Source organism: Epinephelus lanceolatus, chromosome 2, assembly GCF_041903045.1.
Source record: "Epinephelus lanceolatus isolate andai-2023 chromosome 2, ASM4190304v1, whole genome shotgun sequence".
Classification (NCBI taxonomy): Eukaryota; Metazoa; Chordata; class Actinopteri; order Perciformes; family Serranidae; genus Epinephelus; species Epinephelus lanceolatus.
Genome location: NC_135735.1, coordinates 15,490,882 through 15,614,350, shown reverse-complemented (window position 1 = coordinate 15,614,350; position 123,469 = coordinate 15,490,882). Strand labels below are relative to the sequence as shown.

The following is a 123,469-nucleotide window of genomic DNA, read 5'->3' as shown; positions in this document are numbered from 1 at the left end:
CAAACATCGGAGGTTCACCGGCACAGGTTGATCAGACACCTCTTCAGATGATGTGACTCATTTTAAAAGACGGGGGTTTTCGTTATGACACAGGTACAGCGACCCTGCAGAGAGCAGGGAACACCACGAACAGTCCATAAGAAGAAAATCAACAGATTCTGAATGAAAAGAAGTCACCATCAGTCCGTGTTAATGATCTAACATGTCTTCATTTATTATTAAAACACAGCAGTACAAGTGCGTTTCAGCCGCAGCCGTCATCAGCTTGTCTGCAACACACTGGAACAAGCCTCATATCTTTGCAGTGTTAATCATCTCATCTGCAAATCATTTAATGCTGCTCGCCATACAGCATCATAATGTTTGTACATAATACATTGTCATTGTCTTTTCAGGTAAGTGCTCTGTGTCACAGGTTCAAAGGTCATAAGTACTAAACATCAACAACCAGCCTACAAACTTTCAGAGGATTCAGCAACAATTACAGACAGACTGTGTACATTGAAAAGGAACTCCATGATTAAAAGGACATTTTGGTTATTTAAATAAATGAATAAAGTGTTCTTTATGTGTCACTTAATTTGTTACGGCATCACAGAGGAAGAAATAACAGATCATGTATGAATTGCACCCAAGTTAAAGGAACAGTGTGTAAGATTAAGGAGGATTTAGTGGCATCTGGCAGTGACGACTGCAGATTGCAACCAGCTGAAACTTCTACAGGTTAGAGTTTCTTCAGTGTTCTTTGTTCAGGAGGTTTTTACCAGGAGCCAGATTATCCGCAGAGGTCTCTTCCTCTCCAAAACAAACAGACTAGGTGAATAAAACCAGCAGAAACACTGAATAAAGCAGATTTCATGGTACGAATCATTCTTTCTGCAATGCTGTTTGGCTTGTTGGAGACAGACCATTAGCCTTGGTATTTGGTGGTCACCTTTCTTCTCTGATAACGTAAAATCAGACGTTCAGGAGGGTTATACCAGGAGCTAAATTATATGCAGAGGCCTGTTCCTCTCCAAAACACAGACCTAATGATTTAAACACTGAAAATAGGAGTTTCGAATACAAAATCATCGCTAAGATGCTGCGAACTACAGTAGCTGATGCAAAAATGCAAATGTCCCTAATTAGAGCCTGTGTTTGGTTTGTCCATTCTGAGCTACTGCAGAAACATGGTGGTGCAACATGTCGAACTTCTTGGACAAGAACTTGCTCCCTACATAAATATTAACAGCTCATTCGAAGTGTCAGTGAAGATTCTCAGTTATCCAGGTCATGATAATCTTAAATGCTACATCATAGGCAACTGGACTTGCTTGAGTTTCTTGGAGACGTTTCACCTCTCATCAGAGACAGCAATGTACACATCCTGGCCAGCGAAGACAGATGGTTTGAACGAAGCCTTCAACAGGCCATCTACGTCAAACTGGAACGACCCTCATTAAACAGACGAGGTGGCCTATGACACCACTTATCACCCACTTACAACGCAGTCTTGAGCTCCCTCCCTAGATGGATAAACACCCATTTACACCTGCGCCCATCTAACCCTAATGACACACATGATGACCGGGTGGGTCAACGACTCACATGTGACCTCGACGACTCTGTAAGGGTTCATACCAACACAGTGTTTAAACCCTGCAACTCTGCACCAGTCTGTTAGAACGAAAGAAGCATCTTGGATGAGAGGTGAAACGTCTTTAAGAAACTCGAGTCCAGTTGCCTACGATACAGCACTTAAAGACGGCTCATTCTAAGGTATGAAAACACAGCAAGTGTTATTTTCAGCTGATTACAAACTAATGAAAACATTCTTATTATATTATATTCCATTTCTGCCAATATATCCCCTTAAATCCTCCACACTGGACCTTTAAGTCCGACACATTCACACCTTTCAGTGCAGTGCTTCAAACAGCCTGTAATACAAACAATGACGCAGACTTTACACATGTAGGCTGCTAATAACGCTGCTGCACTTCAGGACATAACTCTTCCTTTGTTCAATAAGAAAATGCAAAACCAACAAAGCTGTAGCCCTTTTTGGGGAAAGAAAAAAAAACAAACAAATTTAATTACATTCAAAATAAGAGAAGTCATTACTGATTTCAGACTCAGTAATGAGGGAAAATGAGCGTTTATGACAGTGGAGTTGTGTAGTGTCGTCTCTGCCTGCAGCACAGACTTCCCCTGCTGTGTGACAGTCTCACAGAAGGCCTTCAGACGGCGAGCTGGGAGAAATTCAATCATTTACACACTGTACTACAGCACTACTGCCTGACTTTTCTTCTTAATGAGCACCTCATTCGCTCAGTTTGGGATTTCTGCTGCTTTAGAGGAGACTAACTCCTGATTCTGCCACTAGCTGGGTGGTTGGATTTGAGCCGTTCTCAGTGTATTACAACATCTCAGGGCTATTTTGCAAACTGCAGCGTTTGAGTCAGTAGAGGTGTAATCCCATCCGTGTCTAAGAGGAAGCTTTTTGGTGAAAATTTGGCAGTAACTTAAGCTGTAGCTCAGAACCGTGAAGAAAACAGAGCGAGGGTAATGTAAGACAGCTTCCTTGGTGTTTGTGTGTGTACGTGTGTGTGTGTGTGTGTGTGTGTGTGTGTGTGTGTGTGTGTGTGTGTGTACGTGTGTGTGTGTGCTCAGCTGTCCCAGTCTGCGCTGCGTGTCTCATCGTCTCCTCTGTCCTCCTCGTCAGAGTCTGCCGCCACCTTCTTCATCCTCATCATGGCGGCCTTGATGCTGCGCTCCAGCTCGTTGTCTCCGCTGCTCGAGACTTCTGCACGTACAGGAACCATCTACGGCACAACGAGAGGCAATTTAATACCACTTTTCATTCCAGCTGAATATCACCTCCTGTGGTTAAAATGTCTGGTGGAAAAAATCAATAGACCTCTTTTCATCACAGATATTTGGGCTGATTTTTGAAGCACAGTTGTAACTAATGACATTAACGATGGCTCTGTGCCACACAGGTGTTCGACCGAGCCAGCATGCACAATACAAGGACCCTGAAACTGGAGCAGCTAAACAGATAACAGCCATTGTTAATGTTATTACTTACACCTGTGTGGGGTTCTGTCTGTGAGGGTCGAGTGTCACTCTTGCTTGTGCCTTTCTGCCTTCATTTTACAGTTGAAACATCAACTGGTCAGTGGATGGACTAGCGGGTTTTTAATTTTGTCATTAAGTCTCTTGCCGTTCCTTGAATTTGTCTGACCTTACGGACAGAAGTTCCTGCATCTTGTTGTCTTTCCAGTTAAAATTTTCGTTGCCATCTTTGTGGAAATGGCCCTTCTTCATTTCCCTCCGATGTTTGAGCTCTTCCAGTTTTGCGCAAGCCGCATCACAGAAACATAATCAACACGTCCACTTGCTCCCTGTGAATTCTACAGAGGATTACCTGCTCAATTTAAACGTGGGCTCATTCAGACATTACAAGGACTCTGTACTATAGAGCTGGCAGTGTAAAGTCCAGTTAATGTCCGATCCAACTAATTTGGACATTTGCGTTCTCATATACAGCTCCTACGGGTGATGTCTAGATAATTTCAGGTGAACAGTGCATGTGTGAAAGGGGCTATACACGCATACAATAGATCTGCAATGAGCTAATATCAGACAGTACACTGGCCTGTCTGATATACCAGTCTGGCACTTTCTCTGTTCCTCTAGAACATCTCACCTTTTTCAGGGTGACTCCCTGTCGGATGGCAGACATCAGACTGCTCCTCGGGTCCTCAGCAGGGGACGCTGTCCTGGGAACGGGGACCTTTCGAAGCTGAATCTGTCCACGCTGCAGTGAGGCCAACACTTCATCCATTGTTCCTACAGTAACACAACAACACAGGGAAACAGACCCTTTTACAATGATGGGAGAAGAAGCTGGAAGTAAACAATGTATTATAATTTTGACCTTTCCTCCGTTTTAATTTCCCTGCTGATGAAGCAACTGAACATTTTTTAAAAACAGCTTCTTCCTGAATCGCCTCCATTTCACAAAAGCTCAGAAAATATGAAGTCATGCTGGACGTTAAAGTCTCCCCGGAGCGGAGAGTGTGCATCAGCAGGACCACAAGTGAGGTAAAAACGCCTCCTCTGGCCTCATGGGGGAAGATGGGAATTTAGGACAGAACACTATGTACAGGCACACACACACACACAAACACACACACACACACTGCATGCACACTTTTCTCTGGAACAAACACGACCTTCCTTGCAGTCTGACAAACTCACACATCCAGCTCCATCTGTACTGTATTTTTCCAACAAATGGCCATCAATTTTTTTCCCCCAAATCTACCTGGAGTATTTGGTGAAAATATTTTGATGTCATCAATTACAGACACATTAACAGCAGGATTAAAATGTATGTTGTTTAGTCTCACCTATATTTTGTTTGAGCATGTTCTTGGCTGGAAAAGGAGGATCCTCTTTTTCACTGAGAGGCATCGGTGTGTCGTCAGAGGCAGGCGAAGCTTGGACAGGTGGAGGGGGCAGTGGTGGGGGAGGTGGAGGTGGTGGTGGTGGGGGAGGAGGTGCAGTAGGGCAGGTTGATGTAGGAGGAGCGGGAGCAGCGAAGATTTGGACAGGGATGTCTTTAGGCTGCTGTTTCCTGGGTGTTTTATTGCGTCTGGGTGCAGGGCGGACGGACGGGGGTCCTTCAGGGGGGCCGAGGCTGATGATGGACAGCGGCTGCGAGGGACATGAGACTTCTGAAGGAGACATCCTGGACTGAGGAGTCTTCAGGATGTACTGACCCTGTCGCTTCTTGAAAGAGATGATAGATAAAGGTTTTAGAAAGACGGACATTATCTTGTCTAATGTTCTGAGAGAGACACAAGAGGACACCCACACAGTCTGATGTTCTTCTGTTTTAAATAGGTCTCACAGTGACTTGAGATTAAACTGAAGTGACAGACAAAAAAATGTGCACAAAACACACACTGGCACACACAATTTAAAAACCACAATGCTGACACAGAAAATAGGTTCTCCTAATCTGCTTCAGTTGGACGGTCTTTTACAACTTTAAAATTCTGACACAATGACAATGCAACATGAAAAGCGAGGGGGACCAAGGGAGTCGTTACAATTCATCCTGAGGGGAACATGAATGTTTGTGCATTTCACAGCTATCCACTCAATAGTTCTGAGATATTTTGGTCTGAACAAATGTAGGGGAATGACTGGATCACAGAAATATGAGAGCATGAGAGTAGAATTAACATTCCCATTCGAATCAACACAGCAGGATGGTCAGAGCAGTGGCCATTTTTATGTGTACTGAACATGATGTAATGTTAATGCAGCTGCCTCCGAACTAGATGAGAGTCATAGAGAGACCATGGGGATTTAAAGCCTGCAGATCGTCATATTTTCCACATTTAATTCATTGAATTAAGGATTTATTTTGACTAAACCAGAGTTAATGATGGTTGGAAGAGTGGACTAACTGACTCAAGGGTGTCCAAACTTTCTTTTAATAGGGGTCAGATTAGATAATGTAAAAGTACCCGGGGGCCAGCTGCTTCTCACATCAAATGAGTTATCAAAAAAATTGCTGTTGTCTTTATGCTTCTTTGCTGTGACCATGTCGGCTGTTTGGGAGCTGTTTGTTTGCTTGTTTACTGTCTGTTTGTTATAAACACAAACATTTCTTTGTGTAGCTCCTAATTGGTGTATGTCTACAAACTGTATGACAGTCCTGCCATCATGAGGCAAATGGACAAAATGCAATGAGTTTTTGCTTGATAAACTAGTAATGTGTGATGGGACGATGTAATATATTTTAAACAACAAGCTACGGGCTGTTTAAAATCAGTCCGTGGGCCACGACTGGCTCCTGGGCCTGGGCCTGACTTTGGACATGCATGAACTAACTAGATGATTAACAAGACTATCAAGATGAGTTTTAGTTTGCTTCTGTCACGTTAAAAAGCTAACGTTAGCTCTAGTTGGTTGAAAGAGAGAAACTTGGATTGATGTATGGTTATATTTTCTGTTTAATAAGGAATATAGTTGTAAGAATAGGCCAAAACCGAGTTCTCAAACTGGTGAGTGGGACAAACTTTACAGCCCCACTGATGTGGTCACTATAAAAACTAACAACAATCAGCATTTTCTTTAGTACTAATCAAATAACCACAGCAAACAGTGCAACGCCCTTTCTATTCATTCTATTTCTGTGGATCAAACTCTGTAATTTTGAGGCATCCTCGCTGAAAATGTGCGAAAATGAGCGTTTGATATCAACAGTATCAGTTTCGACCAAGCAAATCTAATTCCAGTGAGTCACTGCTCCACATAGCATGTTCCCAAATTTACTGCCTCATCTCTTTCTTCCTCTCTGGCAAAGCTCCAGCCCTCCATTTTTTGGACATCTTCACCTTCCCTTGACAGTTTGACCGTGAAGAGATGGATAGGAAACAGAAGAGGGAGAGGGGTGTGATGGTTATGTGGCATACGCTGCAACCACTTTCCTACCCAGGCACTCCCGGGTCGAGTCGTTATTAGCTGAATTTTAATTTTGAGCTGCACTATTGGATTAAGAGTGTATGAAGCAGGAGCCTCTGGGGTTTTATTAACAGAAGAAGAAGGAGCTGCGGGGGGCAGAGCCTGACCTCTCTGAAGGAGCGTAATCTGCTCAGAGTCTTCTCTCGCTGCTCGTCCACCCACTGCTTCCTCCTCTGCTCCTCCTCCTTCCTCTTCTCTCGTTTCTGCGGACAACAGAGGGAGACAGCGAGAAGTTACAAGAGAGAAAGAATCCAGTCTCATTTGTGACTTCTGTCGGGTGCTTCTCAGCGGGTTGCCGTGGTGACGTACCAGGTGGACCTGATGATGCAGGCTGAACTGTATGGAGCTCTGCTTTTCTGACAGCTGCTTCTGCTCGTTGGCATCCATGCACTGATCCTAAAAACACACATAAATATTAATACATGTACATTCAAAAATATGTGATACTTATATGTACACAGCATAGAAACTGGGCAAATATGTCCTTCAAAGTTCAGAAAATGCCAGTGCCACTGATCACGAGGAGCAAATGATGCCTCTGTTTGTCAAGAGAACATTTTTTAGATTTCATAATGTTCCTCCTCTTTACTGGATTGTTAAATTTTCCTGCCTGTCGATTACTGTGGGTGATTTGTGGGAGCCTCTAACCAGGGGATTCCTTCCACTTTGTTCTGAGTAATAAAATGTTTTTTAATCAGTCAAATGAGCATGCAGCCAGCCAACAGGAGAAAACGCCAACTGCTCCAACTGTGCTTCAGTTACTCTGGCAGCTAAAAATAAAACAGTATAGTAAAACTAAATTTTAAAAACTTAGCAGTTTGGGACATGAAGAGGACAGAGGGAGGAAAATGGCACCACTCCAATGTTCTATTCACAGATCAATACCCTCAAAAAGGATAAAAAATGCCTCTAAAATTCACTTTTGATGGTGCAGAAAATGTCCCCTGAAAGTAAGTGAACGTCGATGGTGCTCGCCCACACCTTTTTGTTGCGGAGATAAGCTCGTCGGGCACAGATGTTGCCTCTCTTGGTCTCCAAGGTTTGTAGGCGTCTTTTGAGCTGAGTGACAGCTGGAGAGTGTGTTTGGTGGATACTTGTTTGGACCATACTCTGCAGCTCCTCTGGATCCTCACACACATCGTAGTACACCACCTCCTCCTTCAGTTCTATGACACAAACGCAGCCCAGTCAATCAAAACTCCTCATTACCCGTTCATGGGTGTCCTGCAGTTTAAGTTAGATTCAAGACTTTTTAAGACTTTTTAAAAGCCACTTGGAAGGAATTTTAAGACCAATTTCATAATTACTAATTTAAGAAAACAAAAACATGAACCAGCATCAGTTACTTAAAGGTAGGGACAATTCTGCCTAGATGTTTATTGTAACATAAAACATAAGTTTGTGTCTCGTGGCAAAGACGAGGTTAGAACAGATCAGGGAAATATCTGCCTTTGGTTGTGAATTTTCTTGCCCATTTTCTTTATCTTACTCTGCAGTTCGGATTCCTCACAGAGCCTCAAATACACTGCCTCGTACTGGTTTCAGCCATGCCACAAAATCCTGGTTAAGTACCAAACTTTATTTGAATTTGCACTTCCTCATGTCATCCAGGGTACAGTGACAATAATCTAGCAGACTCTGAGCATTCCAGCCGGAAACAATATGGATGTGGTTGGTTTCTCACGATCCTGATCTGTGTGATGGGAATGCAAGTAAATTATTCACAAAAAAATAGATGTTACCAATTATTTTGAGATTTTACAAGGCAACGTCAGAAAAAAAACCTTTTTAAGACTTTTGAAAGATTGATTTAAGACATTTTAAAACCAACCGAGGCTTTATTTTTTAGATTAATAAATTCAAAGCCTTTAGAGACTTTTTAAGGAACTGCAGGAACTGTGTGTAATTCTTACATCATCACTTTTGCTTTCCATTGTGTTTTTAACAGAGATGACACAATGCTTCAGATATTACTTTGGAAATTAACCTGTAAACATGTACTGTGTAATTTGTATGTAAACTTTTGTACACTCATTTGCCTGACAAGCCAAGGAGCTGCAAGTTACACTTTACATGCATCTACAATATCAGATTATTTCCTGTTTTGGTGGTGGGCTTACTTTGGAAACAACAGCTTCCTTTATCAGGTTATGGGGTCAAGAGAACATAGAGGCAGATAGATTTCTGCACGGAAGAACAATTCCTGGTTCACAAAGGACATGACAAAGACATAGCTAAGATAAAGTATTCTTGCAGCAGCATGGTAGGTAAATTCAAACAACTAACCAGCGGCACGTAAAGTGGAACTTCTGAAGTAATTTGATCAGTAGTACTCACAGTTTTAGCTGAGATTGCTGCAGGTGATGTGATAAGAAGGAGACTGAATATAAAACATTTGCCAGTTTCACTGATATAGTTAAGATTTTTTGCTTCACTGCGCTGTGTAAAATGTCAATTAAAGGCTCATTTTTACAGTTAACTTTACATTTCTTTTAATCTTACATTCACCTTACTGTTAGTGATCATTTAATTTTATGAATGTGACTTTGTAAAGTCAGTTTCAACGTGAGGACTATGAATGAAGCAGATTTCTTATAAAACAATTCATATATTCCAACAAAGGCACTGGGAAAGTCTCACCCACTGATAAGTATTTAATTTACAGTCTGAACTTTTAACTCCTTAAAAAGGCTCCATAAACTCAGCAGCCTCCTTTGATTTACAACACTTCATATTCATCTGTCCTCTCGCTGTCTTTACTGAGGAGCAACTGGTAGAGGACACCTTCCTGCTTTTTAGTTGGGAAAATAAACCCCTGAACAGCCAAGGTAACAGACACAAACAGACAGCACGTACACACACCATAGACTGACACACACACACACACACACACACAACTCAGAGGCAAACATCAGACGTCCCAGGAGGAGCAATTACGGAAATATTTACATGCACAAAATGTTTCCCTGAAGTAAACCCTGAGCACAAGACACTGAATGACCTGAAAAACAGAAACCCTTTTATATCATCATGTAATCCAACACAACACTCCTGTGATCAATATGTGAAACATTGTGTAACGAGTCATTTTTAACAACAGCTGACAATGTGTCAGAGGGATTAAAACCCACAGTAAGTGTAGTGTAGTTTAGAGTTATACTGTGAGGTGTGTGGAAAAACTATAAGAGACACCTCACAGTGTGATACAGTCCTTTAAAACACTACCACGAAGATATTGCCTAAAAATGTGTCATGTTACTGAGTCAACATAAAAACACACTCAAGCACTTAAAATTTCCCCTCTCACAGGTTTCCAAACTGAGCCGTGCCTCCACCTCGGTGCCTGACTGACACTCATAACTCAGTCAAATCTGAGAATAAAGACATTTTTACACTTTCATTATCTCTGATGTCCACTGTGAATCAACATCCATAAATCCAATCAGAAATCATACAAAAAACCCACATTTTTTCTAGGGCTAGGTGATATGGCCTATAAATAATATCACATTATTTTCAGGCTGTATTACAAAACACAATATATATCTCAAAATTTTAAAATCTCCTTTAAACTACTGACTACTATTATACTAAACTACTAAATAAACTACTGTCATAATTAAGTTATACAAAGCACTGTTATAATTAACTTAAAAAGTGCTGTTACAATAAATGTAAAGAGAGTACTGTCATAATAAAGTTATATAAGTACTGAAAGAATAATATTTAAAGTACTGTTTTAATACACTTTAATTGAGAACTGTTATAATAAAGTTAAATAAAGTACTGTATTAAATGGTAAATGGACTGCACTTGTAAAGCGCTTCCAACCACTCAAACTGTCATTCTCACACACACACACACACACACACACTAGTGGCTGAGGCTACCATACAAGGTGCCACCTGCTACTCAGTTTCTTCACACACTCAAACACCGATAAAACAGCCATCAGGAGCAATTTGGGGTTCAGTATCTTGCTCAAGGATACTTCGACATGCGGACTGGCAGAGCCGGGGATCAAACAGCCAATCTTCCTATTAGCGGACAACCTGCTCCGCCTCCTGAGCCACAGCCGTTATAAAGTTAAAGAAAGTACTGCTTCAATAAAGTTTAATATAGATGTGTTTTAATAAAGTTATAGTACTGTTAGAATAAGTTATATAAAGTCCTGTTACAATAACATTAAATATAGTGCTGTTTTAATAAAGTTTGATAAAGAACTGTTAAAATAAAGTTAAATAAAATACTGTTACATTAAATAAAGCACTGTTATAATTAAGTTAAACTACTGATATATTACAGTTTAATAAAGTACCGTTCTAATAAAGTTAAATAAACTACTGTTATAACAATGTTAAATAAAGTACTATTAGCAGAAAGTTAAACTGTTAAAATAGAGCAATTAAATGTGGGGGTGGGAATCAAATGAACAGTTTTCCAGTTCATGTATTAATATCTGCAGGGCTTGACGCTAACTTTTTTCCCAAGGAGCACATGTGCTCCTAAGTTGAAAAAGTAAGGAGTGCACAAAGAACTTTAGGGGCACAATGTAAATTGATCAAATAATGTGTTTTCTGTAATAAACGTGATGCAAATAGACATTTACAAGCAAAATTATTTAATGAATTTGCATACAAAATGTACAGAAAGGTAAAATCATCAAGTTTGAAAAAGTATTGCAATTTAATTTTGTCTTTAATTTTATTATCTAAAATATATCTTATCTTTGCAATATGATTATCTTATATAATGTTATTACTATCCTAAAACATTCTCCAGGTCCTCTGAAACTCTGCAGGACTTATTTCCACTCTGCCCAGCAGCGGTACCGTGGCGAACGGTCCCTAACTGCGGGGAGAACGGAGCAGGCTTCCCCGGAGGTCCACCGCTTAACCCGGTCCGTCTCCACTTTGACTTTGACTTATTTCCACCCAGCCAACAGTGGGACTTACATTCATTGTGCCGACAGTGGCTTGGAAAACCGCCCATAACCATGTCACACGGGGAAGAGGGAAGAGGGAAGGCAGCTTGAGTTCCTCCGACATTTGCGGTTAGATTATCATATTTTTTTATTGACAAAAATATAGGCTGCTTTGGCTGTTTTTTTTATGCGCACATGTGCCCCTAAATATTTTTTACAGTTCGCACACACCTATTTTTAGTTGCAAATGCGAGTGAAGCGCTCGCACTGTCGAGCCCTGATCTGCGAGTCACACTGGTGCTCCGTGGTTGCAAACTGGGACTAAATGGTCGCAATCTGGAGCCCTGTACAAAAACACACACGCCTCGTCTGCTCAGTGCTCACACACTTTCACCTAGGAGAGAGTGGTCTGGACGGGCGAAGGAGTGTGTGTGATGTGTCATGTTTGTGTGTCTTTCATTTTGTGTCTGTTGGAGCAAGAGAACAGAAACAGTGTCTTAAAGAAATGACGTCACAATTTTTACTTTCTGCTTTATACTTTTAACTCCAGAACTTGCCTGAGACTAATCACGTTTTTAAGTTGTCTTCAGTTTTAAAGTACGTCAGTGACAGCTGCCTGCACATTAATGGATTCAGTGAGAACAGGAGCTGCTAATAGCTAATCTGGCACATAATTAATGGTGTCAATTTGCCAACAATCTCAACAAATAAAGGATTAAAAAACTGCTGTGGTTTAGGTAATTTAGGAAGTATTTATTGCAGAGCTTGTTACTACAGTGGATTACCTTGTTCAAGTGTTAATATTATTGCAGTATTCACTGCAGTTTGTGTGAGGACCTTTAGATTCCAGTTACAGTTTCACAGCCTGTTTCACCTTGAGCCTTTGCTACAGTATTTTGAAGCCTCTGGTATTATGCTTTTGGAAAAAGGAAGTGTTATTACAGACCGAGTGCTTTATACATCTTCAAATCATTGTGGCTTGAGTGTTTTAAAGTGGACTGTACAAGGACATCACCATCTTTCACTGTGATTCAATTTCCTCTCTAAAGGAACGAGCCTACATATCTACTGTTCACCACAATGCCACTAGTCCTGCGTGGTCTACCTTTAATCTGCCGTCGCACGGTGTCTATCTGAGCCACGAGCAGCTGCTCCTCATTCTTCAGGATCTCAAACTTGGTGTTGTACAGCTCCAGTTGGGTTTCGTAGAACTGCATCTCCAGCTGGTCCACTGTGTCCTCAGATGCAGACCTGGAGTCAGCTCTGTGGCTCTTGTCTCTGCCAGACAGGCTGCTCAGCTGCAACAACAGAAACACGTCAGAGGATCATACCTGTGACTTTACATATTACAGCCAATAACTACATACTGTGCATACTTTTTGCCTACCATCTTCTCAGCGTGCGCTACGTTTCAATTGATTGAGCTGTTGGTTTCCATTAATTTCAGTATACAGTCTCACACACACTTATATTTAATGCTGTTTAAGACCTTTAAAAGACTGTTTTAACCAAATTTCAGACTTTTTTTTAGGACAAATCATTATTTTCTTATTGAAGCATTGCAAGTAAGTATAAAATAAGTAGTATATATGTAGTGCAACTGTCTCAGAGACATTTTTTACTGAAATTTAATTGAAATGCTTTTCATATTTTCTGTCATAATTTCGTTTAAATTAATTATTAAAAACTGACTAAAAATTTGAGAAAAAGGTAGCTAAAAAGGCAACTTTAATTTAAAAATTATTTAAAATATACCACTTTTAAAAACATTTTTCAGTTAAAGAAAAATGAATTGTGTGAGTTTATTTTGATCTAGTTCGGGGGGGTCGCACCTGTTGCATTATGAGCTGAGGCAGTACAGCAGCAGAGAGCGCCAACATGGCCACAGGACATGGTTGCAAAGGAAGTACATACAGCCCCAAAATACTAATATTCTGCATGGTCCAAGAGGCACACACAGTAATTGCCATTTTGCACCTTCATTTGGTTTGTATCTGATTACATTATTTGTCTAAGTGGCCTGTGTGGACAATTTAATATACTTTCTGTTGCTGTGCTAACTTTATGGGACCTGTCTATTACCAGAAAATTCATGTGAGAGACTATCATTGGGCATTGTTGAGAAACTCTAAAAGTAATTATTAAGGATGTTGTGTATTATTTACATTTGGAGAAAATCCATTGTTTTATTAAAGGATCAACTGCACGCTACATGGCAACCATTTTAATTTGTCCCCCCTTTTTTACATTTTTTTTTTTTAGTTTCATTAATTTTTTAAAAATGTAAATATATTTTTAAAATTCTTTTTCTTTCTTTTTTATATGTATGTATACATATATTTTTAAAGTATTTTTCATTTATCTATTTATTTTTAGTTTTTGTCTTTTATTTCCTTTCGTTGGTCTGGCTTTCTCTGCTTGTATCTGTGTTGGTGGGTGGGGTTGATTTCTGTCCTTGTTGGTTCTATGTTTGTTTGTTGATGCTTTGTGCATCTTATTGATTTATCAATCAATACCTTGATTTTTATTTTTGTAGTCTTCACGGTTTCTGCAGAGGTTTGAAGGATGGAAATAAAACTTAAAAAAGACATCTGTATGATGCGTGCCCATTATTTCCCTGGACTAGTGTAGTTATAGTTAGGTTTTATGGAGGAATATTATTATTAGAGTGAGTTTGGTTAATGTACATTTTGCCCAGAGGTAAATGCAAATATAAATAAAATCTAAGGCATTTTAAGACTTTTTTTAGGACCCATAGACACCCTGTAATCTCCCACAGAGACATGGTGAGAAAAGAAAACTCTTGTTGTTGTGTTCAAAGAGACCTTGTTATGAATTTCACTCAAGAGTCAAACTGTCAAACTGAAACCCACATAGAGAAAGAATTTCCTCCACATTCATGACATCTGTGCTTCTTATTGTTTCACTCCTGGGTATGATTTATTTGACACGAGGAGTTTTCAAAATAGCCTCTGCTTTCAACTTCATTACCAGGTGAAATAATCAAAATTTGACACATAAGAATAAAGCTGAGGATCTGTGGTGGACAACCTGTCTCAAGCCAGTTTTGCTGTCTGCAGGTTGATTTTCATACTGTGATGAAATGTGCTGAAACCAACAGCTACCTGCAAGCTGGGACAGTAATGTTACGTATGCCTAATGAACGGACACGTCCAAAGTATATATATATATATATATATATATATATATATATATGTATATATATATATGTGTGTGTGTGTGTGTGTGTGTGTGTGTGTGTGTGTGTGTGTGTATGTCCTTAAAGGAACAGTTCACCCTAAAATCAAAATCATACATTTTTCCTGTTTCCTGTAGTGCTATTTATCAATCTAGATTGTTTTAGTGAGTTGCAGAGTGTTGGAGATATCAGCCGTAGAGACTAATGGGACTAGATGACACTGCACTTGTGGTGCTTAAAGTGCCAAAAAATACATTTGGAAAACAGCATGTCTCTTTCCAGAAAACAAAAACCGCTTACTCAAGATAATCCACAGACCGTGTTGTGAGCAGTTTCATGTAGGAACTATTTTAATTCTACCAAATGACACCCGAATCACCATGCAGAAGGAAGCGTGCATCTACTGCTAACTCACAGCGCCACTTAGCTAGCTAACGTTACAGCTCAGAAGAGGAGGATGCCATTGTTTTTCACATCTCATGTTGTCAAAAGCCCGTCATGCAAGCTTCCTTCTGCATGGTGATACGGTTGGCGGATGAGGTTTGATAGAAAGAAAAAAGTTCCTTCATGAAACTGCTCACAACATGGGTAAGAAAAAGAGAGATGAGTGGTTGCTCTGTATAATCAAATGTACATCAAAATCTTGTGTTGGGTGCTCCTGGAGAATGGAAAACAACAGGAGACGCAGGACAGTAATCCAGACACACAAGGAAGGAAATATTAAAAAGCCTTTAGTGCAGTGGCTAAATCATTAAAAGAGCCAGCATGTTGCGACAGACTGTGGATTATCTTGAGTTAGGGGGTCATGATTTCTTACAAGAGACGTTTCTGTTGAGTTTTTCCAAATTAATTTTTTTGGTGTTTTGAGCACCATAGGCTGAGTGCCATCTAGTTCCATTGAATCGGACCGAAGGCAGACATCTCTACAGCTGATATCTCCAACACTCGGCAACTCACACCAAAACAATCTAGACTGATAAATAGCACCACAGGTAAGAGGAAAAGTACATATATTTTTATTTTGGGGTGAACTGTCCCTTTAACACTAATTATGTCAAGTACAAACACATCCTCTGTTTGGATATGACACTCGAGCTGAAGTGAATTGATTTCAAATAATACACATCTCATCTTAAACCTACATATATACACACTATAAAGGCGTCACGTTGAGACATCTGCAGGCACACTGGCACTTTTTAAAGAGCCACAGAGTTATGTTGCCATCAGTGTGAGATTTTGCGTAGGTGTAGCTTACTGATCTCATTTTCAACACTCACACACAGCCGTCTCTGTAAGGGCTCATGCTGATTTCACAGTGGTAGATACTGCCAGCATCCTGATTTTTAAAGAGCTTAATCTGATGAATAATGCAGGCACATGAAGGTGAAGGTGCTGAAGGTGTTCTCTGTTCTTTTCCAAAAAGCTTGAATGCACAGCACGACGCCCAACAGCACCAAGTAATTCGCTGTGGTTTACCTTAAAAACTGTAATCCTAACAAGCCCCCCCCCCGTATGCACAAACATGCATATACAGTAGCTGGCACGTTTTGAGTATGCATGTACACACAGACGCACTCACTTATTCATGCATGCAGGTTTTGGGGGTGTATCGAGGGGATTCTCTGTTTTTACAGAGGCTTTATAAATAGATCAAAGGACTATAGCAGCCAGAGATTCACATCACAGCATGGAATACCAAGTGAAAGATTCACTGTGTCACATCTCTACAGAATTACAACCACTACAAAAGCAGCGTCGGCCTTGGCACCGGAGAGAAAGATCTGAATGATAACTAAAGCCTTACAACTGTGTCAGAGTCCGACACAACACTGAAGAATGTGCTGACTAATTACAGAATTGCTAGGAAAGCTGTGGTTTACTTATGTTAATTAAAAGAAAGTGAGACACACACACACACACCCTTTGTCTGATGCCGTTTTTCTTGCGGTTGAGGCACATCTCCATAGCTCTCATATGCTGCAGAGTTTCCTTGGCCAACAGGAAGCGCAGTTTCTCCAGTCTGGGAGCTGCAGACGCCCAGGCAGCCGCTCCGAATCGACACTTATCCTCCTCCATTTGCTTTAACATACCTGAGTGCACACAAGGGTCATTTATGTCAGCATCACACAAAGCACATACAGTATATATTAACTAGGGTAAAAGACACAAAACCAAGTAACAAATAGAGGTGTGAGAAAATATCGATGCACTTGAGTATTGCAATTTTATGTTTGTGATTGTGTGCTGATTCTCAAAAATACTGTGTTGATTTTTAATAAATAGTTTGCCTGCAAAAATTTGTGGGTCATTTTGTGTTTGAATCCTCGACCACGACATAGCAGCAGTGTTATTTATTTTCAGTAATTTGACTCTTTTCTTCCAATCCAACAAGATATTGCTTGCATAAACACAAACAGCACAGGCCTTTAAAACAGGCAGAGTCCTAAAGAGCGCATTTCTACATCCTAAAATCACATTTAAAAAATACTGCAGCACATCACCTCGCTTAGAGTATCACACTGTATCGCAATATACTGAATCATATCTTCTGTACTGTGATATGTATCACAGTATTGTCTAATTATTACAGAGTGGGGCTGGGTGATATAATGACTAAATAGGATGTATCGATATATTTTCAAGCAAGATTTAAATTCAGACAACACTGTTTATATCGATATAGGGTCAAGTTGCGCCACATAACACATACCAGTGTTCATCTCTCCTCTCTCACATTCTCTCACAGCTCCGCCCCACTCACTCACTCACAAGTTCTCCAGCAACAATCAGAGAGACACAGAGCTGCTCCTCTGTTTAATCTGTCTTTTCATTAGTGAGACATCGGTCTATATGTTGCACGTGCTACGCTAACTCAGTCTGTGAGATGAGTGAAGTGACTACAGTAGCACACGTGCAGTACAGCACGATGCTGCCAGCATTTGTTTGCTAGTCTGTGTGTGAGGTGGATCATGGTGCATCGACATTGTTCTTGGTAGTTGTGATCTAATGTGTGACACCAAGACAGCGCCTGGATGCAGGCGACAGATGACAAATCCCTGTGCTTGCATTCTGTTTTGGTGACAGTCTGTTTTTATAAAAGTGGCTGTGACATCTAGAATGTGGCTCTGACTTGCAAATGATCCATTTAGCAGAAAATGCTGAGATATATGTTGTGTATCGCCGTTCAGCCTAAAAATACTGAGATGTGGATTTTTGTCTATATAGCCCAGCCCTAATATCTACATTCACTAATTTGCCTCTTGAACTTTTATTGCAAAAACTGCAAACATTTTTCAGGAATGCCTTACAACAAACCTCCAGCAAACAGACATACATGTGTTACTTTAAACAAATGGTGGATTTAAAGGCACATACTGTAAATGTAACTACAATTACCAGTCTTATAGACAGTGGATCTAGTGTATCCATATAAATTGTCTGCTTCTTGTTAGTCTCACCACCAGACAATCAGAGATCTCCGCCTTCTGATAGTCTGGGGACACTCCTTTCTAAAGTGTGTTTAACACACCGGCGAAAACGGCTGCCAACAAAGCAACGCCTCTTGCATTTTTGAAAAGGACACGCCCTCCCGGAAATGTGCGCTCCTCCTTTTCTCGTCCGCAAGGACACAAACACACAGAGAGCTTGAAAATGGATGCCGAGAGGTTTAACTCCGTTTTATCAAACGTGTGCTCAGTCCACAAGATTGTGGAAATGAAGGACTTACAGCGACTTGAGCCATTTTGTACCGCTACACGTGTTTCTAGTCGGACTATGTTTACGAGCACAAGAGTTCAGCGAGCCACCGAAGGACCGCCCTGCGGATTTACTATTGGTTCTGCAACGTAGAGAGTTTTTTTAAACTCTGAAATTGTATCCGCCCATCTAAACACAAAATCAGGGAGAAAGTCATCAGTCTTTAGTTAAGCAAAGCGTCTAAAGACTGACTTGTGAGTCTAGCTTTTTGTCCTCTTCCCTCAGATCAAGGTAAAAACACCCACATCAAAGATGGCTGCCAAACAAAGCGAAATTCTTATCCAATTAAAAAGAAAAAAGAGCAGCGATATCCTCCCCCACTGCTTTTTTCCCCTCTCCCTCTTGCTTTGAGCATGAAATGTATCCCACAGCACAATTACCTGGTATGTTATTATATTTCTTTGAGTCATGATTTGAAATGGTTCTTAACACTTCTATTTCCTTTTAGATTAATATGGCAATCTGTATTTTGCGTGGACTTTTGGTAATTTTAATATTAGGTAATGTAGTATGTTGTTTACTCAACCCAATCCCCAGAATAAATGTTGGCATAGTACGTTTCTACAAACCACAGATATGTTAATATTTATATGTTATTTTGTGGTGGAAATGTTAAAATTTTGTTTCTTAACACTTCAGCAACACTGTAGTTGATGTGTGGTTATATTTAGGTACAAAAAACACTTGGTTATAGTTAAACAGAGATCATAATTTGACTTGAAATACCTGATTTTGGTGTCACAATCACAGCTGGAAATGCTGCTGATGTCTCACTAACAAATAACTGGCTTTGTTTGTTGGTCTCAAACAGTGGTCTGCAGCCATCTCGCCTTGGTGTCACACCATCTACCACCCCTTTCACCTCCCAATGACAGTCAGCTCATGTATGTAATCTGAACTACGTCACTTTAGAAATGAATATGATACGTGTGAATAGTACAAATGTAACGAATCTGTGGTTTGCAGAATTGAACAACACCAACATTTTCTCCTGCCGACTGGCTGGTTTGTCTGCAGCTGCAGCGCAACTCTATTCTCATTTCCTGTGTGTTGAGGAATGGCACAAAAAAGTCATTAATGAATTCACCCCTACACAAATAAAGAGAAATAAACACAGCAACTTATACCAGCCAGAGCCTTTGAAGTCTGTGCAAAGTAGGTGACAGTGATGTCTTGAATTGAGGCGACTGCGTCTTCCGCTTTCATTCTCCACTCCTCCGCCTCCTTCTCCAGAGCTGCGATTCTTTTAGGACCCAGGTCCTCAAACTCCAAAGACTTCTGAAGAAAACCACAGTAAGAGAAACAGTGGACAACGTTACACTTAAGAGCTTTAATGGAGACCTCTTACAGATACTTAAGCCATATACATAAAAGCTTTTAATTAAAGTTAGTTTAGTGGGAAAATAAAATTCAACCTCAGATTTTCCTCGAATGAGACATAAAAATATGGAATAGTGTCAAACACTCCACCATCAAGGGCCAACCCTTCCATTAGTGCTTTAAGAGGCTCTGCACTTATAAATTTCAATGCTAAGACTTAAAAAGGGAACTTGTAGTGATCACTGAATAAAACATACATACAAATATTGTTTTTTTCAGTAACAAAGAAGGCTGCAAGTTAGGGGTTACACAGTGATACTAATGGTGGGGAGGGGTCAGCGTTAACTGTGAGCTTATGACAAAGAACTAGCATCATGTAGCAGCTACGTGACTTTGAAATATGTTCTGGGGCTGTAAATCTGCATTAAATTTGGATAAATTTGAATACAGACCTTTGCTTTGAGGTGAGGATGTTCTACAAAACTCTTCTTAAATTTGTCTTAAATATTTAAAGGTGCAATATGTAGAATTTAGGGGAATGTATTGGCAGAAATGTAATATTATAAGTATGCTTTCAATAAGAATCATTGTGTTTTCATTACCTTAATGACCTGTTTATATCTACATAAGAAGCGGGTACTCGCCCATGGAGTCTGCCATGTTGCACCACTATGTTTCTACAGTAGCCCAGAACAGACAAACCAAACACTGGCTCTAGATAGTTTTCGTGTTGGCAGCGCCTTTGTGATGAGCAGCTTCGTAAAAACACAGATTTTCTGACATAAAACTGTTTTTACTTGGTGTTTTTACAAGTTTAAATCAACAGGTCTGTTTGCTCTGGAGAGGAGAAGACCTCTGCAGATAATTCGGCTCATGGTAAAAATATCCTGAACATCTGGATCAGAAAAAAAGGCGAGCACACATTAGCAGGTGCAGGGCTAGCAGCCTGTCTGTGACGAACTGAGTAGCGTCGGGGGAGAAAGTGATTTGTAACATGAAACTGCTTTATTCAGTGTTTGTACCGGTTTTAATTTAAGTTTTGGAGAGGAAGAGACCTCTGTGGATAATTCAGCTCCCAGCAAAAGCCTCCTTAACAATGAACACTGAAGGAACCCTTACCAGGAGTTCAGGTCTGGCACATGGCACTAAATCTTACACATTGCTCCTTTAAATTCCTGATAAGTATATATTCAATATACCAGAACAAATTGCAAACAGCATCCTGTGTATGAATTCGTTTAAAACATCCTAAAAAAAAAAAAGCAAAAAAGCTGACAGCTGCTAAATATACATGTCTGTATTTACCAGGATCTCCATCTTGTAGAGGCAGGCCAGCTCTCTCATGTCCCTGAAAGGCTGCAGCAAATACTGGAAGAAGGTGGTGGCCACAGTGACCAGGTCCTGGTAGGCCTCGTCCTCCTCCTCGTAGATGTCGAGCAGCGCCACCATTCGGTCTGCGCTGTCATGACTCTGCAGGAGCTGTGAATATAGACGGACGACATAAACACCATTACCTGGGTTTATTCTGAGCCCACAGCAGAGGCTTTGCTCTGCATGACTGTTAATATAGCACTGATTTAACAGCCGATATTAGTCCTAGCAGAATACAACCTTCATAACCAGGTGGGCTGAAGGTTGACCAGTGAAGCCAGTGGTTAGAGGTTTAATACCACTGGATTCCTGGAGTCTCTTTTCTGACACTCAGCACTGATGCTGAAACAATTCTATCTCTTCAAATTGATATTAACAAACATTTTAAATCAAGGTTTCAAGTGATGACATCTTTGGACCACAGACCATATGTGCACCTCGGTCAGCTGGGTCAGAAACTGAAATGCTGTTAGGTAAAGGGGAGAATGAGGTAAGCTGCCGTAGACATAGAAGTGACTTTTTCTATATCAGTAAAGACGGAAGATACACATGAGCGATTTGATTCCATGCCTGTCTCTATATGTGTTGATTTAAGGGGAGCAATATAACGTTTGGCTGTAAGATATAATGCAAATAAAATACAGTATTGCCACAAACTATCGCTTCAGATCTGCTCTCTGACACAGTATCAACAAAACATCATATGACGTTCATAAAGTTGGCATTTACTGCATCACTGTTGTATCAGATTGCAATATATAGTAGAGTAACTGATGCTGTGTGCACTGACTGTGTTTTCTCCAGTGTCTCATATCCCTAGGCTTTAACTGTGGAGTTGTAGGCTGCCATTCCACCGCAAGGTACCTCTCACCACGTTATTTACTCGTGTAGCAGGCACCTGGGGGGACGAGTTAAATTTCTGTGTACAAATCTTTTTAACTCAAATGCATGTTGAAGGAGAAAAAAGAATCACAAGCTGAAAAACAAACATCAGTGCTGCTGGTGGTGGTGGTGTTGCAACATCTACAGCACTGGCTGTAACACACAAACAGCTAAATGTTTGCTATGTCATAGTGGACTTGTAACACCACTGTGTGGTGCTAGTCCTGCAGGGTAGCATTCAAAAAGATCTTACAGAGGCTTCTCAAGCTGTACTAAATCTTCCCTTTTCTTTTATTCAATTGAAACAGTCCCTTGGATAATAATAGTCTGCCGTGTATTTTTTAAGTGCATCAAAGCTAGCTTCTTAGCATGGGTGGAATATGAGACCTCGACTCATACATAGGAGCATGACACACAAACTTGTGGTGTTTGCTTCTGTTTGTAGATGTGATGCATCTTTTTGTACTTTACTGTCTCTCTGTGGTCACTTTGTGTCCTCTTGGGGTTGTTTTGTGTCTCTTTGTAGTCACTGTGTGTCTCTGTGGCTGTTTTTTTTGTGGTCCTCTGAGTCTGAGGTAATTTTATGTCTTACTGAAATCATTTTGTGTCTCCTCATGGTTGTTTTGTGTCTCTTTGAGGTAAATCTGTGTTGTTTGAAGTCATTTTGTATCTCCCTGTTAGTTGTTTTGTCTTTTTGTAGTATTCTGTTTCACTTTGAAATCATTTTGTGTCTCTTGGGGTTGTTATTTGTCTCTTTGAGGTAATTTGGTGTCACTTTGAAGTCATTTTGTGTTCCTATGTGGTTGTTTTGTGTCACTTTATAGTCACTTTGTGTCTCTGTGGTTGTCTTTTTTTTGTGGTCTTCTGAGTCTCTGAGGTGATTTTTGTGTATTATTGAAGTCACTTTGGGTCTCGTTATGGTTGTTTTGTGTCTTTTTGTGGTCTTCTGAGTCTCTGAGGTAATTTTGTGTCACTTTGAAATCATTTTGTGTCTGTTTGTGTTTGTTCTACCCATTTTGGTAGTTATTCTGTATCCCTTTGCAGTTCCTATAAATCCTTTTGTGGTCATTTTGAGTCACTTCCAGGTTGGTACTGGTTTATTTGAGTGACATTTTGAAAGTGAAAGCCAGGGGCCCCCTGAAACTCTGGACCCCTGGGCATGCATCGGGCATGCATAATCATTGGTTTCATGGCATTTTCAGTTCTCTACAGTACAGTATGTGTCGTAGATGCCCCCACAACACTAGTCTAGTCTAGGTCAACAGCCCTTTAATAATGGTTATATTGTGTGGGTCAGTGCTGCATCATACTGAGAGGTGTCTATAGTTAGTCTATCCTCATCAATATATAGGATTGACAAAATATTGGAGGATACACCTCTCACTATCATCATCATCACTAGAGCCTCTAAACTGAAAATTAAGTTGAGTAAACACCTCTACAACTGAACCTTGACGCAGGGTTAAGGTATTAGACTGCTAGGTGTCCCTAATAAACTGGCAGCTGACAGTATATGCAGTTACCCATGCCTCTTGCACGCTGTGACCCGGATGTGAGCACCTGTGGCTCATTATCCCACAGCTGCCACAGCTGTCACAGCACCTCACCTGTCGCACGTGACCCTTGGCCCGCGACATCTCCTCCTGCATCGTCTTCCTCTTGAACTCCTGCAGGTTTTCAAAGTACTCCTCCACATCCCGCTCGTCCTGCGTGAACAACGTGTCGAGCACGATTTTCCGCCCGCAGATGTCGATAGCTGTGCTGAAGTATTTCTCCAGTTTCCGACACGGCGTGTCAAAGTCCCTCTCGTCGTCGTCTCCGGGACCTGACCTGCGGTTCAGGAAGAGCAAGTCCCAAATGTTGCCGTCCTCAAACTCAGACAAGTCCGGGAAGCAGGTCGCTAACACGTCAGCCACACATGTGAACTGCTGATGGATGTGTTTCAAATCGTTAACGGAGAAGAGTCCAGCCCAGCTCATCTGAGAGTCGCCGCCGACGACAACTTCAGCTTTGCGTTTCTGCCGTTGTAACGTCCGGTTGTGACAAGTGACGGCGAACTTACACTCTATGACATTCCACTGTACGATAAAGCCGAGCTTAAACGTCTCCGGTTCTTCAAATATGTTGCTTTTAACCGCCACCCAGCCCTCCAGACTGTCTAACCGCTCTATCTCTACGTTATTCATCTTAAAAGAGCTGTTTCACTTCGGCCTCTGAGAAGCTGCTGGCTCTGTTTACAACGTCCGCCATTTGCGTGACGTAAGATGACTTCAAGCACCTCGGACATATCCGGAATTTTCACAAAATCTATATTGACACAAGCGAATAAATCTAAAAAAAAAGCCACTTATCATATTTACTGAAAATACATGTAGTTATAGATTGCACAATAGAAGCCCTGTTATTTTGTGCTCATTATATCCGCTAAGACACTAAATTTAACAACACTTCCACTACGTTCTCGCCATTAATCTTCCTTTTAGTGTACTCAAGGTCAGTGTTGCTTGATTTCTGACATCAAATTAATAGATACAGAAAAATTGCTAGCTTTTAATTTCTCTCACCGAGGTACAGCAAGAGCAAACAAGGTCATAATTGAGATATTTCCGATGTGTAGATGCGATTAATTCGCGGAATGTAGGAGTTTACGAGGACCCGTGAAGGCACCACAATGCCTCTTGTATTGTGTTCAACTTCGACCTTTGAATCACATGCTGGGGAATTCCACCTCTTTATATCAAGGCACAAAGTCATACTGAAACTGGCACTAATTTCACTGTTTACACAATGTCAACAAACCTGGGACATCTAAGTGGTCCATATTGTATGTTTTATTTAATAATAACTGATTCCTGTACGGATGTTTGGCATGCCTGTGACATTTGAGCAATCTGAGTCCCATCTATTTTTGTCACAGCTTGTGGGTGAGGGTTGGACTGCTCAGAGTTGGCTTGTCGGACACCACAGTGGCCTGACATGGTTGTTTAGAACAGACTGGTTTGCTGAATTATTCAGGTAATTTTGCCATCAGCTGCTCATTCATTACAAATTGTTATGCACATGCATGTTTCCTAGTTCAAGTATTAGGAGAGTGTAGTTTTGAGATGTCATGTTCTGTTGTATTAATGCTGTTTTGATGCTGGATTTTTTGAATGGCTGTTGATCCCTAGATTGACATAGTAAGAACAGAACATGTTGAATTAAAAAGCTGTTTTTATTAGACTCATAAATGGATTGTAAACCTCCCACAGCTGCCATCCTCATGGACCTGTATGAGATCAGAGAGGAAAGACTGGATGTGATTGCAGAGGAAGCTGAGCACCAGGAGCTAAGCATGGCGGACAGAGGAGGGAGGCCGACCCGAGGAGTTTCCAGCTTCCAGAAGTTCTCTGTAGACACCGAGGACTCCCTTCGTTTTGAGCCGTGTGAGGACAGCCTTCCATCTCCCACCAGGGCAGGACTTGACGACAGTGATGTGTTTAATGAGGGACAAACTGAGGTGGGGACACTAACACAGATTGGGCACATAATGCACTAATGGAACATTTGATATTTTGTTATTTTATTCCACCTGTGTTCAGACTGGTGGAAAAGATGTGAAACAATGCAAAGATGTAAGTGTGCAGAAATATCTTTGCCAAGACTAAACTGGGTGGAGTGGTAGTTGCCCTGCATTATTCGACCTCTGTTTAATATGGTGGTTTCTTGGGATTTAAATCACTTTTTTTAGAGGGTGTCAGTGAAATTGGCATCTTAAACCAGCACCTCAAGAAATACAAAGATTAGTGAAAAACAAGCTATTACAACGTCAAAATTCTTGACTTTAAAACATGCACATTCATCCATTTATTTCCCTAAAAAATTCCATGACACTCCACTCAAGGACCGTGGACCAACATCTGTAATTTCACATTTCTTTGTAGCTAAATTTCAGGAGATGAATCAAGCCACATGAAAGCTTCTTTTTCTTCCAAGCTTCAGACAGCATGAGCAGAAAGTCCCGACAGCACCAGCTGCAAAATATTTACTGTTACTGTTTTGAATTAAAAAGAGAAAGACGTATGACTTTCACTTGTTTTCAGGATGAGATCGTCATAATCAGGAATCGGCTGCAGGGGAAGGTGGCTGAGATGGAGAACTTTGCAGGACATCTGGAGGAAATCTTTCTCACTGTAGAGGTAAATGTCGTCCTCAGAAGACTAAGTTCAGCGAAACAGGTTGTTCTAATGTGTTTTGACAGTGATTTATTATTTTATGGCTGTGTGAGGGTTTTGGGAATACATACTTTTTTATTGTTATTTAGTTTTATTAAACTCAAAGACAGTAATAAAGTTCAAGATGTCAGATTTCAGTTTTGTAAGTCCTGGAGGGCCCGAACACATCCATTTCATTCACTGCCTCCCTTGATCTGTCAGCTTTTTCTCTCCATATTTGGTTTAATGCACAACACATGTAAATCTCTAACTATGAAATATATGTACAGGAGAATTTTGGCCGTCAGGAGCAGCACTTGGAGCAGCACTACAACGATGTGCTGCAGACGTTGTCTCAGCGATATGACGAGAGGGCGGCTGGATTGGAGGATGAGAAAAAAAGCAAGCTGGAGTCCCTGTACAAGCAGCTGCTGGCCTGTGGTCACGCGATGGATGCCTCCAAGGAGCTCATCGAGACGGCCCAGGAGATTTACCGCAGCCAAGACAAGCGGCTGTTCCTGAAGGTGTCGTAGCTTGTGGTCTTGTATGTATTGGATGCAGATTACAGTCACATGTATGATGATAAAAGACTCCAGGAGTTGGTTTAGCCATCGTAGTCCTGATGTGGGTTTGATTTATTTGTATTTCTACATTTATTGACTTGGCTTTATTGCTGTCTTTGACCTTTATTGACAGACAGTTATGCCCGCCATTAAAAGGTAATTATGATGCTGCTCAGTAAGTATGCCGCATGGTGTGACAACTGCACTGACTGTGACTGCAGTGTGACCTCAGGAGACTAACCATTATTGGCACAGGGCTAATATTCATAGTAGGATTATGAGACAATGAGTCCCTGGGCTCAGATATGCAAAAGGCCCCACCACCACTCTTACACAGGAGCAAGACACACACAGACTTTGGTGGTTTGGCCTCTTTTTGTTATGTTTGAGGACATTTTGTGTCTCTTTGTGGTTTTTTTGAGCCTCTTCCTGGTCGGCATGTGTTAATTTGAGTGACATTTTGCGTGTGAAGGCCCCCTGACACTTTTGGAACCCCGTGGACCTGTGCCTGGTAGGCCTATTCAGTAATCTGTCCATGTTAATATTGTGTTTCCAGGTGTTTTGGGCCTGTAGTTTCAGACTAATATTATGTAAGTAGACACATTCGAAGAGTGACAGTAAATTCTTGGCCTTTGAAAGAAGAGTTTTGACATAAAAATCCGTACTAAAGGTCGACTTCCTAGCTTATTGAAGAGCATTGCAGTTGCTCAGTTTCCATGACAAATGAGCATCAATACGGAAGACCACAAAATGTTCTAGGAAAAGCTAGAAAGTGGATCTTAAGTTGTTTTTTTGTCAAACTAAATGCATTTTGAGTGATTCGAATGAATGGCATGACACAAACTGCTTCACCTTAAATGCTACCTCGTAGTTTTCAGATCTCATTTTGTTTTTCTTTCAGAATTGAGGAGTTTGCCAAAGAGGATGTTGACCTCACGTTGTCTACACGTCTGGAGTTTGACACACCACTCGCTGACCTGTCAGATGTCAAAACCATGATGGACTCTATCAACGTTGTTCCAGGTAGGGGTGGGCAATACCACAAAATCTGGTTTCAGTCCGATACTATGTAATACAAGGCCAGAATCACTGACATCATTGCCAATACTTTTTATTATTAAAAGCAGCTTATGAACTTTCATGTAGGTAAGAGCAGTGTGTCATAGTTTATGAGGTGAGTTATCAGTCTGCAGAGGAAAAAGAAAAGAAAGAAAAACGTCCTCTTTGATTTTACTAACAGTTTATAATGCTTTAGTGAAATCTCAGTTTTAAAGTTATTGTTTTATGGATAAGAATTATAATAAACAGACCAAAGGTGTCAGTGTTGAGCTCTCATATTGCTTCTTATGCAAACTGCTCATCACAGGTTTAATAATGTTTCTCCAATATAAAAACAGCTCCATCTGCCCCGGTGATCAACCCCCAGATGCCCAACTCTGCCACCCAGACATCCTTGCGCGTGTGCTGGAGCTTGTTCTCCGACGACACGGTGGAGTACTACGAGCTTTACTACAGACCGGTGTTGGAGGACACACCAGCAGACAGCACCTGTGCACCACCTGGTATTACAAAGAGACACTGGCTGCAGATTCACACTGCATGATAACACCATCTACTGTTGAAATAGTATCTATTGATGTGGGACTTTCTCTGAAGGTTCCTGGTGACATGTTTTGATCAGCCACATTTTAAATCTGTGCTGGCTTTTCAGTAAGCAAGGTGAACGTGAAGGAGACCCACTGCACCGTGACAGACCTGCTGCCCAATGCTCAGTATGAACTCTGGGTGACTGCTACCAACACCACAGGCATCAGCCCAGCCAGCGAGAAGGCCTTATACATGACAGGTAATAAAATGTTGCATTCCTGTAACTACACAAGGAGTCGTTAACCCTCTGAGACCCACCATAGACCTTTTTAGGGGGGGACAAGGGATCTTTATGGGGGAGATAGCAGGTTAATAGTATACGCTAAAGAAGTGTTATGCATCATCTGAAAGCTGGGAATCTGAAGACTTATTTGAGATGCAGCTTGGCACTGTGTCAAGTTCTTCAAGTTATACATCTGTCCTATTCAGGGCTTGATTATGTCTCAGAAATTGTTAATGCAATTTTTGGGTTGATACCATCTGTAACACAGATTTGGCGATCAATTTAAGCTTCTTTTCTTTTACATTTGAGGACCGATAAAAATGTTAAAAAGTCCCTCCAGAACACCACATTAAGACACAAAGACTTTGAGGAACACTGTAGAAAAATCCATGCTGTGATTTGGTATGAAAACTTTCTGTAAGAACTGCATTTTTTTGGCTATTGCATGGTGAGCACTTCTGTTCTGGAAATTGCTGAGAAACCTCCATATTGTCAATATACCTTTGAAAACCATCCATCCTCTGCATGCCTTCGGTCTGTAGTTTGTGGTTGCAAAGTTTCATGTGGCTCTGATTATCCGAGAGGTCACAATAGGTCAATTTACACAGTGATGCCGGTTTCAAAAATGGCTACTTGGGGACAAACATCACACATGAATAAAATTGGGTTCATTGAATCCGTAAGAGTCTCAATTTTCCTGTCATACTCAATTTATACAATTCCAAGACTGTTTTGGAACCCCATTTGCAGAAATGTTTCAATACAATAGGCGAAAATAAGATACCTTAACTGCATTCAAACAGCTGCATGTTTTTTGCCACAAACTGCATGGGGTTAGCATGAAGTGGGCATGTCTGTAAAAAGGGGAGACTTGTGGGTACCCACAGAACCCATTTTGATTCAGATATCTCGAGACGAGAGGTCAAGAGACCCCTGTGAAAAATGGCCATGTCAGTTTTTCCCTCATCAAAATTTAGCCTAATTTTGGAGCGATATTCTTCCTGACAAGCTAGTAAAACATAGTATGTTCTCAGCCCGTTCCAGCCTCTGAAAGACACAAATGTTGGCAGAGATCGCCGGCAGTTCTGCAGTTGAAATAGCTGTTCTGTTATCTCTCTCAGGATGTCCCCTAAAATGCATTTTGTCTCTGCTTTCTAATCATTTCAGCCTGTCATGACTGATGTTAGAGTGAATAAAGTCAAAATGGTTTATTCCTCTCTGTGTCTTTAGTGCCGTCGCCTCCAGTGATCAAGCAGAGGGAGTGTACGAGCTGTCCAGAGGCTGCTCTGATCCGCTGGGAGTCAGGGAACACCAACCCTGTAGACTCTTACACTGTGGAGCTCAGTGAGATGGGCACTGATGGAACAGAGAGCGGTATAACTGAGTAAGAGCTGTGTTACTAACATGCACCTACAGCTGACAGATTCAGCATAGAAACAAGCTCAAGATTTGTGCTGTGCTTTCATTAAGATGTGTCATGTTTTTTAAAGAGTTCACACAAAAATAAACTAAAAATGGCTATGTTATTGGGAAACGTCTGTATTTTTGAACCTGGGCCCTTTTTTCCCATGTTTTGGGAGGGTGCTTTCACACCTGCCCTGTTTGGGTCGGTTCAATCGAACTCAAGTTTGTTTGCCCCCTAAATGCGGTTTGTTTGGGCAGGTGTGAACACGGCAATTACACTTGGATGTGCACCAAAACAACCAGATCGAGACTTTCTTGGAGAGGTGGTCTCTGTCTGGTTACAAATGAACTCTGGTGCGGTTCGTTTGTAGTGAGAACGTGTTCCGACCTGGATCTGAACCAACTGCAGTCATATGACACATTGTTTGGGTTAAACATGAGCATGTTACAGTCCTGGAGGATAATTAATGTGCACCTCCTCCTGTACTGCCTTAATATGCACATTCAGCACATCCATTGCATCAAAACATTGTTTTCTAGTTGGAGCCGCGCCTTGTTTTCAAACTGTATGGTTTGACTAAAATGAACAATGACAGCAATATAGTCCACGATGAGCAGCGCTAAAATCAACCTGCGTAGTTGTCCCTCCATTGTGACATTAGAAAGTGTCACATTTATCTTGCAAGTGTACTCTTCTTCAACGTTTGCTTTACTTCCTGGATTTTTCCCACATGAAAATTCTGACCAATCAAGAGCAGCTTTCTCGGCAGGCATTTGATCTGGTCCGCTTGTAAATGCTGCCGTGAGGAGACGAACCAACTCTAGACAATTATACAACAATGTAACAAAATTAGTCCCTGATTCGGACCAAAGCAAGACAACTCTAGGTCTGAAAGCACCCTAAGTGACTAATGGAGACAACAGTTTTTGAAACTGGTCCACTACTGAGAAAGAGCACTGCAGCCGCATCAGGGAAACAGGCTGTAACGTAATCTCCACAGGCAATTGTACACCATCAATTTACGTCGATTAAAAGTGTGTTTTTGTAACCGACAGACTGAGATCGTTAATATACGTGTCTGACAACATTACGAAAGGATGCTACAGAATAATTAAACAGTCCGTTTGTTAGTATGTGTAACCAAGTCTCGCTCAAGGAGAAGTCTTCTTTTAGAAACACTAAGCTAAGCTTTCTGTACACAGCAAACTAAAGGATTTAAATTGATGATGCCAGGCTGCAATGTTCTCTCTTTATACTGGACCCATTTCAGAAAGTATCTCCAGTAGTCACTTAGATATAAAAAAGGGGGGGAAATAGTCCAGGTTGAAAAATTCCAAAGTTTCCCTTAAAAACAAAAATGCTCTGCTTCAAAGATGCAGCACCCCCACCATGTTTATCTCAACTGGCCCATCCTTTAATAAGGCTTTTGCTTCAATACATCCATAAACAAGCCTGTGTTAGTGCTTGCCTGGGATTTTTTGAGGTCCCATGGTTATAGAGCTGCTGAATCAAGACACACTCTGTCCCAGAAAATCTATTCTTAGCCTCAGCTCCTGCAGCACTGTTAGCCTCAGCTAGAATACCGTCCTCGCGTTTGGGGTCATTTTCATTTTTCATCCGGTCACTTCGGAGAACAGTCAAACCTGTAATTTGAATAATCTGTGTTTTCATGCATAAAGGAGCCTGAACTGTATTCACTGAAATGGATCCATGGTGCAAATATGAAAGAGCTCTTAGTTTAACACCTCATTTATCCACCTGGTGTTTCACAAGTTGTGAGACAAGATGTTATTTCAAGGTCTTACGCTCTGTTAGCGGGATGGAAATTAAAGCCCGTCCCAGAAAGTTGTCATCATTGTGCATTTAGTTTATTTAAAAAGGAAGTGATATCAGCCTTCTGTCCCATTGGTTAATCCTCCAGGTCTATAGTAGCCGTGCCCACCTGTCAGTGTCTGATCCAGCTGCAGACAGGACGCCGTTACCTCATCTCAGTGAGAGCAGTCAACATTGGCGGGCCCAGCGACAGGAGTGAGGTTATTACAGTCTCCACAACAGGTGAGAGGATCAGCCTGTTCATGGTACTTTTGGGCAACGGTGGGAGAAGTATTTAAATTATTTACTTAAAGATATACTGTGCAGGATTTTCCGAAAAAAAACAAACAAACAAAAAAACAATGTTTAGACTAATACAGAAGTAATCCCTCTAAACCATGACCCACTGTATGTGTGGTGGTGATTTTTTTCTGCAGAGACTCTGCCTGTAGTTATTTCCTTCTAATACTCTGTGTTCTTGATGTTCATGGGTGTGTACCCCCACAACGCTCAGGTGAGGTCAGGGCTTTGTATAAAGGTAGTGACCAGGGGCTGTATTCACAAAGCTGCCCAGTACAAAGAGTTGCTCCCAGTGATGAAATTTCTTCTCTCTCCAAACTCTGGATGACAGTGAGTGGATGAAATGCTACAGACTAGACTGTGTGGGGATAATATTTGTGGTTAATGTGATGAGGGATACGCACACATTTCCCACCTAACGCCATAAATAAAATGATCACAACACTAAGATATTTGGAAAACTGGAAAAATTCAACAGTGCAGCAATAATGACCTGAGCCTGTCTCAACCTCCCATCAGCAGAGTGATCACACTAACAATGATACTTTCACAGTCAGCAGTTCATTTCATTTCCACTGGGTGTCCACACCTTTCAGGCTCACAAAGGGGCGTGTCAGTGACAACCAATCACATCTGTTAAAGAATGCATCATACCAAGCAAAGGGGTCACCCACACCTCCTCACCCACGTAAAAGCTTCTGTCCCTTCCTTGCTCAGAGTTGCTTTGAAAACTTTCCTAAATCACTCCTAAGCTAGGACTCCTTACCAAAAACATTCAGGCTAAGTTTAGGAGCTCTCTGTGCAGTGTCAGAAATTAGCAAGGACCACAGGCCATTTGGCCCGCAATTTATCCAAGAATGCCCCCAAAAGCCATGTTCCGGGGGCCAAAATTGCCCCAGGTTTTCGAAACAACTATATGTATTTATATTTTTAACAGTATTACAATCTGACATTAAAGTATAATTTTATTTTCATTAAATTAATTTACCGTCACATCTACAACTCATTTTCCAGACATAATCAACGAGATTGCACTGATTACGTGAGAGTAATCTGACAGAGAAGGGGAGGGGGCTTTGCTGTACCATAAGTATAAATTAACCATTTCTTGGGTGATCTGTGTCTACACAATGACAAATTAATGAAAAATTAAGGTAGAATGAATGTTACATTTTAAATTAACTTACTTCCAGGATTGCATCTAAGGAATTTATAGTAATCTGGCCTTTTTAACAGTAAAAGTGTAATGTGGTGAAACATTAGTACTGCTATCAGTAGATTAATGGTTAAATCATCACATTTAAACTGGTTGAATTATAGGAAATCTGAGTGATATTTTACAACCATAACTTTATGTAACTCATTATTTATTTCATTTATAGTGGTTTCTACTGAAGAGTGAAGACACTATCTTAGTTGGTTTTGCTTTTCATGTGCTTGTTAGAACATAATTACAATTTTTGATGGCCCCCAAACATTTTGAAAATGCCCCCATTTTTTAGACCATGGGGGCCAAAATTGCCCCCAAAATATTTTTCATACCCTGTCTCTGAGAGTGTTCTCAGAATGTGTGTGAATACGTCCATAAAGTGGCAAATTGGCTTTTACTTTCACTTTTGCTGCAAAGTGTTTACAAACAGTAACTGACAATCCTGCATAGTATGCCTGTAAGTAAAGGTAGCAATACTGATTTATAAAAATATCCGGTATATCCGGAACAAAATGCACTCAAAGCATCAAAGTAAAAGTACTTAACACAGCCTCAGGTGACCACTGAGATTCATCTTTTACAACCCTGTAAAAGACCTGTGGGTCCTGAGTTGCAGGTTGGGAACCGCTGCATTAACAAGTAAGTGATCAAGGTGCAGCTAATCTCATATACTGTTAGGTAATTTAACTTAACAATGCATCATATTTTATACACTTGTGCTTTTTGTTTTAGATATAACATTGATCTAAAAAGTGACTACTAACTAAAGCTGCTTAATAACTGTAGTGGAGTGGAAGTATAAGTCAAGTTAAAGTTTATTACAGCCTAGTACCATGAAGCATACCTTAAAGGGCTGAACAAATGATAGTTTTGAATTAATCTCAATTTTATTTATTTAGTCCAACATCACACAGTGATCACAGCTTTAATCACAGTTTGCCTCAAAGGGCTTTACAGCATTCAACACCCTTCTGTCCTTGTATAATTGGCATTAAATTGCCAGTTCAAGTCCCTGTCCACACCAAATATGGAGAGTAGACTGGTCGCTGGAGAGGTGCCAGTTCGCCTCCTGGGCACTGCCAGGATGCCATTGAGCAAGACACCAAACCCCCAGCTGCTCAGGGTGCCTGTTCATGGGCAGGCATCTTTAATGTATAGGTCCTGTTTGTGCATGTGTGTGTATTTCAGGCCTGTGTGTGTATGACAACTGAGGAAAAAACACTGCGTTTCCCCTTTCTTCAAAATGGCGCCTTAAAATTTTATTAAAGTACTTCAAAATGTATTTAGTCACCTTTCATTACTACTGCTTTTTATGCTGTTTACCTGTTCAGGTACACTGTTCTATCTCCTGGAGGACACTGCTCATCCCTGCCTGTCCCTCTCTGAAGACGGCTTCACCATCTTCTATGGAGATGAGGAGCTGCCAATCAGCGCGATGGCCTTAGACGATAACAATGCCTTCACCAGGTGAAGTATACATGGCTGCGTGTGTGACAGAGAGTAATGGGAACTGTTAAGGTCAGAGTGTAGATGTGTTAAATGTGTGGGTGTACAGATGTGTAGCTGTCCTGGGGCATCTGATCCCAGTGCGAGGCAGGCATTACTGGGAAGTTGAGGTGGATGATGGGACGGAATTTCGGATTGGAGTTGCATCAGAGGACACGGAGAGGAACTCGTACCTCGGAGCCAACAACACCTCCTGGTGCATGAGACACATTCTCACTCCAACCAGGTAACAGCGCACCATCTCTGTTAACATAGCATCACTGTGGATATTTAACTTTAATGTTCTGTTTGGAGACCAGCTGTAAGACAGTTACATACAATAGATTTTCATATGTTTTAAATCAGATTTGTAACGATTAATCGATTGTCTATTAAATTAATTGCCAAGTAATAGTTTGAGTAAGAAAAAAATAAGTCAAATTCTCTGATTGCATCTTCTTAAATGTGAATATTTTCTGGTTTCTTTACTAATTATCTTTGGGTACATACACACAGATAATTTGACAGTGAAAATATTCATCAGTTGCACCCCTACTTTATATCTCTGATTGGCAGTGACGGTATTTTTACTTTTACACAACACTACTCCTCCCAAATCCCAAATAAGTTGATTAGGATTTCTGTTAATGCAGTTTCATAACCATCTGATCCAAAGTGTTTAGTAACGTCACACCACAGGATGCAATACTGTACATTTCCTTCTTTGTGAAAGCAAACAAAAGAATTATTTGTACAGCCCATAATTTCCAAAACATAATATTTCCTTGCTTGGTGTAGTAATAATGCATTAAAGGGACAGTTCACACTAAAATAAAAAATTACATATTTTTCTTCTTACCTATGGTGCCATTTATCAGTCTTGATTGTTTTGGTGTGAGTTGTAAAAATCAACAGCTATGTCTCTTTCTATAAATAATTTCTCAAGATAATCCACAGACCCTGTTGTGAGCAGTTTAATGTAGGAACTATTTCCTTTCTACTAAACTACATCCGACAACTGTGTCACCGCGCAGAAAGAAACGTGCATCTACTCATGACCAAGAGGCTCGTGCTGGTGACAGCTCAAAATGTAAACATTAATGGTGTCTTCTTTGGCTGAGCTGCAAAGATAGCTAGCTCAGTGGTGCCAGGTGAGCTAGCTATAGATGCACACTTCTTCCCAGGCCCCAGGAAACACTGCTCAGCCTTGTAGCCAATTTTCCTAGTGTCCACTCGCAGTATTGCAGCAAAGAATCCCCTGCGGCCCAAAAGCATTTTCCCAATAGACCATGATTATAAAAGAGGTGTCTGTAAAACTGTTAAAAGGACACCTCAGACTGCAAATAAGGTCAATCATGACTCTTTTTTCCCCCCATGGAGGTTTTGTCTTTGTAAAACTTTCCTGGAGCCAAGAAAAGTGATTTAATGATCTGTGACATGATCACAATGTAAAGCAGGGACGCATGATAACATCAGCAGGTCATCGGTATTGGCTGATATCGGCTTTAAAATGAAATATTGGAAACAGCCATCATGCTTTTTCCTTAATTTGCACAATAAATGATTACATATATGTGAGCCATCACGATAAGAGTATGCATGCATAATATGATAATTCCACTGCAGAAGAGACTTGATTGCTAAAATTAGGTAGGGGAAAAAGTTGATACATCTATATCGTTAAAGGGCCAGTGTGTAAAATGGGTTGAAAATAGTGACATCAGTGGTGAAATTCTAGATTGCAGGGCTCACTCGCTCACCCCTCCCGTCAGGTAAATGATGGTGGCCTTGTAGGGACAAAAAGCTTTGCGCAGACACAAGTTTTTCAGGAGTAGGTTTATCTAGTGATGAGGTGAATGTTTATTTAGAAATCTAAACCATGTTACGATATTGTAATGAATCCCTCACGAGCAGGAGACCAGAGGAGCATTCGGGAAAAAGGCCAGTTTATTTGAGCACTCCAAAAACTCCGGTAATTAGCGTAACACACACACTTAATACACACATACTCGTTTACCATACCAAGTGGGGACCCCCTCCACTCTCTGCTCCACCAATCTCCAGCCCGCACACTGACTGACAGCGTAGCCGGTAAACAGAGCTCAGCTGTTTATTTAGCCTAGCGATATCTCCGGACTATAGTAGCTGCAATGGACGACTTTGAATGTGATTTTGAAGAGTTTCTTGTAGCGGACACAGACCCAGAGCCATACCTGTTTGAGCCGGAGCATACAGATAACGAACTCCATGTGTTTGATGCTGAGCGGGCGAGAAGAGAGACTGAATGCACAGAATGGGATTCGGTGCTACTGCTGCCATCGTTGGGAGATATATCACCAGGAGGAAAAGCGCCGCAGAGAGTGCATCACAAGGAGTGAAGTTGCGTCGTCTTTTCCTCGCAGATGACGGTTCGGGTTCATTCTCTCCTGTTGCGTGCTAAGTGTGGTCCATTCGCAAACTTTGTAACTAAAAAAACTTTTCACCACTCTCTATCGACGAACTACTAACACTCTCTGCTGTTTCCTCCTCCTTCTTCCTTCCTTCCGCTGTCTTCGTGTGTTCATTTATACACGCGAAACGCGTTCTCTGGCTGGCTGGATTGTCCGCTTGGTCTGCCGTACATACATGGCGGCGCAAGATGGCGACCTCTCTAAAGCAAGGCCCTTTTTTATATATATATATATGGCTACGAAAATAATGGGTAGAAGATTCAGATTTGACAATAAACCATGCCAAATATTACACACTGGCCCTTTAATGGTAAAATGAGTTGTTGCATGACTGCATATTCAGTGGCCCGTAAACCCCAGAAGTTCACAAACTTTTGGCAAAAGCGTCAGTCAAGCAACTCCACTGACATGAACAGATGCCATCTTGTGTTCCTTCTGCACAGTGATACAGTTTGGTACAAAGAAAATTTCTTTCATCTAACTGCTCACAACAAGGTCTGTGGATTATCGTAACCTGGTCCTGATTTCTGCAGAGACATTGCTGTTGAGTTTTCCAACTGTATTTCTTGGCCAATTGTCATCTAGTTCCATCATACTTGAGAGAAGGCAAACATCTGTACAGCCGAAACCTTCAACACTCAGTAATTCCAAAACAATCAAGACTGAGAAGTGGCACAACAGGAATGAGGAAAAATGTGTACTTCTATTTTGTGGTGAACTGTCCCTTTGCCATTTCCATAATTTGTAGTTTTATCAAAGTCTGTTTGTGGCAGAGAGAAGGGTTACCACTTTAATACTTTTCCATTTATAGTTTAATAATAGTCAGAGGAAAAGAAAAAAAAAAAACACTCAAAACATATTTTGGGATTAAATTATTTTTAGACAAACCACTGTGGGGTCTTTGAGTTCCCAGACAATGACTTGTAAATTAAGTTTCAACAAAACCCCAGGGTTAAAGTAGCTTTGGTTTTCTGCTCAGTCACTGCATGAAATTTACTTCTCCCCATTTCTTGTGCAGGCTGGGGAAGAACTGGCTTCCATGTTCACATGACTACACAGACCAAGTAGATGTAGTTCTGATAGCACAATTAGCATGCTGATCCTCCGAGGGACGACTACTGCAGTACACAGAAACTGGGCCAAGACTTTATTTATAGCCACCAGAAATTTTCCTTTCCTTAGCAAAAAAAAACAAAAAAAAACGCATCTGCTCCGTGTAAAACTAAGCCCATTGAAGGTAGAAAAGCCCACAGTTGAATATCTGTGACTTTTATGAGCGTTGCTATGGCAACTCTTCTTGGAACAAAGCAGGACAGTTGAATTGTCACATCTAGCAAATCATTCAGTGTGGCATATCACACAAGCCCTGAATGTGGTTTCCATTGTGGGCATCTTCTTGGTGATTCTGCCTACGCACAATTTAACAATCACATTTCTCATTTTCTTTAATCTGCAGCCGTTTGAAATCCTGCTGTTGGCTCATGATTCAGCATCTGCTTTACTTATGGCTGACAGAGTGGGAAAATTATCCAGACGGGATGAGAGAAGGAGCTTTATATTTAGAACTACTTTGCTTTACAACCGTGATGTTCACCCTCTTATTTTTTTTTATCCTTTAGGCATAAGTTTGAGTTCCTGCACAACGGCTGGACTCCTGACCTGAGGATTACTGTGAACCCAGTGCGGATAGGAGTGGCACTGGACTACAACAGGGGAACTCTGTCCTTCTTTAATGTGGATCTGGAACAACACCTACACACCTTCCAATGTCATTTCCGAAATTATGTCCACCCCTGCTTTGGCCTGGACAACCCAGGAGCTCTTACTGTACACAACGGCATAGAGGCTCCCGAGTACGCGTTCATCTGACACCAGCAATTACATCTAATATCAACATGAAATAAAACCCATGCAATAACTTTGTTTTTAATACTTACCAAGGTTCTGGGTGCCAACACTGTAAACACCCCAAAAAATATTTGCCGACCTAGACAATAAGGTGTTTTTTTTAGGTGTTTTTATTATAATATTCCATGGGAACAGGCATACACCATTTTCCAAGATAAGAAAAAAGTTTCACTGAATTTTACAATATGTATTTATAGCATCAGTAACTGCAGCAGACCAACTGTTTAAGTCCAAAAAGAGGAAAGAAGGGGCTTGTTTTTGATTTAACAAAAGATGCTTTGAAAAATGAAACAAGTGTTTTAAGAAATAAAAATCCATTTGTAGTTATCATACAAGTGTATTCACATCTTAAGAAGGAAAAATCCACCCTGAAAACTTCCACACTGTTAAAAGTGAGTATTTTGGTTAGTAGTGACATATTGTAATGGAAGATGTCTCTTTTGGTGATGTAAAGGTTTTAGAGTCAGACTCTTCTGCCCGGTCTACACGAATACAAATATTTTTTGAAAATGTCTATTTTCCCTCAACGTTTTGGCCTCTCATCCACACACAAACTGAGATTTTTAAAAGCAGCTTTTTTGAAACACGTAACCGTGTATCCACGTGGACGTGTAAAACTGAGTGTTTAAGAAACATTGAGGTCTTCTCCTCAATTTGCACATGCCTTTTGTTACTTTGTGTAATGAGCGTGAGCCAGAACCCATAACAACAACAGTGGGCTACCACTTTGTTTTGTCTCATGATAACTTTACATTTAAAACTTAGTACTGCTGCGCCAAATGTTTAGTCCAGTGTCCATGGTTTTAATCAGTGGTTCCTAACTGGTGAGTCCTGGTCCAAAAGTAGGTCACAGGTCCATTCTGAATGGACCGCGAGTGACTCGTAAATGTTTCAAATTTGTATAAAACACACTTTATTTTGATGTACAGTGAATTTCCAGCACAGAGGCTTTACTTTGAAGTGCTGTTTCTTGCTGTACAGGGAATGATTAACAGACAGCTACTTGACAGAGACAGCAAACTAGTTCGACAGCATGGCCAAACGCCAGTATGACACTGACCTTGAACTAATGACTAAGGAGAAATCTGGATGCCGTGGCCGGACCAGTTGGGAACCACTGGTTTTGGATCAGGCCCAGGCGAAATGGCAGATGGCGGGATAATTTTGAGTGGGATTATTGTTCATGAGGACTAGAAGGAATACTTTAGCATGTCCAGAGCATCACTCGAATCTTTTAGTGAGCTCCTTCACCTCTTTATAGAAGTTTTTTTTTTTTTTAAAACAGGCAACATTAGCCTGTAGTTTTTAAAACCTTTGCAACGAGTGGAGAATGTGTGAAACAGCCAACAGCAGTGAACGTCTGGAGTTGTTTTTGCATTCTAGTGTGTGCAAAGTTATTTTATAAAACAGAGATTGTGTGGACAGTTTTTTTTAAATGGAGAGGGAAAATATCCATTTCAAAAATGATCCATATACGTGCAGACAGCGCCTTAGAGTAAAGAAAAGAAAGGCTTCTATGAAAACAGCAATAACACAAGGGAGGAAAGACTTGTATGTTCTGAAACCATACCCTCAAAATGCCCCAATGAGCATGAAACCACAAGATGTGCTCCATTTTAAGTTATGTGGCTACAAACATGCAATGACAATGAAGTAGTTGGCGGGCCGTCTATATTTCTATATTTACAGCTGCTATATAGGTGGGCATAAATTAAAATAAGCCCAACAGATTTACACCCACTGTGTGATGGGTGACAGGTACTCGAAGAAAAATTAAAAAACTCAAACAAATGCACAAACAAACCTAAGCCAGGACGAGAAAATAAAAACCTTTCTTCCTTAGGAGTCCAGGGGAGCAACAAACATCAGAAACTGGTGATAATTCAAAGACCATACCAGGTTTTTTTTTTTATAAGTTCAGCCCGTTTACTACAAATCATCTGTTCTTTACATTACTGCTATATTAAGATTGTCAAATCGACAGTGTCAGCTGTCTTTTAAGTCCTCAAATGGATGTCAGTACATAAAGTGGAACCACAAATTTCAAGTGTCTAAGTAGACAGATGAATGGAAAACCATGACTGCTTGAATGGAAAGGGGAGTTGCACAGAAAATGGTCAGCAATAGCAGATAAATCTTTTGTAGTAAATGGAGTAACACGTGGCAAAACACTGGTATGGTCCTAAAACAGTGTATGAAAATGCGAGGGTGGATTTTTCCTTTGATGGAGTTTGAGAACCGTGTCAATATTGTGAATGCAGACTTTGGGTCTGAGGGTGTCCTGGACAGTGGGGATGGGGCAGGGCAGGGGTTATGAGTTATCTGTCTTACTGCTGCGTGTCCTCTCCTCTTCTTCATCGGAGGAGTCTCCTCCATAGGGCACTAGCCCCGATGCATCTTCGTCCACTTTAGACTTCTTCTCGCACACCTCCTCTTCAACACCTGCAAGGGCACAATAAAAATATAGAGACAGAGAAAAGTAGAAAGAAGGTGGGGGGACATGAGAAAGAGAGGGGGGAGAGACAAAGCGAGAGAAAACAAAAAGGAAACCCATTGCGGAGCCCCATGTTAGCGGTGGTTTTGAGTTCGTTTGATCCGCAGCCAGGGGAGGGAAGATATCAAATGAAACGGCAGCAGAGCACACATCCATTACAGGCAGGTCCAGGGACACATGTTGAGAGAGAAAACAAGGGAAAGACAAAAAACATATACAAGAAGAGCATGTTAGTGGTTTCTACCAGTGGAGGGAGTCACACAGGTCTCCACTCCTCCCCCATTCCTCCATGGGGGGGAGATGCCATTTCATGCAACAGACATGTCTGAGCAGCGTTGCCAGATGTACAGTTATCGTATTTCTACGATAATTTTGCCCCCTGTACGATAGAGTGTCACCATGTGTCATATTAAATTTTAAGGGGCTTTACCCAGCTGATAATTTGGGGGCAGCTCTATTATATGACACTTACAATTAGTACTTGATTTTAGTCTGTGCTCTCTAATTTTAATTAATTTACCAACATGAACAGGACAGCAAAATATGGATACTGCGTCTGTGTTTATGCAGTCCTTCGTGACCTCTTTCAAGCCAATCATGCTTGGTGTAGGCTCTGATGAGCATGACTCGTGACCACGGTTGTTGTTTAGGAGCTTGAACTTTCTCACTAAGGTATGCTCAGTTTAACTGGGGTATTTTTGAATGCACCAGTAAGCCCAATTATTCAGTTACTTTAGCTTGTGACCATGGCTGTTTCCTGCAGAATATGAAAAAGGTTTCCAATTGTGCCGTCTTTTATTTAATTTTGTAAGTGGGCTATTGCAAAAACAGTCAGACTTTGGGACTCATACTCCCGTTCACGCCTCATAGCTACATCAGCTTGCTTTAAAAAAATTGATGTGGGAAAATTTGTAGGCATGTCAGGGAGTTTTAAAATACTTGTTTTCGTGAAGATGACTTGCGTACGATTTTTGTTTCTCAAAATCCAATCATTTTAAGCTTCTGGCACCATAGTTAAATATTTCCCATCTGGCAACGCTGTTGTCTGAGTACTTGGGCTTTCAGAATATTTGGAGAAAGAAAGGCATACCCATCGACGCGGCGCTGCCAGGCACACTGACTGGATCTTCTGTCTCCATGTCTCTCGGCCTTTTGCGTGCAACAGGGGCAGGAACCACAAAGACAGGTGGTGGTGGAGGCATCAGAATCCTGAAGAGAGAAAAACATCAATATCCACACCACACAAGCTTTACGAACAATAACACACAAAGGAAATTAGATCTATTAACAGACCTTTCTACAACTTTTTCTTCTCCAACACTGGAGGCAGGAGGTGCAGCTTCTTCATGAGCAGCAGGCTCTGGAGATCTGCTGGTGGGCTGAGAAGAAAAGTACAAAATATTTAAGATGAGAAGTACTGCTCATATTTATACTTTTTAACTTCAAAATACACATTTCAAATTATTTTAAAGGGTGAAAAGTCACTACACTAAATTTAATTGCCACAATTGTAATGGTTTTAATTTAAATCTTCACAGATATGTCTCATGACAGACAAAGATATGAATTTCACAGAGCTTTCAGGGTTGATAGTTAATGCCGGGAGTTTCCAAATGGTCAGCGTTGTATATCCATTTTCAGACCAGCACTGATGCAGTCTGCGGTGAAAATACACTGCTCGGCTTTGTTTAATGCCCATTTGTATTAGGGATGGTCATTTGATCTTTAAATAACATTTGCGTGACCTACTACTCAACAAGTCGCTACAGTAACAGCATGCACGTAGGATGAACAAACTGACACACTTTTCATACCATCATTTCATGGGATATAATGGTGTGTAATTTCATGGTTTTTGCAGTGATGCTTGAAACTACTTCATTTTCTATGAATGGTGAAGACTAGACAGTGAATCTGCCAGTAGTAACTTCAACAGGTCAACTATTAAAAAAAGACAGTTATCTTTCAGTGACATGTACAGGTAGTACTCCTGAGCTAACCTCTTCTTCTTTAGCCCCCTCCTGGAAATGACGTTTGGGACTTCCTGGGTCAGCGGGGGTGTTTAAAGATCCTTCAGGCTCCACTGTCTCACTGCTACCAGGTTCCTAAAGAAGAGCAAAACCAACACAAAAAAGCTAAACTCCCTTGACACTGTCCTGACAACTTAATGATATAGATTATTACACAGACTATGAGCTCAGAAGCTTTTAACATGACATTTTATGAAGATCGTGGCATGTGTGTGCAGATTTAAACGCAGTAAGTGGTCAGTCTATTAAATGACTGACAAAGCAATGGCAATAAAATAATATAATTTAAAATATTTTACCTGTTTTTCATGCTTTATATCATAAAATTTTTACAAGTTACATCAATCAACATAATGAAAAATACATGAATGTAGAACACAATGATTAGTGGCAGCCTTAATCTTTGGTAATTACCTGGACGAGATAGGGATGCGGTTTCCTAGGACACACCGGATACTGAACCATTTCCTGAGAAGATGGAGGGTTTGTCGACATGTTAGAATGACTTGGGGGACCATTTGCATTACTCCAATAACCACTGGCTCCTGAGTACGCTGGATAGCCGCCAGCATACCCATTTGCTGGGTAGTTATACCAGGACCCCTGGCTAGAGTAATTGCTATTAGGTGGAAATCCATGTGCTGGGTATGCTGAAATGAAAGTATAGAACGTGGGGTTAATAGCACATATCACATGAATCATTAACGGTGTTTTGACAAGTGTGACGTACTATTTCATCCTATTGTTGAGTCACTAAAGACGTCAAGGGACGATCAATTACCACAAGAAGAATGCAGGCAGCTAGTGGCTGATATTTGGTCACCCTGTGGGATTAGTTACAAGACATAAAAGAGTACTCACGTTGTGTTGAGCCTGTGGCTGTGTACATCGACATCATACGGGTACTTTCAGCTCTCACCTGGAGAGTCAAAGAAAACCAAAACTATGTAAGGAGCTACAAAACAATTCACAAAGGCTGTGCTGACGTATTTTCAACAGCTGAGTTGCATTGTGGGTAGGTGCAGAGCACTCAAGACCTATCTCTGGAGATCAGGTGGTTCACGCTACCACTTTCACTTTAGGAGGTGGGTATCAGTGAAAACTATATGCTTTAATAGTTTCACCTTCTTAAACCTCCCATCAGACTCATATAATACAACTAAACTTAGACAACTTTATTTGTGGTGACAATATCATGAACTTACAGTTTCCAGCAGACTCTCAGTGAGTTTCTTCGCCGACTCCAAACCAGCTGCATTTGGGTGGCTGTGACACACAGATGGTCATGTGTTAAATATGATGAAACAGAGAGCAAAAAGAAAGAGGTTTTATCATTTATATGCAGCAGGGCACGTAGACGGCTGATTCAGGGTATATTCAGATGTACAGTTGTCTTGCTTTGGTCTGAATGGAGCAAAGCAAGACACAATGGAGGGACAACTACGCAGGTTGATTGTAGCGCTGCTCATCGTGGACTATATTGCTGTCATTGTTCATTTTAGTCAAACCATACAGTTTAAAAATGAGGCGCGGCTCCAACTAGAAAACAATGTTTTGATGCGTTGGATGTGCTGAATGTGCATATTAAGGCAGTACAGGGGGAGGCGCACATTAACAATCCTCCGGGACTGTAACATGCTCATGCAAAGTATTCAATAATCGAAAATTTAAAATCCCATTCTCGACATTACGATCACCTTTGACAATTTAATAAGACCAGGCTGTATGTTCTTTACGGATGAATCAATTGGATGGTGAAACATAACATTTGTGTTATGTTCACATTTTAAGCTAGGCTACTTCTGGAGTTTTGGTGAGGATGGCTGAGCGACAGCAATCGTAAATGGATGCAATCTGACTGGCACCCCGTGCATAAAAGCCAGTGTATGGTAGCATTTTGGCTTTTATCAAGTCGAAGGACAAAGGGACTTGGACAAGAGCCACACTGTATGCAAGTTGTGTCTAACTAACATTTGTTACTATTGTATTAATGAAAGGTAACAAAAGTATATTCATCTGTTCATTAATTATGGATCATCACAAATACACTGTAAACGTATATAAATGTGGCAAGTTGTCACAGAGTGAGAAAACATAAATCAATAACAATCAATCATAAATCCTGAACAGTTAGCAAGAGGTGACCATTTGAAGTGAACATACCTGATGTAGACATAAAGAGGCTCAAAGGACTCTCGTTTGGATGCTTGTTCAATGTAGCCAGAACCTTTTCCCCTGAGAAAGACTCGAGCCCCTGTCTCTGACTGGATGTGACTCAAGTACGAACCTCCTGGACCCTCAACCTTTTCGTTCACGTTGAACGAGGGCAACACGTGGTCCAGACCCACAAAAATCTTTGTGTGCACAAAACTCTGTGGATGTAGGAAAAATGTGATAAATAATTAGGGTTCTTTATTGACATCTATAAGTCAGAATAGGATGTAGAGCAGCTTTGTAAGCAGGTGCAGAAATCCAAGGCTTTTCCCTTTCAACCAGGGACGTTCTCTCTGCTGCTTAATTTAGGAGGTGGGTATCAGTGAAGGCAACATGGTCTTCATTTGCCTCACTTTCTTAACCTCCATTTGTAAAATCCTGACTCTGACATGAGACGTCACAGAGAATAGATATTCAACACAAAAGACATGTGCTACATTATGAATTGTATAAAACATAATCCTGATTTCACTTTGCACATAAACTAATTTTCACATGCCACAGTTACACATCAAAATAAATGACTATTGCTTTATTTTAGAGCTCAACTGATTCATTGGTTTGGCCGATGAAGCAGCACCAATAGGACTTTTTCTACAAGCTAGTGGCCGATGACTGTGCTGCCTCCATTTTTACAGTTAGTTTGATGTTCAGTTCTAGATTTGTTTGTTAATTACTTTGAGTTTGTTGTTTAGTTACAGGCAGATAAATATCAATATAAACATCATGCCCGTTTACCCCTGAATGAGGAGCTGCCGGCCGATGTCCTGGCACTGAGTTGGTGGTGGGCATCCGTGGCACAGGTGGGGTGACAACGGGGCGAGGAGGCTGAGGGTAGAGTGTGAGCGGTGGCATTACAGGCACCTGTTGTCCTCCTGATGCTGCTGAGGCCCTCAACACGTCCTCGGAGATGATCTCCTTTATCCTCTGCACAGCCTCTGATGATGCAGAGATGTCAACAATCAGCCATAAAGAACAGGCATTTGTGAATTGCATTAGATGAAGATGATGCCAGACTCTGCATATTGAGGAGATTTTCAAAAAGTGCTACTTACTATTGACCTGCTCTTGGTTCTTTCCCTGGACATGCAAATATAAAGGTCTTTGTCTGAAAGAAAGCAATCAGAAATGTCATGGACAACACAGAACTTCTACATTCTTCCACACGGCTGTTCACTTATCTTCTCATTATCATGGCAACACTAGTGAATTTTATTTCATATGGTAACTGACTGATTTAATTTTTATTCCATGGCGGTGCCCTTAGGGCTGTGCCAATAACTGCAATACCGCAGTCATGTGATGCCTACCACAGGGGTGAGCTACTAACCATCATCACCACCATTTTTGTTCTTCCTTTTATTGGCTGGTGAAAGTTACAGGAGTGCATATAATCTTTGTTTAGTTGTCATCATGTAACATGACCCGTCTGCACTGGCTGTGTCTCATGGGCAATACAGTGACCTGAAGTGTTTATTTACCCTTCAAGTATTTTTTTTTTTTTTTGTTTTTTTTTTTTTTTTTACAGTAAGCGCATTAAAGTGAGGTTAATGCCAAATGAAAAAGACACTGAACATTTTGCAAGCTAAGCAGATCAACATGTGCTGTCTCTGGACTGAATCCGAGAGCAGCACACTGTGACTCTCCCTTTACTTTTAGCTGGAAAGCAAGACACGGTGAACGTCTTGGGTCTTGAAGAGCTGCATTGTTTATTCATGGGCCAACTGTAACCTACACTGTACATTTACTGCCACTTGACAACTTCTGGTAACCTGAGCACAGCCTCTGTCACTCTCTCGTTCAACCATATTATTTATTATTCCTTGGCTGGAGTACTTATGACTTTGTTGTTTGTACATGATTTTAAACTGCTGGGGTTATGGTACTTGTTTCCTTGTGTTAAAAAAACCCCTACCATTTCAGCCTTAATTGCACTCCTGTTTAATATGGTGACATTTCATTAAAACAACTAAACACCATATTGTCTAGCTTACCATCTGGCATCAAGTAAGTATACTTGCAAAAGTGATGTCAAACTTTAATGTATGGAATATGTCTTTGATAGGAACAACACCATGTCTTCATTAAAGATATCCAGAGCCAATACTAATGAAAGGTGTGCCAAATAGTAGGCTACAACTCTTAATGTGTCAGATACATAATCAGGGCTCAACAACAACAATTGTCCGATTGCCCGGGGCAAGTAAAACTCAAGGTTGGGCGTGTAAACTAACAACTCACTTGCCCGATCGGGCAAGTTGCTAAAAATAGTAAAAGTTAATAACTAATTGATAAAATAAATGTATTTTAAAACGTGCTCTTCTGCTCTGATGCAGCGGTCTCTCTGCCTGAAGTCACAGGCACATGCTGTGTAACAACGTCCTGCCCACAGCCCCCACTGATATTATTCTGTGCGACGGAGGCTTCATATAATAACATAACAATATACTATTTATGCTGTTATGTCATCGTGTCATTTCTGTCTCTACATGGTCACGCGTTAACAATTCTCCTCTGCTCTCTGTATCGCGCACGGCAGAGTTCCGCCTCACACACACAGGTGACCACACTAGAGCGGCTCGGGCTGCATTTTCCTGACCAAACCTGACCCCGAGCCCGGTGCAGTTTGTCAGCTGACAAAGTTATTGTTATGGACAGTGTGTAAATAACCATCAACAGGCTGCTGTTACGCACAGACAAACAGCTGCTGGCACAGCAGCGCAGCACGGCACTCGTGCTGAGCTTGTGTTGCGTTCAGGCGTTGTCACGTAAATAATAACTTCCAACACTTAAATAGGTCATAGCACAAAACGGCAGCATGTCATGTGACTTTTTACTTTTATTATATTCAATAAAATTGTATGTTCCTAAATCTTGAGACACCTCATATGTAAGCTAGACAGACATTTCACCTGCTCATTACTGTGCACAATGTACTGTGTGTACTTAGTCCTAAAGAGCCCTTCTGGTGCCAGTAGATACATAGAAACATCCCAGCAGGCTGTGCTTTGCAAGCATACAAAAAAAAATCACGCATGTGAAAATTATTTTTCATGCGTGTGCTTCACCTCCGCTGCTACAACTCCATCCTAGGGGAAACACTGCTGTGTGCGTTTTGTGCAACAGGTGGATGTGGTAGTCTACTGGTAGAGTAGAGCAGGGCAGAGAGATGGAAACATAATATATTAAACCCGGTGTTAATACAGCAGAACTGGAGAGAGGGGTGAAAAATAAATAGAAGTGGGCATGGCTCAAGTAGGGCGCAAAATTATAGACGGAGAACGATTGACAAATTTTTCACTTTAAGCCCTGACACTGTCATTTTTGTGTAGGAATTAAGCTACAATACATGACATATGTTGTTTTAATTAATAAATACAGTGTGAATAAAGATTACATAACATAAAAATAACTGCAGTCTTTGTTATTTGATAGCCGCTTAAATTAAACAATTTTTATAGGGCAAGTAAAAACTGACTTCGGGCAAGTAGATCTCTGACCAACTTGCCCGACCGGGCAAGTGAAAAAAAAAAAACCTTAGCGTTGAACCCTGATGATTACTGGACATGATTTGGTTAAATAAAAGTATCAGATTGGGCAGTAGTAAAGGATGTGGATGTGTATATGGGCAAAAAAACTTGATCAGGACATCTCTGGTCTTTGTACATACCCTGCTTTTCCCTTTTCAGCATCAGACATGTAATGACCTTTCGTTGAGACGACTGCTCCACTAAACTGTCGGATCTGAAAAAGGTAAAAGGAAGTTTGACATTAGAGGGATTTATAGAGAAGATGTTTATTCAAAGTTGTTAAAAACCTTTCTTAACCTTTTTCTTCTCACATCTCCCATTTATTTTAACCAATGTGGTGTTTCAAATGCAACACTACCACTGTCATCATAAGCGCTATATCGTAGGCAACTGGACTTGCTTGCGTTTCTTGAAGACGTTTCGCCTCTCATCCAAGAAGCTTCTTCAGTTCTAAATGACTGACACAAAGTTGCAGGCTTTAAACCCTGTGTGGGAGGGAACCCTTGCAGAGTTGTAGGGGTCACATGTGAGCTCTTAGTTTCAGAGTCGTTAAGGTCACAATGTGAGTCATTGACCCACCTGGCCACCATGTGAGTCGTTAGGGTCAGGAGGGACCAGGTGTGAAGTCGTCTGGGGAGGGTTCCCAAGACTGCATTATAGGTGGGTGATAAGTGGTGTCGTAAGCCACCCCCTCTGTTTAACGATGGTAGTTCCAGCTTGATGTAGATGGCTTCTTTTACTCCTCTTTCAAACCATCTTTCCTCCCTGGCCAAGATGTGCACATTGCTGTCGTCAAAGGAGTGTCCCTTCTCCTGTAGATGTAGGTGGACAGCTGAGTCTTGACCTGAGGAGCTGGCTCTCCTGTGCTGTGCCATGCGCTTGTGGAGTGGTTGTTTTGTTTCCCCAATTTATAAATCTGTGCATTCATGGCTGCACTGAACTGCATAAACTACATTACTCTACTTATGCCTGGGTGTTTGTCCCTGGGGTGGACAAGTTTCTGTCTCAGTGTGTTACTGGGTTTAAAGTGCACAGGCATGTGGTGTTTGTTGAAAATCCTCCTGAGTTTCTCAGACAGTCTTGCGACATGAGGAATGGCAATGTTGTTACGTTTTGTGTCTCTTCCTCTCTGTCTGCTCTGGGTGTTTTTGAGGTTTTAGCAAAGGCCCATCTGGGACAGCCACAGGTTTGAAGTGCTTTACTGATGTGTTTCTGTTCCTTCACCTTCCCCTCTGTCCTAGTGGGCACATTTTCAGGCCGATGATTCAGTGTCCTGATAACTCCCAACTTGTGCTCCAACTAAGAGCTCACATGTGACCCCTACAACTCTGCAAGGGTTCCCTCCCACACAGGGTTTAAAGCCTGCAACTTTGTACCAGTCATTTAGAACTGAAGAAGCTTCTTGGATGAGAGGCGAAACGTCTTCAAGAATCGCAAACAAGTCCAGTTGCCTACGATATAGCACGTGCAATTACCATGACCTGGATGACTGAGAATCTTCACCGACAAACTACCACAGTCACTTTTCACTTACCTCCTCCTGTGTTTTGCCTTTAGTAAGAAGGTCCCTGCAATTAAGCGGTACATCGTTTATGTCGACCTCTGTTACTACCATTTCTTCTGTAGTGGCTGGCACAGGCACGCTTGGAGGGGTCTAAAAGAAATGTGGGGTGACAATGAAACTATAAGCCCTCTCAGGATGCCATAAACAAGAAATGTTATGCAGTTATTTTCAACAACTATTTCCATCATACACACCTTTGCAAGTAAAGGTGGAGGAGTCAAGAGCTTTCCTTTTGCCATTAACATGGCATTTATTTTAGCAGCCATGGCCGCAGCCATTTCAACTCCTCCCTGAGGTGCTGGCTTTTCTCCTGTTTGTGGTGGCTGGGAGACTGTGCTGTTTGAACCAGCAGTGTTGACGCTTCCTGATAATGAGACAGACTGGGCAGCATTTTCACTACTCCTCTGCTGCTTTACATCTACACTCTGTTTAGATGGGGCTGGCTTATCCCATCGGCTGGATAGGCACCTTAAGAATAAAAGACAACAACATCAAACAGACAATTAAATAAGCATACTTTAAAGCACGTTTACTGCACCATTTTAACAAGAAACTACGTAAAAGCAAAACATCAACAGATAATGGACTTTCCATTTCAAGTTGATATTATCTATCATGTATATAACAATTACAGAGAAGCAGTCGCTGGCAATCACGTTTCAGGCACCCTTCAACATTTTACAGTCATTGCAAATGTATTAACTGAATGTAGTACATATATATACACAATGACGAGTATAAATATATACTGAAAAGTGTAAACAGTTGGATAACAGTCAGTAAAAGTATATGAAAAGTAAACTAACAGTATAATAGTGAAGTGTCAAGTAATGAGCTCATAAATATTTAATTTGGTGAATCTTAGATGAGAGCTGAAACAATTAGGAGATTAAAATGGCCACTTCAGTGTCTTTGCCTAGATACTTTTGGTGGTAGTAATGCTAGTTAGATAATTGAGTTGTGGAAATTGAAGACGGAGACACGTTTTAACTTTCTTTCTCTGTTATGCACCATTTATTTAGACAAAGTTTTACACGTTTATATACAAGGGGTAATAGTACACACTTATGTAATGTTTATTGATAGCGTTTTGTGGCAACCAAACGTGTACTGACGTCGCTTAAAAGTTAAATGGTGGCGCTTTAAATATATTTTTGTGGATAAACGACCTGTCTTTCTGATTAAGTTAACAAAATCATATTTATTTTGTGCCAACTGCCAGAGGCGTTGCGATTTCGTAACTGTTAATTGTCAGCTAAGCTAACAACAGCCAAAGTTAGCTAACGTTAACTGATACTAAAGCTAATGCTGAGCTAGCCAACTTAGCAAGTAACGTAACTTACAGTCGTATTTTTGGGCTTTCCTGATATTAATACATTTATCTAAAACGTAGAGGAATGCAGTTTTCAACAATTCTCATAACTTTTTACGCGCGCAGTTGATAGCCCGCAAGCTAACGTTCGTTAGCAGGCCACAACAGAGTATGCTAGCTGGTTGATTACACTGGCAAATACGGCGGCTAGCGTTAGCTTAGCTGGCTAACTAACCGATCGGCGCAAATATGCAGTGTGGTGTTAGCTCGTATTACTCAAGTTATCAAATGTATTTAATTAAGAAAACAAAGTAAATATGAACTCACGGTGTTTGCCCAGTCATTCCCGAAGACATAGCACCACTCCACTAAATCTGCAGTAAAATTAAAACAGTTTCTAATACAGCCGACGCTGGACGACGGGAGCCATCAGTCTGCTCGCTCCGGCGATTTCTTCTGACGACTTGTCGCAAAGTCTGACGAGCTGTTTTTATGTTACGTAACATGGGAGCGTCTGTGAGAGTGGACGAGTCCAACGTGAAACATAAACGATGAAAAATGTGTAAATGTATTTATTTATTTTTTAGAAATATAATACTCTGCCCTGCAACTTTTTTTGCTGCAAACAATATTGGAATTTGAGAATATTAATTAACAATTAATCGTGTCCTAATATAACAAACATTTTGTTAACAATAAGGTTGGTGAGGTGTATTTTTAAATTATACACTTAATCTATAAAACAAACCATTTACATAAATACAGGAAATATTTTTCTAATTCCTGTGTGTTCTGTAATTTATCTATTTTATGAATGTGTTTATGTAAAATTGTTCTGGATAGATGTTGAAATTTTTTTGACGTTATGTGTAACTTATTTTTTATCGTGGCAAAAGTGATCTGATAGAGGTCATGTTTCTATTTTAAATCTTCTCATTTTATATGGTAAGTTTTTCATCCTTAAATGCAAATGGTCTGAAAGGAAACCCAATAATTCACCACCTCAACCATGAACTGAAACTGTGACTTTGAAAACACTTAAAAGACAAATCAAATTTTAAGTATATATGTACCCTTTGTTCTTCTCGCTATTGATTTTCTTCTTCCATGCTTTTGTATCATTATATGATGACCATATAAAGGAAGTAAAAAAAGATTCAATGTGTAAACTGACATTATAAACATGCATAATTGGAAAATGAAGTTTAAGACTGACTCATTTCTGTCCCCATGCATTACCTTTTTAAATTATCATCCTCATTATTTTCTTTAAAATGTGTCAATTATTTAGGCCTTCAGTATGTGCCTTCACAATGTAGTGGAGTGGATGTTAAAGTAACATAAAATGGAAATGGGCCTACATAGGTCAAGTTCTTCAAAACTGTAGTACAGTACTTCAGTAAATGAACTTACATTCCACCAGTGCATCACACGTCCACTTGGATCAGTTCCAGCATGTGTTTCCAGTTTTCCAGTACTTTCTCCAGCCAGCTCCGGCAGACTCACAGTTCAGAGTTCACCTTGTTCAAGTTTTTAGTCTATTTGATTTATTGACAACATTCTAATATATTTATAATGTGAATTATTGACTCTCCAGGAAAGAATTTGGCGGTTGAACGACGTCTTTAGTATCACAAAACCTTTAAAAGAAGAGGCTGCAGTGGATAGATGTGTCAACAAAGTGATCTAGACATGGGAGGCCCTTTTTGTTTTTGTTTATAGCGACCCATCTGCAACAAGAGCATCAGAAAAACATTTTTTAAATGTGAAACTGCTTTATTCAGTGTTTTTACTGATTTAAATCAATGGGTCTATTTGTTTCGGATCGAAAGAGACCTCTGCAGATAATTCAGCTCCTGGTACAAACCTCCCAAACAAAGAAGGAATTATAACTGGAAGTTCACATTTGGCACATGGGAGAAGTTTTAGCTGGTTGTGGTCGCAATCCTCACCACTAGATGGCACCAAACCCAACACACTGCTCCTTTAAATAAATTAATAAGGCAATATTGTAGGCTAGAGAATGAGAGAAAAAAAGACGAGAAGAAAGATGCTGAATCAGGAAATAGACGGCAAACTTATAATTGACATTATTTTATTTTTCATTGAATAGTTTCTAAATTTTTTTTCTCCGTGCCTTCAGACCAAGATGTGAATCAGAAGGAACAAACAAATCCCCTGATTGAGTGTACAATTCTGTCATAAGAGAGAAACAAAGATAACCGTGGTCAATGCGTCTTATTAACCATCATTTGCTTAGCTGTTATGGCATTTATATACTGTTTAAAGAGGAAATATTTCTTAATAAGCAACAATCTTTAACATATATTAGTATCCTAATCTGAAACCAGCCTTGAACAAAAAGCTGTTCCCTGGGGCTGTGCATAAGGATGTTGGACAAGTGGCCAAAATAGAATGACGTTTGATCAAAAATCAATGCAAGCTGGCCTCTAGGAGACTGCTTAAAGACAGTGATAGACAACTCTGCGATCCACATCCTTCGTAACCATTTAGTTCTCTGTATACATGCTCTGTGTGACCATCCGATTCACAGGTACTCAGATAGCTAGAATGGTTGATCTCATTTGCTGCAAATCCAGTGTAAAATTCATTGTCTATAAAAATATTGAGATTTACTTGAACATAACCTTCTGACTATGTTATAATAAAAACTCCAGATGTCCGTTGCAGTTGCACAGTGGGATGTACTGTATAAATATTGTATAAAATAAGGCAGTCTTTTCAGTAGGATAAACCAGATACAAAAATTTCTGGGAGAAAAAATTTTCAAGTCCAAAATGTTTTCACATATTTCTGCTGTTGTCAAATGTCAAGCGGTTTACAGCATTAAACCAAGAGTAAGGGACTGTTGCAACAATGAATACACCCACGCGCCCACACCTACCACCCAAACACACCCACATGTACACACACACACACACACACACACACACACACACACACACACACACACACACACACACACACAACACGCACGCACACACTCAAACTCCTGATGATCAACAATAACAGCTTATTCTACAATGCAACATCCCATCCCTGGACAAATCACTGAGACGTAGACATTTCTAATATTGTTTACAGTGCAATACAAAAGTGTTCATTCAAACTGGTACTGTACTTTTGATAAGAAAATAAAAATGTTTAATATGGTAATGCTTCATATGAATAATAATTGTGAATTTTTTTGAGAGCTATAGTAGTATTTGTCTTCATCAGCTTTGGCTTTTCTCTCTCTTGTTGAAATTTGTTCTTATTTATCAACTAATTCATTTATTAATCTTAATATAGAAAATATGGAACATCTAGGAAAAAATTAACATACCAAATCATCTGTAATTAGTTACCTATGATCATGATGTTGAGGTGTTTGACTCTCAGCAGTGGCCTAAAGTAAAGATCCACTCCCTGACCCAAAAAGAAAGCATCCCCTCCCACATGTCTGTTCTGTTATGACAGCAATGTGTCAACTTGGATGTGTTTCTGAAGGACACATGAAAATATTGCCGACAAAAAAAAAAAAAAAAAAAAAAAAAAAAAAAAGCAGTGGAGTGTTCTTTCATGGTGTGGCCTCCAGGGGCAGAAGGAGCAGTCCTGCCTTGCTGCGAGCACATGGATGGAGGTCAGAGATGATTATATGGCCTGACACCTTCATATGCAGGCCACACTTCCACCCACTCCTCCAGTGTCGCTCGCTCCTTCAGTAAACAAACAGTTTTTAGTCAAACAGCAACTTCACAGGCAGACAGGATTGCCCACGTAGTAATTAGGGGACGGATGCTTTGCCAGGAGGCCTGTAAGGACCCTCTCTCAGTCGTGTCACTTGACCAGCTACACTGCGAATGCCCGAGAGGCACGAGAAGTTCATAAGGATGCTGTGTGTCCACATCTGTTTGTCACAGTTCTCGTCTGACAGGGTTGTAAAGCCAGCAATATTGCTGCAGCAACTGCCCGTCAGGAAGTCCTTCTGTGGTTTCTGTATGGACGGACATGTGGACGCTCGGCGTGCTACAGAAGCAGGAGAGTGAAGGCGAGGAGGCCCTTTGGCTGGCTGGGCTGGCAGGGAGAGAGACGCCCCAGCAGGAGAGAGGAGGGCTGCCCCGGGCTGCAGAGTCCCAGGGCCCAACACTGCAGCACCTACTCTGGAGGCGGTCGCAGGCTGTGTAGCTTCCTCTCATCCAGGCCTTTCCAGTACTTGAAGTTGTTGTCCAAGTGCTGCATAAGATTCGGGAGGTCTGCAAAAGCTGGAGAGACAACAAAGGAAGATGGATCTCAAAATCAGATTTGCCAGTTTGGTTTTAATGATGGTGTGATGTGTTTTTCAAATCAACACCACTATCTTATTCATATTTTTTGTAAGACTTTTTTTGTGATTTTTTCTCTCTTAAACCTCAACTCAGGATGTCTGCCAGTACCAAGCACACATTCCCAGTTCTCCCAAATTAAAAATCTGTATTCTTCACTGGTATTGGATTAATTTTTATGTTAGGTAAGACACACTGCTGTGGCTGTTGGTGGCCCACAGTCATTTATAATTTAATATATTTTATAATGACACTGACAAAGAAACTGTATCTCATGTGGCTTGGTCACATCCTGGTCGATAACAGATCAGCTTGACAAGATCAGTATCCACACTGATGCCGGGCTGGTGTATCGAATCAGTGCAATCATAACACTTCACACAAGTTTTCTCATTTCTTTAAAAGACTTCTAAACATTATACTCAATTGTCTTCTTAAAGGTCTGGTGTGTAGGATTTAGTGACATCTAGTGGCGAGGTTGCAGAACTGAAATTTCTCCTGTGTGCCAAGCATGTAGGGGTCTACAGCAGCTGACGTGAAAAGGCCTGTGACGTAGGAGCATTTACACTAGTGTGTGGGGGAGTGTCCGGATTGCTCTGCAATTACACCTCCAAAATGCTAGTTAGCGTTTCTATGCCACTGTGTTAAGTTTCTGTGAAGTGCATTTAAGTTTGGTTGACTTAACTAACACGCTAAAACACATATAAAACATCATCATATTGAACTAAAGTACAAAATGTAGCTCCATCACATCTCACAAAGATCACAGATAAAACAATCGTCTCCTGCTAGACACGTTTTTCCCACAAATACAGCAGGCTAATGTTATTAGCATTAGCTTAAGACATTTCCTTTTGCATAAATTAGCCTAGCAGTTAGCTGACTTTCCTATACTCATACAAGGCCAGGATAAATCACACACAGGATTTAAAATGCTATTTTTATGTGGGCTCTATTGTCTTAACAATTTATTATTTCTTATCCCTGAAATAAAAGTAAATAAAAGCTTTGTTTCCACTGAGGGAAATGGTTTTCAGCTTACAACAATAAACAGGAGGTCTGTGTCGCCACAATGTGTAGTTACATTTTGGGGAGGTAAACCTTAAGGCCAATGGTTTCCAACTGGTGGGTCGCAGTACAAAAGTGGTTCTTGTGTCCAATCTGAATGGAACGCAAATGACTCGCAAATGTGTCATGTTTGTAAAAACACATTTTATTTTGAAGTACAGTGAATTTCTGGCACAGAGCTCTAATTTTGAAGTACCGTTTCCGGCTGTAGAGTAAGTGACTCATGGACAGCTACTTGACCTTGAACTAATGACTACGGAGAAATTTGGTCCCCGTGGCTGGACCAGTTCGCATCTATGCAGAGCCTAGGTACAGTGTTGATTCAACACAGATATATAAACCCTGCTTTAATCCTATTATCTAATTATGCAGATTTATAGCAGTGTATCTATCTCTGGTGTTTGCATCATGCTGTGCAGTCTTACCATCCCATGCATCAAACATGTCCGTAATGAAGTAGTCTATAAAGGAAATCTGGGACTTTGGGATGCTACAAGTGTTTCTGTCAAACACAGGCATAACCACTGGTAGACCTTGTCTCTTCTCCTCGTCCGTCTGTAACAGAGACGACAGCACATGTGATCATCACGCGCAGTAAATACATAAATTACAAAAAAAAAAATCACAGTGCAGCTGCTCCCTGCTGGATTTATCTCCCCACACCATCAACGCTGTGTTGTTATTTCTCTCTAATTACCTGTGCAAAATACTCCTCGGAGATGCGTCCGGCCCATTCTATACAGAGCTCCTGAGGCCTGCATGGATTGGAGATGTCTGCACACTTAATCAGCATCCGCTTGACAAGGATGCGATTCTCGGGGGATGTCAGAACGCTTTTGACAGATTCCTCATCATTGTTTCCCTAAAAAAACAACAACAAATACAAACAAAAAAATAAAACAGAAGCAGACCCATTAGCACAAAGACAACTTAAGTTCTACGTATTAGTGGCTATAGCCAGCTCCTTATAGCACACACAGCAGCTGAACAACTTTAAAAATAACTGTCTGTACATAAACCAAACCAGGGAGATGAAATATGGCTCTGGCAGCTGATGAAGGTTTTAGTTTCCTTTATGGAGAGGGCGAGTCTGTATTCAGAGCGTGCTCATTATGAGCTCCTGCAGCACTTACATGTTAAAGAGTACGGCCTGGTTCGTACAGTCACATGATTTGCAGACCCGCTGTATGTTTCAAGATTGAATTCACTGACAATGATGTTAAGCAGAAGTACAGAAGGTCTATTCTGCCGAGCCGAGATGAGTGAGGTCTCTGTTTTATTTGAGTCTCGAGGTTAACTGAATGAAAGTACGCTGAACCGTACAAAGACCAAAAGGCTTTTTTTATCGCGTAAACTTAAACTCCATTACAATTTATATCAAACACTTAAAGGTGGGGTAGGCAGCTTAATTTTGGCGTCACTGGGCAAAAATCCAGTAATAAGATTTGAGCATATTGTAATTCAAGTGGTCTGAGAGAAAACTGCACCTCCTTTTGGCTCTGTTTTCAGGCTTTAGATAATCTAGGTCGTGACGGTAGACTTTGGCCAATCGCAGGTCATTTCAGAGAGAGGACGTTCCTATTTGCTGTTCTACAAATGTAGATTTGTGTGCACGTCCCTTCAGTGAAAGCCTGATGCTATGGTGAAGAGAGAGAGAAAGTTGCTATTCCAGCACTGGCAACAACTGCCTACACTGCAAAGTAACCCAAGAAAGGAAGACGGACTTATCAAAAGAGAGTCTGGCAATAAATGAAATAAAATGTGGACACTGTTTCAGAGATGGAGAGAAAGTGCTTTAGCCTTTTGCAAACTAGCGCTGAAGACTCACGGCTGCGGCTTCGTGGTAATGTTTATGTAGCTAATGTACTCTAGAGCCTCAAATTACATCCCAACTCCCCGCTGCTACCGACCACCTCAACAGGAGGAGAGCAGGCAGCAGCTCCAGGGAGAGACCCCCAGTCAGCAGCCACAGCAACTTGAATCCAACCAGCACAAACCCCAGCTCCAGGGGACCAGACAGCCCAGACTCCCCGCCAGATCAGCTAACAGGTTGGACCTGGTGCTGCTGCTTGCCACCAACCCACTGTGACACCCAGCGCTGGGGTTTTTTTGCTGGCCAAATTTGAGCCGACTAAAGGTCCGTCTCCCAAGCTGCTTCCTGCTCTCCTCCCTGAGAGGCAGTCTACAGTGGCAGGGAGCGAGGCGGAGGGATGGTTGGGTGGCTGGCTTGCCAATTCTTGTTTCACTTGTGGTCTGATACAGAGAGAGCAGGGAAAGGAGGGGCTGAGTGGATGAGCTGTGTGCAGCTCTACAGTGAAATAAGATTAAATAAATCAATGTATGGCAAACACTGGATTGCTGAAGTGCGTGCATATGCCTGTGGTCATCAGGTGGGAGGGACATAGGACAGAGAGGGGGTTTATTTTCAAATTCTGCCATCTTTTTGCCTTTTCCACATTTATGCCGACCCCAGCTTTAAATGTTTAATCTGTACAAACTAACAAATTCTTACAGCAGTTACACTCAGTGTGACAAGTCAGAGAAAAATCAGCATTGAATCAATTACTTGGATCATCCCTGCCTTTAAAGGGCAAGACAACTTTTAAATGTCTGTGTTGAGCATTCCACACACAGACGAGAAAAATGGTACCAAGTTGTAAAATTCTCTCCCCACAAAGATATCTGAGCCCAGGGAACAACAGGCCACAAGTCCCCCCGAACCAGTATCATCATCTCTCAGGCTCTTTAAACTATTGTTGCTTGCATACTGTTGGACCGAGTACGATTCTGCGACAGTGTGTGACAGAATGAAATTACAATAGCTGTGTTTATCTAGTGTCTGAGTGCTCCTGTGTGTCCTTCCTGCTCTGCCACACAACACTGATCTATTAGAATAAATGCTAAAATTAGAAGTACTATTTCTACTCAGATATGAAATATAAAAACATTTGAAAGCATTTTTTTTTAATTCTCACCCCATTCTCCTCCAGAGCAGCCAGTGGCTTATTGATGCTGTTGACAAATTTGTTGACATGTTCAAAGTGTTTGGTCATCTCAGTTGCGAGCACCATGTCAACGATGGCCTGTCGTAGTGTTCGATATTCATTCCTAGAGAGAGAGACGGACAGAATCAGATGAAGGAGGGGGGAAGGAGAGACACAGAGCAAGAGAGATGACAGTGTGGTAAATAGCATGGAAAACCGTGTGAACAGTTTTCCCCTTCTGACTGCAGTGACAGTGGCGATGAATGGATGCTTTGTTCACCTTCCCCCTCTGAGGGGACCAGCACATGTGAGCTATTCTGCTTTGGAACTCAAATCAAATTACAACCCCGCCGCTGTCAACACACACATAGTATTGCTTTCATCGGCACATATGCAGACTTAGCTTGTCCACTTATGATACTTCAGGTGACGTCTGTATCACAAACACTTTATAAGAATTTCAATAAATAAAATGTGACTTTTCTCAATCATATATAATGAGGATTATCATATTGTTATCAAATGATTTCATTATTTGTCAATCACTTAATTATTATTACACTGATACTGCTGTTATTTCAGATATATTTATTGTCACTGTGACATTTACACCAGTGGTTCCCAACTGGTGGGTCATAGTCCAAAGGTGGGTCCTGGGTCCACTCCTAATGGACCACAAGTGACTTACAAATGTGTCAAGTTTGTAAAAAACACACTGTATTTTTGAAGTATTGACATCACAGAGGATCAAATTTAACAGGAAAATTAAATTAAAACACACAAACTCTCACATAAATCATGCAGTATGATCAGAATCTCATTTGTCCAGTCGTATGCTCAGAACTTCTCAAACACATGCATTATTGCCAAGAACATTACCATATAAAAACACCTTTGCATAAACAGCGCACATGCGCGACTTGTCCTTGTGTGAGGACGTTGATGTGGAAGTGTTTTGAATAGTAAATGTATGTGTTTGGGAAGTACTGAGCATTCAACTGGAAAAATGAGACTTGTAAATATATATACACAGGAGTTGTGTGAGAGTTTGTAAACGGACCCCTATGACTTCAATATATCCAGAATTTTTTTCAGTTTTTGGATTTTTTGTTCAAGGTGGAGGCACGTGAAAACGATGTCTTTGAATTGACAGGTAATCTAAGACATGTAGCGACATATTTCTACACCCACTTGACTTCAACAGTTTAGGAGAAGGGCTAAGTTTAGTTTTGTGATCGATGACCTATGAACAGCCAAAGCATGTACAGAAAATGGCAACTTTATTTTTTTGGTGAGTCAACCCAATGCTTGTGTAGTAAATCACCTACCTCTCAATGTTTTTGAAGATGTTGCACTTATCATCTCTTGTGGTGATCTGGAAGGCCAGTGCTGCGTGGTGGCTCTCTAGTACAGCCGTGTCATTGTAGAGGATGGCCAGCTCGCTTCCTGCGTTGCACAGGAAACTATTGGTGCGCCCCGGGTGGTCCACGTCGTGCACAGTAGCAGCAATCAGTGCAGCCACCTCATCAATAGGATCCAAACTTTGCTGTTGGGGCAGATTGAACAGATTGATAGGCATTAAAAGGAAAAGTCTTGTATACTGTCACCTTGGTCTATCTCACAAGATATGTCACATCACGCCATTGACAGAGCTGCGACGTGCACCCAGTTTAGCCAGCAGTTGAGAGGTAATATTGGCTTTAATATTAACAGAACATATATGATCATATTTATGCTTTTTGGGTAGTTTTTCATCACGTGTCACAGGAAGTACAGTGTACAGATCATCAAAAAATTTCCTCATTTCCACTTTAATTTGCAACATAACAGACCTGCTAACCTGTCTGCAGAGTTCCAGGGATTCATTAACCTTGAGTGATGTAACTTCACAGTTCACTGGCTAAGCCAATGAAAGATCGCTCCACTGACAGCAGAAATAGACGGTTTGGTAATCAGCTTAGCCAGTGCACGGCCTCAAACAGCCACTGAGCCACTGACACACTTGGGCCAAAACCATGACTCTCTTGGATAAGGTAGGATCAGACGGGACACCTGACACTCGAGACTGAGCGGAGAGCTGCTCCTCATAGTAGTAAAATCTAGATACTGTAGGTGTGTGGGCCCAGAGCCAAAGCAGGGGTGAACAGAGGGATAGCAGCCTGTAACACATGCTAATGCTTACATTAATACGCTGACTTTCAGCAATGTATTGAAGTATACAGCCATGTAGTTTAACATCTTCTCATTACCTAACCGGTGCTGCCACCTTGTTTCTCTCTTAAATCAAACATACACAGAACATTTCAGTATTTTGGACAAATTTTTGTACGTAGCACTGACTTTGACATAACAGTTGTTAATAGTGCTCCATGGGCAGAGTGGCTTCAACATACTGCAAGGATAAAAACAAAAAGTTGAATTACTAAACGCAGAGGAAAAATGTAATGTCACTTAATTTACTGCAGTCTTCAAATTTTATGCACCAATTTGTGCCTTTTTGCATCAATTTATAGAGTAAATGCATTTTATTTACTAAATAAACTATAATAAACTATTAAAATTGTTAAAGTAAACTGAATTAAATTAATATGTTTTTATTTTCTTTGGTATTTGGGGGGGGGGCAAAGGCAAAAGTTCTTAATATTGAAGGGGATGTGTCCCCTATGCAGTGGTGGTGTAAGAGAGTTGTGATGGCCCCAGCGCACGCTATTATGACTGGCCCTAGTCCATGCTTTTGTGGATAACATCAACATACATATTACCCAGCAATCATCATTGCCTATCTGTATATGACAGAAAATACCAAAGAAAATTCTATATATTAATTAATTCAACAATTTTAATAGTTTGTGGTAATTTATTTGGAATAAGCATATAATTTTATTATAGAAACTGCTGACTATTTAACAAGAAAAAAGACATAATGAAGGTAGGTTTGCCTTTTGTAAGGGCATATATAGCAAATGGCACTGTTTTTAATTTAATGAGAGTTCTTCTTTGAACACAGGCATATTGTCAAAGTGGCAGTCACTCATTAGGGCCCACTCTCCACCTAAAACACTGTTGAAGGGCCCACTCTCCACCCGACACATCACTGAAGGGCCCACTCTCTATGGGTCCCCCACCTCATAGGCCCTTGTGCAACCACACTGCCTGCACTGTCTATAGTTACGCCCCTGTCCCTGTGTCTGACTCAAACTCTACGCCTGTGGCACACCAACCCCACTGTAAAAACTGCAACAACGGAGTGCTCAGTGCCACTTTTGCTGTATTTCATTACAAATACACAAATAAGTGATTTGAGACGAAGTTCAAAAGCCTCTATGATAAAAGCAAAACAATGTTTTCATCATTATCGATTAGTTTGTCAATAATTTTCTCAATTAATGAATTAACTGAAAAAAAAAACATGACAATCACACCCATGGTAAAGAATAAATCTCTTCTCAAAACTTTTGTCTTCCTGAAAGCTGTTGGAAGGTTTGATATGTTTCTGTTTTTACTGTAATGATTCCAATTCATTTGATCTTATTAATTTTATTATCTTCTTCATTTCCTCTGTGCCCACGTCCCTCGCCTTAATTCTTGTTTTATCTGCCTTGTCTGTTTTTTGTATGACTGTGTAACATTGCTAGGAAAGTGATACATGAATATATTATTACTATTACGTTGACATTTGAAATTGCTTGTTTTGCCCAAAAAATACTCCAAAACCAAAATGCATTTATTTATTACCACAAGGGAAGGCGGTAAATGCACACATTTCAAAATCTGGAACCAACCATTTTTGGCATTTCTGTTTGAAAACTAATCAATTAATCAGTTATCAAAATAGTTGCCAATGAATTTTCTGTCCACCGGCTAATTAAGAAACCACATCCTTAGCCTAAACTATGGACCAGCAGCAACATCCTGAAAGGAAAATGTGGTATTTTTGCAAATATTTTAAAATAGTATGCTTTGTTATTAATTGTTAGTGTTCGTTAATTTACCTTGACCCTCTCCTTGCAGAGAAAATACGCCGTTGCGTGCAGGACATCAGCTGCATGGGAAGAGTTGTGGTAGGAGTTACTGGAGTGGTAGTTAGCTTCAATCACTTGTAGCCAGGAGCGCAGTGTGGCCTCAGGGCAGTTTAGGAACTCACAGACCCCAAATCGGGAGAAGATCTTCATGCCCAAGTAGGTCAAAGGCCTGCGGGAGGATTTAGCATGGTCGTTTAACACAAACTCTCACCCCAAGCTCTCAAAAAGTTTGACACAGTTCCTCTGGTAGCCCTTAACTCTGTTGCTGCCTCACCGTTTCATGGTTGCAGCCTCCAAATTGATAATGTCAAAGTCCCAAGATTCCTCGTTCTCCATGGTCTGGGCGATACGAGGGGGGATGTCATTTAAAGACAGAGGAGTTGTCAGGTGGCTGGGGATATGGTGGGGCTCTGTGTGCAAAGCAAGACACAAGACAGAAGGCGTTCAGATAAACAGAGCTGGAAAATTAAATAGAACTAAAAGGCAGCACAGCACTTTGTGTCAGAGTCAGAGTCCCTCCTGTATGCTTTGTGTAAACTTACGTTTTGTGGCAAGGATGTACTCATTTCCTGACAATCTACGTGTACCATCCTGTGAACAAGAAAAAACAGAACCAGTGTCAGGGAGTAAGGTAAAAAAAAAAAAAAAAAAAACCTGACTGCATCATTAATTCTTTCTGAACAGCCACATGAGGAGTACAGCTCAGTGTTCGGAGCACCAGCGTCACGTCTCTTAAAAAAATGCAAGGACCTTCGAAATAAATTTGGATGGTAATTGTTTGGCTCCTTTGAGACATTTACTCTGACATCAGATCTGATATAAAAGTCATCTGTGCTAAATTAAGCAGCTGGGAACACAGACAGAGACATCAGTTCGGACTTTAGAGTGAAGGAAGTTGGGTGAGAACAGTCATGTTACTGTGACTTGTTCATCATGTGTGACAAATATCACAGATGTTTCACTGATCCACTAAATAAAACAAATGATATCGAGATGAAGCTACAGGTCAGGAGATAAGAAACACACTTATTGAACACCTCAGAGCACCAGGAGGACAGATTCTGTGTGATTACATTAGTCATTTAATCATTTCAGGTTTTTTAAAAACAATTTTTTGTGTAGCTAATGACAGCCTAAAACTCTTTAAAGCTAGGGTAGGTTCGTTTCCTCTGCAGAATGCTTTTTGTATGGTGAAAAACGCAATAAATAAACTGATAAAGCAGGGGTAAGCAGTACAATTTTGGCTTCATTTGGCAAAAATACCATATTAACCTCGGAGCATATTCTAATTCAAGTGGTCTGAGAAAAACTAGACTAGGCCGTGATGGGAAACTTTGGTTCGTCAAAGGTCATTTCACAGAGAGGGCATTCCCACTGGCTGTTTTACAAATGCAGATGTGTGTTCACATCCCTTTGGTGAATGTCTGATTCAATGGCAGAGAATCATGCAGAGAAAGTTGCTATTCCAGCATTGGTAACAACTGCGTATACCGCAAAACAACCCAAAAATAGGAAGATGAACTTATCAAAATGAGAGTCTGGCAACAAAATAAAACATGTCAGTATCGGCAAAACGTTTGTGAGATAGAGAGATAATGTAGCTAACGTTAGCAAGAGCCTAACATCACAGTGTGTCCTCCACCTCACTCCCCACCACCACAAATCATCTCATTGGAAGGAGAACAGGCAGCAGCTCTGGAGCCTGACCTCCAGTCAGTGGCTGCAGTAGCGTGAATCCAGCCAGCGCAAACCTTAGCGCCAGACAACCGGAGAGCCCAGACTCCCTGCTGGATCAGCAAACTTTCTGTTGCTGCTGTTACACTGGTTAGACTTGGTGATGCTGCTGGCCACCAGCCTGCTGTGACACCTGGTGTTGGAGGGTTTGTGCTGGCCGAATATGAGCCACCCCAACTGCCAACTGAAGGTTCATCTCCTGAGCTGCTGCCTGCTCTCCTACCGGGGAAGCAGTTCACAGAGGCGGGGAACAAGGTGGAGGGACTGTGGGGTGGCTAGCTCACTAATTCTTGCATCAATTGTGGTCTCATAAGGTGCAGGAGGAGGGTGTATTTTTAAATTCTGCCTTTTCCAGATTCCTGCCTACCCCAGCTCTACCCATGACTAAAATCACAATAGCTCGATTGTTTTTTTTTTCCAGCAAAAAGGACAGCTATGATCTGTGTTTATCATGTGTCAGTGTGATTTAATGACAGAGAAACAGAGCTCGATTTTGTTGCTGCATTTTTCAAAGTTGCAGAAGGACATGCATTTGCACTGAGGCAAGAGTGTAACAAACAGTATAATAAATAAGAGGAAACAAAGTCATGGATGTCCCAGCTTTTCCATATTAACACTTTTATGAGTGTTCTTTCATCTGTGGCTATGACACAATATTTTGGAGGCTATGTTATGTTGACACCTCATATCATTCCCCCCACTAGCACACAGAGGGAGTGGAGGGATGAGGCAGCCAAGCTGAGCTTAATAATGAAACCAATATGCAGTTTAGAAAATGATTACCATATTTATGAACTGTAATAGTTGTGTCAGAAATGACACTGTGATAATTGATGTACACATGTCAGATAATCCACAGTAAATTATTCCATTATGACATTTGTCTTCCTCTGGGCAGTGCTGCATGCTGTGATAGTAAATGGGGCTTATCAGTGGGGTAACACTTCATCACCCAAATAATCAAACACAGCTTCTCAGTGGTTAGAAGTATAATGAGCCGACTCTTCTGGGTCTGTGATTTGAATCTGCTGTGGATAATAAACTGTACGTTAAGAACCGGTACAGTGAAGGTTGATCAAACTGTTTTTAGCCACACCAGCTATATGGTTGACCAATTGAGTATCCAGACATAAACATTTTAGGAACTATGAGATGGATTGCCATGAAGTTTTGTACGGACATTCATGGTCCCCAGAGGTTGAATAACAACAGTGATCCCCTGATGTTTCATTAGCGCCACCACAAGGCTGACATCTGTGTTTTTGAGTGAAATGTCTCAACACTGGATTGAATCAGGTACAGACATTCATGTTCCTCACGGGGTGAATTACTTTGTTGACCTTTTAACCCCTATCTCCAGCACCCTCTGACTTAAATACTTAATGTTTATGACCAAATGCCTGCAACACTACAGACATCCTCCTCGGCCTCCTCCTTTGCTCATGTTCATGTAACACACTGAACCAAGATGGTGGCCCTGGTAAACTATATTGCCAAACATCAGTATGTTAGCCTTGTCACTGTGAGCCATATACAGTCTATGCCGTGAGCATGTTAGCATGTTGACAGTAGCATGTAGCTCAAAGCACAGACTCATAGAGCTGCTAGTGGTACTGCAGTGTTATAGAGCCCTATCTTACCTCCGGTGCAAAGTGGCGCACAACGCAACTGTCATTGCTAGTTTTCAGACCGACGCAGCTGTCATTTTCATTGCCAGCGCCCACATTGTGTAAGTAGGAAATGTAATTGCGACTCTCTGTGCACCCATGTAGATCTTAAAATGAGGTGTGGTCAGGCGCATTGATAAAAAAAAAATCTTGGAGTATTTTCCGGCTATTTAAAGGGCGCATTATTCAGATAGTGAGTTGCGCCTACATAGGCAAGTTAACAACACGCGTACACTCTGCTTGACACACACACAGTGATGTGCAGATGGGATGCGGGTGGGTGAAATAATGCATAATGATGAAAATATTAATTACATTCTGTAAAATGTGAACACAGTAGGGCTGTATTTGACTTCAACTCTTCCTATTATTCAACCAATCGATTGGTTGTCGGGGAAAGAAATCTGCATGGGTTATCTCTAGGGTAACTAAGTCGGCCACAGGGCACTGAGTGCACTATAACTAGCAGCTTTGTGTGTCCACCAAAGCTATTTTTTTTCCTGTCACAGGGCTTGACAATAACACTTGCCCAGGGCAAGTAACTCTCTGTTCATCTGTTTGAGACATCCTTCCCCACGTGCTGGGCAGGTTTTGGGGGTAGCATCAGGAGCTCAGGCACAATGCATCCTTGCACAGCTGTTCTTGAACTGCCTCTATGTTCAAGACGGAAAATTCAGAAAAGCTTCTCTGTCAATACAGCATGCACTGACGAACTTATTGCTTCAATCGACCACATTTACCATCTACACTGACTAGATGTGGCAAATTTCTCTTTTAAAGGACCAAATACAACCCCTTTGCCCCTTGTGTCTCACTTTGCATCCAGATTATGCGCTGTTTAACTAGCAAAAGTGGAGTTGGACACACCCTAAATGTGGTTTGTGCCACGCACTTTAGATCATGCCCGGTCATCGTTTCAATACGGTCCTTAGTCTTGTTTAATGTTTGCAGCAATCACTGCAATAGTTTTGTTTTCATTACAGTTTATTAAGAAAAATAAATATTGTTTAAATGTGTCTCTCAAAGAATAACTGTGACAAGAAGACACAATGAAATCAAATGTAATGCTGTGCAGTATAATACTGTGTCCTCAGGCTACAGTATGTCATGAAAATGTTAAAACATGAATATAAAATATTGTGAGCATTAAGGCTTCCACTTCCCTCAAAAACAGTTTTGCTACTTGACTTGGCAGCCACACAAATGACAGGCCTACATCGCCCAGTCACTCTGATGGAAGATATACTGTACATATTTTGGGCGTTAGTGAGTCCATGGGTGTGTGTCGCAGAGTGAAATGTTTACTTCACAAGTGAAAAAGGAAGAGGAGACTGGCTCATCTTTGACCCCAGCATTGTCTCATGGTGGCGCTGCCTCTGTACACACTGGTTATTTTAAGACTTTCTCCCCAGAAAGATGACAGCTCTTCTCTTAACGGCGACTGGGTCTGCTGAGTTCAGACCCAGCACACCACACCACAACAAACACATATGCAACCAGGCACCTCATAAACCAATATGATCACACATAAACAACCGTCTGAACCCGAACTGACGCCTCATGGTTTTCTGGTTTCATCTGCCTTTATCACTTATGCAGAACAAATCTTTCTCTGGAAGGACTATGTGTATCTTCCTCTGTGTATCCAGAGAGTACATGTATAAGTAAAGCCATGCTTATTCATCTGATCCAAAGAACAGGATGTTTCCAGGCCTGTGGAATCGAGAGGAAGAGGTTCATGTGAGTGTGACTGTGTGCATGTGTGCAAAGAGAGAGAAAGAGAGAGAGAGGGGGGAGGCAGAGAGGGTGAGGCAGAGAGGGCGGGGTGGGCTTTCCTCTCCAGCCTACAGGAGCACAAAGGACAATCTAACACTTCCTCTGGGGTTGTTGCCAAGACTGCCAACTTGGCACTCTTACTTCTGTGCTTCACCACTGCTGTCTGTTAATCTCTCTCTCTGTCTCTCTCTCCCTCCCCCAAATATGAACACAAATTCTCACAAAAACAAACATCCACACACACCTGCACACTCTCTGTTTCTTTCATTTAACACAGGATAATGAGCTTTCATTGTGAATGCCTCATGGACATCATGTAGACATGCGTGTTATCACTGTGGAATTCCACAAATGCTCTGACGTGTCTTATCATATGGGAGTCGATTCACTCGTAGCGGAAGGAAGCTGTTTGGGTGTTTCAGACTTTTTGAAGGACTCTCGTGCTCTACGGGGCCTGCTGCTTACCGTCATCAGCCCCCCCACGAGGTCATTCGTATGGGGGTCTTCATCCTTGGTGCCCAACTGTGGGGAGTAGAGCTCAGTCGTCCTCAGGATCTCCAGTACCCGATCCAAGGCCTCTGCCACAGGCATAGGACTGCTTTCCTGCGCCGCGTTGATAATGTTGATTACCTGCATGACAAAATAAGTAGGTTATATTTATTTGTGAAGCACTTTTCAAAAACTAACAGCAATAAAAGCGAGTTGAAAACACATCCTGTTTAATAAAAGACCAGAATAAAAAAGGCAAATAAAAAAAGACGATTCAGGTAAAATCAAGTAAAATCAGGTTAAGTTTCAAATAGATAAGAATTAAGCTGCTTTATTCAGGTTATTCCAACGCCTCTGGGATCTGACTGGAAAGGCTCTGTGCCCTGTAGGCTTATAAGGGCCTAAAAGGTCACAAATATAGCAAGGGCCATACAATGAAGGGCCCTGAAATTCATCAATAAGACGTTAAAAATCAATCCTGAAACATACTGGGAGCCAGTGTAAAGAGACTGAAATAAGTGTGATGTGGTCAGAAGTCTTAACTCTGCTCATTCACTTTCTTGCTGAGGGTGAGGTGACATCTCTGGTCCTCTTACAGAGTGAAAAGTATGCAGAGGCTTAGAGTGGCATATAATGATGCCATGAGGCTGTTGCTCTGTGTTCCTAGGTGGCACAGTGCCAGCCAGTTATTTGTGTCCTCTAATGTACCAACGTGTCAGGCACTGTTACGAAAGTTAATGTTTAATTTTATGTGTCGACTGGATTTGTCAGAAAATAGCATTATTATGGCCTTAACCTGCCCTATGATGGGCTATCGGTTCACATCCAGGCTTCAAAATCATTGGCATGATAGCTTGCACCTCTTTTGAACAAACAGTGATGAATTACTTATATGAAAGTATATATTTCTATATTATTTTTATTTTTAATGATGTATTTTAAATGTATGTAATGGTTGTGTGTATATATGTGTGGACCATTTGAGTCCGTAATAAAGATTATTATAAGATCAATAACACTCTTTCCATTAAATACAGAGCTACAGAAGGGAGATGGTTAGCTTAGCTTAGCATAGAAACTGGAAACAGGGAAACAGTGAGCTTGGCTTTGTCCAAAAGTTGAAAAAAAATTGTTTATTTAAACCAGTATGAATATTACTTGTATAAAAATTAGGCTTCAAAAAACATATTCACTATGAATCATTCATGTGAGCTAGCCCCGACAGACAGCGCATCAGAGAGAGAGTTACAGCACTCAAGGATTACAGCACCCGGCATACCGACACAACTCTACTTTATCCAGTTGAAACAATGCTCACAACTTGGATTCATTTTTATGAAAAACCCTTTTGATTCTTTTGATCTGTGGACCCTTACAGACTAAAGATATATGAATAACTTACAGGGTAAATGAGAAATGGACACATCATTTGAGGTAGCCAACAACCCACTTTTATACATCTGAAGAACTACTATGAAAAATGGTTGGAAACCAGACCAGTTGAGACAGGCCTTTATTTGTCAAGATAAAGCCACACTGGGCTAGTAAAAGGGACTAGGCGTTTCACTGAAGTTTTACGGTGTAACGATATAGTGGAGTAATGGCATCCTGAGCAGAGAACAAAGTCATACTACCTCAGTGTGTGTTGTAATCTGAGATTCCCTGTATTTTGTTCTGGTAGACGGCCCAGCTGTGTGTGTGTGTGTGTTACTGCATTGAGTCCCTGTGTGTGTATCCCACTGGCTAGCTAGTTGTCGCTGCTCTGCACTGTGCTCATATGGCGGTTACGGATGGTTACTGCTGATAATGGTGAGGACGCACAAGAGTAATGCCTACCCTCCTGTTCCCCCCTCATTGACACCATTAGCTCTGTTGCTGTTGTTAGCACTATTTGCGCTGTTAGCACTGTAAGCTGCTAGCTGCCGGCTCAGCCACCTCCATGTCGAGAGCTGTGTACAGGCAATCCCAGCGCAGACTAAAATATTTTTAAAGTGATAAAAAAACAAGCCCAGTAGTATGACGTTCAGAAAACGTACAGAGAGATTTACAGTTTTACTTCAAAACATGAACTTGGAGGTTCTAACATTGGGCACCTATGGCGAGGTCACCAAGCATCACACACACACACACACACACACACACACACACACACACACACACACAGTAGCAGCAGTTCTATCAGTGCTTTATTCTGGAGAGGATGACGCCTACAGGGACTGACTACACAGTCAAATGATACAGCAGTGGAACTGCAGCGTGTCATATGACCCATCCCTGGGGACTTTCTCTGTTTCCGACTATCCAGGCTGCAGACTACATAAACCACTGAAACAGCAGGTCATTCTGGTCGGACATGCTTTCCTGTCTTGTGCATGAAATGTGGCATTTTATCAGCCTATCTCCTCTTGACATGGTGTGTGTGGCCTCTAGCCTCGGTACTAGCAACTGTACAAGAAGTGCTCAGAGTTCAGTCATGAGGTGCAAAGCATCAGTACAAAGTGCTAATCATATGATGGAGGCTGGGAGGGATGATGGGGAGCAAGATGAACCCACCTTGGTGATGGGAGCTTCTATAGTCATGGAGTGGATTCGGGCCATTGAGGAGTGCCGTCGCTGTGAGCTCCCTGTCAGGATGAATAAAAAAAGACATCCTTATGTTATAATTCAACAACAAATTAAGCTGCAGTTTTCTCTTTAATGAGTCTGTTTGGGTGTGTGTCCAATCAACACTTGAAACAAACAGCAAACAGAGATGGTTTCATGAGTAACGCCCAGAGTTTCCATCATCTATCTCCCTTCACTCTCACCATCGCTCCCCCGAGACGTTGTGGATCTTACGTCCAGAGAGCCTTTCCTCCGGTCTTTGTGCTTACTGGTTTGGATGTCTGGGGAGGAAAAACACCTTACATTAGCACGCACATGCAAAGAGAATTCAAGTTTCGTGACAAGGCTGACTTTTGCCACCCATTACAAAACTGTTAGCAAGAAGATGAGAAATCTAAATCAGTCCTAACAGAATTCAGCGGTCTGTTTTTGATAACTTACTGATTCTGTGGTTATTATATTATTCTCAAGTTTAGTTTTGAAGATTGAAGACAGTAAAACTATAGTAATTGGTCAAAGATAGGAACAAGTGAGAAGTAATAATTTTGTGTCATATTAAACATCATACTTATATCCAAACAAGCTACTTGAAATACTCCAGAAAACTGGGATTGTCACGTCAACCTCAAAGGTCAAAATCATTTAGTCCTTGTCCTCTGCATTTAGGACAAGGACAAGACTGGCCTTATTCCATATTTTTATCACTGTCAACAATCCCATAAAAAGATCAAAACCAACACCGTCTTAGTCCATCTCAGTACTTTCTGACCTCTACATGGCATCAGCCCATTAATTCATACTGAGGATGTCAATCTGTTTTTTTTAAATGGTAAAAAATAAATTGTTTCATTTTTATAAAAGGTTCAGTAATTTTCTAAAACAGCTGGGCGCTGTAGTTATAAGCAGATCTTTCTCACTCAGGACTAAGTAGTGTATTTGTTAAGGACTACTTTCAGATGTGGATTAATACACATTTGAGGGAGGGAGTTTGACCTCAGTATAGAGAGTGGGTTAATGAAAGAGAATACATCATTTTTGTTAATGACAGCCAACCTGCATAACTGCAGAGAATCATATTTGCTTGTCTGGGATCAGTTTTGTCTTTTACAAAAAGAGTAAACATGTCAGAGGAGCCAGAAATTGTATTTTTGAGAAACATATTTGGTTTTTTTTTGGATGTGTGTCTAATGTTTGATTATTATAATATTAATTTTTCAATGAATTAACATCCAGATAAAGGGAGTGGGCTTTTGTTATGTGCTTTGGCCATAGGGACTTCTTTACGGGTCCAGAATGGGTCACTTGCAAGGATTGGTCCTGAGCTGATGGACTTTTGAATCATTACAGGTATGAACACTGCAGAGATGATGCTTGCGCTTTTGTTTAGTCTGTGCTGTTTATGTTTAAGTGCTTATTTTTTTGTACTATTTGTAAAAAAAACAAAAAAAAAAACAAAAACGTAAATGTAATTAAAAACTAATAGTAAAAATAACAGTATATTAAGAAACAAAAGAAATGAAAAACACTCACTGTGAACAGCCAGAGAGAAGAAAAAGAGCTTTTTATGAATTTAAAACTAAACACTTTTAGCAGAGTTATCCTGTAACATACAAAGCATACTCAACCTTTAGAGCCCCTAATCAGGAGACCTAGGACACATAGGGTGTTGCATAAGAGTTACTGTGAAATATACTGTGCTGTAAGACCACGCAAAGCTTCATAAACAAACGGTGAGATTTGAAAGTCACTTCTTTTCAGTGAGCTGGTGAAACGACGCCAACACACGAGAGATATGATCCCTGCTTTGTTGGCCTGTCAGGAGCGTATCTGCTGCATTTTGAAATCAGTTGCAGCTGTGAATTGGCTTCACAGTTGATACGACAATGCAGTAAGGAACAATAGTTCAGTTTAGAGGAAATAAAAGCGTGGATAACTTTTTTCAAGGCCAACAATAGAAAGAATTTATTTCTTTCGAGGTGTTTCTCAGCCAGATAAAGCAGGACTGGACACTCTGGAAGTCCAGCATTTGAAATTTTGGTCATGATTAAAGAGAACAATGATTTTTCTTTTGGCATAGTGCAATACATTTGCTGACATATTTCCAAAGCTCATGTTCCCAAATGTGTCTAATGTACTGTTATTAACATCTAGCAGATATTTGGTCCAGTTAAAATTAGTGTAACATCTGAGTGAAACTGAAACTACCGTTTTGTTTCTTAATGGCAAACAAATGTTGGCCCTCACATCCTTAAACCTTGTGACAGATCACAAGTGACGCCATCATGGAAAGAACTTCCATCACTGATGCTGTCCATCAGAGAAAACCTGAACTACTCAAATCTGCAAGACTAAATAAGACTAAATAGCAAAATAAACCACCTGTATTGTTATTCTAATACAAAGTAGAGTTAAGACTGAGCACTCAGAGGGCATCTTCAAGATGGATCTTACCTGTCTGAGACTCTGCCTGCACACGTTCAGTCGATTTATCACTCTGCGTGGACAAGATAGAAACAGTACATTGATACCGGCCGGCCAGGAAGTCCCTTTCATTCATTATTAATCAGCAAAACTGGAAACACATCTCACCTTATTATTATCATTTAAAGGCCAGTTGATAGACACATAGTGTCTGATTTTTCTGTGAAGGACAAAAGGTAATTAGTACACCAATAAAAATAAAAGGTTACAATCATTATTCATTCATATATTATCCAGTGTAATTATTCAGTTACTGGAAGGGTAATTTACATTTAGCGAGACTGAATGAGCCGGGCCTTAACATACTGTCACTCACCCTCCCTGTCCAATTACAGGTGTGATCTTCACATTTTGCTGTATGCTGTCTCCATTCTTCTTTTTGGCATAATAAATCCCCTGCCATTCCTGGAACATAACGAGGCAGAGCCCAGACAAAGGGAATGAAACATACAGACACAAAATGTACAGACAAAGGATCCATTCATCACAACAACAATTGACACACACATTGACACAATAATAACTATCATTTGAAAAAGTCCTAAAAGTGGGTGTGGATTGGGTGTAGCATGTCTGTGTTTGTGGCGCAGGTTAGGTGGTGAGGAGGGATGGGTCGGAGCATTTCAGAGAGCAGCGAGTTGCTTTAATGGGTAGAGGGAGCGCTCCTGGAGTCCGGCGCGCTTGTTTCATGTCCCCCCACCTACAGGCTGCTGTGGCAGCTTAAAAAGACTCTTCCTGCTGTTAGCCTGTCTAGGACTGACCTTCGCTCTCTGTGTAGTAAGATTACAGCACAGCCATCAACCGCTGTTCTAATGCACATGAAACGGAGCTGCTGGATGGCCAGTGGTGCTGACTTACAGCACACATGGATGCACGAGCACGCATGCATGCACAGACACAAAGGCAGGAGAAGATATCCGCAGTGTTTACATGAGTGATCTGAGTTTGAGGCGTCAAAGATATGGATGTGTGATTATCAACAATTACAAGAAGGTGATGATTTTTTTCCCTGACGAGATTAAGTTCCTGACTCGGTAACCCACAATGAACATGAAATGTATAATGTAGATTATTTAATGAATGCACATTACCTTTCCTTTCCGTATGCAGGAATTTATTGTTTCAAGGAGATCAGGCTTATTCTTCTCACTTTTAGGCACTTCTATTATTTCCTTCCCTATTAGCTCGCCTTGTTGGTAGCCCATAATGGACTCATAGGCAGGGTTCACGTACTGCGAAGGAGAGGCAACACAGTGTTCAGGCTTGATCTGAGATGACTGTTCATAAAATCCACAATGACTTCAATCACAGTTAAAATCATGAGATACCATGAACCTTGAGAGAAGCCGACACATTTGTTGCTTATTTCGTGGAACTCAGAAACATATATTTTATGTGAAAACATAGCGTGATAACAGGCTGCAGTGCTTTGATGTTAACAAAAGGAGCAATTCAGAGGGACAGAGACCACAACTATCACTACTAATTTCTGGAATCACAAGATACGAATAGGCACTAAAAACAGCAGAGAAGGAGGGAGGCAGAAAGGGAAGGAGGACAGACAGAAAAAGAGGAACTGTTTATCAAAATAAGAAGTATTAAAGTTTACTGGAAACCCACCTGAATTACTTGATCTTCAGAAGTGATCTCTATGGCCTCTTGGCTTTGTTCAAGGGCTGTGAAAATAGCATTTCCAGCCCTTGTACAGACAAAAAAAACAACAGTATCAGAATTGTTGTTAACATATGCAACAAGCAGAGTGTCCTGCATCTATTTATAAACATTTTTAAAGAAAGAGTTATTAAAACTGGCACAAAAAAATAGAATTGTTAAAAGCAGCTCATATTTCTGATGTCTTGCTCTCAGTGTAACAGCTTTAAATAAGAGTAGGGGAGAGCCGGGTTGGTTGGCACACAGCTATTTTCTGGTCCTTTGAAGGTCAGAGAAACAAAAGTGTAACATAAAAATGTTTGCTTTCTTTACCTGCTCTCATCTACTATGATAAAACATCTGAAAGTAACTAACTTACTCTGAGAGTTAATAATGTCTAGTTAATGGACAAAGGAAACAGCGACATTTTGATATAAGATACGAAAGTATGATGATAGTGATTGTAGCTGTCACATAATTCAATCACAAAGTTGAGGCTGAGAAATGAAGTCAGTGTGAAAGTGCCAAAAACTGCAGTTCATCAAATGGCCACTTGAGGCTGGCTCCAAAACGGAGTCAACTCCCATAGACTTCCATGTTAAAGTGCCCAAGCTGAAATAAACATGTTTACAGCCTGGTACAAAAAACAGTTTTTGTCTCGACAGCTAATTCTAACATTACCGACAACTGTACGGGGGTTGAATCTTTTTTATAACTCACCAATTTACATTTTATTAAGGTCCAAAGTTATGCCTGTTTAAGGGCCGGGCTGCTGACTGACAGGCTGTCTGCAAGGCGTCACTAGCGGTCGCTACAGTCTCGGAGTCAGATCCAGTCTTGCTCCGCCACAGCTCCAGCCTCTCATACAGATATTGTCGAAAATGTCGAACATGAGGCTTCAAAATAGCAGTCCACAAACCAATGGGTGGAGTCATGGTAGCTACGTCCATTATTTATACAGTCTATGGTGCAAACCAACTGTAAAATTACCAGTCCTGACTGTAACTGTATTTTGAAAGATAAAAAACAATTTTGTTTGGTTTTAAAAAATGGGCAGAAATTCAATTAAATGTTCATGTTTTCTGGTTCTTGTTTGAAATAAATGTTCAATTCGTTTCTATTGGTTGCTTTACTTTCTTGTAACAACAGCCTTTTAGCACTGTGCCAACTGACTCTATGAAGTGTGCCAACCAACCCTCTGATGGAGCCAGTTGGCAGAAATGCAGAATGTGACTTTAATCCCAAATTTTAGAAAACACTTGTTTAAATTAAAATGTATTTATTTATTGCTAAGACCTTGACCTTTCATTTGCCGCTGGTTAGAATATTCAAACATAAATTACGACAGAGAGTGAAAAGTGCCAACCAACCCTGGTCTCCCCTACTACTGTATCGAATTAATATAAAATGAAACTACAACACTGTACACTACAAAGTACGCAACTAACCTCAGTTTGAACTGCGCCCGCACCTCTCCATGCTCCAACTGTAGCAGCTCATTATAGCAGGCCATCATATTGGCATTCTCCACATATCTCTGAGGGTCAGAGGTCAACACAGATCAATCAACTAAAATCCCATTTTCATGTCAGTGTATCCATTACAGGACATGTTAAACTGTGGTGCTGCTGATGCCTTAACAATGATTTAGGTGCAGGGAATTTAATGCACATGTCTCCTGAGCAAACAAAGAGGATTTACAATCTGTATTCCTGCCTTAGTGTTGACAGTAGAGATATAAAAAAGCACATCGAAAGAATAATACAAATACAGGCAGCAGCAGAAACACACACACACGTTAACACACAATGTCGCTCACCCTATTAAAGCCGGCATTGATCAGGGGCATCACAGAGGCTTCCTCTCTGTCTGGCCTTAAAAAGAGAACACGTTAGCACCCAAACATTGTTGAGACAAATGCTTGTTTAGAGAACATCAGGTGTTTGCTCCATATGGCCTACAGACCTCCACTGAGTCAGGCCTTTTTTTCCTGACAATACTCCTAATCATTAGCTACTTAAAAAGACAGTGAGGGAAAAGGACAAGAAAGGGCAGAAAGGGACGGGGAGGGGGGTCAGCGAGTTGTACGTACCTTTTCACAACGGCGACTATCACAGTGTTTTCTGAAGAGTTGAGCGCTCTAATTGACCTGAATGTAAACAGAGGGAGCCTTTTAGCCAGTGAGCAGACTGGTGGAAAAGCCCATGGCATCAAATCAATGTATTTTTCAGTTTTTTCACGCTCCGATTCTCCCAGGCAGGCAGAGCCCAGTGGTGGAGCTCTGTGAGCAGGCCTAGGCCTCTGAAAGAATGCAGTGTACAGGGCCACTCATCCGCCTGTGGTTTCCCCCAGCCAGCGGTCATAAAGGCCCTTTAGTTCCCCATCGGAGCCTGTGCGTGTACACTGAACATATGGATTGGCCAAAATGAATGGGGTTAACATACACGCTGGGCAGGGCAAATGAATGTTTGTAAATGTGTTTTTGGTTTGGGCAGAGGCTAAAGATAGAGGGTGGTATGGGCAGGCACTGCTCATTTCTCATCGACATGACTCCACTAGGTAGCATGCGATGGAAGCTAGTGAGCCCAAAGTGAGCTGGCCATTTACCCCCACACGGAGTCATAACCACATGTGCTACCAAATGTACTGTAACACATGAGTGCTAGAAACAGTCCTATCATGATCATCTGGTCTGGATTATGTCACAGGCCTTGGATGACAGTCACTTACAGAATTTAAAGTCAGTTCATTTGAGTCCACTATATTGGTGATTACCAACCAGGGGGCAGGAAGAAAGACTGTGGAGTGGCTCAACTAATTTGGAAAAAGTTGAAATCACACTTTAATTTTTATAAAAACCACAAATAGAGTGCTGCAGGGATGATGTTTCCTTTTAGGCTGACACAGAAGTTAGTGTTGCCTTAGTAAATCCAATTTTGGAATTATTACAGAAAATAAGCTCTGTGGAAAATAGAAGTTATTGATACACACGACTTTCATGATTTTTTAAGTGTAACTGCATCACCAAGAGTAAAAAGCAAACATAATAAACAAACTACATTACCGTCACATGACTTAATGTTGCCAACACAACAAGGCTGCGTTTTGCGTGATGACATTCTATAGTCTCATTTATCCACTTGTTAGCACCCGACTTTTTTAAAGACACCTAAAAGCTTCAGAATTCACTAGTGGGAGATTTAGTGATGTATTTTGTCATAGAACAAAACATGAAAGTCTCTCCAGCCTGTGTTAACCATCTAACCAAAAACCTATTTAAAAAAACTTCAACTTCAAGACAAGGGGCAACACTCATTTCCAGGTTTTAAGACTCATTCCTGCACTACTCTGTTCAGGCGGCTGTAACACCTGAACACAAGATGTTGTGACAGAGAGTGTGAAAACTGGTAACCAAGCAAGCAGAAAAATCTAAAAAGGAAAATGACTGAAACAGTTAACAAAAAAGTTGGATAAATGGTTAAATAGCTAGCAGTAATTAAAAACTGTCAGGAGTCATTAGCTAAACGTTTAAAACAGTTTGCTAAAAGTACCTGTTAAATGTGTTAAATCATTAAATATTAAAATAGTAAAGTAGTTGATAAATTATTAAAATAGTTCACGTTAGCTAAAGCTAGCTAGTGGATAAATGGTTAAAATGTTTCCCTGAAAGTAATGGGGAAATGGTTTAGATAGTTTTGTTGTAGTAAATGGTTAAAATATTATCATTAGCTAAAGTTAACTAACGTTACTGGATAAATGGTTAAAATAGCTAAAAGTACGGGATAAATGATTAAAATAATTATCTAAAAGTAGATTAAAATAGTTAGTAAAAAATAGTTGATAAATGGTTAAAATAGTTATCTAATAGTAGTGGTTAAAATGGTTATCCAAAAAAAGCGGATCAATGGTTAAAATAGTTAACGTTAGCTAATGGTAGCCATTGGATAAATGGTTAAAACAGCTAATGTTAGCTAACGGTAGCTAGTGGATAAATGGTTAAAATGCAAGTAGAGGATAAATGTTTAAAATAGTTAACTTTAGCTAACTGTAGCTAGTGGATAAATTGTTAAAACAGTTATCTAAAAGTAGAGGATAAATGTTTCAAATAGTTAATGTTAGCTAACGGTAGCTAGTGGATAAATGGTTAAAATAGTTATCTAAAAGTAGAGGATAAATGGTTGAAAAACTTAACGTTAGCTAATGGTAGCTAATGGATAAACTGTTAGAATAGTTATCTAAAAGTAGTGGTTAAAATGGTTATCCAAAAGTAGAGAAAAAATGGTCATAAGAGTTAACATTAGTTTAAGGTAGGTAGTGGATAAATATTTAAATTGTTATTCAAAAGTAGTGGATAGATGGTTTAAGTATTTATCTAAAAGTAATAGATAAATGGTTAAATAGTTAACAATCGTTAAGGTTAAAATACCTTAAAGTAGTGGAAAAATAGTCAAAATAGTTATCTAATAGTTGAGTAAAAGGATTAACTTGTTAAAAGTCAAATAAATGGCTCGACAAATTGAGCTTTGACCTCTCCAGTGGTAATGCAAAAGCAAACTTGACCATGCTAACCTGACAGCTGAATAGGGACAGAATAATTGTATGAAAACAAAAAAAACAATAATTTTTACTTGTGCATAATTAATAGTCTTGAATTCCATCCAGCTTAAAACCAGTTTAGATACATTTAGAACATGATGTGTTGGTAAAGGGGAACTTGGGTTCATCTGACAGGGCTGTGGGGGAACACCAGACACAGAACTAGTCGGGAACCACTGCACTGCATCATTGTAGAAATCCAACATGAAGTAGTAACAAATACATTGATAAGGAGTAGTGAAGTGGCCTACCGGCATAGTGCTTCAGCATCAAAGTGTCTGGAATGTCTGTGGTCAATGATGACAAGGTCATGATGCTTCTCCAAAAAGCATTCAAGAGCTGACTCGGGTGTTCGTGCCATGCTGCACCTGAAGTTGGCCTTCTCACATGCCCAGCAGAAGCCATTACTCTGACTGTCCTCTTTGGCAAAAACTAAAAGTACCTGCAAAAAAGAGAGATGACAAAGCATATGTATCCAACTGAGGAGTTTGTAAAAGTGACCTCTTGCAATGTCACACTACTACTACTACTACTAAAATGTGTTACTTATCAAGAGACAGAGAGGGCTCAGGAAAAGCTATGATATACAAGGATAGTAAATACTCATAGAGAACAAATGAAGACTGGATAAAAACATTGACTAAGAAAAGGCAGGATTTAAAAAAAAAAAAACAACATCAGCAAAGAGGTGTAAACAAACAAATTTGCTAGCATTTTTCGTTTGGTTAGTCACAATTATCCAGTAACTAAAGTGTTTAAAATTAGCTAGAAAAAAGTCACTTCAAATCAATTTTATTTATAAAGCCCAATATCACGAATCATACAGGGCTTTACAGCATACGACATCCCTCTGTCCTTTGGACCCTCACAGCAAATAAGGAAAAACTCCCCCAAAAAATCCCGTTGACGGGGGGGAAAAGCATTTGTTATATAATATTACAGAGTTACAGGGCTGATTGATGTGTAGCTGTGATCTGATGAGGAAAATTGTCATAACTAATCACAAATCATCTGCCTACACCCTGCGCTATAGAACTGGTTGAGTAAGAAAACAAAGCATTGATGCTTCATTGTATCACCAGCTCCGAGTTGTCAAGTCATCATTGGTGCATTCATGCTCATTTGCGCCTGTCGTCCTAATCAGCCTGCAGTGTGGGCGTGACTGTGACCTCAGGCCTCCAGCGGACAGGCCCTGATTGATCAGGCTCTGCTCGTATGCGGGTGCGTCAGAGATTTTATTGTCCACTGCCGTGATCTATGACACAATTAGTCGAGGTGGCCTTGACTGACTGCGGGCCCCTCCCACCGGTCTGCCAAGGCTGTGGCAGAAAGTGCTGCTGCTACTGTCAAACCAGCCATTGAGAGAACGCTCCCTCTCCCTCTGCCAGCATACTTTCATATAACCCCTTACTTGCGTAAATACTGGACCCGGGATTTAGGCCCGCCTCCAAGAGCAGTGCTGCACTAAGAGTAGATTCATGAGTCACTCTCTCAAACAGACGTCATCTCCAACTGTTGGCAGGGAGTAGGATGAACATAAAGAAGGGAAAGTTTGTTCTGCAGTTTTTAAGTTTGCATCACACCTGTAAAATTGAGTTAAGGCACAAAGACCTGACTTTGTCGAGAAAACTAGAGCCACTGTCCGCCACACAATGAGGGGATAGAGGATTTCTCGACAGTTGTCCTTTTGATTCATCCTGATGATTGGTGTGGCTTTATTTAAGTACGCAGCTCCGGGCCTGGAGCAGCGAGCCCTTAAGCCTGCGAGGGGTGTTGCTAATGCAAACCATATTCCACATGAACATTTTCCCTACAAGCGGCAATAAGTGTCCGGGTCATAAATACATCACCACTGAGTCCTGCAGCTATGTTCGGTACGCACAGGGAATTAGATCAGAATTCCACATTGGGATGTTGGTAGAAAAGTCAACATTCCCGCAGAGGTGGAGGAGCGGGGGTAATATAGGCTGAGATAAGGTCTTTTCAGATGCCTGTGCTCAGACGAGACAGACAGGCCTCGCTCTGCAATAACACACCCAGTCGCAACAGATTAAAAAAAAAAAAAAAAAAAAAAAAAAAGTACATTCAAGCACAAATGTTTTTTAAGTGAGGACACACTGTTTATGCTCCAAAGACACAGATGGAAAAGGCAGAGAAAGAGAAAGCAGCAGAGAGACAAAGACAAAAAGAAGGGGGGGGGGGGACTATTCGAAGGGGGTTGCGAACATTTTGGCAGGGTCTGATCGCTCTGTCTAGAAAACATCATTGTTGAAAACAGAGAGGGCCCGGCCAGATCCTGTGAGCCACTGGCCACGAGAAAAGAGGAGGAGTAGAGAGGAGGAGGGCATGACAGGATCAGCTGTGAGTGACAAAAACAGGAAGGGGATATCTCTCTACCTCGTTTTCCTACTGTGGTCACACTGGAGCGCATCAGACAATAAAGCAAAGTCTGCGCGCTTATATGGCATTAAATTACAGGACGTCTAATGTATTGCATTTCAGTGACTGCCATAAAATCATCGTTTCACTAAGTTTAGCGGTGTTATTTATATTTGACTCGAAGAAGCTATGCATTAGGGCTACAGCTAACAGTTATTATCATGATTGTTTAATCTGTGAAATTTAAATTCCCCCTCCAAACACATTTTAAGTACGCAAAAGCACTCTGCTATGATTAATATTTTGTTTAACATAGTTTCCCCACATAAAAAGTAAAGACAAACTCTAAAAAGGGGCTGGAAGCAGATCTACTCTTTCTCCCTCATTGAGAAATTCTGCATCTGGCCTTCAGCCCATCCACCACCACTGCTTGCAGTAGGTTTAGCTTTCTACTTTCTCTAGCTGTGGAGACTTGCGCTAGGTTGACCTGTGAAAGAGCAGTGCACATCAAGATGGCTAACATTAGCTTTAGAGGAAACACTGTAGAGATTAAGCCATTAATGTTTGAGTCTCATGTATCACAATGCTAAATGTAGTTAGTATCTTTTACCTGTTTATGTTGTTTGTTAGCTTTTTAGCTTGTCATTGGCAGTGGCCAACACAGCGTCGCATGTTACAATGTGTTCACATTGCCTCATTGTTTTTACAGAACTACCAGATGTCTCATAACAGTTGCAGAAAAATATATTCCGTCTGGCTCAGACATTTATATTTAGTGTCGAAAGTCCGCTCTGTGCTGGAGGTTTCAGATTTCTTTGCCGGTGTTGTGTTAAAGTCTGTTCCCCAAATTGAATCGTGTTGGACATCAAGCCCTAATAGCACAGGACTAGTTATACCAGGGGACCGCATGAGATTTAGAAATTACTCCCTCACGTATGTGTTTCATGTGGTGCATTGGCACAGGATAAGCAGAGTCCGTACTTTACTCAAATTTACTGACATTATCCCCTGGATATAGCGTCAGGGGCATAGGTGCAGTGCTGCCGAAGCACACCAGCAACGATGCTCTGCTACTTTTTTTCTCCAAGTGAGGAAAATTCAGTTTGCATATTGGTTATCAGGTTGAAAGTTATAGGATTTTTTTAGGGACTTGAAGATCCAGTCATCACTGAAGCGCATGTTATGCAAGAGAGACAACAAACGAAAATTGATTGGTCATAGACGTCATAAAGACACAAGACAAGACGTGTTTAGCAAAATACGATTTGTGGTGGAATTTTTACTTGACAAATCATGGATATGGCAGATTAGCACGGGATTAAGATCACAGACGATCCCCAAAATTATTACAAATTACTAGAGGTCCCCAGGTAATACTAGTCCCCTGTGAATACGGCTTCAGACAGCAACCGCCTTTTGTATTAGTGACAAACCTATCTAGCTTGGCATACGTTTGAATCTCAGATTTTACTGGAATGCAAAGACATCTCCCACTTCAGTCTAGGAACATTAAAACACCTCCAGTGACAAAATTTGCATTAAAATTAGTCAATATAGTCAAGGTCAGACATTTTAGGGGATATAAACAAAAGAAAAACATTTTTCAAAGTCAGTCTTTGAAACATGAGCAAAGTGGCTTGGTTTTTTCAAAAACATGGGAAGAAGGCAATGAGCAAATGACCCCAAAAAAATAGCAAGAAATTAGTAAAAAGAGAAAATATAAAACACGAAAATTGGTTAAAAACAAACAAACATATATATATATATAAATATGTAATAATGATAATTATGAATATAATTTTTCCCTAGCTTTTTAAATATAATTTCCTAAATCTATTAATTTTTTTGAAATTTATGGAACATTTCTCACTAAGTTGCTCATTGCCTTTTCCCCCATGTTTCTGAAATAACTGCACCAACTTACAAGAGGTGCCTGAAACCAGCACAAGAAAAGTGATGCTGCTCCAAGTTTTAAAGGGTTAAGGAAAAAACTGTGGAAAAAGTGCCCATCAGAATTTCTCAAAGCCCAGTGTGACTTCTTCAAATGTCTTTTTTTGTCTAAACAACAGTCCCAAACCCAAAGTGTTCAGTTAACCACAATATCTGTCAAAGAAAAGCAGCAAATCCTCAAATTTGGGAAGCTGGAACCAGAATATTTTTGGCATTTTTGCTTGAAAGATGAATGAAACAATTGATCAATTATCAAAATAGCTGATAATTAATTCTTAGGTCTGCACCGCATCCTTGAAATCAAGATGAAACCAAATGTTTCACTCTCTCAAAACACACTAAAATTTCAAAAAAGCCTACTTTTCCAAGACTCCAAGTTTTCACACAACAAGCAGCAGCACATGCCAAAGGAACAGGCACAGCACCAAACTGTATAATGAACCATTGAACGTCAGAGAATGTCCTATTTGCAGTGACGAAACTGGATCCTCTGTGCAGCTCTTCCATAACATGCATTGTTCATTATGGTATGTTCTTGGTCATAAATGTTTGGCCTTGTTGCCTTGGCAACCTAAGGCGGCATCACACACAATACGTCCATTAACAGTTTTTTTTCTTCCTCTTCTTTGAATGTTTGCATGTGGACTTTTTTTTTCTTTAATCTCTTAGCGAGGTGTGGTATCTGAGAAATTCAAGATTAGTTCTAACTGCAAACAAAAGTAGGTGACATTTCCAAATGCTAATCCTTGAAAAATGCTAGCAAATATTGACAGTCACACCAAGTTTAGCTCCACGGCTCAGCTAAAAGCCCCTAAATGATATGAACATAAACATTTCAGTGGAGCACTTCTGTTGTTCCGTGGAAAGCCTTAATGCATTCAAGCACAGAAGCATCAATCATTCAGATGTTTGGCAATGTTTTACGATACCTGAAGTGGGTCTTTAAATAACTTCATTGGTCCAAATTGCACCTCTGTTAATGTGGTCTGAAAAATAACACAGAAGAAGAACACAGGGATTAGAAACAAAGTCAGAAATGTAATATCTTTATGGTAATTTCATATTTATGTTTTGCTGACATTGGCTTCATCATTGTTTAGGGTCCTACAGACCAAAATCAACCCATCTCTGACCTTATCAAAAGCCAATATGTAGAAAAGTATTGAAGTGGTGACCCTGCTCTTTGCAACAAAACAACCCTGTACATTTAATTAAGGTGACAATATACAGATATAATAATAAAGCAATGTTAAATCACTAAATAAAGAAACAGTTCTTATTTAGACTAGACTAGACTATCACAGGGCTGACACATAGACACAACCATTCACACTCACATTCACACCTACGGACAATTTAGAGTCACCAATTAACCTGCATGTCTTTGGACTGTGGGAGGAAGCTGTAGTACCCGGAGACAAACCCAGGCTGACATGGGGAGAACATGCAAACTCTGCTGTGAGGTGACAACGCTAACCACTGCATCAAAGTGCCGTCCATTTAGGATTTCTAGCCAAAGCTAATTCGTGACCCCTCTTCCTAGTTTGGCCTCTCTGCTTAAAAAGTGCAAATGTTATAATATATCATCATCACTACTATTATATATAATTAACAACATAGTATATTTGTGACATGATGGTAAAAAATATTACAATATTTACAGTTACATGACAATAATTTTACACATGTGTGCACATGTGTAAGTTCCCTAATTCATGGTCATTTACAGTATGTGTATGAGTACAATTTCTGGGTGTGTGATCGCAGCTTTGGTTTTGTTTCAGCCAGTGTTTTACCTTTTCACTCTACGTTTTTAGATCAGTTTGTGTTTTTATTTCTGTTGGTAAAGTTTTCCAAAAATATATAAGCAGTATATAGTACAAGATATTCTTTAACAAAAATCTATTGATGCACAGACAAAGAACTGTTCAATGTGTTATCTGCATAGTGCTCACTATTGTGTTAAGTTACTTAGCCTTTGTTTAGGTTCAGTTCTTCTATCAGTACTGTCATACTGTTTACTGCACTATTTATCTGACAGCTTTAGTTGGGAGTTACTCTACAGATTCAGATTTTAGACAAATAAAATCATCATATATATTGTTACAGATTAAATTGCCAAAAATAAGATAGCTAAAATTAGCTACACCTCTACCAACTACAATAGTAAAATCCTTCTCAGACATTATTCCACAAAAAAACCAAAAGGATGACACAGTCTAACCTAAAAGAACATTTTTGCACCAGAAGTTCTTTTCTTTTATACTTTACATTACAAGTACATTTTGCACTTTTCTGACATTTTCAATGCAGGACTTTTATTTGTAACAAAGCACTTTTTAAATTACAGTATTGCTACTTTTGCTTTAGTACAGGATCTGACTTAGGGTTGACATATGAAATTTTCACTAAAGATCTGTACAATCATGACAGTTTCAAGGTGAGCACCAATTCAGCATCTGACCAAATGTCTCCCTTCTGTTCATGAGTTATGCCAGGAAAGTGTTTTTGCAGAACATTAAGATGTCACAGTGAAGCTGACCTTTGACCTTCTGAAAATAAAATGTCATCACTTTATCATTTTATCATATTAGACATTTGTGTGAAATTTTGGGGCGCCCAGTCGCTCAGTGGTTAGAGCGGGCTTCCCATATGCAAAGGCACTGTCCTTGCCACAGCTCCTATGGGTTTGATTCTAGTCTGTAGCCTTTGCTTCATGTTGTCCCTCGACTCTCCCCCATTCATGATTAAGTCTGTCCTATTAAAGGCAAAAGCCAAAAAAAATTTAAAAAAAAAAGACATTTGAGTGAAAATTTGTCATAGGTTGCATTTGAATTCCTAAATAATGGTAAAGACGTGTTTTGTGAGATCACAGTGACCTTGACCTTTGACCTTCAGCTACCAAATTCAAATCAGTTAATTCTTGAGTCCAAGTGAACATTTGTGCCAAATTTGAACAAACTCCCTCACGGTGCTCTTGAGATACTGCGTTCACAGAATTAGGATGGACCGACAAAACATTTTGCCTCTGGCTATGGCTATCGCTGGCGCAGAGGCATCTTTTACTTGGTTTATTTTGCATTCTGTCTCTTTTTGGCAAATAAATAACACTTGAAATAAATAAGTAGGGAGGTGGAGAGAGTCCGTAACCATAACTATAAAAAATAGTGAAAAGGCAACCAGATGGTGTACGGGGAAGGACGTAAAGCAACAACAGAAAGAAACAGAAATTATTTTAGAGGCACTGAATTATTTACACGTATTATTAAACAAGATATTAATGTTTCATTTTTAAATATGACAAATACCATAAATATTGGTATATCGAGACACCCTTAATCTGAGTACTGGATTTAGAACTCAATTATGGCCACAAATATATTTTTCAGATTGGGGGTTTTGCACGATAAATAAAGTCATTGAAATTAGATGCACCATGACCTGTTACTACAGTTAAATGCTGTTTACGTATTCATGCATACAAAATAATAATCCAATAATATAATCTATACATAGCACCATGAAATGGGCCATTCTACAGTGCTTTCATTGTCTACACATTTTCAGGATCGATTTCACTGCAGATTATTTTTACATTGTTGTAATATTACTTTTACTTAAGTAAAAAGATCTGAATACATCTCTCACCACTGACTGAAACTGCAAAAACAAATGCCTGTAATTTAATTGTAATTTCATTATTTCTAATTCAAGTATACAGTAGAGTTGTAAATAAATAAATAAAAACAGATTTCACACAGACAGGTTTTCAACTCATTACTCTTTCCCTACATGAGCTTACTCTTTTCTGTCTGCAAATAATTTAGCTTCCTTCCTGCTAAATGGAACCCAGCTCAGGGGTTAGTAACCATAGCAACCAAGCCCCTTGCGGACCGCCATCCCTCTAGAATTCCTCTTCTCCGTAAACAATCTACACATGTGAGGAGGAATACAGAGAGGAATTTTAGAGCGTGCTGGGCAGCAGTAAATCACTTCTTGCTAAATTGTAAGCCTTTTTGAAAGCTCCATTGAAACAACAAAGGGGGGGAGAAAAAAAAGCTGATTAGCCCTCGGTCGTAGCCAAATTGACGTCATCATGACACTGGGCCGTTTGTTGAAGCTGTCTGCAAACAAGGAGTAAGGCATCAGGATGGCTACGAGCTGATGCTCTGTGATCATCTGATCTGTCGCAGACACGAGGACGTGGTCGCATGATAGACTCATGTGCACTGGAGAGACAGTATGCAGTGTGCAGTGTGTGTGTGTGTGTGTGTGTGTGTGTGTGGCTGTATAATAGGGGCTAACATATGGAAATGCCACAAGCTCATGCTTTTCCTAGAGGGTCTGACCAAACAAGAGTTTTCCTGTTGTCAGATGTGATTTCAATGACTCTGACCACATGTGTCAGAACAAATAACTTGCTCCTCAGCTTTATTAATTTTGATCAGAGATTCAAACCACCCATTCATTTTCCTGTGGAGGTGAAACAAAACTCTTCTATAGACCACTGCCGGGCAAATGTCACAGATAGTGACCGCGCAAAAAAAAATACACCACACATACTAGAAATCATGTTTCCACTGTCAGTCCAGGCATTAGTTGGTGAGCCAGTTGAGGTCGGGGTCTTGACGTATGGAGCGGGACCGCAGAGCCTCTGGCTAGCTGAGGCCTAGCTGTAGCAGCACACAGCGGTCTGTCTCCATCCAGGGAGACTTCCCTCGCTAACTGACACTGACACAACCAATGCAACTGCAGCTGAGGTTGTGTAACTAGAATAGTCTGCCTGCCTGCCTGCCTGCCGGCCTCAAACACACACACACACACACACACACACACACACACACACACACACACACACACAGAACTGAACCAGTCTGCCAGCCTCTTCGGGCAACGTACTCCTCTTGTACAGTACACACACACTGCAATGAATCACTCAGCCAAGCATTTGCATCCCGCAAACATCATGCTGGCACTCAACCAGAGGCAAACAAAGCAGGGGAAGTGAGTGACCATGTAGGCCAGGCAGGCGAGGAGTACGGACGTGGTGTGTATGCCTACGTAATCCTCGTCCCGCCCTCTTGCTATATGCTGCTGTGTTGTACCGGTCACACTGGGATCTCTCTCCTTCTCTCTCTGTGCGCAGGGCTACTCTTTAATCAGACCAGTTTGTTGAGCAGCAGGACATAGTGCAGACACAGTTGTGCCAGTCTGAGTTGGATGCAATGCATTCTGGTACCTGTACTTTGTCCTGATTCATAGTTTTCTAGTGAAGATGTGTGATAAATCAACATCAGTGACTTTAAATAGAATCATACAGTATTGTGATGACTTGGTTTTATCATCTTATCGTCCTTAAAGTTTCTGTTTTCCAATTAATAATTCAGATCAAGATGTAATTAAAAAAACAACATAATGAATTATTGATGATTTTTCTACCATAATTCATAACAGTGGAGCACAGCTTATTGCTTTGAACATCATTTCTTTAAGTGATTTTGTTTGCATTTGCCATATCAGGATATATATTCTTATTGTTATTGTCATTTTGTTCAGCCATATCGCCCAACCCTGCTGCATTTGTAGATCAGAAATTTCTAGTGTCTAGGGTCAAATTACCCCTCAGTCTGGGACAAAAATGAGCTGTAGGCCCTTGTTCACCCTCTGTGCAGTGTCTCTACTGAAAGGTTATAATGTTCAGTTTTTGTACGGACCCGTTTTAGAGAGGTGTTTATTCAACTTCACGGTAATTTTGAAGGATGTCGATTGTGGTGCTGTTAAATTATGTTTTATTGTACTCATAAAAGCTTAAAGGAAATGGCCACTTTAGAATGAAAATACAGACAGTACTTACTGGTCCAGTGTAGGTTTTTAATCCACAAAACTCGTTCAGGGTATCGGAGGATAACAGCTAGCCGGAATAACAGCTACACTTAAAGTGCATGGAACCCACATTTTGAAAATGTAATAAAACTCTGCTAATGCATTTCAAAAACGTCAGAACGGCTCATCTGTCGTAATCCAAGTACCCTGAAGCCGCGGCATGCAAAATTGACTCGAAAAGATGTGATTTACTCCACTTTTATAGCATAATTTCTCACCATGGTCAGTTAGCCTGCCCTGCAGCCGTGCTGTGTTTACATGGCAATTCGCGTGGGACTAGCTGATGGCTAGTGGTGGTGCTAGTTCTCGAGCCCCGCGCGATGGATGGAGCGATCGATGGATGGATGGATGGATGGATGGATGGATGGACGGACGGATGGATGGACGGACGGATGGACGGACGGACGGACGGACGGACGGAGTTCCAACTCTGGCTATTGAGCCAATTCTATGATCTGACAAACTCAACTGACACGACTGGCTTCGACCTTGAAGAGCTTAATTAAGTTGAACCAACTCCATATTTATCCAAAATTCTGGTGATATTTAGTGGCCAAATTATTTTATTGAAGATATTCCAACTTATTTATTTCAATTCCATCCTACTCGGAAAATATCAAACGTGATTTTGATTTTGACCGACTTCTTATAATAAGTTGTAAACTGACGAAAGCATGTTAGTGTTTTGGAGCAGTGGTTCCCAACTGGTTCAATCCTGAATGGACCACAAATGACCTGATAACATGTTTGTGAAAAACACTTAATTTTTAAGTACACTGAATTTCCGGCACAGAGCTTTTATTTTGAAGTGCCATTTCTTGCTGTAGAGTGACTAATAGACAGAAGAGAGAGACAGTGAACTAACTTGACGACGTGGCCAAATACAAGTATTATGCTGAATATATTAAATTGTGTGGACCTTGAACCAATGACTAAGGAGAAATCTGGACCTCATGGCTGGACCAGTTGGGAACCACTGTTTTAGAGTGTATCGTTTTACCAAGCTGTTGCTAAATAAACTGGCAACTGAGTGTATACGTGTAGTTTGTACAGTATTTAGTCATTAGTTTGTGGTAATTGACGAAAAGCCACACCAAGACAGCGAGGCCTTTCAACTAGATTCTAACTCAGATAATATCGTGTAGGTGTCGTCTTAAAGGCTAGCTTCACATTGTTCTGTCTTAAAACAACACTCACGTTACCGAAACTCATTTCAATCTAATCCAGTTTAGGGTGCAATTATCAAGACCTTTCTCTCTTAAATCCAAACATTTAACAACACAGAGTACCAAGCCCATCCCAGTACTCTCAATTTTCCCAAATTTGAAATATGCACTGATCTGTGAGGATCTCCTTGGAATCATCTCTATGTGAAGAACGCTGTGGTACCAAGGACTGAGTCAGTGATTAAATAAATGCAGCTGATAGCAGACACCTTGATTTTCATAATGATATTGACAAAGAAACTGTACACATAAGGTGGATCAGTCACATAATTGCCAAAGCGTGATTTGTTTAATAAGGTCAGGATTTGAGCTGATACCGATCCGGCGAGCAACTAAATCCCTAAACCTAATTACAACAAGCCAACTGCCACACAGTGAACCTGGAGACTTTGGGCCCTCTGAGGGTACTCTAAGTTCCCGCTTTGCCAGTTTTGCAAGTATCTTTACATGCTGGAATTTAAAATCAAAAGCTCGTGTGTGATTCAATAAAATAACCTTAAAAGTCAATCCCTTGCTGTGAGATGACAGTGTCCAGGCTGACAGCTTCAAACAGTCTGATGTCACGTGACATCGCACCGTTCCTCCCTGTTCAGGCCTATGAGCCCACACCAGAGCTGCTGGGTGTCTACAGTCATCTCCAGCAGCATTCAGGACAGTCTCCAGTCTCCTGCTACTCTCATTCAACACACCTAATGTATTTACATAGCGGAGTTGCCTCTGACCCTATATCCTGCTCCCAGTGTATCCGGCCCTATAGATCTCCTCCTCCTTCTCCTCCTCCTCCTCCTCCTCTTCTCCTCCAGCCCACCAGCTTTTCTGTCTCAGACTAACACACACACAAACACACACACACATACACACACTAAACCATACACACTGGGAGAGTGGCTTTCCACTAAAGTGAAAAACAGGAAATTGGATGACATTGTTCGGTGCGCCGACGTCAGCAGTGAGAGATAGAAAGAGTAAACAGCTTCCTCCACCCCAGAGCTGGGACCAGGATGCAGGGAATCTTGGGATGCCTGCCCCTACTTGCTCTTCTTAGGAAAACGTGCACGGCTGTCCACAATCTTCTGATCCCTCATTTTGAAAGAGCTCTCTCCGGCTAACGTGTTCCCTCTCTGCCCCCGACTCTCTGATACCACTTCTTCTTCTTCTTCTTCTTCAGTTCGTCCCTCCTTAAAACTTCTCCACATGTGGTTAAATAAAGTATTATATGCAGCGCTGATTACACTACACCAACATTAGCAGAGATCAGCATTTCCTCCTCAGAAGAAGTCAAAGTGTTGGCGTGTGTTTGTGTATGTGTACATGTGTGCCGGTCTAAAAGTGTGAATCAAATGGAGATGAATCAATGTTCTTCATTAGGTCTGATTAGAGGGGAGCAGCCCCAGCCACAGGTGTGGACGCACACTATGTACCAGACAGACAGACAGACAGACAGTCAGACGCACTAACTCTCACACACACTGAGCTAAGTGATGGGCTAAATGGCACTGAGTGACACATCAGCCTCACCACACGCTGAGCCACTCAGATAGTAGTGCTCGCTGCCCATGCTGTGTGTGTTACATCAAAGAGAATAATTCACTTTCATGTGTGGCCACTTACATTCGCTGCCCATAGATCTGCTCCGAAGCCATCAATAACAATAGGGTTTCAAACCTGCGACAAATCAATGACCGGCCTGGCAAACACCTCTCCAAATTCAGTTAAACTAAATTAGTTTCAACTCACTTTAAAGGGACAGTTCACGCTCCAATCAAAAATACATATTTTCTACTCTTATCTGAGGTGCTATTTATCAGTCTGGATGGTTTTGGTGTGAGTTGGCTGAGTGTCAGCTGTAGAGATGTCTGCTTTCTCTCCAATATAACAGAACTAGATGGCTCTCAGCTTGTGGTGCTCAAAGTGCCAAAAAATAGATCTGAAAGCACAAATCATGACTTGTTAACTCGAGATAATCTGCAGACCTTGCTGTGAGCAGTTTCATGTAGGAACTATTTTCTTTCTACTGAACTACACTCACCAACTGCATCACTGCACAGAGGGAAGCAAACAACTACTGCGAGATCACCAAGCACCACTGAGCTATCCAATGTTACAGCTCAGCTGAAGAGGACGGCATTAATGTTTACATCTTGTGCTGTCACAAGCATCTTGTCCATGAGTAGATGCACGCTTCCTTCTGTGCAGTGCTATAAAGAAAATAGTTCCTACACAAACTGCTCACAAAAAGGTCTGTGGATTATCTTGAGTAACCGGGTCATGATTTCTGGAAAGAGTCATTTTACTTTTGGCACTTTAAGCACTGCAAGCCGAGTGACATCTACTTCCATTATATTCATGAGAAGGCAGACATCTCTACGATATCCGATATCTCTAACACTCAGCAACTCACACCAAAGTTTGGCAGCCCCTCTCCCAAAAAGTCCATAATGCTTTGATGTGTCAGCTTTTCATATCTTCAACATCTTGGTGTCTCTGCACCATCATTGCAGCCGGGGAATGACTGTGTCGGAGAAAAGTGGCACTTTCTAATGTGAAAAATCACCAATAAAAGCTTCTAAACACAAACGGACCAGCAGGAATGTGGTATGAGGTTGGGGAGAAATTTACAACATCGGCAGCCAAGATTACATGTTTCCCTGACTTTAGCATGTAGCGACCTGTAGCGGTGTAGGCTATGCAATGTGGCTACATGCTACATGCAAACATTAAAACTGTGCACATAAAGAAACGTCACAATGTCACGATCTGACGTAATTTTGAAACCAGAGTAGAAAAAAAGGTTTGCAACAGAGTATTCAGACTGGTCTGAGGCCTGAGGTTTTTGCTCACAGGAATTTATTTTTACATCAGTTACCTCATTATTTGAAAAATTTCCCAAGTTTAATATGAACATCTATTGACGTAATATTATATATATATATATATATATATATGACAAAAAATAAGGAAATGTATAATAGGTTCCCTTTAAAGACTACAAAATTTAGTCTAGGGGGCGGCGCTAGTGAGCAACACATGGATTAGACGGTTTTCTGAGAAGCTTCACTCTCGCTAAAAATCATACTTATAATCCACACTTGCTCCTTTAATGCCCAACTATGAGCAGCTCTGGAGGAAACGTCACTTAAGGAAAGCCTACAAACCCAAAACCAGCTTCCAAGAAAGAAGGCAAAGCTTCTTTTGCTGGTGAAGAAGACGAGGCTGCTAACAGTCAAGCCAAGTTAGCTTGCAGCTCCAACTTTAGCACTAGTGAGCAGCCCACCCTGGCTAACATCTTAGCTGCTATCGGAAAACTAGAGGAAGACATGAACACTAGATTCAACTCTTTGGATTCATAGCTACATCTAGTCCAAACCTCCCTGACCGACCACGCCACACGCATCGCTGACCTAGAGGGGTGTGCAACCAACCATAAGTCCCGTATCACGGATCTCGAGAAGCGGTGTGAGGAGCTGATGGAAATCGACTACAAAATTTAGCCTTTTTGGTTTCTAGGTCGAACTAATCAGATGCACCATTATTTCATCATCTCCAAACCCCCTTTGGTTTTTCAGCCCAGTGGGAAGCAAATGATGATAAAGTGGCAATGTGATGATTATGTGCTAGAATTCAGAGCTGAATGTGTTGGTATTTTTCAGTAATCTCTCAGCAGGGATTTCATATTGCTACTTACTTGTCAAGATAATTTCTCATATATGGCCAGCGATGGAATTTATTTAATCCCCTGTATGATTGAGTATATAAAACCAGTGCTTGAGTACACAGCTGCTGTAGGAATCACACACATGGTCAGTGATTAAGCCCAGACTGCAGAAGTCAAGACACTAATACAACTTCCCACGTTAGCAGCACTTCCTTTCCTTCCACGTCTTCCCTGTATTTTCCCGCACATTGCTTTCCATTGCTCTCAGAGCCACACATTCACCTACATGCAGGGGCTCACACACAACAACACTCTTGTCATTGTTACCTGAAGTTTGTTATACACACGCTTTATCTCTTTCTCTTCTGTAATGACTTACAGATGTATTTCACTGCTGGAAAGATGGTCTTTTCACAAAACTGAGCTGTCTATGTAGCAGAGAGATGCAATTACTTTTAAGATTGGTGCTACATGACCAGAGAAAACAGGGTGAGAAATACGCAACGCAGTAACAAAATCTTCGCTCATATTTGATCCGCACTGCACTCTCTTTCCGGTTTCACTGCCATACCATTGGCATCCAGCAGCAGTTGCTCTCTTTTCTGTATTAACCATCGAGACAGAGCGTATGTAAGTCCCGCCCCCACTGGAGGGGAAATCAATTCATTCATCTCCATTGACTTTACATCTGTTAGCAAACAACACAAAAATACATAAAAGCTGCTTTGTGGTGTGGTGTTCTTTACATCGGAGCGACTGTAATGATTCACAATTTCCCCGCAGGGATCAATAAAGTATAAAGTATTGCTCTGCCATCATGGTTAAGAATCCATTACTAAGTTTTAACAAGATGCCGAACCAAAATGTGCCTACGTGCAGCAAGCATTTTTTCTAATTTTGGCCAGACAAGCTGTAGAAGCTGAATCTATCCAAGCTATGTTATGCCTGGTTTTGATCGCTGTTAGCTTAAACAATGCCCCGACCTGGTGATTCACTCAAATAGTTGTAAGTATTAAAGTATGTCACCACTGGCCAATATTAAGTTTGTCAATTTAACTTTTCCTCTCTCCTAGACATAATCCTTTGAAATGTTTATATCTAGTGTTTTTAGTGAGCTATGGGCATTCAATTAGCGTTTCAAGCCCTTGGTTGCATATTCTGGTGCTGATAGTTTCCCCCCTGGTGGCTGTAGTTTTCCGAGTAGCGCTCTGTCTTTATGTACCCTTGAACTCCTACATCGACTACCTCAGACTTGACACTGTACAAAGATTCATAAGCAACCCTACTTTACTCATCATCCAGACTGGTGACCTGTTGTTGTTGCTGTGTTACTGTTACCTAGTTTTTCTATTTAGTATTTATTTTATTTTATATTTACTGGACATTTGCATTTTCTGCTATTTTAGTCCTGGTATGTTGCACTGTTTTATCTGCACTAAAAATAAATAAATAAAATAAAATAAATAACGTTCTGTCTTATCTTATCTTATTTTATCTTATCTTAGTTTTACTGTTTGATTTCAGTTTTTCAGCCACCATTGACACAATACAGGAAACAGAACGGTGCCAACTCTGTGTTCACAAACTTCACAAACAGGTAAGAGGTTACAGAAAGCACTGCCCCCCCCCCGCCTCGATCCGCTTTTATACTCTATGCGTCTGTGGTGGCAGCAGGTGTGCAAAAATGAGGAAATACAATATGTAATTCAAGCAGCAGCCCAAGAGCCAGCGAAAATCAAACAGCAAATAAGATGGGGAGCATCATCAACATAGTCCATTTACAACAGTTTCCCACATTGTTCTGATACAAAGCGGGTTGAAAAATGGCAACTTATATCTTTAACAGCAGTGGAAATGCACAGAAGACTGAAAAGTGTTTAATAAAACAAACAGGAATGTCTGAAGATACAATATTTCTACCTGGTGTCATTATTGCTTTAACACTGTATCCCCACCCCCCCACCCCCCTAAATAAAACCATCTAACATGTTAATGTAATTGCAGTTCATCTGTTTAGAAAATATCTGCAGCTGCGTGTGTGCTGGCTCTGTCCACATGTCTTATCCATGGTGACCAAGCCCACAGTCAGCCAGGCAGAAGACTTTAGTTGAGTCACTGGCATGGCTGAGGGAAACTAGGCCACTGTGGATCGGTTTGTCCCAGAACATCCTTACTTTCTCTGTATTTCTATCTCTGCCTCTCCCTCTCTCTGTGTGTGTCTGTCTGTGCGGTGGAACGCACTACAGAGGAGAGACCAGCCCCCTGGAACAGCCACTACAATATCCTGCAAAGAACATGGTATAAAAGGAGTATTAATTTAATTTAATGTCAAAAACTAGATTCAACTCAATGTTCTTTTTTGTCATCTAATCTTTCAGCTTTTTTCCCCCTTGTTATTCAATGTGTGTCAGATGCAATGTCATGAGATGAACAATGTTCCTCCTTTCATTTTCTGTGACAACTGTTTGACTGTGTGCACATGACAGGAGAGAACAACTGGCTGCATTTTACATGAACTCATCTTCTTTTAGTCTCCTTTAATGATTGTTATCTTTCCTATTGGTACATTCCTACAGTATGTATACATTTTCTTTCACTACATAACCCTTCATCTGTAATTGTTTTAGTGCTCTGCTTGCTTTTGAATGGAATATGATTTGAGCTAGGGCTACAGCTAATGATTACTTACATTACTGATTAATCTGTCTGTTTTTTATGTGATTAATTGAGTCTATAAAATGTCAGAAAACAGTGAAAAATGACAATCATAATTTACCAGAGTAAACAAGTTGTTTACAGTTCTATAAATTAAAGTAAAGCAGCAAAATACTTGTGACTCTTTATGGTCCTTGAAAATATGGCTTCAATAATTTATTAATTGTCAAAACTGTTTTTCAGCTAATAAATTAATTGATAAATTAACTAAGTCTTCCAGCCCTACTCTATTATTATTATTATTATTATTATTATTTATTATTGTTACTGTTTTTAACATTACTTTTCTCTAAGAAACGTCATCTGCAGAGATGTTTTATTGCATTTCCACAAACAATGTAAAATCATCACATATGCACTTATTAACGTAACTTTTTTTAAATTATATTTTTCAAAGTGCTTTATATATATATATATATATATATATATATATATAAAATTACAATAAAAAAGCAATCACATAAGCCACTGCTGATGAGGATAAGCCCGGGGCAATATAATAAAAAATAATTAAATTAAAAATTAAAACAAAAATCACAATATAAGACCACTTTTCAGGGCTGGGGATTTCTACTGGGCATCGTGATAAAAAGCAGGTCAGTGATAACAAACAGAGACAGAACATTTTGCAATAATACATAATATCATCACGCCATTCTCTTAATCCCAAATACTAACTGAACACTGAGGTACATGACCCCACTGAGGTCCCAGTATGTGTCCCTCTGGGAACATGAATCCGATATGTCGATAGTAAAACTCACGAAATACCACTACATGCTTAGTTACTGCTTTTTTATATAGCTATCTAAAGTCTACAAGGATATCGCCACAGACACAGCCTAGACACAGACACAGACATACAATCTCCAGCTTTTTGTGCGACTGCGACTTCATATCATATCACAGGATTGACACACGGTTACGCCATGTAAACCCACACATAAAATCCATCATGACGTCACATCTGGAATGCACCTATCATTCGGGGGCAATATGGCCTGCAGTGTAAAAATCTGAAAGTGGTGGCTTCATGTCTAGTATTGCTCCCCAGTGCTCACATATATGTTCCACTTTTCCTTTGAGGTGCATGAGAGAAACACTATGGCACTCTGGGATTATTCACATCTTTCTAAACTAACATCGCAGAGAAAAGAGACAGTCTGTTCCTGGTGTGTAGTGTTACCTCAAGAGCCCAGTGGTTACTGGCTTAAAGGGTCAGTTCCCAAAATCAAATATATATATTTTTCCTCTTACCTGTGGTGCAATTTAGTTTTGGTGCGAGTTGCCAAGTGTTGGAGATATTGGTCGTAAAGATGTCTGCCTTTTCTCCAATATAATGGAACTAGATAGCTGTTGGTTGAAAGTGGCTAAAAAACAAATTTGAAAAGCTCAACAGCAATGTCTCTTTCCAGAAATCACGACTCACTTGCTAGAGGTAATCCACAGACCTTGTTGTGAGCAGTTTAATGAAGGAACTATTTTCTTTCTGGTGAACTACACCTGCTAACCATGTCACTGCGCAGAAGTCAGCATGGATGTATTCATGGACAAGAGGCCCATGCTTTTGACATGATGTAAAGATTAATGGCGTCCTCCATGGCTAAGTTGTAACATTAGCGAGCTTGGTGGTGCTAGGTAAGCTTGCAGTAGATGCATGCTTCACGTATCACTGCACAGAAAAAAAAAGGGGTGCATGTCCTTTTAAGCCCCACTCCCGAAAAGCTCAGTCTGCTCTAAATGGTCAGCATATAAACCATCATTGCAAACAGGTAATGGTTGTAAAAGCGAGGAAAGCGGCACATTTTAACATAAAAAAAAAACACCAATAAAAGCCCTGAAACACAACTGGACATGTTCCAGCAGGAATACGATCTAAAATCGGGAAGAAATTTACGACATCAGCAAACAAGATTACATGTTTCCCTGACGCTAGCACGTAACTACATGTAGCAGTGTAGGCTACGCAATGCCTTTCCAGAAATCATGTCCTGGTTACTGAAGATAATCCACAGGCTGTGTTATGAGCAGTTTCATGTAGGATCTATTTTCTACCAAACTACACCCACCAACTGCATCACTGCGCAGAAAGAATCGTGCATCTACTCATGGACGAGATGGCTCATGGCTGCCTTCTTGGCTGAGCTGTAATGTTAGCTAGCTCGGTGGTGCTAGGTGAGCTAGCAGTAGATGCACGCTTCCCTCTGTGCAGTGATACGTAGAGGAAAAATAGCTCCTACATGAAACTACTCACGACAAGGTCTGTGGATTATCTTGAGTAACCAGGTCATGATTTCTGGACAGAGACATTGCTGTTGAGTTTTCAAATGTATTTTTTTATTTCAGCACTTTGAGCACCACAAGCTGAGTGCCTTCTAGTTCCATTATATGTGAAGGAAGGAAGACATGTTGGCAACTCACACCAAAACAATCTAGACTGATAAACAGCACTACAGGTAAGAGGAATAATATGCATTTTTAATTTGGGGTGAACTGTCTCTTTAAGCTCTTGTATGTTAAGTAACAATGAGTCAAGGTAAGTGAATGATATGATGGCTACACACACTGCTGCCATTTGTTGTACACAGAACACACATCAAAAACACACAATGAAGAGAGAAACACAGCAAGCTGAGGTTTCTCTTAGTGAGGTATTATAAGCTACTGATGCACGTGTCTTCCACACGCCGTCCCAAATACAGCAATTTCTAATCAGTCACGCATAAAAGCCCCCACACACATACACATTGTCTTTCGTGCAGCGCTTCCAGAGTACGCCCTGACCTTTATTCTGTCTGCGGTGACATCTCTCCTACCTCACCAGATAGTGCGGAAATTCAAGCATACGGGAATGCACATACACACGCAGAGGGAAGACACCGAGTAACTCACAGGAGACTGAACTTGTCCTGGAATTCAGTCCCAAACGCCCTTGAATGACGTCCATGGTTTAAAAATACAGAGTTTGCAGAAAATGGATAGGTTACTTCATCCTTGGTGACCTGTCCCTGTTTCTCACTGGTGTTTCCACACCTTCCAAGCATCGCCTCAGATATCACACAAAAAAAGACATCACACGTGAGCTGACTGCTGTGGTGCAGTTTTTTACAGTTCAACAAAGAAATATGAGAAATGGATATTTAAGCCTGTACACAAGAGCGGACACTCAAAAGAGCAGAGTCAGAACACCAGGATGCAACGTTTCATCCTGCTCCTACAGAGAAAATCTGTTTATAGTTTTCACAAAAATAAAATGTGTATTTGGATTATATTTGTTTGCGTGTGACATCAGAGTACATGCTGCATTCCCTGAGCCCGTGGCGCTGCCTAGGCCTGCTTGCATGCCCTGTGTCCATAGTGGCGCGAGTGTGTATGTGATCTGTGCGTCACTGTGCCAAGGAGAGTAACTGAGGCCTGGCAGTGGAGCAGCTCCTGCCGACAGGCCAAGTGACGGGGGTAAGAGAGTGTGCTCAGAGCCCTCACACGCTGGCCTACAGGGATCTGTGAAGACGAGCAGGAGCAGAGGGGAGGGCCACTCTCGTTAAACACGGAGAGGAATACATACTGTTCACCACGTCGCTGCATGTGAGCTAACTGCCAAACTACGATGATGAAACTGAGGCTGGGATTTCTGAGGTTTCATTTCAAAAGACAGACGATATATTAATGAGATACCCTTGACTTTTATGCCTCTCCCGTGGCTGTGTTTATATTTTGTCTTACTTCTCCCAATTTCCCTCTTCACCTTTAAAATAACTTGTATGAACGTTGTAGCTGTAATGTGTCCAATCTGGGGCCCTGACCACTTTTGTTATCTGATTTTAAGGATCCAACAGCAATACGAGCAAACTCCAACTTTTGAATCTTAGTGGGAGATCTCCTGAGCCTGTATGGTGATGAAAGGCAGCCTCTAGAGACGACATGGCAGCAAGCATGCCTGGTTAAAGGGGTAATGCAGCCATTTATTACTGTACTTGCATAAAGTTGTAAGACTGAAAGGGATATCAACGATTAACCATTGACAGAGAATATTTTTGACCGGTAAAACCTAATGGTAAATGAACTAGCACTCACCTTTCAAGTCTTCCGACCTCTAAAACACTAAAGAGTCACATTTACCCATTTACACACTGGTGGCAGAGGCTACCATACATGGTGCCGCTTGCAACAAAGCTTAGACATTCACACACCGATGGAACAGTGGGTGCAATTTGGGGTTCAATATCTTGCCTAAGAATACTTTGACATGTAAACCTTGGGAACTGAGGATCAAACTGCAGATCTTCTGATTAGTGGACGACCTGCTCCACCTCCTGAGCCACAGCCGGCCCTTGATTCTGCTACTCCTCAGTTTACTGCACTGCGCTCATTTAGCAAATACCGCTACTAATGCCATCCCGACCTGTGGAAACATGATGGCCAACCTGTGGTCTCCCCCAGCTCACCGCTGAGAGTATGTGGCTCAATTTTGAGCTCTAAACCCCTTTTAGCTTTGTTAAACAGGTTTATGTCATCACTGTTAGCTCTGTTAGCACCATAAGCCGTATCAGGGTGGCTTGTGGTAGGGCTACCTGAGGGACACTGGAGGGTGCTACCATGTTTCCCCAGCAATGCAGTCTCAGTGGCGGTACCAGTGATAATCATGAATGAGTGCCGCCACTAGCTAGCTTTCACCCAACCCCCGTGATGCGCAGTTCAGAGCAGCCAATGCTAACGTCGGCTAACCAGTGGGGAACAGAGGGTGTGCAGTGGGCACATGTTAACCTTTAACCTGGCTAGACGGGTGTCTGTCAGCAAAGCCAACAGACAAAAAATAATAGGCAAGACATTTACATCACAAAACATTTAGATTTTACCACCTTTAAATGGATAGCGCTTTAAAATGCAGAGCTAAAGTTCACTGAGTCAAAGGAGCGCCAGACTAATAGGAAAGGCCTCTTGTATTTCGCTTTTTTTCTTAAACATTCACCAGTTTGTTACCAGTTAATGGGTGTTGGGCTATCAAAAGAAAATTTAATCAAAACAGACATCCCTTACACAGCTAAAGAAAGGAAACGTCAAAATCAAAGCAGCAGAGGCCAAGTTATCCCATTTATAGTGCCTAGCATAGGTCAAGCTCCCAAAATACCAGATACTACATTTCCCATGTTGCAACAGCATCTTTCATAAGACCTTCCCTGCCTCCCAAATGCAACGTCATTAAAATCCCACACCTCCAATTTGTAACACAGGCTTTCTGTTATCTAATGATTATATAATCAAATTTAAAGTCTTAAGCTTGAGCCAAAAACAATTGATGGAGTGTGTCTTTAAAAGGAATATAAACATGGCATCCACTGTTTCTACAACCAGTGAGTGTAAATTAATTAAAGACAGAAGAGATCCTCAAGAAGCTGAGCACTTTCTCCAATGTTCACCTTCAAGGTATTTCTGTCCTTATCCAGATTACCCTGAAATCCCCGTAAGACCTTGGCAATCCTAAGCCATCCAGGGCTCTGGGGCAGCCCCTTACTAAAACCTCCTCCTCTTCCTCTGCCCCCAGATGCCTCTTTCTGCACCACTGTTACTGCACGCCTACATACTGGGCTGTTTCATTTTCCCTTTTATTCACTCCCAAATAACACCCCCATTTTACTGTACATAAATGCACCAAATAATACTTATGATCATGTCTTAATAGTTTTCTTTCCATGTGCTCCCCTGTGTTTATTAGCTATAAATGCTAAAACTTTTTCTCCTGAGTGTCATTTGCACTGTGACCCACGGGCAGCTGCTGATCAACCGGCGTGTAGTCCGCATTCTCCTTCCTCTCTGAGCTCATTCCAGGTAAGGTCAAAGGCCAATAAAGCAAAAGGACAAGCTAAAGGAGCTTGAGAACTCTAAGTGGGACACTGCCTCGTCCAGTGACACTACAGCGTACTGTAATCTTACCGGGAACCTTTCCATTGCAGTCAGCCACTCCTGTTTCTCAGTCCAACCAAATACATAACAACAAGACAACAAGACAAACAACAAGATAAACCAGAAGTCCGTCGGGCTTGAATAAGAGGTCATTAGCGTAACTTTGCTGCCAGAGCCATACCCAACTGTACAATCTTAATTACCTCGCCAGCCCTGTGGCCTAAAGAGAGGATTAGAATTAGTAATACGCCCACGACGGCCGCACCACCCCTGCTCTATCTGCAACTCAGCGTGGCTCCACCTCTCAACGACAGCTTAGATGTTTTTGGAAAATATCAGACACGGTTCTCCGGAGCTCTTCAGATGGCTGCAAGAGCATTAGATAATCACCAGACTCCCCCCCTCTCTTCACCTGCTAAAACAGGAGCACTGATGTCACCGTTGCATGAGGGATCAGTGAGTGACACGAGCTGGAGCGCAGGGGCTTGGCAAACTTGATTTAAACATGCACGCAGACACAAACACTGGACGAGGACTGGGGATTTGATGACATGCCAACACACACACATTTATGGAAGTTTGTCAGCGCACATTCACATAAAGCTAAAATATCCTGCTGCATTACTAAAATAAAGGGATTATGGGTAGAAAATAAATGCTTGCAGTAGTAAACAAAACAAAAAAACCCTGGTAGTGGAAAAAAAAGGTTAAATCAGGCTGACAGCAACTTCCTGTCAGAATAATAATGCCATTAAGTGATATTATAAATTCTGTTTCTCTTTGCAACTGCACCCAACCTACTTTATCTATCACTACAGGAATCTTATTTTAAAGCACCTAAGATAGAAATAAAATAGAGTAGAATGGACATTGTTTGTCTTGGTCATCTGACGAGTACAAAAGAAAAAGGCGATTGTTGTTAATTATTATAGTGAAAACATGTCAGTGAAAAGTGTATCACCTTCACTAGTTCCTTAACAAACAGAAAAATACAAACACGCATCAATCCAAGTTTCTCTCTCTCACAGAACTAAGACTAACGCTAGCTTAACTGCCTTGTTAAACTCATCGTAAAACACACTTCATTCAAACCTGACAGAAACAAAAGGCTGTGATTCATTCAAAATAAACCCCTAATTTACAGAGTTAGATGTGAAAACATGCTGTTCTGCATGCTGTTTATCTCCACAGTCTCTCTATGACTCTCAGCTGTCTGAGCAGTGGCTCTCAGTGGTTCTTCAGAGGGAGCTATAGTACATCATATTGCAATAAACATGCAATTAATGGTGACAAAAGAAACAGGAAAATAACATTAATTCATTCATTCGTTTTCCGTAACCACTTCTGTTGGTGGTCACAGTGGGGCCGGAGCCTATCTCAGTTGACATTGGGCGAGAGAGTACACCCTGGACAGGTCGCCAGACTATCAAAGGGCAGACAACCATTCACGCTCACACTCACACAGGGATAGAACAGTTACAGTGATATTTTAAAGTAACTGATGAAGCAGCGGCTGGAGCCTATCACAGCTGATACTGGACGAGAGGCAGGGTACACCCTGGACAGGCCGCCAGACTATCGCAGGGCTAAATTTTGAACAGGTAATTTTAAATCATCTGACTTTGTGCACCCTAAAAAAGATTTTCAAACAGCACAACTTGAAATGACCTCCTGGAAATTTTGAAGGGGAATTCAACCCCCATGCGTTCAGACAATTCAAAATAAAGTAGTTTGATTTGCTGTACTGCAAATACAGTGATATTTCAATTTTGACATTTCCCAACTAGATATTTGTTAGCTTGTATAATTCAATCTCTTCAGGCTTGTTTCTGCTTCCATACTAACCCTGACATTTGAGTGAAGCGTTTTCTTTAAGAGCTTATTAACAAAGTAGGACATACACATTAAAATATGCAACTTTATTGCAATAAAATGCAGTCACATAGCATACTGATGTAAACTGATCATTAGAAAACGGAGAAATACAACTGTAATTCCATCTTTAACGTATTTGATGTCTGTGGATCTACTGACAACTCAGCAAATCTTCTTTGTTCTGTCATTTAGATTTAAAGCTTATTTAGGACATCTAATTTACCATTTCCTTATGCATTCTGTATTGTGCCACCCTACCCAGCACTATTTGTACATTTTAAAATAAAAACAGTGTGATCTCAAACCTAACTTTTAATTAAACACCAGATAAGAGCAGATGAATGCAGAGAGGCAGTTGATGTGAGGCGACATGCATTCGAGGGATTATTTTCTGGCAAAGGCTTCCAATTTTCCTGCGAGTCTCAGATGATTGACAAGTAGAGAGTGATGTTATGTAGTGCTGATATGAAAACACTTAATATGGATACAATAAAAACAAAACAAATTTAAGGCTTTATGTTTATGGATTATTTGGCCCAGAAAGATTAGGTGGAAACTGTTTTTGTGCAGAAACTATAAAGGTAAGAAAAGGGGACCTGGTTTTCATATAGATTTCATATAGCTCCAAGCTGCTATTCTGATTTGATTCTGGTTACACTTCACAGTTAAAGCAGACGACCTGTGAGGAATGTAAACAGGCAGGTGTATCAGGTACAATATGACGCAGGTACCTTTGACAGACATGCAGGAATGTTTAAACTATTGATTCACTACTATTATAAACTCAAGTGTGTTCAATTGTCTTTCATTGTTTCTCGCGTGCATGCCAATTATTTTTAATGGCGCATGTACTCTCATAGTTTCCACTGAAACATTTCCTGCTCTCCTATGGCTTCCAAAATGCCATCTAGATTATAAATCACATCTTCACATTTCACACCCTATGCAATGACTGAATGTTCAAAAGTGTTTGGTAGCAACTGTAGCTGGCCCCATAGAAAGAGAAGTGTAACATTATTTTTCCCAAATGTTTTGTAACTTTGGACAGAAGAACACTGTAGAAGTGGGAATAAGTGTTAGAGCCCTCACACACCAAGCCGACAGTCAGCCATTAGTCAATGTCGGGCCGTCGGTGAGCTTCTGTCGCCCTAGTTTTTATGGCATGCCCCACACTGTGGGCACTAGTTGGCATCAGTTAAGGGTGGAGCTGGGGGAGCCTGTCAGTGAGAGAAACCCCTGTGATTGGCAGTTCAGCTCAGCGCATGAGAAGTGAAAACTGAGGAACACAAACAACTAAAGTCAAGAGGATGTAAGATCAAAACAAACTTGGAATAATAGGTAAGATTATTTCTATAGCCATTGAGCTTGTTGTAATTGTTTGTGTTGTTGTTCGTGAGCACACATTAAATATCGGATTCGGTTGTTAATGTGCTAACTGGCTAACTAGCATCTTGAATCCATCCTGTTGGTCTTCTGCAGTGTGTTCCAATACCCATACTTCCATATTTCATAGTATGCCAGAAAAATATTTAGTATGTCCCGATGTATAGTAAGTGAAATGCAGTGTGCCAAAAATACCAGGATGTTTTACTACATCCGGTCTGATTTTGCAGCATGGAAGCCAGCATGCTTTTCTGGCTATTCTGTCCCACAATCCTCTGCGCAGTGAACGATACGTCACATCATCTGAGCCGCAAGTCACGTTCAAGGGACTGATGACCAGTCGAATTGTAATAATAGGAATATTGATTGTTTAAGTGAACAAAATAATCAGAAATATCACAAACAACAAAAGGACAAAACTATAAAAATAATGACAGAAAACTGCAGATGTAATTTCACTGTCGCAAATATAATATGTTCTAATCTACAATCTGTACAGAAATAACTTTAAAGCTAAACTACATACATTGCAAAGTAAAAACAGCAGAGCTCTACGGGTCGATCTCTGTCAGTGGCGAACTCCAAGGTATCGGATATAAAAGCAAGGGGGTCAAAGTTCAGGGCGTAATGTTATGAGAAAGCAGTATGTCCCCATTGTGTGCACACTGCATGCAACAGTATACTTTTTAAGGACAGCTGCAGTATCTACTAAAACTAAAAAGAAAAGTATGCAACTTGGAACGCACCCCTGGTTTTGTTTTTTGAATGACGAATACAGACTACCGCCGTCTGCTGGTTTGGAGGGTTATTTCCTCTCATGCAGGTGCAGAACGTACCTGCTAGTTGGTCGATGGCTGAAGTCTTTGCGATGTGTTCAAGTGCAACTTTTTGGCCGAGACACAGGCGATGCAACAGTTGGCCTCTGTCGCCCCTAGGTCTTTGATGTGGGTTTGGTGTGTCGGGGCCTTTACTGTTTTCAAAACAAACGGCTAAACCTCAAGTAAAGTAGAATCATTCAATTTGAGTCAACTTCATCACGTCAAAGCCAAATTATATGGATATATCTTCCTGAATTATGACAATAAAAGTTATGTCAAAAATAGTTCTTATAGTAAATACTGAATCAACTCAGCGGAGGAAGCAAAAAGTTTCTTTTATTTTCTTTAACTGGTCAGGGTGTATTGGATATACTCATCTTGAGCCATGGATCTCAGTGGGCAAAAGGTGCTTTTGTTATATATTAAGGCCCATATGTTACACACACACACACACACACACATACATGTACTCATTTAGACTTGGATTTCTACAGAGAATTTTCTGATCATAATTGAGTTGAGCAATGCAGACAGCCTCACTTCCTGTGTCTGCATCTTGGCTGCAAAATTCATTTGCATGTCACGGCCAAATAGTCTGCAGTATTCTGGTACAGATGAGTATCTTGACAATATTTTTTTAATACAGTGCAGCCTGGTCTAAAGTGACCAAGAGAGGAAACTGACCAGACTAAATTGTTACAAAGTGAGTTGAACAATGCACTTAATTGTCATACTAACCCAAAATGTGTCCTTGCAACCACACACCTCACACTACAAAACAATATGCATCATCTGTGCTCTGCCCAGTAAAAACTATAAGGGATATATCAGCTGAAGGCACAGTATGTCTTCTGAGCAAAACGCAGGACACACTCCAGAGAGTTTTACGTCACAGCTGTGTGTCCATTAAAACAAGGAAGGAGTCAAGCCCTGCTGACTTAATGCAGTGTTCAGCAGGTGAATGAGTGTCTTGCGTGTTACTACAGCCAATAAGCTGCCGGCCTGTTCACTTAAATCCAGCGAGGCTCTTGTCTGCTCAGCGCTTCTTAAGTGAAGAAAGGCAGTAAAATGAAGTCAAAGCCTCGGGAGCATTTTGATTCTGAAATAGTTTCAGATCAACTGCCAAATTTTGCTGTGAAATACCCATCAGGTTTATAATTTAATACTAAATCCACCAATTCTTGGAGCTTTGTAAATCTTGCCCCAGGAAGACTCTTTCAACACGCTGTCCTGTGCACAACCTTTCCTCAGTTTATTCTGGCTCTAAGGACAGTGGTGTGACGGAGCGTGAAAATGGCCAAAGTACTCCAGTAACCAGATGCTGTTGACATGACTGTTAGCATTGTTGTGTTGTGCACGGTCCACAATCGCCACATAAGGCACTCCTCCAGGGGAGATTAAACACTCGCCTATGGACACTGACACTGTGACACCATGCAAGAGAGATGACTCTCAGATGAACTCTTCCTTCAGAGGAACAATGATGGTGTGTTCTGTACATGGTGTACTTTTCAAAACCACTCTTAAGTGTGGAATTAAGACCTCGAGAGATGTAAGTATGGAGGGTACGCACATGACATCACTGTGGTATGTGAAGGGTGCATTCACTTGAAAAAGAGCAACCCTGAAAACATGGCTAGAACAGTAAATAGCTGTGGTGCTACCAACTGAACAAATACCAGTTTCTTTACAGACTGCTAAAGGCTAAAATGAAGAGAAGCTGATGACTCACTGAAATCCAACAATAAAGTTGAAAAGATGGTGCAGAAATGTGGATTTATGAAACATTTTGAGCAAAATCATACACTTTTCTGTTTGAACTGCTGTGATTCCATCTTTAAAGAATTTTGGGAAACATGCTTATTTGCTTTCTTGCTCAGATTTAGATGAGAATTTAGACTTTTGTGTCTATACTGTAAATTTGAAGCTACAGCAAGCAGCCGGTTAGCTTAGCATAAAGACTGGAAGGCTTGCCTGGCTAGCCTGCCTCAGTCCAAAGGAAACAACTGCTGCCGGAGCTCACCAGAATGACTGTAAGTGCGGAAACAGAATTGTCAAAGTTTGCATAATCTAGTTGAAATTCATTCATTTTCCGTCACTGCTTATTCTGTGGGGGTCACAGATGCTGGAGCCTGTCCCAGCTGACATTGGGTGGTACACCCTGGACAGGTTGCCAGACTATCACAGGGCTGACACACAGAGACAGACAACCACACCTACAGGCAATTTAGAGTCACCAGTTAACCTGCATGTCTTTGGATTGTGGGAGGAAGCTGGAGTACCCAGAAAAAACCCATGCTGACACAGGGAGAGCATGCAAACTCCGCAGAGAAGAAGTGCTCCCCCACCCCGGGGTTTGAACCCTCCAAAACCAGGAACCCTCTTGCTATGATGCGACAATGCTTGCTACAGCACCACCATGCTGCCTGTTGAAATTCATATCAATTTTTTAAAAAGTACTTGACAATCAATCATCACTAAAGCATATGTCATGCAAGAGAGACAGTAAAAACAAATGGACTAGTCAGAGTTGTCATACTGACATTTAAGGACAAGCAAGAAAACAGTGGTGGCCTTTGCACAGCACAGTGAATTAGAGTGTTTTTTTCCTCAGTCTATAGCTAATATTTTACTAGTAAAGATGAAAAAGCAGCAAAACATCCTTTCATTTTTTGGAACAGCTAAACAAGTAAAAGTTTACAATGATGTAAGTTAAACAACTACTGAATCCTCCACATCACGGGGCCCATAGAGCACACGCACTAGAGACTAATGGTGGCCTAGAATCTAAATTCCAGTTTAGCCTCTGCTAACTTGAATGGGATAAAATCATGCAACTATGTGAAACAACTAATTTTGCAGGGGTTTTGATGCTCAAAACATTGTATCTGATTTACAGATGTCTTTATTTACAATTTAAGTCAATGGGAAAAGTATTTTACGGTCACATGGCATCACATGACGGCCCGCACTGCGTAATTCCACAGTTTGGCCACTACGTAAAGTTGGCTTCATAGCCCAGCACTACAAATACTAGCTAGCTAAGTAGCAATGCTAATAATAACGCAGGCCTGGTTACACAAACAAGCCACAACCATGCAAACAGGACAACACACCTGCCTACAAGCACCTCTAAAGCTCACTGATTAATATGACGTATCCTGTTTTGTTTTGTTTTTCTGTACAAAAACTGCAGTGGAAAAAGAATAAGCTGTAGTTAACATTTTAATTAGTGAGCTTTAGAGGTGCTGGTAGGTGTTCACAAAATGTCAAACTATATATTAAATTGCCTTTTGACTGTGACTGTAGTCTGCTCCCATAGAGTGTTAAAAGACGGTATACATAATGCCAGGAAATTCAATTTCTGACCAAATGTCTACTGAGCTTCAGTTATGTTTTGTGGATAATTTTTACCTATTATTATTATTATATCATTTTGCTTTCCTACAAGACTAGACTTTATTTTTTTTTTACACAGCTATAGAAGTTTTTAAATGGGCGCTGTTTCACATGAAAAAGTTACACACTCCCATCAGCCAAAACTAACAAACACAAAAACTCTTTAGTCCCCTCTGCCAACTCTCAGCTGACACATTAGAAATACACATCAGTAGCATGACACCACGACTCCCGCAGATGCTCGCAGCTTAGAAAGCGCAGAAATTGGGGGAGACACAGTCCAGGAGGCGCTTAACAGGCCACCAGTGGACATGAGCCCACTCACATCTACATTCCTGTGAGCTTCTGAAAGAGAACAGAGAGCACTGCTACAAAGTAAACACTTGTAGTGCCTTGTTTTGGAAGAACACCATTTCCATAATCTCATGAAACTATCACATGCTGACCTTATGATACTAAATTCTTAACCTGGAGGGGGAGCAGAAACAAGCTTTGAATGTGGCCTTATTTGTTAAGACTATTTCAAAAACAATGGGAGGTTCTGTTTCACAAGTACATGCACCCAACTGACACCTCATAAGGGAGCGAGCTCTCTGAGATGAAGAGACCCACTGTATCTTCACTCAAGGTGACAAAGGGATTTATTATATTATCCTAATTTGATTTCTACAGAGGATCAACGCTCGCACTGTCAGCAGTGGGAGACTGTGGTGTCATTACATCAAGTGCTGGAGCTGCTTAATGCTCAGGAATAGATTGGTTCTAGGAAATAAAATGTACTGTACTAACGTCATGTTTCACCCTGAACCCTTGGACGACTCGTGCTATGTACAAACATTTTGCAGGGTGATAAGCTCCAGAGCTGCCAATACATCAATCAATGGACAGTGGGTGCTGCATGGGCCCCAACTGACTTCCTCTCAACTCCTTCTGCTCATGTCCCGGTGGAGATAAATGACATGGTAAAAAAACCCTCGCTGCCCCTGCAGACATGTCAGACAGGAAGGGAAACACAGGGTCACACTGCAGCTGACGTTTTGTTTAAATGAACCATAATGAACAGCCGAAGTGATGTTTAAAGTCTGTATTCAACTATTTTGTGAAGTTTCTTTTGATGTCAGTGAATTTTTCTGAAAATAAAATAAAAAGAAAATATTGCTGCACACCTGACTGTGTGACAGGTGCGTTGGAGGAAGGTGCAATCTTGAGAACAATGAAAGGAACTACAGCACGCTGTCTCGCTTACTGCTGAAATATTTATTTAATTACAACGTTCCAGGCTGTCCGACCTTCATCAGGTATATCGGCAGCATCACAACAGATCCATATGTGCTGTATATGGGAGCTGCTTCAATCATCCAATCAGAGGGCTACACAGACTGGTCTGACTGATGATCACCTTGAACTTACGTAAAGCACGTGCGTCACCAGTCAGAAAATGACACTAAAAAGATAAGACAGATAGGTTTTGCTCCTACTCTGTTATTCTGAGAGGAGTTTTTGTGTCTTCCTTTTCCCTCATTGAGACTATGAACAAAACAGGATCTTGTCGTGCGTGAGATGTATGATATGTACGGTAAGAAGATGGTGGCCGCCGGTGAAACTATTTCCCTGGACAGTAAATCATCATCGGGTCGTCATCGGCATGAGTCAGTACAGTATTGATAAGTAGCACAGACACATTATCACAGTGGAGCTTTATCAGGGGAAAAAACACAACGCGTCATCATCGTCACTGACACGAGTGACTTCAGTATCAGCTGTCACAGCAGACGATCAAAGTAACGCAGCAGGAATGTCTGTATCAAAATCCAAAATTTCTGTCCATTTTTACCTAAAAATCTAAGGCAGGGGTGTCCAAACTTTTCTGAATGGGGACCAGCTGCTCCTCACATCATATGGGTTATTAAAATAAGAATTACATACAAATGCAACTGTTTCATTTTTCAGTGGAAAAGTATTCGACTTTCAACTGCTTCTGAAAGTGGCAACCTTTGATGTCAACTTTACGCTTCGTTGCTGTTACTGTGTCTGCTACCACGCAGGAAACGGCTGCTGTTTGCTACTATTTGTTTGCTTGTTTACTGTCTGTTCATGAAAACACATAAGTCCCGCCTGAGTCGTTCCTACTTGGTGCATGGCTACAAATTGTATGATAGTCCTGCCATCGTGGGGTGAACGTAAAAATACAAAGTGATCTTGCATGATTAACCAACATGTGTGGTCGGCCACATTTAGTATATGTTGACACGATTGGCCCCCTGTCCAGACATCTGACATGCCTGATCTAAGGTTATTGTCTACCAGCGGTCCTTGGGTATCTTTGTGTCACCAACCCTGCCGTTGTTGCCGTCACCGAGCTTCAGAGAGCCAGGGATGACGACGGGCAGGTTGGCGGGCAGGTGTCAGATCTGTGCAGAGCACTGAAACAAAAACACTGACACATTACGGACAATATGATAATAACATCAAAAACACGTTTCACTCTCGGTGATTTCTTTGACATGAGAAACGCTTTCAAAAGAAGCCATGCAACGCCACTGTTTCTACAATTTCAACATGCGAATATGCGTTTCCTAGGCTAGCGAAGGAATAGCCCACCTTACTCTGCCCACTACTCTTGCTGGAACCTAACCAATCAAACCAACCAAGGCAACCAGTACTAGCCAATCATAAGGAGAGAAGGATGGGTAATTTCTTCGCTATCCTAGGATTCGCAAATTTGCTTTCAACACTGATATGTTGTTCCCAATGTAGTATTATCTGGGAAAATTATAGGTTGCGTCACCTTAATGCATCATAATGAGTCAGAGACGCAGGACGCTTACCAAGCAACATCACTAGGTGGTCCGCATAAACGTACAACGCCAACATTTATTCTGGCCATTGGGTTGTGTACAGACACGATAGTGGTATCAACCCTCTCATCCAACTCTCAGCAAGAAAGATAAGCACACAAGCCAAATGTCAAACTGCTCCTATAACACGCAGTCCATGTGCCATACGGGTGGACATGTTTGTCCGTGGTGCTTTACAGCACCAAAATTTTGTCTCAGTGGGAACCAAGGCGCTGACTGTGGCAGTGTGCCAGGGGTTTGTGCCATGCTCTGAAGTCATAAAAGACCATTGTACATATACACAAGACATCCTTGATAGACATAGATAAGCATGGTCCATCACTTGATCCAATCAGCAGCTGTCCAGACAAAGACAACAGCAAGGCCATTGAAGTCAACTGAACGTTAGCATTTCTATGAGTGCACAGAGAGACTGCTCCTATTGTGTATTAAATCATAAATGGAGATAAATGTATTAACTTTGGATGTTTAGACAGTAATATCCAAGAATTAAAGTTTTTTTTTAATAGAGCAGGAGCAACAGACAGGAGTGAAGAAAGTTTGATAGCCAAATGAAAGAAAGTGAAAGAGAGAGAGAGAGAGAGCGAGAGAGAGAGAAAGAGCCAATATCAGTCTCCCTCCTTTCAGCCAGCAGAAAAAGCACAGTGGATTAATTCATCACCATGCCGAGCCTTTGCCCTCCTCTGGAATAAATTACCCAATGACTCTCAACTTAGACTAAACACACACACACACACGCTCACACACTACTGACCAGAGAGCACACACAAAAACAGTGGGAGAGAAAACTGACAAATGGAGAGAGGCTGCCCAGGTCAGCCGTGTATCATATCTTTACTACGCACCCTTTAAAACTAAGATGTATCACACGAGGTGTTCACTTCAGATTTTTTTTTATGTTTTGTGCTGCGAGTTAGCAACAGTTAAGTGTTTCCCCCATCTGAGGCTTTAGTTTAGAATAGCAACCTTGTGTGCCTTGTCACTTCTGGGGATGGGAGGGTTTAATGGGGGGAAGTCTGAGGTATGGCTGAGTGATTCCACCACTTATGTTAATGCACACACAGGCTGGAATCAGGCAGCAAGCAAGATGGTATTACTCTCCAGATACTTATGAGCTTAGCACCTTTTATTGCCTTTTTCCATTTATAGTAAGAGGTAACGGTAAAACTGAATCTACATTAGCTGTTCAGAGGGGGAGAGCTACTTGATTTCCTTGAGTGGGGGCAATCAGACAGGAAAAGTCAAGGCCAGATAAATGGTGTTGTGTTTGGCTGAGGTCTTTCTCTGTCTGTTTGGCCACACACACACACACACACACACAAAAATGCCCACTATCACAGGACCTTGTACTTGAGCCTTATCATCACCAGAGCAGCCCAGATGGTAACGTACCCTTGACAAAGACTCACATCACACTCCCAAACTTCTATTGAATCGTTCTCACACTGCAGACGCCTGCACATGTTCTCTCCCTGTCTCTCTCGTGTAAACAAAAATGTAAGCAGAGATACAGCACGGTTTTAACATTTGCTTGATTCAATTTTGTAATACAGGTTAAACTTGTGCACTTTACTGCAGCTACTGACAGCTGTGGGCAGATGTGGATACATGCGTGTGTGTGCTCCCTTAAGAATTACAGTGGCACAAGCCGGGGCACAGACATGCACACAGAGACTAAAAACAACACAAACAAACAAACTAATTGAGATGATGTGGATCTAATATAGTTTCTACTGAGGCTGCAGCTAATGACTATGGTCATTATTGATTAGTCTGCTGATCTTTTTCTTGTCATTTGGTCTAAAAATAGTGAAAAATCGCAATTTCCTGAGGCCCAATATGACATTTTCACCAGCGGCTGCATGTTTCATCTCACCAACAATCCCAAAATTCAAAGATATTCAGTTTAAAATCACATACAATAAAGAAAAGCATTAATCCTCACATGTAAGATGCTTGAACTAGAGAATATTTGGCATTATTGCTTAAAAAATTACTTTAAAAACTAAGCAAATTGTTTCAGTTTGAGCTGCTCCTATACCAAGCGGCAACCTCCGGGGCTGAAAAATGAAGCCAACACAGAAGTGCCAAAAACTTCAGTTCTTTGAACAGCTGCTTTAAGTGATAGGCTGGCTGCCGGTAGTGTCTGTAACTCCTTAGTCAGATTGACTCCTTGCTCCACCACAGCTCCAGCCTCTCAGCCAAATATGGTCACTTCTCGCCAAAAAAACAAAACAAAAACAATATGGCGGCGGTCTGCAATTGGGTGACATCAAGATAGCTACGTCCATTACTCTTAAAGTCTATGTCCAATAGACTTACCGGTATCGAAAATGCCTCTGATACTGCCTAAAATGCTGGATCGGGCATCGGAGAGCACGCAAGTCTATGCAATAATCCGATAGGTCATTTATTGGTGAACTTTAAAGCAGTTTCACAGCAGGACAAAATGGCAGCTCTCCTAGAAATCAATTCGTCTGCGCTGCTCTGAAACAGCTGCCTACACAGCACGTGGCGCCGTGCAGCCAACACCAACTATCTGCCTTCTAGAGTGGCAAAGAAGAATTGATTTCCAGTAGACAGTGTAACGCTAGCTGTAAGCAAAATGTCAAATTAAATAACAAAAGAAATTAGATGTCATTTATGCTTTGTGTGTTTTCATTTATGTTTAACAAACAAAGTTTCTCAAACTTTTTGTGCCCAAGGCACATCAAAGGGCGCGCCAAGACCTCAAGTCACACCTGTATTTATATCTGTGCACAGTAGCTTCTATGACGTGTGTTATCACTCTTATCACAACATGAGACAATAAAAATGTGAAGAAATAAGACAGGTAGCTTTCTTGATACGGTCTACTAGTTTGTCTTTGCTGTGTACAATGAAGCGATCCATTGTCCCACTCATGGCTTTCCCCTTTTAATTGTGATCATCCCTCAAACTGGCTGCCAATCGGGGCTTTTGATGTGTCACACACTAGAAATTCCCTCGTGCGAACAGCAATAAATGGGTTTCCCGTGAAGGTTTTTTAAATTGAATTAAATTAAATCACATTTTTTAGCTAGCCTCTTTCTTAGGAAATGAGTGTACACAACATACTGATACAGTTAATTAAAAATCCATTCATACCTTTTTATATAGGCCCAGTCGAATATTGCAATTATAATGTGTGGTTATCACAAAATCCCACTGCACACCTGGATTGGCATCACCATTTGAGAACCAGTGAGCTAATTGATTAATCAACTAGGCTGATCATTTCAGGTCTGGATCTGGTGCACCTCCACTATTTCACATAAAGCAGTGACATCTCGCAAACTTTCTATTGCTAAATAGATTCCAAATTAAATGCAAGAAATTTGAGCTTTTATGACAACGTTTTGCAAAACAGACTTATTACGTCTAAGTGGTGCAGGCACACAATTCTACAATAATCAATGGCTGTAATTGATTTCTTTCAGGATATAGAAATCAAAAGAGCTGCAACAAGTAGCAACAGCATGTATCACTGACCCTTGAACGCATCACGGAGAAGCTGATGTGCACATGATTTTTGGTGATAATTTCCTTTTCTATACATTATGATGAAAGTAAACCCGACCCCTCACTGGGAGGGGGCGACCACAGAGGATGTTAAAGATGACACCTTCCAGAGCAGGGATTAACCATTTCCATCTGAAGCAGATTTGTATACCATTAGTCTTATTCAATCAGGGGGCTAATTCAATCAAAGGCACAGTGGGCGTCTTGACGTGGGGCCATCTGTCACACTGACTTCTCACTGCAACCTGCAGTGACATTTGGCCACAAAATTCAGCTTGACAGAGGCCCTCAAATAGCCCGTGGTCTGTCAGACAAACGCAAATGAAAGCAGCCGACACACAGATGCACTCATGCACTACTAAAATCACAGCATCACACTTTTTTTTTTTTTTAACGGATGTTTTGTGTTTGCAGACGCCTGCAGATGTACATGCAAACATTACAGTGCGAGCTTCCTTTGATTTTATTATCCACTGCTCCAGGCTCCTACGTCATTATTCCTCATTTAGAGACAGAGTACTTGCTAATTACTCCGTTTTCTAAAAATGGGATACGGAGTTTTGTCAGCACCCTTGAACACCAGGATCTTCACTTCTTAATTTGCTATAAAAAAAAAAAGAAAAATACATCTTTCTCACCTCCAAACACACACCTGCCTGTTAATCTGAGTAACACTGATGGGTTGTTCTCATGTGACCTCTTACACAATAAATAATGCATAAAACGCCAAATAATCACATCATCATCTTGATTAGAAACACCTATTTAGTACCTGCACACAGGCAGGCACACCACAGTGGGTCATCCTCTGTTAGTGTCATTATTTGTGGTCCAATACCTTAATGGGACTGTAATTTTTCACGATGATGATGATGTAACACGCTGGTGGCAAACTTTCTGCTATTATGTCACTTAATCCCTTTCAGTACCTGCTCCAACTTTTCATTCAGATGTCCACTTCATATACAAATGTCCCTGTGAACTACTTGTGTCGTTCCATGCGTGAAACACAAAGTTTAAGCCTTGATGAAAAGAGGATATCCTATTGACAAGCATAACTGGTAGAAAGGTGAAACAGAGGCCAGAGCTGTGTCAACTGAACCGTGTCAGACTACAGATGTCAGTGCTTCATACTGTCACATTTGGGTTCTATAAAAGTGCGTTACTGCAGCAGATCGTGTGCATCTGAAGTGACTAAAAACTGCCAAAATGTTGGAGTTATAGCGGCTATTAAAAGTACAGGGAGAACAATAGCACAGGTTGGTGTGGCGGCCTGTGACCCCATGACCTTTGAGTGTATATAAAGTCAAAAAAAGTTGCAGCAAAGTTTTCAAGCATGTATGGGTTCAAGTGAGTTAAAATCAAAGGAGTGCAGGTAGCATGTGCCTGTTGTGCCAAATTATTAAATGTATAGTGGCATTTTAATGCTTTACCCCCCAGTTCAGTCCACTGGGATGGCTACTGGATATTCTTTCTGTAGTTTCATTATTAAAAATGATTTAAGTTTGGGGTATCTGGTTAATCATACACTTTAAACTGCATGTAACACACACACACACTGCCACACACACACTGTGTTCCTGTGTCTCTGTAAGTGTAATGAATGCAGGGTCCCTCACCTTGCAGCTCGGGGGTTTTAGGGGTAGTCCCGAGGCAGGATTTCCTTGATGCTGAGTGGTGTTAGTCTGCTGGGGTGAGTGGGAATCCTCGGACTCTTTTCCACTGTGGTAGACCACCCTATCAGAGATATGAATACTTGAAGCACAGCCCATGCTTCAACCCACTTCAGCCTTTTTTCTTTTTGCGCAAGTGCTTTACTTTGAGGCTACCCGAGTGTCATTCGCCCTTCTTTTTGTTTGTTTCACAAGGTCCACTCTTCCACTTAAGGTTTAATTGTCTTAAATATATATCTCTATAAATACACATATATGTATCATCTAGGCCACAGCAAAGCCGGTTCTCCACTTGCTCTGACACAAGGCATGAATAATATATCTCCCTATCCCCCACCCCCCGACCAGGAAGCTGATTTCCTCCCTGTCTTTTTCACATGAAGTTAATTGGAGGTCTTTAATCAAAGCAGCTGTCTTATCCTCGAAAACTTGGATCCCGTTATTCTTCAGCTGGACTGCTCAGATCCCCATGGACGATTTGTATCCCTCACTCCGGCTCCTGTTCTCGCCTTCTTCGTACCAAATCACCATTTTCTCATTTTTCCCCTCAACTTCAGTGTTATCAAGTAGGCCTAAACACACCATGGAGTCCCCCGCCGGCTTCATGCAATAGTTTTATCCATATTTTGTGTCCAAGGTTTCATGTGTAGTCGTCCTCCCCCACCCCGGAGCCATCAAATATGATGTTTTTCCTCTCTCTTTCTCTCTTTTAAACAATCTGGGTGCCCACTTCAGCTCAAGACACGGGCCATAAACCGGTTCTCACGACACTTTGCTCCAGTCCTGAGCGGTTCATCATCAACAGGCTGAAATATTCACACTGCGGGGTGTTATTCTGGCCAGTCGCTCCGATGTCAAACACCCTCCGTAAAACATAATGCCATGATTATGTAGTCCGACAGCACACTCCATTTATCAGGCAGAAATCACCAGTTTAGGAAGCGGGGAAATCTTGGTGGATGGCTTTTTGCAAACCTCCATTCAGAGGCATCCGCTGGCCGGCTGAGGATGATCCGCCTGATATAAGAGGTCCAAACCCGGGTGCAGTTGGCTACAGTGTCAGCAGGCTCCACGGTTTGCTTTCATTGTGGAGGAAAAAGGGATGTAGAGGCTGTCAGATTGTAATATGTGGAGGTACCACCTCTGGAGAATGCACTCGCTTGAGAGAGAGACACACAGAGAAAAAAAAAAAAAAAAATCTAAAAAAAAAAAAAAAAAAAAAAAAAACAGAAAAAACAAGACCGCTCCGTGTCCACAAGTTTCGGATCTGAAATCCGGGACGGCCGGGTTTGTTGGCGGTGAAGCAGAGCGGAGGTGAGGCAGCACCGAGCTACATACTGCTGATTTTATGTTTGTCTTTTCTCTGCCTTTTCTGGCGTTTGCCCTTCCAATTCTTCAGCACTGCTTGACAGCGGCACATCCAATAAAAGCACCCGCAAGGATTGACCTACAGCCTTTACTGACGTTAATGCAAATGAGCTCCGCGCAGCTAATCGGCGTCGTGCTCGGCGCCGCTGGGTGGTCCTCCGCTTTCCGTGGGAACTTTGAAAGCAGGAAAAGCAGCTCTCGCGGACAGACACGGAGCTGGCTGCAGGTACTGCCTCAATGTTTCCCACACACGGCACAGGCGACACGGGTGAGTCTGTTTCTGGTGGGGTTTCCACGGTTGTATCTCCTGTAACACGAGTCTCATTTACAGCGGTTATTTAACGATGTTTAACTACCGGTGAAACAGTTTGGAGCGAATCTGAAAGCTACGGAATACCAAGTGGGTCAAAATGGATTTCATTTAATATCACATTATTTAAAGAAAAGAGAAAGTTAAACACATCCTACATAAAAATAGCAATATAAATAAACTACTTGACTGTGTAATAAAAAATAATAATAATTATTATTTTTAATCTAAAATATCAACTCACTAGTGACCAATAAAAAGACAGCAGGGCAAGTTTATTAAGATATATTTGTAATATATTAATAATTTATATTATTTTCTGTAAGGCAAAATCATTTATATATATATATATATATATATATATATATATATATCTATGCTTGTTTTTTCTCTGACTATATTTATTGTTATGTACCAAAGCATCAAGGCAATGAATCTTATTCTGATTTAACTCCAATACTGATATTGATGACGTCCCATAGAGGATGAGGAGGAGTAAGTCAGTAAAACATCAAGGTAAAATCCCTGTATGTGAAACCTATTTGTCGATAAACCTTATTTTGATTTAACTATTTGGAAAGTACAAAAGTCACTGTATAAAAAAAATATGTACAGAGATAATAATTCAAAACATACGTATGACTTTGAATGTTTGTGGTGCTTTTTCTTTTCTTTCACTATATTTATTGTTGTGTATCAGATTACTTGTATGTGGAAACCCATTTGACAATAAATGTTATTCTGATTTAGCTCCAATAACTGATATTGATATTTGATTGTTATTCAGAACATGTAAAAAAAAGACATTAGCATACAA

The 123,469-nt window shown here is 40.9% G+C and overlaps 4 protein-coding genes across 5 annotated transcripts; 1 reads left to right on the top strand and 3 right to left on the bottom strand.

Moving 5' to 3' along the window:
- Window positions 1-2,570: 2,570 nt before the first annotated feature.
- On the bottom strand, window positions 2,571-24,255 carry whamm (WASP homolog associated with actin, golgi membranes and microtubules). Its single transcript, XM_033626132.2, has 11 exons — window positions 23,591-24,255; window positions 21,036-21,209; window positions 19,538-19,688; window positions 16,575-16,744; window positions 12,558-12,750; window positions 7,510-7,694; window positions 6,838-6,924; window positions 6,636-6,731; window positions 4,401-4,782; window positions 3,695-3,837; window positions 2,571-2,807 (listed from the first exon to the last, which is right to left on the bottom strand). The coding sequence occupies exons 1-11, from the start codon at window positions 24,167-24,169 to the stop codon at window positions 2,652-2,654; spliced, it is 2,316 nt and encodes a 771-aa protein (XP_033482023.2). The 5' UTR covers window positions 24,170-24,255; the 3' UTR covers window positions 2,571-2,651.
- A 427-nt stretch (window positions 24,256-24,682) lies between these two features.
- On the top strand, window positions 24,683-39,186 carry fsd2 (fibronectin type III and SPRY domain containing 2). The gene is made up of 14 exons (XM_033626144.2): window positions 24,683-24,807; window positions 24,901-24,998; window positions 25,235-25,482; window positions 26,066-26,161; window positions 26,467-26,700; window positions 26,873-26,895; window positions 27,641-27,762; window positions 28,137-28,301; window positions 28,451-28,585; window positions 29,840-29,993; window positions 31,936-32,069; window positions 34,668-34,803; window positions 34,892-35,068; window positions 38,891-39,186. The coding sequence occupies exons 3-14, from the start codon at window positions 25,246-25,248 to the stop codon at window positions 39,138-39,140; spliced, it is 1,863 nt and encodes a 620-aa protein (XP_033482035.1). The 5' UTR covers window positions 24,683-24,807; window positions 24,901-24,998; window positions 25,235-25,245; the 3' UTR covers window positions 39,141-39,186.
- Window positions 39,187-41,079: 1,893 nt separating this feature from the next.
- On the bottom strand, window positions 41,080-52,788 carry LOC117256631 (KH homology domain-containing protein 4-like). Its single transcript, XM_033626164.2, has 14 exons — window positions 52,651-52,788; window positions 51,206-51,479; window positions 50,982-51,101; window positions 49,588-49,661; window positions 46,973-47,025; window positions 46,656-46,855; window positions 45,867-46,075; window positions 44,909-44,969; window positions 44,565-44,622; window positions 44,118-44,353; window positions 43,674-43,778; window positions 42,967-43,052; window positions 42,764-42,882; window positions 41,080-41,621 (listed from the first exon to the last, which is right to left on the bottom strand). The coding sequence occupies exons 1-14, from the start codon at window positions 52,677-52,679 to the stop codon at window positions 41,491-41,493; spliced, it is 1,755 nt and encodes a 584-aa protein (XP_033482055.1). The 5' UTR covers window positions 52,680-52,788; the 3' UTR covers window positions 41,080-41,490.
- A 1,619-nt stretch (window positions 52,789-54,407) lies between these two features.
- On the bottom strand, window positions 54,408-122,214 carry pde8a (phosphodiesterase 8A). 2 transcript variants are annotated; one of them, XM_033626349.2, is made up of 22 exons: window positions 120,921-122,214; window positions 86,978-87,034; window positions 81,971-82,161; window positions 79,216-79,272; window positions 78,943-78,997; window positions 78,572-78,660; window positions 77,094-77,172; window positions 76,565-76,705; window positions 75,790-75,878; window positions 75,582-75,633; window positions 75,444-75,486; window positions 73,196-73,273; window positions 72,942-73,012; window positions 70,365-70,529; window positions 65,265-65,313; window positions 64,997-65,132; window positions 64,693-64,891; window positions 62,029-62,246; window positions 60,692-60,824; window positions 58,414-58,578; window positions 58,142-58,271; window positions 54,408-56,588 (listed from the first exon to the last, which is right to left on the bottom strand). In XM_033626349.2, exons 1-22 carry the CDS (start codon window positions 121,071-121,073, stop codon window positions 56,482-56,484), a joined length of 2,457 nt encoding a protein of 818 aa, XP_033482240.1. In that variant the 5' UTR covers window positions 121,074-122,214; the 3' UTR covers window positions 54,408-56,481. The 2 variants fall into 2 exon arrangements, with proteins under 2 accessions (XP_033482240.1, XP_078030551.1); XM_078174425.1 differs by having other exon boundaries at window positions 78,943-78,992; window positions 120,921-122,201.
- Window positions 122,215-123,469: the final 1,255 nt, after the last annotated feature.

Coding starts and splice junctions, on each gene's coding strand:
- whamm (XM_033626132.2), bottom strand. CDS start 24,169: ATGAATAACGTAGAGATAGAGCGGTTAGACAGTCTGGAGGGCTGGGTG. Junction 16,745..19,537: donor GACTTCAAAGGCTCTGGCTG/GTATAAGTTGCT, acceptor GTGTGCACTCAG/GTATGTTAAAGCAAATGGAG. Junction 2,808..3,694: donor AGGGAGTCACCCTGAAAAAG/GTGAGATGTTCT, acceptor GTTGTGCCGTAG/ATGGTTCCTGTACGTGCAGA.
- fsd2 (XM_033626144.2), top strand. CDS start 25,246: ATGGACCTGTATGAGATCAGAGAGGAAAGACTGGATGTGATTGCAGAG. Junction 26,701..26,872: donor ACAAGCGGCTGTTCCTGAAG/GTGTCGTAGCTT, acceptor CTTTATTGACAG/ACAGTTATGCCCGCCATTAA. Junction 32,070..34,667: donor TATTACAGTCTCCACAACAG/GTGAGAGGATCA, acceptor TTACCTGTTCAG/GTACACTGTTCTATCTCCTG.
- LOC117256631 (XM_033626164.2), bottom strand. CDS start 52,679: ATGTCTTCGGGAATGACTGGGCAAACACC. Junction 51,480..52,650: donor GGAATGACTGGGCAAACACC/GTGAGTTCATAT, acceptor TTTATTCTTAAG/GTGCCTATCCAGCCGATGGG. Junction 44,354..44,564: donor AGCCACAGGCTCAACACAAC/GTGAGTACTCTT, acceptor CTTTCATTTCAG/CATACCCAGCACATGGATTT.
- pde8a (XM_033626349.2), bottom strand. CDS start 121,073: ATGGGCTGTGCTTCAAGTATTCATATCTCTGATAGGGTGGTCTACCAC. Junction 77,173..78,571: donor CGGGCGCAGTTCAAACTGAG/GTTAGTTGCGTA, acceptor TGTCTGTACAAG/GGCTGGAAATGCTATTTTCA. Junction 60,825..62,028: donor ATCTTCAAAAACATTGAGAG/GTAGGTGATTTA, acceptor CTCTCTCTCTAG/GAATGAATATCGAACACTAC.